The following is a 137,068-nucleotide window of genomic DNA, read 5'->3' as shown; positions in this document are numbered from 1 at the left end:
GTTCTTTGATTAACTATAGCTCTGGAGTTTTTGTAGATTTTCAAATAAAACTCAGAGATTCCTTGTATGACTCTCTCAAATCTCCCTTTTGTGGTATTTCTGGATCCTTACCAAGCAGTAATGGTATATGCCTTCTCTCAAAGTATATGGTATTTTTGGTATGAGGCATAGTGATATTTTCTTCTCTCTCACCCTACTCTAATAAGGTTTTGATATCTCGAGCTCATAGGTGGAAGACAGATAATACATACTTACAAGACATTTATTGTATAGTCAAACCATGGATCCAGAAGAACAAGTCAATAAGTCAAATCAAGATGTGCATGTGTGGTGAGTGAATGGTGTATGGTGATGATGGTGATAACAATGGTGAAAGTCTAATTCTACTTTTACTCTTTTTAGGGGATACATACCTTTCTTGCACTTTGAAGCTTTTTTGAGGAGAATGAGATGCTCTATATTTTTTTTATTTCTCTCAGGTGGGTATCTCGTACCCCTAATTCTACTATCGGACACTTGTTCATTTTTACCTCTCATCTCACTTTTTCTTTTCTTCGAGGTTCCGGGCACTTGCCCCTTTTTATTTCCTCGTATTTTCCCCTTTTTTCAGAGCACTCACCCTTCTAGAATAATGTAGCAAGTGGTAGTAACCAAAATATCTCGAGCATTTATTTCACAGGGAATAACAGGGATAGGAAAAAGTTTTTGGCTATTCTCTCCCGGATAGAAGTAGAATAATTTTAGGTGAATCTGGAGATGGAATTGAGTGGATGTATATGGATGCGTACTTCCGGAGTAGAAGTAGCATGTATGAGTGAACGTGCAAGTGAATCTTGATTTTAACCGCATGACAAGCTCCTAAGGGTCTACACAGCTTGACCACATGCTCATAAGCAGTAAATATATGGTTCACAGTCTAATAAGCATGTATATATGGTTGTGGTAGGATTTTAAACTCTTATAAACTCATCATTTCTAACTCAATATTTTAAAGATTTTCAAAGATAAATTTTTTTAGAATTATAGCAACTCTAGGAACAGATAAACAACAGCTCAATCTTTCCATATCATATCCGTTAACGACTTAGACTTTAGATTAATTACTCTTCCCACAAGTTCAGGAGGTTTAAATTATAACAGTTATGCCTAAACTTGAGAGAGAGCTCAAACTTGAAAACTAGGTACATAGCAGATCAACTATTTATCATATCCATGTAAGAGTTTATCATTTAAGTTCAGTTTGGTCTAGATACTTTATTTATTTATTTAGCAAACTAAGCAAAGATATATATAGGCAGAAAATTTTTATTTGGGTTTTCATGATTATGCATCTTTTTATTATTTGAGTAAAGTATAAACACGAGTACAAACACTTAGCTGGATAAATGGGGGTGCTCTCCCCCAAACTGGATTTTGACGTAATTTCTTCTGATGTAGCTAGCAGGTGACGGAGGTGTATTTGAATATCGGCAGCACCCTGACAACGATTACTATGTCCTCCACCGGCTAGTCTTCTTTGATCCTTGAATTCTGTGGAGCTCAAATAGACAACAAAGCTTTGTGGAACTGGTTAAGTGTTAGCATAAAATCTCTTAGCCTTTATCATATTGAGATTCCTCCTAATAAATTTTATTTATTTAGCAGGATCATACACTTATTATTTTTATATTTTTATTGTAAGATGAAAACATATTTATTTTATGCCACCACAGTCAATATTCCTATGGGTTTAAACCATAAGTCTACTTACATGGGGCTTTAGATTTTATGATGCAGTGCAACGAACAAATATTTTTATTTTCTTTTCTAATACTAATGTGGTAAAGTAAATATGTTAATACATGTGATTGAATAAAAAGGAAAAGAAATATAGAAAAAATAAATATGGATAAATACCGATTTTACCTTCCGGCAAGGATCCAATGTTTTAAGTCTTGTGGACAAGACTTCTCATCGTGTTCATACTTTAAGTGCATCATTTGATTAGGTGTGGGCCTTGACATCTGCACCTCTTGATACGGTGTCACTCATGTTCTTCGTTTGTCCAACAGTTCGAGGTGCGGCATTGGCAGCATCCTGCTCAGTGTGTTTGTGCTCCTAGATCCAAGTCCTTCACTTGGTGGAATCTGGGAGTTGTAAAACTTCTTCAGGTTTTACTCGAAGTGTACCTGCTCATAGAGACAAGGCAGAGATCAAGTGCATGGGCCCTGTTGGTGAAAAACACCAATAGAACCAAAATTGTATTTGTTCTTCTCTAACCTTAAGCATAGTGAGCAAGATAAAGTTGATGGATAATAAGATCATGAGTGTAGCATTTAAAACATTTGTCAGATCAGATCGCTCGACCTAATGGAAAGATAATTTATCTATATTTATGTTTTTTAATATCTTTCAAAGATTGAATGTGCAACATTTTAGCTTATATGGTTAGGAGTGTAGGATCACGAAGGTAGTACTAAGAACAAAGATTAAAGGACTAAACATGTTGAATTAACTGGGTTGGTTAATTTATGTTTGTCTCTTTATTCATGTGAACACCAAAACCAAGGAGAAGCTTATAAAAGTGATAGTTGAGTACCTTAAGATGTTACCTTACTTGAAGAGTGATGGTACAGTATCACCTTGTGGAAGCTTTTCTTTCTTAGCGGTTGTGCACCGTGTTTGTGGCACTCTTTGTCTCGTTCCATGGATCATCTCTCTATGATGAATGAGCTATGTCTTCCTTGTGCAAATCGTTAAACTTCATGTGTCTCCTTTGTCTCCAATGTGAGTTTGTATCTCAAGACTTCCCAGGTTGATATTGAAAGTTTTCCTGCAGGGGCTAGTCTGACAAAATATACCAATGTCTACTCAAGCAGTTCTTAGATCAGTAACCAAACTAGACTCCATGTCTAATCAGATTAAGAAAGGCTATTTAACCTAAGCACCACGCTTAATTTAAATGCCAATGGAAGTATGTCGAGTACTTCCAAACCAACACTTGCTTGTGAATAGACAAAGGTAGCATGACGGCATTTATAGAGATCTACTCAGTTGGAGATGAAAAATAAGTTTAGTGTTTAGAAAAATTGAGCATGCCTCAAAAATAGGGACAACCAAGATAGCAACATGGCAAAGGATGTTCTTATGTAAGGTATTTCCCCCAAGCTTGAATTTTACAAAATTCAAGATTGGATGAATTTAATTTAATGTTGCGTGATGATTGGTTGGGCATACCTTGCGCTTGTCATTCCTCAGATCTTCTTGCTCCAATCCTAGAAAGGTTAGTGACACGAATACCCGAAGGAATATTTCTACAATTATCTTTATATGCTCAATACATAAGGCAATGTTGCAAATAATTAAAAGTTTATGTTACGATCTGATAAGTGCTTGTTTTAGGACACTAAGCTTGTCATTGGGAAACCATCAAATTATGTAGGTGAAGTGGTTTCCCCTCCAACACCAACCTAAGCGTGCCTATATCAAGATTGACTCAACGATATCTGCAATATTTATTATAGACATATGCATCGATAGCCACCCCTTTAAAGTTTGGAGATCTCAAATGTGGTAAGGTTGGAGAGACCAATTGATTGGGGAGATGTATTATATGAGCAAGGACTTGGTGAGGTATTTATGAAATAACTTCCATGCTCACTGTTGTTTCTCTCATTCTCAAACTCTAAGGATGATTCTTCATGAATGCTTAAAATTCCTCTAGGATTGTCTCTCAAGTTTGTTTTATCCATCCATTCAATGGTGATAGCACATGGATTTTTAATGCCCTCTGTTGACACTTGCTAACACCACTTGAATACTAGGTTGTCATCTCCAGCATGGCACTAGAGTGTACTATAGTATTTATACACACATAGATAAATCCACAAGCGCACGGATACCGTTGTAGCTTTTACCCGGTTAAAGGTTTTATCGTATCCATAGGGAAACGGGAGAACCAACTACGCTCTAACTTAACCTAGATAGATAGATAGGTGTAAATAGGAAAGATGGTAGAATTGAATAAGAACAATATTAAAGCTAAGATAACAATGAGTGATAATATGGGAATAGAGAGTAGAGCAATCTAGTATATGGGCGATGGTAGGAGAATAAAGAGGATAACTATGGTTTCTCTACTTCAAAGGGGTATCTCTATGTCTGGGACGAACCACATGATAAGATTACACCACAAATGATGCTTATCCATAGGCCGATAAACCCTACCAGTCCTGCTAACGGGAGGTAGACTACAGAGGACCAACATAGCTGTCACCTACGTGGCCTACCACACGATCCGGCTAGACAGGGGATATCCACAAGTAATCTAGGTCTAAGCACCACGCTTACACCTATACTACAACCCTCACCTATAGCGTCCTATAGATTAAAGTACTCAAAAGAGTTGTGAACCAGAACATACATGGATAGTAATTGCATAATGAAATAGAAGTAGATTACCAGAGTCATCCCATGAGCAAGCTTGATTAGAGCTTGATCATGGCGAAGTACAACTGGAGGAAGAACCGACAGGCCGGCCTCTCCTCCAATCCTCCCTCGCTCTCCATCTCGCTACTATCTAAATCTACTCTAGTTTAGAGATGAGAGGAGAGCTCTCATCTCCAAACCCTAGCTTTTGCTCTATCTATGAATAATGAATAAGGATGAAGGGGTGCCTCCTCCAGGGGCCTGGGAACCTGCTTATATAGCCCCTCCAAATGAATGTGGGCCGTCGGATCAAACCGACCTTAATCGCACGGTTTTCTTTAATCCTTTAGGTCGGTGGAGCATAATCCGCGAGGCGGAGCCTGATTGGTCCAGATGACAGGGCGGGCGCCCAAGGGGGGAGGCCGGGCGCCCTGTCCCCGAGCCCGCTCGGCTTCCCGTTCGTTCCTGTGGCTTCTGATGTCTTCTAGATGATAGAAAATTGCCGCACACGTTAATATCTCTATGTAAACCCGACATGTGGGCCTTTCCTCCATATATCCTGATAACCCCATGCAGAAATAGACAAACACCAAAACTCGTGGAATTATGCAGATAAAACCCTAAGTCTGGGTGTTGGTTGCATTTGGATCCTTTTCTTTGTTTATTTGATAATTAAATTTGATACTTAAAGACCGTCAACACCCTCTAGCCATTGATGTTGCTCTTCTCGATCCTCCTTGTGGTCTTGGTGACTCTTATGCATGGGATGTCTAGAGAGATTCATAGGATCATCTGGAGGTTCAAGAGAAAGAGTATAGTAGAAATTATTAGGCTCAAGGATGGGTTTAAAGATAGGTTCGAATGAGTCATCAAAAGTGGGTGTAGAAAGGGAGAAGATGAGATTGTTTTCTAAATAGCTTCGCTATCCTTCTATTGCGTCACTTAAGATGCCATCCTTGAGTCTTTGTAGATGTCCATCAAAGGGATTGGATTTGAGATGCTTTCTAAGAGATCCCTTCTTAGGAAGGTTCAGACTATATGCACTCAAAGGTCTCTTATGAAGTAGGAAGTTTAAGCTCATCCCAAAATGAATTTTCAAAGCTAGAATTTTTTTCTTCCCTTAGATGATTTTGGAGGACTACTAGTTTGGGTTGGATAGCCGAATCATGGGATTGAAATGTTTGGAAATCGGTTATTGAAACTTCCTTTCCTCATCTGGGATATGATTCCTTCTCTATCTCTAGGAATTTTTTATAAAGACTAGTGTAAGAAGGATGTCCACGAATGAAGACATATCTTGCTTTACTAACAAATAAATAAAGAAAAACTCTACCAAAGGTTATATGATTAAGACCAATGTGAAAATATCGAGGAAAAACATGGTCTTGTAGGGCTAGGTCTAAACCAGAATTTATAGAAAGATTACAAGATTCCCTAGGTGTAGCTAAAAGTTCATTATCTTCTTGATTAAAAGATAGGACCTCGGCTATAGAAAAGGGTTGGGTTTGACCTATTGCAATCAACTCCGGACACAGATCATAATTAGAGTCAAAGAAAGGACTTGTTGACTCCTATGGTCCATGGCTGGTCTGCGAAGGTGCAAAAAATTCAATAATATGTGTGGAATTTGAGTTATGCATAAGGATAGAAAAAAATAAAAAGATAAAAGAATAAAAGTATAAAAGTATAATACAAGATAATAGCAAGACTCAAAGTTATCTCAGCAAACCGTCTTTCTCTCCGGCAACGGCGCCAGAAATGCTTGTTGATATTTGTTAACGCCATCAGGAAATGATCCGCAAGCGCACGGATATCGGTGAGCACTTCACCCGAGAGGTTATCCAGAGTATCGTATTTATATTTTTACCACTGGGAGAAAGCGTGCATATGACTAACCAAATCTATTGCTACTACCCTTTAGGCTACAAACAATGGTGAAAGTCTAATTCTACTTTTGCTCTTTTGAAGGGATACATACCTTTCTTGCACTTTGAAGCTTTTTGAGGGGGAATGAGAAGCTCTATATTTTCTTTTTCATTTCTCTCAGGTGGGTATCTTGTACCCCTAATTCTACTGTCGGACACTTGTCTATTTTTACCTCTCGTCTCACTTTTTCTTTTCTTCGAGGTTCTGGGCACTTGCCTCTTTTTATTTTCTCATATTTTTCTTTTTTTCTTCTCTCTCTTTTTTTAGAGCACTCACCCTCCTCGAATAATGTAGCAAGTGGTAGTAACCAAAATATCTCGAGCATTTATTTCACAGGAGAAAACAGGAATAGGATAATGTTTTTGGCTACTCTCTCGGATAGGAGTAGAATAATTTTAGGTGAGTCTGGAGATAGAATTGAGTGGATGTATGTGGATGCGTACTTCCGGAGTAGAAGTAGCATGTATGAGTGAACGTACAAGTGAATCTTGATTTTAACCGCATCACAAGCTCCTAAGGGTCTACACAGCTTGACCACACTCAATGCTCATAAGCAGTAAAATGTAAATGTATGGTTCATAGTCTAATATGGCTGTGGTAGGATTTTAAACTCTCATCATATATGAATCATCATGCAACATTTTAAAGATTTTCAAAGATAAAATTCTCCAGAATTCTAGCATTTCTAGGAACAAATAAACAACAGCTCAACCTTTCCATATCATATCCGTTAACGACTTAGACTTTAGATCAAGTACTCTTCCCACAAGTTCAGGTATAGAGCAAATCTTAATTCATAACAGTCATGCCTAAATTTGAGAGAGAATTCAATTTTGAGAACTAGTCATGGCAGAGCAACTATTCATCATTTCCATGTGAGAGCTTATCATGAGGGTTCGTAGCAAACTTTATTTATTTATTTAGCAAAATAAGCAAAGATATATATATATATATATAAGCATAAAATCTTTATTTGGGTTTTTATGATTATGCATCTTTTTATTATTTGAGTAAAGTATAAACGCGAATATAAACACTTAGTTGGATAAATAGAGGTGCTCTCCCCCAAGCTGGATTTTTACGTAATTTCTTCTGATGTAGCTAGCAGGTGGTGGAGGTGTATTTGAATGTCAGCAGCACCCTGACAGCGATTAGGATGTCCTCCGTCTGCTAGTCTTCTTTGATCCTTGAATTCTGTAGAGCTCAAATAGACAACAAAGCTTTGTGAAACTGGTTAAGTGTTAGCATAAAAATCTCTTTGCCTTTATCATGTTGAGCTTCCTCTAATAAATATTACTCTCTTTGGTAGGATCATAAATTTATTTTTATATTTTCATTTCTATAGGACAAAAATATATTTATTTTATTTTTACGCCACCACAGTGAATGTACTTATGGGTTTTATGCCACGATAATAGCAAGACTTAAAGTTATCTCAGCAAACCGTCTTTCTTTCCGACAACAGTGCCAGAAAATGCTTGTTGATATTTGTTAACGCCATCAAAAAATGATCCGCAAGCGCACAGATAACGGTGAGCACTTCACCCGGGAGGTTATCCAGAGTATCGTATTTATATTTTTACCACTAGGAGAAAGCGTGCATCTGACTAACCAAATCTATTGCTACTACCCATTAGGCTACAAAAAATGTGATTTGATGTGAGCGATGTATAAAAAAGACTACAACCGCACTCTTGTTCTAACCTTGGTAAGGATGATCTACTGTTCTATTGGGGAGGCTTACAGAATCTAGACACCGTAAAGGATGTTCGACCCGTACCTATAAACCCTACCGATCCTGCTAACGGGATTATGGGCTACAAAGGTAGCTACGAAAATGTAACGTTCCTCGCTAGTGCCACGGTCCGGCTAGACAGGGGATATCTATGAGTACACTAGCCCAAACACCACGTTTACGCTAGCAATGATTACTCTAAACTCTACCGGAAGAGATTAAAGTAAACTCATAAACCAAAAAATAATAAGAACAAAGAACTTACTAGAATTTAGAAGTCGAAATACTAAAGAATCCTAGGAGCAAGCCTCAGATTAGGAGACTTGATCCCGCAGGTACAACCTCGGAGTAGACACCGACAGGCCGGGCTTCCTCCGATCTACAGCTCCACTCTATCTCTCTCAATCTAGAAGAACTAATTCTAATCTTACATTGGATGCTAAGCCCTATGATGTTGGAACCCTAGAGGGACCTCTCTCTTTGAATCCTCTCTGGAAAATATGCTAATGAATAATGGGATTGCCCTCCTCCAGGGGCCAGGGGGCCTGCTTATATAGCCTCTCTAAATGAACGTGGGTCGTCGGATCAAACCGACCTTAATCGTACGGTTTTCCTTAATCCTTTATGTTGGTAGAGCATAATCCATGAGGCGGGACCTGATTGGTCCCTGTAGCAGGGCAGGCGCCCTAAGGGGGAGGGCGGGCGCCTTGCCCCCGGGCCCGCTTGGACTCCCGTTCGTTCCCGTGGCTTCTTGACTCTTCTAGGTTGAGGAAAATTGCGCGACACGTTAATATCTCTATGTAAACCCGACATGTGGGCCTTTCTTCCGTATTTCCTAATAACCCCCTGCAGAAATAGACAAACACCAAAACTCATGAAATTCTGTCAGATAAAACCCTAAGTCTGGGTGTCAGTTGCATTTGGATCCTTTTCTTTATTTATTTGTTGATTATATTTGATACTTAAGGACCGTCAACAATGGCGCATGGAGAAGGATAGAGCTACTTCTTGGATGATGAAGAAAGATGACTTCTTCACGTCAAAGCCTCAAAGGTCCAAAATACATACCTCTTACTTTTCTTACTTGTTGTAGTGCATGAAAAAAAATCTAATCCTCTTAGCATGTCCATTCAACCCAGCCTCCAACTGAAATTGAACTTTGTTGGGAGGACTACCTTCAAAAGCACTATATAATCACTACTACAGAACAGACATTTGGTCACTTGCCCAAAACGAATAATTGTCTCGGCCCAATCAGCGTCCGGGATAAAAACATCTTTAGTCCCGGTTGGTCTCATCAACCGGGACTAAAAGTCTTCTGCCCAACGGCTACGTTGTCAGAAATTGGCAGAAGAGACTTTTAGTCCAAGCCCAGCCTTTAGTCCCGGTTGTTAACACAAACCGAGATTAAAATGTATTATCCCGGTCCGTCTCAGAGGCCGAGACATAATGTTGGACTTTAGTTCCGGTTGTTAATTGTAACCGAGATTAAATGTCCTTCCTCATATTTGAAGTCTTCTTCTTCTCGTGGTCGAGTCCGGTCTTCACTCTTTTACTGTGTTCTTCATTTGTTCTTGCTTGTTCTTACTCTCATCTCCGGCTATTGATTCATTTCATCATTTCTACGCCGTCATCGACTTGTTAAGAGGTCATTAGCTTCATCTTCTCAACATTAGCAGCGGCATATGTCATTTTCTAGTTTTATATATGTTGTTTTTTTATTTTATGAATTTTACGCTATTTTAAACTCCAATCACTTGATCGTTTGAATATTTGAATGATAACAACTACAATTAGTTCCCTAAAAATTAACTTTTCATTACTATTATGTCTACCACATTTAATGGTTTAGTTAGAGAAATAGTGATACTATGGTTTTCTATTTTAATTAGATTAGAAAAAAATTAAAAACTTATAATACTTTAATTTGCAATTTGTGACCAAGTTAATTAGTTAATTATAACTAATATGCATACCACATTTCATGATTAGTTAGAAAAATAGAAAACTTTTATGCTTTTTTAATTTTGCTTGTTTAGAAAAATTAGAAATAGAGAATTTTAGGTTATTTGTTATTTTAATTTCTGTTTAAAAAATTAGAAACTTATAATACTTTAATTTGCAATTTATGACAAGGTTAATTAGTTAATTATAACTAGTATGCATACCACATTTCATGATTAGTTAGAAAAATAGAGAACTTTTATGTCTTTTTTATTTTGCTTGTTTAGAAAAATTAGAAATAGAGAATTTTAGGTTATTTGTTACTTTAATTTCTGTATAAAAAATTAGATACTTATAATACTTTACGTTGCAATGCACACAATGACACGTCATTGGATGTCTTCAATATCGATCGTCACTCCAAAGAATTCATTAATGGTGTACATTATTTCTTAAGAGTGGCCGAGGAAAACAAGCGTGATGGATTCATATGTTGCCCATATGTCTTGTGTTAGAATTTGAAGGAATATTCTAGCTCTAGAAATATTCACTCACATTTGTTTATGTCGGGTTTTATATCAAACTATATTTGTTAGACCAAGCATGGAGAAACTATCTACAAATTTTTACGAGTTTTGGTGAATATATATTTCTGCAGGGATTATTAGGAAATGACCAAAGGAAGCCCACACATTTACATAGAGAGAAAATGACCACGTATATAAAAAGAATAATTTAGAAAACTCGAGAAGCAATACCTCGAAAAGAACCCAAAAAACATGCGGTTGAAACTAGAAAAAATAAATAAACAGAAAAGTAGACGGACATAAGAAAAAAATGACGAAAGAAACAAAATCGAGAAACACGGAAGAGAAAAAATAAAATTGAAAACAGGATCGAAACCAAGAAAGTTTTTATGGTTTAATATTAAAGGTAAGATAAAACATACAAATATAAATTATACTCTTTTCTATCTAGATTATAATTTCTATTCAGATAATTGTAGAATTTCTATTCAGATTATTCATAATTTGAGGGATCTATTTAGATAGAATTAGGATTTCTAGCTATATAGGATTCGAGGGATCTATTTCAATTATGGTTTCTAACTATGATAGTTATAGGTCCTCTAAGGCAACATATCATATGCAATCCAGCTTCGTATACAACCTATGCAACCACCAATTAAGGCCACACGATTTAGATCCAACGTCTGAGGTTCTTTTCACTTAAACCCCTCCACCTGTAGGTTTAAATCTAACCCATGTGTATCTAGATGGGAGGGTTTAAGTGAAAAAACCTTAGACGTTGGATCTAGATCTTATGGCTTTAATTGGTTGTTGCATAGGTTGCATACGAAGCTGGGTTGCACATGATACGTTCCCAAGAAACCCTGCATATATCATGTGTATAAAATAGAAGAGGTTGTCGACACATGAATAGAAATAATTAATTTCTATTTTTGAGAGGATAGACATAATTTCTACTTTCACAGAGTTTGTTGAGGAAAAGCCAAACAAAAAATGGAAAAAATAGCTCTTTAATATTAGGTATAGATGGACATGTTTGGCAATTTTTTTTGCCAAACACTCTTTTCCAAAATAGCTTCCGATGATACTATTTTTCTTCACTAGCTTTCTTTCTTATTTCTTTCATTCATTCATGCATGTAGCTGTTGATGAAGCTGTTTTGCCAAACAACTTTTTTTTAAAACAGCTCAGCTTTACCTAGAAAATTGCTCATAAAGCTTTTTTAGAAAAAAACAACTTCACTAGTGAAGTTGAGCCGTGCCAAACACGGCCATAGATGGATTTAAAATGTAATGCAATGATTTTAAAGATGCAATACATTATATAAGGTAATAAGCTATGTATAAAGCTATTTGGGGTTGAAAACGATCACCAACATGCCAAGTTTGTCCATAAATATGTAACAAAATGCACCATAGTATTTGTACGTGGACATGATATTTTTCATTAGCGATAGGAACTCATAACATTGCACATGAACATATATGTACCATGCTTGCTCGTGCCTTTTGTGCTCATGTATGGCACCAAATGACTTCTTTACCACTATATTTCTATTTTTCTGATCTTGTTTTTAAAATTAACAGTGTTATAACATACAAAGATCTTTGTATTTTACAAGCTACTATTGTTTATGCTAGACCAAGTAGGAAATAAACACGGTTTACCACTTATTGACTGTAATCTCCTTTAGTCTTGTGCTTGTTACTATTTCAAGAGATAAAGTGCCAATGATCTACTATTTATGGTATTTTTAAGATTTACACAGTATAACATAGATGCTCACAACACATACAAAGCACCTCTGAAGGATAGAACTGGCAGATTACCACTTTACTTTTATATTGTTAATTGTTATTAAGTAGTTATTAATATTCTATGTGCTGTGACTTTGATATATCTCTTGATTCGTATGTTAGGTACGATAATATCATAATATGATACATTTATTGCTTTTGCTATTAGTAAAATTTATTTTGAAGCTCAATTGATTGGTTGTGTGGTTATTGTTACTTTAGGAATTTGACTACATAATCAAGGTTTGTAGATGATCGACATGTTTTGATGAGGCATCGTTGTCTAATGTTTGTTGGTGCTAAAACATGTAACTTCAATCTGTGTGGCTTGTTCCTTTGATGTCACTCAAAGATGCATTGAGTTTTTTTTGTCTCCCCGCACTTCACAAAATATCATCCGAAGGTACGGAATAGCTAGTCCTTTTAGAGATATTGCAAGGTAGATAGAGATGAACACTATATGTGCGCATGCCACTGCAGCTAGCTAAAAAATTGAACTAATCTTGATGTCATTTTTAGTCATTTTATTTCCTTTTAATCATTTATCGTAGAACAAGTTGTATGGTACAATGTTACCATGGTTTTATTGTGCATTTGGGTGGGGTTGTTGTTGGTGTCTGGTGTGTACGTGTGGGGTTGGTGAGGGCGTGGGACATTATTGTTATTACATTGAGCTTATTTTTCTTAATTATGCAAGCTCTCATGTTTGGATGCACATGGTTAGTTACTAGTTGCGACAAAAAATGAGTCCTTAACTACGGTTGGCCAACAAGCTGAAAATCTAGCCCACTTATTAGCTGTTAATTTGGATGCACTAAAGTTAACTCTAGTTATTTTTTAGCTAATTAGCATTAGCCCTTGTATCCAAACATGTCCTAAAGATGGCAGAAATGATATGGTGATTAGTTGATAATATTTGGATAAAACATGTCATTAGTTTTTTTAATTATTACATTGATAACACTTATTTTTTGAGAAAGGAAGATTTATTAATTTCAAGCACTTATGGCCTCTGCTTAAACAAGCACACATACAACCAACAAAAAAAAGTAGTCCAGCATATTATAGCAGCTATCCATCCGTAAATTAGATCACCACGCATATGCCTGGAAAAAAAAAATACTCGACCACCTGTCCCAAATGTTCCGACATCACCACAACCATACCTTACAAATCCGGTTTCTGGAGAATGGACCAAGCACGAAGCCAATAAATAATTGAGTATATAATATAACATACAAAGGAGAAATGAAATTCTTTTTTTTTAGAAAATAATAGAAGCTCCATAGGGACCAATAAGTAGCCTAGCAAAACTAATGGCTTCAGATTAACAATAATGTCTCCCTAACTAGTTGGCAATCATATGTCACACACTATAAGGTTAGCTAATCCAGTTACCATCTGGGTTATAGCCTAGGTCGCTCGTGTGAACTGAAAGTAAAAAAGTGTCTAAGGCTGTCTTCAACGGGAGACTCATTTGAGAACCTAAACCTAAAATGGGTCTCCAATACAATACCTATAGCCTCCAACATAGTACTCATACAGAAGACCCATTTTAGGTATCAGGAGAGGCATAACCTAAATTTGGGTATCCTCTCTCCTCGAGACCCATTTGCAGAGAGTGTTGTCTTTTAGGTCTTGTTGTTGGAGAAGATTAAAAAATATGTATGGAACCTTTTACCTGTAGCGCTACCCAAAGGACAAATGAGTCTTGTATTTTGGGTGATGATTGTTGAAGACAGTCTAATTTTCTCATTTTTGTTACAAAAGCAACATATTTTACTATCATGCTAGCCGCGCTTTGCTAGATTGTCTTTGGTCAACCTATCTACGGAGGTACCAAACAAAGATCTTGATTTTTGGTGGAGCCTTCAATTTCCACAAGCACCTTTTAATATTAGAGACATCAGTATTGATTAATGCTAAATAGTGAGATTTGACTGAGAGTTGACCTTTTGGATGTAAATTCTAGTAATATGCATCTTGATCTTGGGTCAAATGGGCATTAGCAATGCGTGAGAAGAAATCATTCCAAGCTGCTAATTAAGGTTGTATGAGGTCCTTGCGCTAGGAAATATTTGGTGAAAAAGAGTAAAAGACATTTGCTAGAGTAAATATTGTTAACTCTTGTATCAGAAATGCTAAAATAAAAACGTGCATCCTCTAGAGACACACCGTCTGCACCCCCTTCGCTCTATATATTGACGAGCACCTCACCAGTGGCATCCTTCCCGTTTCCGTGCCCATTGGCTCCCCACGCCCGCGCCCCATCGCCTCCCCCGTGCACAGCCATGGTGGCGGTCAGCGGCGGATTCGTGCCAGGTAGGCCTCCTCCTACTCTCACTTTTCTCTCCCCTATCCTGCTAGATATGCTTTCTAGGGTTTCGGCGAGCTTCCCCTTATCTTCTCCAACTCCGTTAGGGTATAGAATGGCCAATCGGGGGGAGGAAAGTTGGCCAAACGGCTGGGATGACCAACGAATAGTTTATTGGGGAGCTGGCAACGGTAGTGGCAGCCGGGCCAAGTCAGGGCGGGGGAGCTTTTGGCGTGGCAGCGATGGCGGCGGGAGGAGAAGGTGGCGCCGCAGACGAGTCAGGGTTTCACCGGAGCTTCGCGTCACCGCGGCAGGGCGAGTGGTAGCGGCACCGTAGTCGGGAAAGAATATCTGCTTAGTTTTTTTGACTAAAAAATTACGTGTGAGGAGGCGTGCACGCTGGAAGCCAAAATCCTGTGCGTGCACGCTGTAGTTGTATTATGAAATGGATACTAATTATTTTTTTCCTTTTGACGTGGTGAGCCATGGATTCTAGCCATTGTTCTCAACCTTCCCCTTGCTCTGATGCACATAGTCATTAATGATGCTATTGCTATTTCGTGTCACTTTATTCACTACAGGTTCTAAGGGCCTGTTTAGATTGGAGATGAAATTTTTTTTTGTGTCACATCGAATATGTCGGAAGGATGTCGGGAGGGGTTTTTAGAAACTAATAAAAAAACAAATTACATAGCTCATCAGGAAACTGGAAGACAAATCTATTAAGTATAATTAAGCTGTCATTAGCACATGTGGGTTTCTGTAGCACTTAAGGCTAATCATGGACTAACTAGGCTTAAAAGATTCGTCTCGCGATTTTCAATCAAACTGTGTAATTAGTTTATTTTTTTATCTATATTTAATGTTCCATGCATGTGTCCAAAGATTCGATGAGATGGATGAAAAAATTTTAGGTGGGAAACTAAACAGGGCCTAAGCTCTAACTGCAGCATCGCGCAGGAATCAATTAGATTGCCAGGATGGAAATAGCCATTGCTGGTAGTGATTGTATATACTCGAATGTGAGATATTCACTGTTTGTTTTGACGAAAGAATTCGGGAGTGAACAGGTGCGGCAGTGGGAGAGGAAACAAAGTTGGGCCACTTCGGTTGCCGGTTGGGCCTGAGTTGGAAAACAGTTCCAACTTCCAAGTCGACCACGCCACGATTGCCCCTCCGCGAGCACCTAAAAACACAATAATAAAACGAGAGCACCCTGAAATTACTCATTCAGGGCAAAAGACACAAATCCGAAACCCTCGCATCATCCTGCCCTTAGCCGCCGCCGCCGCGACAGAGCCCCTCATCTCGGCCGTCCTCCGCGAGCAGGCGTCGCCGGAGACTAAAGATCCGGCCAGATCTGATGTCAGGAGGGGGTGGCTCATCCGGGCGCGCGGCCCCGCGGTACGCCCCGGATGACCCGACGCTGCCCAAGCCGTGGCGCGGCCTCGTCGACGGCACCACCGGCTACCTCTACTACTGGAACCCGGAGACCAACGTGACGCAGTACGAGCGGCCTACGCCCCCCGATAACCAGCTACTACCGCCCCCGCCCCCGTTGCCTCCCCCGCCTCCCCGGAGTCGCGACCGCCGCGACAGGTCCAGGTCTCGATCCCGATCCCGCACCCCGCCCCGGCGCGACCACAGGGACCGCGACCGCGACCGTGACAGGCGCCACGATGAGCACGCGTCCTCCAAGTCGGCGTCTGCCCACCACCATCCGGCTCCGGTAGCCGCCGCCGCCGCCGATCCGTCGACCGAGGCATATCGCCGACGCCATGAGATCACCGTCACGGTATGAATTCTAGGTGGCCACATCTCCTGCTACCATGTTAGATGCAGCTCAAGCTCGTACCATGTTATCTGATCCGGTCTCTCGTCTTGTTGCAGGGGGATAACGTGCCGGCTCCAATAACTTCATTTGAGGCTGGTGGCTTCCCGTCAGAAATTCTGAAGGAGGTATGATTGCCTCGGTGAACACACCTAACTCATGATCTAACTCTAACCCTAACAGAGTTGTATGCGAGGGACCAAGGTCTTCAAATATGGCGAGCGAAATGGATCATGGACATGTGCTCCAGTTGCCTGCTTGTTTCTCTTTATTTGCTTGATTGTGCTAAATCAGGGCTGGCTACCTGTACCGACTGCTTATCTCCATATCTGTGGCAGATGCGATATCTGCTCCGAGGTGGAGCTAATGTCGTATGCTGCCCCGCGCGCCCTCGGCCAATCTATAAGTGAGATGGGCTGAGGGCAGGTCTCGTTGATGGAGCTGCCAAGGTGGGTGAATGCCCGAGGCTGCTCGCTCCCTCCCCGGGGGGCTGCCCGTGGCGCGAAGGGGCACCTACTCGCGGCACCCACGGTGGCTGATTTGTTGCTCTGCGTCCAGTTCTTGGAAAGGGCTCCTCGCATGGATGATGGGCCTCTTCTGGGGCTTGACCCATGGAGGTCTGGCCCAGGCTGTCAACGTCCATCCATATATAGGATCGGGTGGCAGCTGCTGGAAGGGGCCTTGTGGATCAACGATCCATGCCTGAGCGAGCCTCCACGGACTCTGTTAGAGCCTTTTCTACTTCGCCTTGTGTCCGCAAGTCTACACATTGCGCGCACGTTTTATTTGTATGGCCTTAAATTGTCCTCATGCATTGTCTTTATTTGCGCAACGAAGAGTCAAGAAGGGATATTTTTAATCAAATTATGTGCTTATATTAATTCTTATGTTGTCCTTACTTTGCCCTTGTTTGTCGTTTCCCCCCATTTTACTTTTTGTAGTTACAACGTGCTGGATTTGCAAGCCCAACACCTATCCAAGCCCAGTCATGGCCAATTGCTATGCAAAGTCAAGATGTAGTAGCTATTGCGAAGACTGGATCAGGCAAAACTCTTGGGTATCTACTTCCTGGATTTATGCATATCAAGCGCCTGCAGAACAGCACTAGGAATGGTCCAACAGTCCTAGTTTTGGCCCCAACAAGGGAACTTGCAACACAGATTCTGGATGAAGCTGTGAAATTTGGAAGATCTTCTAGAATTTCTTGCACGGTTTGTATCTATTTTATTAATTAATATACAATTGGTCATGAATTTATGTTTGACCAGGATCTTAGTGCAAAACATATTTTAGGGAAACTTTAAACTGTTGACCAGGTGTTGAAGTTATATTGTGAATTATGATGTTGTACTTGTTGATCTGTTTCTAATGTTTGCATCAATGTCATGATCTCGGGTTTATATTTTCATTGCTTGACCTTTGGTTCTCTTCTTATAGTGCCTATATGGTGGTGCTCCTAAAGGTCCTCAGTTGAGAGATTTAGATAGAGGGGTTGATGTTGTTGTTGCAACACCTGGAAGGTTAAATGACATTTTGGAGATGCGAAGGGTAAGTCTTAAGCAAGTGTCATATCTTGTTCTGGATGAGGCTGATCGCATGCTGGACATGGGCTTTGAGCCACAAATACGGAAGATAGTGAAAGAGATGCCTCACCGTCGGCAAACCCTTATGTACACTGCTACTTGGCCGAAGGAAGTCCGAAGGATTGCAGATGATCTTCTTGTTCATCCTGTACAGGTGACAATTGGAAGTGTTGATGAGCTTGTTGCTAATAGTGCTATTACTCAGGTATGGGACGTTAATGGCAGTCTTTTCCTTATGTGAGTATTATCATTATTATAAGATGCATGAATGGTTGTTTCTGTTCTGTTCTTATTTCTCTTGCACAAAAAATCCTACATTATACATATTCATGTTATTTTATTTTCTTTTTCTCTGCAGCATGTAGAGGTCATAACACCCTCAGAAAAACAACGGCGCCTGGAGCAGATATTACGATCCCAGGATTCGGGTTCAAAGATATTAATATTTTGTACCACCAAGAGGATGTGTGACCAACTTGCAAGGACACTCACCAGGCAGTTTGGAGCTTCGGCCATTCATGGTGACAAGTCCCAGAGTGAAAGGGAGAAGGTTCTGAATCATTTTCGATCTGGGCGGTCACCTATTTTAGTGGCGACTGATGTTGCTGCACGAGGTTTGGACATCAAAGATATCAGGTTAGACTAACTTTCCATTCTCTGTTATGCATATGCATGTGTGTATGCCTTTTGATTTCTAATGTTATGGTATGATGGGATAATGAAGAAGCAAATTAGATTGGACATTATTGACAAATAAAGAAAGGTCATCTTGTTTCCATGCGCCACTCATCTTCTTTGGAGGTTGCTGATTTATTATTGCTGATGCATTACTTTTATGTATTGTTATTGATTTCCATATTTAGATATTAAGAGATGTTTGAACAATCATGCGTCAGCACTTAGAAACTGCTGAAGTGGTTGCAGAATATGTTACCTGTTGCATTTGTTGTCTATTGAGATCTTAGTGTTTCACTTTATCTGTGCCTTTGTGAGTCCTTTTTGGTCAGGATTTATATCAAAATAGTGAAGCATTTCTTGTTTTTTCTTTTTACACAGGGTAGTGATCAACTATGACTTCCCCACTGGTGTTGAAGACTATGTTCACAGGATTGGCAGGACAGGAAGGGCTGGTGCCACTGGTGTTGCATATACATTTTTCTGTGATCAGGATTCAAAATATGCTGCGGACCTAATCAAAATTCTGGAAGGGGCAAACCAAAAGGTGCCCCGTGATTTAGAGGATATGGCTTCTCGTGGTGGTGGGCGAGGTAGGAAGAGGAACCGTTGGGCATCCCACTCTGACAGGGGTGGTTCACGTTCTGAACTGGATTCAAGGAGTGGTCGTGGCAGTCATGGAAGGGATGATTATGGTAGCCGTGGCAGGTAAACTTAGTACCAGGTTTCTTTTATGTGAATCGGAGATTTGTCTAATGTGCTAGGATATGCCATATATGCTGCATTTTTATAATTATATTCACAATGGCTTAATAATAGTAAATGCACTAAAAAGCAAAGGCAGCATAGAACTTGTAAGATGAGGGATGCAGGTCCCGCTCTCTAACTCCACTATGCACACCACTTCGGAGAAACTTCAAGCCTATTTGTTGCAATTGTTATGGACCCCTAAAAGTTTAGCTCAGTGTTCTATTATTTTAGAAGGATCAGATAGGAGGTTATGATTTCAAATTGGTAATAAGAATAGCATATCTGAACTTTGTTTTTGTTTTTAGAAGAATCTGGTACGATGTTATGATAATACTCAGTCCATATGCTGACCCTGACCCCCCCTTTTTTCCTTTTTCTTTTTCCTTTTCTTTTTCTTTTTGGTGATGCTAACAGGTATGACTCTGGTGAAACTGATGGGCGATCTCGTAGGTCTGCTAGAGGTCGCAGTAGAAGCCGTAGCAGAAGTCACAGTAGAAGCCGTAGCCCAAGTCCCAAGAGGTCTCGCCGACATGAAGCTAGACGTAGCAGGACTAAGAGCCGGAGTAGGAGCAGGAGCAGGAGCTATAGAAACCATCGTGCTAGCCGCAGCAAGAGTCGCAGCCCTGTTGCTAGCCGAAGGTATGAAAAGACTGCTGCTATTTCAGGATCTGCTCGGCCTAACTCGGGGCATGCAGAGCACAAAAGCCCTCCAAGATCTCACTCTGTGGATGACCATGTGAACCACTCTGACCACAAGGATGACCACATGGAAGATGGGAAGATGGAAAGGGTTGATCTTGATCGCTCGCCCAGCCCACAAGATGACAAGTCTGCTCCATATAGTCCTGTGTACAATGGCAAAGCCAGTGGCTCGATGAGCCCCAACGTTCAGCCAGAGGCAGATGCCAAATATGTCAAACCTTCTGGGAAACCTGAGCCTGCATCTCCAGTGCGCCACAGCAAAGGCAGAGATGATGATGAGGAAGGTATCATAGACGAGGATGGAGAGATTGCTGAGGATGATCCACGTGCAAATGCAGCTGTGCAGAATGGTAATAACTGACGGAGAGTGGCCTGCATCTTATGTGACAACAAGCCTCTGTTATGCAAACTGCAGTCATTCCCATCTGCAAGAGTCCAGAATACAGAAATGCATTTGTGTGCCATTACAAATTTCTCGTAGAACATATGATAGTGATGCCTCTGCCATCTATATGGACCAAAACTGTTGATGCATGTCATGTTATGTTGTTAAACTTAATGACATTGTTGTGTTCTGGTGTCTTACGGCCAGTTCTGGAACTGATTTAGGCCTTTGTTTAGTTACACCCGAAGTTACACTTGAAATCCAAAAACTTTTTAAAATTTCCCATCTCCTATTATATCGAATTTTGCAGCACATATATGGAGCATTAAATATAGATAAAAAAATAACTAATTGTACAGTTTACATGTAATTTGTAATATGAATCTTTTAAACTTAGTTCATGGTTGGATAATAATTGTCAAATACAAATAAAAGTGCTACGGTGTCAAAATCTAGAAACTTTTAGATTGCCTTATGATACAATATATTGTCAGGTCTGAATTTATAATTTATGATATTTGTCAGGTCTGGAAGTATTTATGATATTTAGCCTGGTCATTTGGCCCGGTCATTTGAGCTTGTCAGCCGAATCAATTATCTACTCAGTAGTATTTTCTCTTCTAATAAATTAGTTAACAATATTTTCTGCCATGGCTTCCAAACAGATTGCAGCTCCCTGTTTGGTTGGCTGGTTTTTGCCCAGCCAGCCTCGTCGCATTTGCCATTGAGGCCTTTTGGTTGCCCGCATCTAGTTGGAAATGCTCACCACACATGTCTTCTCAGATATGAAATTCATTTGTGTTTCTGGCAAGCTTGGCCTGTGTGGTGCAGTGCGGAGTTTCTCAATGCTATTAATATGTGATTAATGTGTATTAAGTGATATTAGTCTATTTAAAGTAGATTGAGATACCAAAAGAAAAATAGGGACTACTAAAGTGTTGTTACACAAGTTAAATAAATGTTACAAGATCACTTGTTTTTCTATTTTAATTTCAGATGATAGGTTTCATGCGGGCATTAATCTTCTCAGCCAGGTTACCAGAGCATCTCCAAAGCTTTTCTTTCCTATCCCTTATCTGTCATATTGGGGGAGATGAGCCAAATTCATTGCTCCAACAACTCCCCTAGGGGGGGGGAGGGGGGGGGGGGGGGGGGTTAATAGACCTTTTTACAAAACGCGAAACTCATTGAAAAGCATGTAGGCCTCTAATGAGTTTTGATGATTGATGACATTGTTGATTACTATGACTAACGTGTGTTTTGCAGAGACAAAGTCATATGAGTTAGGTCATGGTAATGGTGATCGATGGACTAAAAGGTTCATGCCTACTTAATGGTGGAAAACGTTTCGGTTTTCAAAGGATTGTTGAACATCGTCGGGACTAGACTAGGTCTAAGTGTCATATGGTGAAGAAGGGCACTTAGAGTAGTTTAGGACTTTGTTTTTCCTTTGACCGTACTATTAAGAGAGGCATTAAATGGGTATCTTAACCTAGGCAAGGCTTTAGGTTTAGGTGTGGTGCACACTTGGTAAACCTAGCACTAGGCAGCTCAGAAAAAGTCCTTAGATCGAGAGGAACAAACTTCGTTTTGGAAATATCGTGTTTCGACGAAGTTTAGGTGCCTAAGTAGGCACCGGACGCAGCACCGGACGCTATGTGAGTGCGTCCGGTGAGGTTGACTCAAGTCAGAGTGACTGGGTGCCAGGGTTAGGCACCGGACGCTCGCACCGGACTCACCGGGGAGCGTCCGGTCCTATACCCAGGGAGGTCTGCAGTAAGACCAGGGCATCGGACGCTAGCACCGGACTCACCGGGGAGCGTCCGGTCCTAAACCCAGGGAGGATGTAAATTCACCTTCACACCGAATGGTGCCACCGGACACTCTGAGGAAGCGTCCGGTGTTCTATTAGAGAGAGTATAGTTAGCCGTTATGGGGTCACCGGACGCTCGGAGCAGTACGTCCGGTGTAACATAACAAGCGTCCGATGCTCCCGTTTTCAGTGTAAAACGGTTGGCCGACCCTTGGACTTGATGGGGTGTATTTTATACTCTTCCACCTCGTCCATGGGAGGTCTCTTACCCATTTGATCAGTTGAGAATAACCATGTGGTGCAAGAGAGAAGCAAGAGCCTAGAGAGGATTGACAATTGAGAGATTTCTTGAGTGAATCCTTCTCTAGTTGAGTTCCAAGAGTCAAGTGTGCATCCACCACTCTCTAATGCCTTGTTCGGGTCAAGTGAGAGTTCATTGCTTGTTACTCTTGGTGATTGCCATCACCTAGACGGTTCGGTGGTGATTGGAGGCACGAAGACCGCCCAGAGTTCTTGTGGGTGGCTCGTGTCAAGCTTGTGAGCGGTTGTGGGCGATTCACCACGATGGAGTGTCAAAGAATCAGCCCGTAGAGAGCACTTGGTCCTTGCGCGGACCAAGGGGGAGCAAGACCCTTGTGCGGGTGCTCCAACGAGGACTAGTGGGGAGTGGCGATTCTCCGATACCTCGGCAAAACATTGTCGAGCCTTTTCTTGCTCTCCTCCTTTACTTTCTAGCATTTACTTTGTGCAATTATTTTGAGCTTTTACTTTCCTAGAATTGCCATGTTAGAATAGGATTGGAACTAGGTTGTAAAACTCTTTTATCCGGTAGCTCTCTAGATCACACTAGGCACAAGGGGTTGAATTGGAGCTTATAGGTTGCTTAAATTTTTAGAGAAGGATAAGCCCAATTCACCCCCCTCTTGGGCATCTTGATCCTTTCAATTGGTATCGAAGCCTAGTGCTCATTATTTAGGCTTCACCGCCTAGAGAAAGATGTCTAACGGGGATGGACCGCCACCCATGTTTGATGGCGATGCCTTTCCGTATTGGAAAATACGGATGGAGTCATACCTCGAGGCATGTGACTCCAAGTGCCTAAAAGCCACGACCGAAGGGTTTACCCCTCTGGCAAAAGACACCGCTCTTACTCCACAAGAGCAAGAAAACAAAAAGTGGAATGCATAGGCCAAAAACCACATCTTTAGAGGTCTTTTGCAAAGAGGTGTTTAACCGCGTAAGGAACCACAAAACCGCCCATGAGCTATGGAAAGAACTTTGTGCGCTCCATGAGGGATCAAAGAGTGAGCGTGAGGAGCGATTTCATCTTGTCATGAACAAGCTCAATACATTTGAAATGCTTCTAAGAGAAAATGCTAATGAAATGTATTCACGCCTGAATGTCATTGTAGAGGAGCTAAATGGACTTAGACTCAATCAAATGAGTCCGGCGGATGTGGCAAGGAAGATACTATGTGTCCTCCTCATTGAGAAATATGGGCACATAGTCACCACACTTCATCAAGGCGATCTCTCCACCGCCACACCAACGTCTATCTTGGGGAAGATCAATGCTCATGAGATGTACATGCACATGAACCCCCAAGATAGCTCATCATCGGTCAAGAAGGAGAAGAAGAACTTGGCTCTCAAGGCTTCTCACAAGGGCAAAGCCAAGAAGATTGAAGTTGAGTCATCAACTTCAAGTGATGATGATGCATCCATTGCCCTCTTGGTGAGAAGAACCACCAAGATGTTGAAGAAGCTCAACAAGAATGGAGTCAATTTGACTCCAAGAAGAAGAAGTTCTTCACAAGTAGCAAGAGGAAGCCCATCTCCGAGATGGATTGCTACAATTTTGGTGATCTTGGTCATCATGCTCACCAATGTCCCAAGCCCAAGAAGGACAAGTACAAGAAGAAGAATAAAAAGCAAGATGATTCAAGTGATGATGAGAAGAACAACAAGAAGCAATACAAGAAGAAATTTGGCAAGAAGGAGTACCACAAGAAGAAGAATGGCAAGGCTTACATTGTTGGTGATTGGCTCACCGACATTGAAAGCACAAGTGGTGACTCCTCTGGCAACGAAAGTGATGATGAGAAGGTTGCCGCCATTGCCATTGATGATTCATCACCATCCTCTTCTCCACCATCCACATCCTCTACACACCTATGCCTCATGGCCAAGGGTGACCGAAAGGTACAAAGTGAGGATGAGAGTAGTGTGAGTGGTAGTGAATATGAATCACCCTCTTATGAAAAACTTGTGCAATTGCTAAATAAATACACTAAAGTCATAAGAAAAACTAGAAGTGAAAATGACAAACTTGAACATGAAAATGAAGCTCTCCTAGCAAAGCTTAAATCTAGTGATGAGCTTAGAGATCAAAATGATATAATGACCACTAAGCTCAAGGAGCTCAAACTTTCTCTAAAAGAGCTCAAAGAAAAACATGATAAACTTGAGAGTGTTCATGATGAGTTTATCACTAGACATAGAGCTTTGAAGGAAGAATTCACAACTCTAAAAGCAAACTATGACAATCTTGAGATAGCTTATGATCTTGTAATCAATGAAACACATGTTGCTACTAACAATGTTGCTAAGCTTGATGTAGCCACATCTTGTGATGACTTACTTGTGGAGAGCACTAACAAATGTGTTGGTTGCAAGGGCAAGAATGTGGTAGTGGCCGAAAGCTATGAGGACACTATCAAGATCAAGGAAGAAAATGCCAAGCTCAAGAAAGAGTTGCAAGAGCAAACCAAGCACAACACCATTGTGATTGAGTCACTTGATCAAGATAAGAAGCTTGCATATGAGAACAAGTTGCTCAAAGAAGAGAACCAATATTTCAAGCTTGGTTTGTTGTATGACAAGCAAGATGAAGATGAGTCATTTGTCTTGGAAGCGTTAGAGAGCAACAATGACCCAATCATCAAGAAACTAACTCAAGAGAGCAACAAGCTCAAGAAAGAGAAAGAGCATCTAACCAAGGGGTTAGCCAAGTTCACCAAAGGAAAGGACCTTCAAAGTGAGCTTTTCATGAACACCGTCATGAAAATGGACAAGAGTAGAATTGGCTACAAGGCTCATCAAAGCAAGCTCATCAAGTCACTAGCCACTCATGATCAACCAAGCAAACTCAAGCCAAAGAGGTGCTTTGAGTGTGGAGAAGAAGGACACTTTGCTCATGAGTGTGAGGCACCACTACCACCACCCTTGCCCAAGCATGCTAGACCATTTGCCTTCAATGCTCACTACATTGTAAGGAAAGACAAGAGTGGTAAGGTCAAGGTTAGCTTCATGGGGCCGCCCAACAAGCAAAGGCCAAATAAGATTTGGGTGCCTAAGCAACTAGTAGAGAAGGTCAAGGGCCCTAAGCAAATATGGGTCCCTAAATCTCAAGCTTAATCTCTTGTGTGTAGGTGAACTACAAGATCGGTGGATCACATTGGGTAATTGATAGTGGTTGCACTCAACATATGACCAGAGATCCCCGGATGTTCACCTCACTTGATGAAGATGTTGACAACCAAGAGAAGATCACATTTGGTGACAATTCAAAAGGTAAGGTCAAGGGTCTAGGAAAGATTGCAATATCAAATGACAACTCCATCACCAATGTGCTCTGTGTGCCATCTTTGAGTTTCAATTTGCTCTCGGTTGGACAACTTTGTGATCTTGGCTTCCAATGCCTATTCAAGAAAAAGGAAGTAATAGTGACTAAGGAGGATGACAATGAAATGGTATTCAAAGTCTTCCGACACAACAACTTATATGTAGTTGATTTCTCATCCGATGAAGTTGATGTGAAGACTTGCTTATTCACCAAGACCTCACTTAGGTGGTTGTGGCATAGAAGGTTAGCACATGTTGGAATGGGCACACTCAAGAAGTTGATGAAGAAAGAATTGATTAGAGGCTTGAAGGATATTGCATAGAAGGTTAGCACATGTTAGAGGCTTGAAGGATGTGACCTTTGAGAAGGATAAGCTATGTAGTGCATGTCCAGCCGGCAAGCAAGTTGCAAACACCCATCCAACCAAGGCCTATCTCTCTACTTCAAGAGTGCTTGAGCTACTCCACATGGATTTATTTGAACCAACCACTTATGCTAGTCTTGGAGGCAACAAATATTACTTGGTCATAGTTGATGATTACTCCCGGTACACTTGGACATTCTTCTTGCAAGACAAGGCCGAAGTTGCATCAATTTTCAAGAAATTTGCAAAGACTGCCCAAAATCAATTTGATGTCAAGATCAAGAAGATTAGAAGTGATAATGGCAAAGAGTTTGACAATACCAACATAGAAGAATATTGTGATGAAATTGGGATCAAACATGAGTTCTCCTCAACATACACACCACAACAAAATGGGGTAGTAGAAAGAAAGAACCGGACATTGATCACCTTGGCAAGAACAATGCTTGATGAGTACAACACTTCGGAGAAGATGTGGGCCGAGGCAATCATTACCGCATGCTATGCATCAAACCTGCTCTTTCCTCACAAGTTCCTAGAGAAGACACCATATGAGTTGCTCAATGAGAATTGTTGACGGTCCTTAAGTATCAAATATAATCAACAAATAAATAAATAAAAGGATCCAAATGCAACTGACACCCAGACTTAGGGTTTTATCTGACAGAATTCCATGAGTTTTGGTGTTTGTCTATTTCTGCAGGGGGTTATCAGGAAATACGGAAGAAAGGCCCACACGTCGGGTTTACATAGAGATATTAATGTGCCGTGCAATTATCCTACATCTAGAAGAGTCCAGAAGCCACGGGAACGAACGGGAGACCGAACGGGCTCGGGGGCAAGGCGCCCGCCCTCCCCCCTTGGGCGCCCGCCCTGGCCTCGGGGCCAATCAGAGCCAACTTCGCGGATCATGCTCCACCGACCTAAAGGATCAAGGAAAACCATGCGATTAATGTCGGTTTGATCCAACGACCCACATTCACTTGGAAGGACTATATAAGCAGACCCCTGGCCCCTGGAGGAGAGGACCTCTCAACCCTAATTCATTATTCATCTTGGGAGAAGAAGCCTCTGATCAAGCCTTAGAGCCACCACATCAATTAGATATCTAGTTTAGCATAGCTACATAGGATTAGAACTAGAAGGAGTCAATCTTGGATTGGTTTCCGGATCTGTCAAGAGGATTCTTGGTAATTCTCTATTGTTCTTCAATTGTTCATCTTTGTTCTTCAATATTATGAATATGCCTTTGTTCTACTTCAATATATTGATTATGACTTTGCTCTACTTGTTTATATTAGCAATTATATTGTTCTTAGTTTATCATAGTTATATGCTTGGCTTAGTTATATTGAAATTATATACATGTTTAGGATCGTATAGCATTTATCCATGTGTACAGTGGGTAAATGATAAGTATTGTGTAGGCGTGGTGCCTATACCGTATTTATCTCCGATTGTACCCTATATGCCAGATCGCGGGGTAGTTCGTGGTAGTGACAGCTCCATTGATTCTTATATAGTCCCCCTCTCGTGTATAGGGCTGGCAGAGCAACATTATTACAGGGGAGTGATTGCTATGTTTCTCATTTACCTTGATAATATCACTATACATGGGCGTAGTCCTGTCTCGCAATGATTGCCAAGTATAGTTGCACTAACTAGGATATGCAAGACTGTATAGTTGAGAATAACTTAGGAAATATTCTTGTAGTTCGTCCTAATTCCATGCTAATGACTTGCTAGAATATCTATTGAGGTGCTTATCATATTTATATGTGGCTAACTTATGCTGATTAGATTAATTATCTTTGTCACCATTCATACTTTATCTATCCTTTATGTGACATTTATCCCTATATGAAAGAGATAGATAAATGCTCTCAATTATACATGCAATGATAGATACTCAGTTCTATATTCCATTCTATAATCAACATTGATGTTTAGCAATCCCTTCCCAATGGTAAAAATATAAATAACGATACCTGGAATACTTTCCGGTTAAAATGCTACATCGGTATTAATCTGTGCGCTTGCAGATCTCATTTATTATTTATTTAGAAGAGCAATTGCATATTTCAATACCGCGTCTCTCATGTCATGCTGGGGATGCCAACTTGGCTTAAGTGGCATGAGGGATAGGTTTGACATTTTTTGGCGCCGTTATGAGAATTAGAAAACTAAGTCTACTTTTGGTAGTGACGCTAAGAATGCCTAACAAGCATTTTTGGCGCCGTTGCCGGGGAAGGTTGATTACTAATCAGGAATGAATATGGAATTTCGAGTCATCATTCGCATCACTAATATGATTGAGATTATCAATTCTCTCATACAGTTTTACCCCGATATTTTTCTATTTTATTTTATGCAGGGTAATGTATGAATAGAAGACATCTTCTAGGAAATTTTGTTGACAATCCCGAAGCATTATTCAGAAAAACAAGAGCTAAGCTCAAGAAAAGATCGTCAACACTTCAGCACGAAGCTTCATCCAATCAAGAAGATCACCGAAGTTTCACCCGGAACTTGTCTTCAGAGTTCGAAGTCATGGCGAACAAATCGATCCGTGAGTTCTCAGCTCCCACTACGGACAACATCTGCACTGGACCTGCTGCAGAGATCGATGGCAACTTTGAGCTCAAGCCTGGACTTATCAACATGGTACAATTCAACCAGTTCTGTGGGAAGGCACACGAAGATGCTAGTGCTCATCTCCAACACTTCTTGGAGATTTGCAGCACATTCACCATATGAGGAGTCCCCAGAGATGCTATACTACTTTGCCTCTTCCCATTCTCACTATTAGGGAGAGCGAAGCAGTGGTTCTACGCTACAAAGGAGAAGAATACTACGTGGGCACTCTGCTCCATGAACTTTCTGGCTAAGTTCTTTCCCATGGGCAAGACCAATGCTCTCCGTGGGAAAATTACAAGTTTTCAACAACAACATGATGAATCCGTTCCAGAAGCATGGGAGCGCTTCCAAGACTACATTCTAGAATGTCCCCATCATGGAATTGAGAGCTGGCTACTGATGCAGACGTTTTATCATGGGCTCGGCAATAGTGCTCGAGAAACCATGGATGCTGCAGCTGGAGGAGCATTCATATCACTCACCATACCACAAGCCGCAGCTCTTGTGGAGAAGATGGCGTCCAACCAAGGCTGAAATGAAGAGAGGACCCAGACACGTAAGAGAGGTGGAGGTATGCACCAGCTCAAGGAGGTAGACATGTTGTCTGCTAAGCTAGACCTGCTCATGAAGAAGCTCGATTATAGAGCTGGAGATACGAAGGAAGTTATGCACGTCTACGACTCTCACATGACTTGTGAGGAGTGTGGAGATACTGGACACTCAGGCAATCGCTGCCCTGAGATGCTTGAGGATGTGAACTACATCAACAATAACAACAACAATTACTACAACTGTCCTCAGCAAAATCAAGGTTGGAATCAACAGAGGCCTAACTACTCAGGTAATTATCAAGGTAACAATTCTTACAATAATAATAATAATTTTCCACCTCTGAGAGAGTTAGTGTCTAATCAAGGAAAGCTAATGGATAATCTATCTAAGAAATTGGCATCTAATGATAAAATGTTAGAAAATATAAATAATAGAATGGATAATTTCTCTACTGCCATCAAGAATCAAATTAGCTTTAATAAAATGATTGAATCTCAGTTAAATCAAATAGCTGCTGCTGTTCCTGCTACTAACCCCGGTATACCATCACAACCGGAAGGATTAGAATCTGTAAATCTTGTAGACATGTTTGATACAGGTAACTACTGGAGTAACCCCGTCACTGAAGTTACTACTGACCTTCTGCCGGTCAAGAGAGGCGATCCATGACGCCCCGTCATCCCGATCTCCATCGGCATGGTGGACTTCCTAGAAGCACTCTGCGACTTTGGCTCTAGCGTCAACATTATGCCCAGGGTACTCTATGAAAAATTCTTACATATCCTTTGTTAGAAACAACCATGTGTTTGCAGTTTGCAGATCAGGCGTTAAGTTTCCCAAAGGGAATATTGAAGAACCTCTTTGTCCGAGTTGGTACCTTGTATGCCCCAGCAGACTTCGTGGTGATAGAGACCGGTAATGACGAGAGGGCACCCATCATCTTAGGGAGGCCATTCCTGAACACCTCGGGAGCTGTCATCTACGCTAGTGCTGCCAAGATCAGTTTCTACATCAAAGGGAGGAAGGAGACGTTTTCCTTCAAAAACAAGACTACACAAATCCCAGAGCAATCCCGACATGAACCAAGGAAGAGGACCAACAGGAGGAACAGGAACAAGCAAGTGTGGACCGAGTCAGCTAAGATGGTCACTGCAGTTCAAGGAGGTCAAAATCATCGACTTAAGTCACCGTTTCTGACCAAGAAGGACGACCCAGGTATGCCAAGCATCCATTGCTCCATTAATGGATACAACTTCTACAAGACACTTTGCGACACCGGATCGGGCGTCAACATAATGGCCGCAGTCACCTATCAGCTCTTGTTCGGAACCATGCCCTTAAAACTGACATACATTCAGCTCCAGATGGCAGATCAGACATTTCGAAAGGTTGAAGGTATAGTAACTGATGTCCGTGTCAAAATAGACGATCATTTTGTCCATATAGACTTTTAGGTTATTGACATGGGAGAAGATGAGTACGATCCACCCATCATCCTTGGGAGACCTTTCCTCAGTACCGTTAAAGCAATCATCTACATTGGAACCGGAGAAGTCCCCCTCTCGTGTATAGGGCTGGCAGAGCAACATTATTACAGGGGAGTGATTGCTATGTTTCTCATTTACCTTGATAATATCACTATGCATGGGCATAGTCCTGTCTCGCAATGATTGCCAAGTATAGTTGCACTAACTATGATATGATAGACTGTATAGTTGAGAATAACTTAGGAAATATTCTTGTAGTTCATCCTAATTCCATGCTAATGACTTGCTAGAATATCTATTGAGGTGCTTATCATATTTATATGTGGCTAAGTTATGCTGATCAGATTAATTATCTTTGTCACCATTCATACTTTATCTATCCTTTATGTGACATTTATCCCTATATGAAAGAGATAGATAAATGCTCTCAATTATACATGCAATGATAGATACTCAGTTCTATATTCTATTCTATAATCAACATTGATGTTTAGCAATCCCTTCCCAGTGGTAAAAATATAAATAACGATACCTGGAATACTTTCCGGTTAAAATGCTACATCGGTATTAATCTGTGCGCTTGCAGATCTCATTTATTATTTATTTAGAAGAGCAATTGCATATTTCAATACCGCGTCTCTCATGTCATGCTGGGGATGACAACTTGGCTTAAGTGGCATGAGGGATAGGTTTGACATTTTTTGGCGCCGTTATCAGAATTAGAAAACTAAGTCTACTTTTGGTAGTGACGTTAAGAATGCTCAACAAGAATAAGCCCGATGTCTCATTCTTTAGAGTGTTTGGGTGCAAATGCTACAGCTACAAGAAGCGCCAACACTTGGGCAAGTTCCAAAGGAGATGTGACATTGGCTACTTGGTTGGCTATTCATCAAAGTCCAAGGCATGTAGGGTCTTTAACCATGCCACAAACATGGTTGAAGAAACATTTGATGTTGAATTTGATGAAACTAATGGCTCCCAAGGAGCAAGTGATAATCTTGATGATGTTGGTGGTGAACCATTGAGGGATGCCATGAAGAATATGCCGGTGGGAGACATCAAGCCAAAAGAGGATGATGATGTGCAAATCATTGATCCACAATCTACCTCACATGTACCATAAGATGAAGACAAGGATGTGAGAGATGCTCATGAAGACACTCAAGTCACTCATGAGCAAGCAGTGGCTCAAGCTCAAGATGTTGATGCTCCCCAAGCAACCCCTCAAGTGGCGCCAAGAAGATCATCACATCTCCTCCAAGATCACTCTCAAGATCTCATCATCGGGAGTCCATCATGTGGTGTAACTACACTCTCTAGACATGCTTTATTTATTGAATATCACGCTTTTGTGTCTCCTGAAGATGAACCAAAGACAATAGAGGAAGCTCTTCGGGATGCGGATTGGATCATTGACATGCAAGAGGAATTGAACAACTTCTCTCGCAACCAAGTGTGGACACTTGAAGAGCGACCCAAAGATGCAAGAGTGATTGGAACAAAGTGGGTCTTCCGGAACAAGAAGGATGATCAAGGCAAGGTGGTGCGCAACAAGGCAAGGCTCATGGCAAAAGGCTTTTCACAAGTGGAAGGTCTTAACTTCGGTGAAACCTTTGCACCGGTGGCAAGACTTGAAGCTATTCGTATCCTACTTGCATATGCATCTAGTCATGATATCAAGTTATTTCAAATGGATGTGAAAAGTGCTTTTTTGAATGGATACATTAATGAGCTTGTCTACGTTGAGCAACCCCCTGGTTTTCAAGATCCTAGGTACCCCAAGCATGTCTACCGGTTGTTCAAAGCACTCTATGGTCTCAAGCAAGCTCCTAGAGCTTGGTATGAGAGGCTTAGGGACTTCCTCATTGAGAAGGGCTTCAAGATTGGGAAAGTTGACACAACACTCTTCACCAAGAAAATGAATGGGGAAATCTTCATTTGCCAAGTTTATGTTGATGATATTATTTTTGGCTCAACTAATGAAGATTTTTGCAAGGAATTTGGTGATTTGATGTCCTAGGAGTTTGAGATGTCCATGATTAGCGAGCTATCCTTCTTCCTAGGATTTCAAGTCAAGCAAATGAAGGAATGGGTCTTCATCTCTCAAGAGAATTACACTCAAGATCTTCTCAAGAGGTTCAAGATGATGGATTGCAAGCCAATCAAGACTCCCATGGCATAAAATGGGCATCTCGACTTAGATGAGGGAGGTAACCCAATTGACAAAACTCTCTATCGTTCCATGATAGGAAGTTTACTTTACCTCACCACATCTAGGCCCAATATCATGTTTAGTGTGTGTATGTGTGCTAGATATCAAGCAATGCCTATGGAATCTCACTTGATTTCCGTCAAGAGAATTCTTAGGTACCTAAAATACACACCCTACCTAGGCTTGTGGTATCCCAAAGGTGCAAGATTCCAACTTGTAGGCTATTCCGATTCGGATTATGTCGGGTGCCGCATTGATAGAAAGAGCACATCCGTAGGGTGCCACTTCCTAGGTAGATGACTTGTCTCTTGGATGTCAAAGAAAGAAAATAGTATTGCCTTGTCAACGGCCGAGGCAGAATACATTGCCGCCGGTGCTTGTTGTGCACATATACTTTACATGAAACAAACTTTGCTAGACTATGGAGTAGTTCTAGACAAAGTACCTTTGTTGTGTGATAATAAAAGTGTCGTAAAACTTGCAAACAATCCGGTTCAACACACCCGCACAAAGCACATTGACATCCGTCATCACTTCCTTAGGGAACATGTTGCTAAAGGTGATATATCCTTAGAGAATGTGGGGACGGAAAATCAATTGGCGGATATCTTCACAAAACCCCTAGATGAAGCTAGGTTTTGTATGTTGAGAAATGAACTAAATGTGCTTGATCTTTCTAACTTTACTAAGAAATGAAGTTGTGTGTTGCCCATGTAAATAACTTTTGTTTTGCATATCATGCATACCAAAAATAAAAATACAAAAAGATTGTGAGTAGGGACTGTCTAACATGGTTAAGATAACCCCCTGTGTGTGTGAAAAAGCTTAACCTTGGATCAAACTTGACAAGCATTAGTTTACTTTCAAGTATTGCATTGCTCTTCATATCATATGCATGCTTGTTGGTTTACCCTTTCTTTTTGGTTATGCTTTGAGCATCCGCTGTGTTCGTCCATTGATAGGGGGAGCATTCAAAGCTCATCATGATTTACACACCTAGCTTTATGGCCACACGATGCTAGGTGGTGCTTTCACTTGACTATTTTCATAAAAACTACTATGCCTAAGGCTAAATATTTGTGAAAATTTGAGGGTTTGAGAGAGGTCACTCATATCAGTTCCAATTTGTGTTTATTTAAGTCTTCTTAAAGTTAGAACTTGGTTGGGTAAAAGTCGAGCGAGTTTCTCTGTTGAAAATCTAGGTAAAGGTGCATCGGACGCTGCACCAAACGCACCCCCAGTGTGTCCGGTGTGGTGGGTTTCCTGGTCTGCACTCACCATACTCGCGCAGAGTGTGCTGAGTGCGTCTGGTGAGGAGCGACCGGTGTTGCCTGAGGTGTGCCTTGAGGCACCGGACGCTAGACGAGCGTCCGGTGACCATCGTTCGGTGCTGGCACAGATTTCAGACCTCTTTATGTTTTAGTCCGGTGGGCACCAGATGCGTCTGGTGGCCACTTAAGTGCGTCCGGTGCCCCCGCGGTGGGCGGATATAACCCTGAGCCTGTGCGGTTTCTGCCCAGTTACTTTTTCGTCTCCCGTGAACCGCCAGCGCCTTGATTGTGCCCTAAATCACCCAACTCGCCGTCGCCGTGCCGATCTTCAAGTCTCCGGCGATCTTCTCCATCTCCTCGTGCCAGATCTCGGTCTTGAATCTCTCTCCTTCCTTCTCCGCGTGTAGGGATCTCTCTCGTGTGGATTCTAGGTTTTGGGGTAAGAAGCTTCACCCTGCCCACAATGTGTTTGATTCAATGCCTAAATGGATTAGATTGTTGTTTTTGATGGCGATCTTATTCGTTCTACCCTTGTAGCACCTTGTGGAGTTAGTTCGCGTTCTCCGGTGGACTTTGATCTCGATCCTTCATTCGGAACGCGTCTCGTCAAGGGAGTGTAAGCAGTTCATGATCTATCTCATCTATTCTTGTGATCTTTAGGGTTTTCTCACCTCTAGCTATTATGTATGCTTATATATACCCTACCTATTCTATCTCTTGCAGCACGTTGGTCTCAGATTGACAGTTGTTAGTGGCAGTTGAACTCAGGGCCAAGCCCGCGAGTACGGATTGAGGCCAAGCCTCTCGAGTGTCAGTTTTTCAGCTTTGGGTAGTGCTTCAGTCTTGAATTCTTGCAATGGCACGTTGCAGGAATGTCAGTGGTCCTACAACTGGCAGTGGTGGCACTCCAGGAGGTAATGACCAAGAAGAGGAAGGCCAGTGATCGAGAGGCCAAGATAGCAGAGGCAGTGGCAGCTGCTGTAAAGGCAGCAACTGCAGAGGCAGCAGAGAGGGGTGGTCGCTCAGGTGCTCTGCGGATTGGATCCGACCTAACGCCAGCCCAAAGGAGTGCATTACTTCAGGTAGAGCAGCGACACAGGACACCTGCTAGCACCATCATGCTAGGAGGTCGTCGTGTCAGGATTAATGTCACCGAGCCTGGACAGGAGGAGCCCGAGACAGAGGCTGAGACAGAGGCTGAGACAGAGGTAGAGGCCCAGGTAGAGGGTTAGATAGAGGTTCAGCAGGAGGAGCAGCCCCTTCGTCAGTCGACTCATGCTCGTACCCAGGCCGCTTCTAGGACTGGTACGCAGCATCAGTCTTCTTCGATGGCTCACTCCACTCCAGCTCGGGGCACTCCAGCTGCACGCCTAGATCCACAAAGACTACACTCGTGCACCTACTCGTGAGATCTAGGAGTTGAGGTTTGCACCTTTCTCCACTTGGTTTCTAGCTACCAGATATTAGAGGGCACATGCTAGGTTCTACACTGTCGTCCAGGAGGACATGTACATGGCTTTTGTCCATGCTAGACTCAGTTCAGAGAGCACAGGGTACTTGACCTTGAGATACTAGGGAACGTGGTAGGTGCAGACATCAGGCAGTACTTCATGTACCTACCAGGTCTCCCAGGTCTTCTAGCTTTGCCAGGCACCTATGTCGAGGAGTGGGTGAGGGAGTTCTTTGCTTCTGTATGGATTGCTCCTGACCACAGCTATATACACTATGCCCTGGTAGGCAGAGACTATAGAGTGTCAGCACAGAGGGCCAGAGACACTTGGGGGCTGAGAGCATATGACACCAAGATACATCAGCTTTGCTATGGCAACTTTGAGCCCCCTCGATGACCACACGGTGGTGAGCTTCCCCCTGTTGATTTTGTCTCACCATGCTTTCGTCAGCCGTTTGGTGAGGGCTCCAGGAGGACAGTAGGAGATCTTACACGTCCAGCTCGTATTCTAGATTTTGTGATGAGGAAGACACTCCTCCCTAGGCCAGGCTACCGTGATGGTTTCACTAGGATTCAGTAGTGGTTGATATCCCACCTGATTGCTCAGAGGCCGTTTGATTTGTGGGACTTGATTGTGTCAGAGATAGAGGACACTGTTGCTGAGGGGTTCAGGGGTCGCCGTCAGCTACTCTACGCACACTGGATCACCATGCTCATTCTTCGTGCTAGGGTAGACCCTCTCCCAGGTCCTAGCTCATATCCAGAGGGAGTTGATAGACACAGTCACCGTCTTCCCCCACTACGACCCCCGCCAGATGTTGAGAGCACATGTGGATCTACGAGCTCCAGCACCTCCTCCAGCACCACGTGGTAGGGCGCCACTGCCTTCACCTAGGGCTACCTGTAGTATAGGGGCAGTCCCAGAGACAAAAGAGGAGCAGGACATTGCTATAGGGGCAGTCGCAGATGCAGAGGCTGAGGAGGAGATAGACTTTGCTTCAGACAGCTCGGATGATGATTATCATCTTCCTATTCTAGATCTTCCTTCGAGACAGCACGACCACGAGGTAGGAGGCTCTTCTAGTGCCACAGACCCAACTTTGCTTGCTATTCTTGAGGGTATGAGGGCAGATCAGCAGAGAGCCGCTGAGGAGCAGGCGAGGAGAGACAGAGCGCAGGCTGCAGTTAATGTAGCCAGGCAGGACGAAGCTCCAACGACAGCTTCTGACCTTTTAGGAGCAGCAGTTGGCCTTTCAGGCTTAGTAGACAGCTCTGACCTCATGGCGGCGACAGGGATCCAGCTTCCACAGGTGCAACTTCCAGGCACATCCACTGTCCGCCCACTGACTCCAGTGTTACAGCCCAGTGGGCTTCAGAGTTAGCCTTTCACCACTCCACAGCACCTGGTTTCTTAGGGTTCTATCTCCTCAAGCTTTGAGCAGACCCATCAGTTCACCCCTGTGCGGTCAGGTTTTACGCCTCAGTCTGCCAGCGCCTCTCAGCTTGTGTTGGACTCTTCGACAGGGCAGGACATCTCTTTCTCATACAGTGCTCTGACTGGACAGCCGACTCCACCTCCACTGTAGGCTCCTGTAGCTTTTACTCTACCAGTCACCACTACAGAGCGCCTATCGTCATCAGTAGCATCATCCGAGCAGCTAGCACCATCCGCTACAGTCCCCGAGACGTCAGCTACAGCTACAGAGTCAGTGCCGGCCTCCTCAGCAGGTCTTGAGCCTCCAGCACAGACTCAGGCAGCCACAGAGCTCATAGAGCAGATTTGGACCGCTTCTCCAGCTCGTCCAGTCTCAGAGGGTCACTCCGCCTCCTCCGAGTCGACAGCAGATGGCCACAGAGGATACACCTTAGTTCAAGGCCGTGCCACGCGACTCCTCTGCTCTGCATCCACCTTCTTCGTCTTAGGTTTTTGGCGCTTGATGCCAAAGGGGGAGAGAGAGCTTAGAGTATGATAGAGATATGGGGAGCTAGCTAGTGAGTGAGTGGGCTTCGTTTATTTTGCATGCTACTTCATCATGCATCACGTTTACTTTCTATGCATATTTGTGAGATACTTTAGTTTGTGAGATACACTTTTATGGTTGTGAGACATGACATGTGCTTCTTTGTGATATCTTTATGTCATTTGGTTGGCTCATATTACTTTACTTCCACGTTTTACTCCAATTTATTATGAGCCATATGTTGTTATATCCTGTTGTATACATCTCACATATTTGGATGCAGGATGTTAGACTTGGTTGATATAAGCATGCCTAATCTCTTTGTGTTCTTATTGTCTCATGCTTATAGAAACCAAGTCATTTGAAAACCTCACTTCTTTCATACTCGAGGTCATTGTCATCAATCACCAAAAAGTGGGAGATTGAAAAGCATCTAGGCCCCTAATGAGTTTTGGTGATTAATGACAATGTTGATTACTATGACTAACGTGTGTTTTGCAGAGGCAAAGTCATATGAGTTAGGTCATGGTAATGGTGATCGATGGACTAAAAGGTTCATGCCTACTTAATGGTGGAAACATTTTGATTTTCAAAGGATTGTTGGACATTGTCGGGACTAGACTAGGTCTAAGTGCCATAAGGTTAAGAAGGGCACTTAGAGTAGTTTAGGACTTTGTTTTTCCTTTGATCGTACTATTAAGAGGGGCATTGAATGGGTAGCTTGACCTAGGCAAGGCTTTAGGTTTAGGTGTGGTGCACACTTGGTAAACCTAGCACTAGGCAGCTCAAAAGAAGTCCTTAGATCGAGAGGAACAAACTTCGTTTTGGAAAGATCACGTTTCGACGAAGTTTGGGCGCCTAAGTAGGCACCGGACGCAGCACCGGACGCTATGTGAGTGCGTCCGGTGAGGTTTACTCAAGTTAGAGTGACTGGGTGCCTAGGGTTAGGCACCGGACGCTCGCACCAGACTCACTAGGGAGCATCCGGTCCTATACCCAAGGAGGTCTGTAGTAAGACCAGGACACCGGACGCTAGCACCGGACTCGCTGGGGAGTGTCCGGTACTAAACCCAAGGAGGGTGTAAATTCACCCTCACAACAAACGGTGCTACCTGACACTCTGAGGAAGCGTCCGATGCTCTGTCAGAGAGAGTACAGTTAGCCATTATGGGGTCACCGGATGCTCGGTGCAGTGCATCCGGTGCAACATAACAAGCGTTCGGTGCTCCCATTTTCAGTGTAAAACAGTTGGCCGGCCCTTGGACTTGATGGGGTGTATTTATACTCCTCCACCTCATCCATGGGAGGTCTCTTGCCCATTTGATCAGTTGAGAATCACCCTGTGGTGCAAGAGAGAAGCAAGAGCCTAGAGATGATTGAGAATTGAGAGATTTCTTGAGTGAATCCTTCTCTAGTTGAGTTCCAAGAGAACTGTGCATCCACCACTCTCTAGTGACTTGTTTGGGTCAAGTGAGAGTTCATTGCTTGTTACTCTTAGTAATCGCCATCACCTAGACGGTTCGGTGGTGATTGGAGGCAGGAAGACCGCCCGGAGTTCTTATGGGTGGCTCGTGTCTAGCTTGTGAGCGGTTGTGGGCAATTCACCGCGACGAAGTGTCGAAGAATCAGCCTGTAGAGAGCACTTTGTCCTTGCGCGGACCAAGGGGGAGCAAGACCCTTGCGTGGGTGCTCCAACGAGGACTAGTGGGGAGTGGCGACTCTTCGATACCTCGGCAAAACATCGCCGAGCCTTTTCTTGCTCTCCTCCTTTACTTTCTAGAATTTACTTTGTGCAATTACTTTGAGCTTTTACTTTCCTAGAATTGCCATGCTAGAATAGGATTGGAACAAGGTTGCAAAACTCTTTTATCTAGTAGCTCTCTAGATCACACTAGGCACAAGGGGTTGAATTGGAGCTTATAGGTTGCTTAAATTTTTAGAAAACGAGAATCCCAATTCACCCCCCCTCTTGGGCATCTTGATCCTTTCACTCACAAACTCGAATTTATGAAAGTTAAATACCAGACCGAACATTCTGGTGGTCTGGATCAGAAGTTCCGGTGGTCTCGATCGGAAGTTCCGGTCAGGGGACTTCTGGGGCCCTAAACGAGCTACAGAATCAGAGTAAATCAAGTTGAAATTTCAGATCTAAGTGTTACCACACCCTCCTAGAGGTTGTTGATGGTGATGTTGAGCTCCTCAAGGCTTGGCACCACGCGAAGTTGTAGATCGGCACCACCCACCTATGAAGTAGGGAGTAGAGAGGAAGAACAACAAGAACACAAAGAACAAATGGTAGTCGAAGCTACCGCCACAGCAAGACAAGCTATTTTTACTGAGGTTTGGCAATCCCCACGAAGGAGTTCCTACGTCCTCGTTGTTGAGGTGACTACGAAGGTCCAACCACTAAGGTCTCCTCCCTCAAGCAACCACGAAGGCTAGCTTGAAATTTCCACTAAGGATCAAGGGGGTTATACAAACACTTTAGGGTGCCTCACAAATGAATCAACATGGGCAACAATAAAGAACGCGTAGCCAGCTAGGGTTCCAAGAACCCAAGAGTAACATACACAAAACAAGCCAGCAAAACGTGGAACCTAAGTGCTCAAGTCGAAGATCGATGCTCCCTGTTGACGGTCCTTAAGTATCAAATTTAATTATCAAATAAACAAAGAAAATGATCTAAATGAAATCAACATCTAGACTTAGGGTTTTATCTGACAGAATTCCACGAGTTTTGGTGTTTGTCTATTTCTGCAGGGGGTTATCAGGAAATACAAAAGAAAGGCCCACACGTCGGGATTACATAGAGATATTAACGTGCCGCGCAATTATCTTACATCTAGAAGACTCCAGAAGCCACGGGAAGGAAGCGGAGGCCGAACGGGGCCAGAGGCAGGGTGCTCGCCCTCCTGCCCTGGGCGCCCGCCCTGACTTGGAGCCCAATCAGGACTCTTTCTCTCGGGAGATCTCCACCGACCTAAAGGATCAAGAATAACCGTTCAATCAATGTCGGTTTGATCCGACGGCCCAGGTTCACTTGAGGGGACTATATAACTAGACCCCTTGGCCCCTAGAGGAGGCACCCCTTGATCATTATTCAGTATTCATAGACAGAGCAAAAGCTAGGGTTTAGAGATGAGAGCTCTCCTCTCTTCTCTAAACTAGAGTAGATCTAGATAGTAGCAAGATGGAGAGCGAAGGAGGATTAGAGGAGAGGCCGGCCTGTCGGTTCTTCCTCCGGTTGTACTTCGTCATGATCAAGCTCTAATCAAGCTTGCTCATGGGATGACTCTGGTAATCTACTTCTAATTCATTATGCAATTACTAATCATGTATGTTCTGGTTCACAACTCTTTTGAGTATTCTAATCTATAGGACGCTATAGGTGAGAGTTGTAGTATAGGTGTAAGCGTGGTGCTTAGACCTAGATTACTTGTGGATATCCCCTGTCTAGCTGGATCGTGTGGTAGGCCGCATAGGTGACAGTTACGTTGGTCCTCTGTAGTCCACCTCTCGTTAGCAGGACGGGTAGGGTTTATCGGCCTAAGGATAAGCATCCTTTGTGGTGTACTCTTATCACGTGGTTCGTCCCAGACATAGACATACCCCTTTGAAGTAGAGAAACTATAGTTATCCTCTCTATTCTGCTACCATCGCCCATATACTAGAATTGCTCTACTCTCTATTCCCATATTATCACTCACTGTTATCTTACCTTTAATATTGTTCTTATTCGATTCTACCATCTTTCCTATTTACACCTATTTACTTATCTTGGTTAAGTTAAAGCGTAGATCAGTTCTCCCATTTCCCTGTGGATACGATAAAACCTTTAACCGGGTAAAAGCTTCAACGGTATCCGTGCGCTTGCGGATTATCTGTGTGCGTATAAATACCATAGTACACTCTAGTGCCATGCTGGGGATGACAACCTAGTATTCAAGTGGTGTTAGCAAGTGTCAACACTCCTGTTCTCAAATCTCACATCCCTAGCTCAAACGATCGAAGATTGATGCTTGGAGGCGAAGGGGGAGAGAGAGTGGGTGAGTCACAACTTGGAGAGAGTTGAGAGTCAGAGTAAGTGTGTAATACTCGAGCAACAGTTAGAAATGAAGGTAAGAAGTATTTATAGGGTGGCATCGGAAGTTCTGTACAACCCATCAGAACTTTCGGTCTACCTAGATCTGACCGTTGGGGAAGAACTTGGGCCCACCAGAACTTTTGGATAGAGCCCAGAAGAGATTTCTGCAACGCGCTCGCTCACCCAAACTTCGCCTACCAAGACTTCTGTTCCGTACTGGGACTTTCGGATGAAGCCCGGAACAGTTTTTTGAAACGCGAACCCTGGGCGCAAGGTGCAACCGGAACATCCGGTCCTACCCACTAGAACTTCTGGTACACGACTCTCAACCACAATTAGGTCGACAAGAGCACTTTTTATCTCCAAATTGCTAACTTGTTTTGTGTCCCTCTTGATAGTGCGGCGTTTCCTACGACCCAAAAAGAAGTAAGAGGGGTTGAAACTCTTGAGTCGAAGCGCCTTTTGTTCATAAAAATTTATGGTGCTATAAATCACTAAATGTGTTCATTCAATTCCATCAATGGACTAACACCTGTAGATTTCACTTAATAAACATGTTAGTCCCTAATTTGATTGTCATTAATTATCCAAAACCCACAACGAGGCAAATGCACTTACATCCCCAATATGACTCCTTTTTTTGTGATCACCAAAAAACACCTCTTCTTCCCTCAAATAAAAAGGGAGTTCGATCTCCCCTAATGTAGTGGGACCCACTATAACTGCCACTTTTTCTTTGCTTGGGCAGTGCGTCTTTAGCTCTTGCGAGCTACTCCTTCACCGACAGAGTCGTAGATCAAGACCGCACAACGCTTGTCCATATCGAGGCTAGTGTGGGAGAAGTTCCGCCAAGGAAGAGGTCCGCTCATGGTTGCCTCCCGTCCGCTCATTGGTCCAAGGCTGGAGGCATTGATGGCCCTCGGCCCATATGGACCACCTCGACCATGTGTTGTCGCATATGCATGGTCTTCTCGTGACGCTATAGGAGCCTGCGCTCCCACGTTCTTGCCCCGTGGACGGAGTTGGGTTGTAGATTGGGTTCGTTGGCGCCATTGTTGGGAGAGCTCGAGCTTTGTGCTCAATAAGTGCTACTGTTTCGCACGATGGCGGCGCCGTTGGACGAGTCCGCACGGCCTAGCGTCGGTGTGGGCGCTGGTGGTGGACTTGGTGAGGTTGGACACGACGATGCCTGGGGCCGTGACTAGACACTGTGGTGGTGGGGGTGGCAGCCATGGCTAGGCCTGCCCACTGATGGCTGGGGCCGGTGCCGAACCTACACGGGTGGCCTTATGGGTATTGATGCTGAGAGGGAAAAAAGGAAAAGAAAAATAAATTGACCTAACATGTGGGACCCCATGTTTTGGGGGGAGATTATTGGTGACATGTTGTAGCATCTCCTCTAATAATTCCAAAATACAGTATTGGTGATCACAAATACATGGGATAAGTTATTAGTGAGCTGTTGGAGGTGCTCTTATACAAAAAAACAACCAAACAAGGACAGCAACCTACCTCTGCAGTCTGCCTAGCGAGGGCCTTCCATGTGTGAGCCATAGCTGTTAATCTTTATGCTGTTCATTTTTTTTTCACCAACGAACTTTACACGCTATTAATATTTATGCTGTTCATTTTGTTTTCGAAGTTACCCACCAATGTCTAGCAGTTCAATATGGCCCATGTGCCCCCAAAACTTTAGTGAGCTGTTATTTCAGTGCGTGATATGTTTTTCTGTGTGTTTTTCCATGAAATAAATTGATCTTTGTAAAAAAAATTATATAACTTCACCAATTTCAGAATATAGAAAACTTTTTCTGTTTCCTTTGTTTTTTTCTATGAAATATAAACTGATCTTCACGGAATTTTATATTTTTTATGAAATTCTTACATTTCAAAGGCGTCCTTATTCATTTTTGCTCTCGAGCAAATGTGAGTTTCTCGGGGCATGAATCTCAAAGTTGATAGTAATGTGTAACGCCATGTCGTAAGCATAAGTCAATTGAAAGATGGCATGACCATTTTTAGGTCTCACAACATCTAGATTCAGTCAAAGATGGCATCATCTTCTTTCCTTATTGCTCTCCATCTGCTGCACTCGAATTGTAGGGAACGGAGAGCACGGCGGGCCTAATCCTTCACCATCGCGGCCTTCCACAAAAGGATCAGTCAAACAAACAAGGCGAGCCAATTGACAAAAAGAGAAGAGGTTTCTTATGGAAAGGACAAGGGCAAGCCAATTGTGCTAAATGTCCCATCTTTGAGGAGGGAGTCTAGCAACCTATGGCCTTATTTAGTTACACCCGAAATCCAAAAAAAATCAAGATTCTCCATCACATCGAATCTTGCGGCACATGCATAGAGCATTAAATATAAATAAAAAAATAATTAATTACACAGTTTACATGTAATTTACGAGACAAATCTTTTAAGCCTAGTTAGTTTATGGTTATACAATAATTATCAAATACAAATAAAAATGTTGTAGTGACAAAAACTTTCACCTATAAACTAAACAAGGCCTATATGGTACGATGGCCTTGGTGCGCATAATTTTTTTGGAGAATCTTGGTTGTGCTCTACCTATCCGTTGGCTTTGGGCAAAAATATTGGATATCTCAAGATCATGGTCTGGCCTACCAATTCAAGTGCCTGTTGAATATAATGTGGGCCTTTAACCCATATTCTATTTTGATGATTAATTCAAGGGCCCATAATAAATGCTATAATGAAAACGGTTTAATACCAGATTGATTGTTGACCATATGTTAACTCAACTTAAATAGGCGGCCATTGATAGCTCCTATAGAGAAGTTTAGGAAGGAAAAGAGGGTGCCACATGCGCGCGCGCCGCCGCCACCCTGCATCAATTGTGGTCCGCTAGTACAAATGGAGCCGCCGGTGCCTTCGGCACTGGTCCCTCCTCTGAGTATAATCCTAAACGATTGTGTAATTAGCGATAAAATTGGTAAAGTATGTCTAAAGTAGTATTTGCAATGTTTATCTCTAATCTAATTAGCGATAAACATGCACACCTGCACATATATGCCATCACTTTATTATGTGTAATTTTTTAGATTAAATCAAACATTAAAATGTGTAAATTTGTGACAGTGCCAACAAAAATTGCGACCACCAAGTTTGCACCATGGAAAGCTGATATGAAATAGTGATCGTCTTGCTGGATTCCCATATACGGTTGCTTGTCCTCTTTGTGATCAGGCCAAGGAAAAGATTAAGCATACCCTCATCTCTTGTATTTTTGACTGACACATGGTGCCTAATTTTTCAGAAGCTAAAACTACCAGACTTGGCGCCTTCAAGTAATGCAAACCGGTTCTCAAAGTTGGTAAAGTACCACCAGAAGTATTCCCAGAAGTATTCCCAAGGACCTGCACAAAGGTCTAAAACTTGGCAATGTATCATATGCAACCCAGTTTCGTATACAACCCAGTTTTGTATGCAACCTATGCAACCACCAATTAAGGCTATAGGATCTAGATCCAACGTCTGAGGTTTTTTTTCACTTAAACCCCTCCACTATAGGTTTAAATCTAACCCGTGTATATCCAGATGGAAGGGTTTAAGTGAAAAAAACCTCTAACGTTGGATCTAGATCCTGTAGCCTTAATTGGTGGTTGCATAGGTTGCACACGAAGTTAGGTTGCACATGATACGTTCCCCTAAAACTTACGGCTTATTCGGTTAGGGGTGGTTTTCAGCAGGAATTATTCCTGGTAAACGCTCGCTATATAAAATACAGAAGCAATCCTAGTTAGAATGATTCCTGAGAACCGAACGCAGCCTTAATCATTCTAACAACCTGGGACAGTGGAAAACACCTTAAGAACAAGGCTAATAATGTAGCCTTCAGTTGATTGTATGTACATTTATAATTAGCCTATCGGCTCACTAATATAATAGTTATCTTAGTAGAATCCACTTTTCTCTCATAATGTTTTTTAGTTCTTGTGCATAAGCTGGCTATAAATTTACAACTTGCTTCACTTCTCTCTCCTCTTTTTGTTTCTTCACCTCAGCGTTTAGTCCACTTACAACCGTCCATTATAATTGCTCTAATGCCTGTGTATTGAAGGAGATATGCCAAATGTTCAAGCCTCTTCCAAAGATTGGCCAACGACGGTAGCCTGTGGTGTATGGCAGGGGCTTCAACCCTTGGCGCACTTTCTTAGGTCGATAGCTCTAGACTGTTCAGACTTTAGAGTGGCTAGAGGTCATTCTTTTTCTTCATAATAGAGGGTCGTGTTTTTTCTTCAGCGTGGAGGCGCTCTAGCTGTTTTGCTAGTGTACGTTGAGTGTGTTGGTTGCTTGTTCAGCATCTCCTTTTATTGTTTCCTTAAATGAAATGACACAACTCCTTCATTGTTCAAGAAAAAAATAAATCTACACGCGCACCTCATGTAATTTTTGTTTGTTTGGAGGACGTTTCTGTATCAGTATGGCATACTGCAAGTAATAACACTGCAGGATTACATTGCATTTTATTACATTCATTCATTCAAAACTAGGAGGAACCTCCTCTCTACTGTACAGTATGGGCTTGTTGGGGGCAAAATCACAATCAATGGAGCAGAAAAATACAACTCAGCTCATATAGACATATCTGGCAAAGAACCCATAAGGATCACAGGACTGCTATTTCTCGCCCTCCAAAGCTTATCTGGCCTTGCTTTGGAGAGAATATCAGAGAAAAACCCAGAAGATGAAGAGAAACGTGGAGGCTGAAGAGACTCCGTTGATGGCATGCCCGTGCCATCATGTACAGCTTGCTCAAGCGCCACGATCTTCCTGCCATTAGAAGCCTTACCACAAGGGCAAACACTGATCTTTCTAAAGCATTGCTTGTGGAAGATTGACATACACAAACTACACTTTGTAGCTTCATCCTCCTACAACAACCGTAACAGATTTTCTCAGCACTGAGTATATATTATATTAAGCTGAAAGAAATTAGAAAGCAAAGACTTGGCAGGGCACCTGAAATGGGAATATAAGGGACAGCGGGTCATCACAAGCTTGTCTAGCAGCACAAGGTACGCCGCTGTCGTAGCACACAAGGCATTGCTCCGTGATGTGCTCAAGTATCCTGTTTGATATGGTCTGCACCTTAACTGGAAGTGCTGTTCGAAGCAAACAGAATTTGTTTCAGTGGCAACTAACTTACCAAGAATGTGATTTTGACTATCATCTTAAGGTTTTATAAGTTTGGTTCCAATCTTTTAGATCATCAAGCATTAATCATTCTTGACAGCAACCAGAAGGGCAGCGTAAGCAACAATTATACCTAAAAACTGTTTTAAAAATAATTTGCTGCATTAGCTCAAAAGGATGAGGAAGCACAATTCTTCATTTGTGGTTTGTGATGTACATAAGTGGAAATATCAGTATAGTACAGACATCTGTAGTGCTGAATAATGGAGCGTGTATAGATGCAGTTACCATATAAACCTATTTTATTGACATACTTGTCAGGAGTTAACATTAACATAAGTCTACACCCAGATTGGATTGCACAGTTCAGAAATATCTTGTTAAAACTGAATGGTACCTGCAAAAGCTCCTTTTGAGAGATCAACGAGGTCACGAAGCGCAAAGAAGTCATTCCCATCAAGAAGGTATCTTCGAACTCCTAGTCCTTTAAGTATGGAATTCCGGAAAGGACATTGGACACAAGGAAGCATAGCTGCTATTTTCTTCCGGACACTCATGATGTTGAGCAGAGCTGGTACTTTTGAGAATAGGAAAGGATTGACTGCACTTACACAGAGCATGGGCTGAAAATGCAAATCATCATTTGCTTCAGGTTCGAAAAGTATGAAAGTAGATTTATATTTTATAGTGCATTTCAGAGCTAACAAATAAATAAACAACATACAGTTTAAGTTTATCATTACCTGGTCATAGATGGAGTCTAAATATGCTTTTGCTAACTGGGAAATTGGATACAGTGAAAAATCCCAGTGGTGTAGAACTCTTGCTGGAAGAACTGCAGTGTCATTTGTGTGACAAGAAGCACAAAACAATTGTCCAGTGTAAGAACAAAACCGAGGTTTGTTCCATCCAATAGTCTGTGCAAGTTCTTGCAGCAATGTTCGACCAGCATCCAAATGCCTATGGCACCCCGCACAGTTGTAATGCTGTAACTCCAACAACTGTCTGGTCGACTTCTGAGGCCTATCCTCCACAATAAGTGATATTGTCTTGCCCATTGAGGTAGAATCATCATGTGGACCTCCATTGCAATCTGAATCTTTGGACTTTAAATCACTGCTTCGCCTTTGCAAAGATCGTGGAATGAGAGTTTTCAAAAAACTATATTCATATCCAGGCCTTCCTGGTGACAAAAAAATAACCAGAGGGGTGGGAGTTCCAAATGGATAACTTGAGACTAGTAAAGAACGCAAACAGTCTTGAATGAGGGCACTTCTCTCATTGACAACATCTGGTGATGCATTCCCAAATATTTTATTTGACTCTCTTTCAACATTTTCCCATGCAGTGGGAAGACTCAAACCTCTCTCATAAAAGAAGTCCTTAAGTTGCCGATAAAGCGCGTAAAATTCACGGTATCGCCGCTCAATTTCCCATTCGTCTTCACCGCTCCTTACTTTTAACAAATAAACAGTGTACTCTTTGACACCAACCATCCGTTCACCGAAAGAAACATCTCCAGTTCTTTGCTTTGCCCCCACAACCTCCACCCAATCAATTCTTGAAGAATACTGAGGAACAGGACATACATAGGCGTCATCTGTACCAGAAGTAGAGGCAGTAGTGCTGCCATCTCTGAAATGGTGAGCCTGGCGAGCATTACTCCTGCGATTATCCATAAAAGATCCATTTTCATGTGGCTCCCCTGAATTGAGAAGAATCTGTTCCATCTCTTGGACCATATCATCAAATAAATCATTGTCACCAAATTCATGCGCCTATAGTTAGAAACAAACCATGTCAATACAACATTGTGACTTAACACATGCACATTCATGATTCACTTAATAGTCAATACTAGAATTTGATGAAGCAAATGAGCTACAAGACATGTCCTTTTCTTTTGGGCATAAGAGACTGTTAACCCAAGAATGTAATGACCACATGTATGTCAGAATTAGAATATTAGGGCAGTCCCAATGGTATATTTATGATGGTTTCTATCTATATTAATTATCTTGCCAAGTAAGCAATCTGCTGACATGGCAGTAGATTTATTATAGAGAGAGAAGGAAAAAGAGAGAAACCGTTTCTTAGAGAGGAAATCGAGTCTTCTCGTGAATCGATGCGCTACGAAACGAGGGAATCGGCGTTGGGAAGACTCTGCTCGTTTCTTCCTTCTTTTCCCGGGATCCCTTGCGCCGCCGCCGGTTTCTCTGGCTCGCGCGCTCTGGTTCCCTTCTCCCACGCGCTCTCCGGCTTCGCTCCTCCCCCGCACAGATCATCGTCGACCAGGCCACAGCGTCCTCTTGAAATAGCACAGGGGATGTGAAGCCAGAGATCATCGCCGCCATGGCATCCTCATGTGCTTTCCTAGCGAAGCCAGAGATCATCGCTGACCAGGCCATACCGCCACGGCTGCCGGTGTTGTGCTGGGCCATGCACCGTGCGCGGGATGTGAAGATGAGCTCCGACGAGGAGCCCCGGAGGACCATGAGCATCGCTCGGTGGCTCGGTGCCTCTAGAGATTACTCCGCTCTCACGGCCAACGACCTGTTGACCTGCTACCATTCTAAATGATGGCCATGTTAATATACATGCATATGCTTGCCACAGCTCTCACGGGTCACGGCCCTTGTCGCAGGCACAGTGCAACATGGATTTCTACATAGATGTTTGTCACTGCTGATTGTTCTCAGTTTTTAATACATACACATGTTTCTTAAATGTAATTTTCTGTAGAAACTGTTACAGGAAACTAACCATTGAGAGGAGTTAGGTCTATACTAATTTATTGTTCTTGGAAAATACCCCAAGAAACCAGGCATTGGGACTGCCCTTACAGGCTTACAATCCAATCAAGTAAAGGAGCACCAAATCAATATATTTTTAGTATAAAAGCCCAAAGATGCACGAGTGGAGATTTGATACAGACCAATCAGTACCCTTGTGCTTGTTTATTGGGATATCATTGAAGCACCTCTCTTGAATTAACTAAGGCTAGCTAAATTGAAATGTGGTCAGGTAACGAATAAGCAGAAAACTATTGTTGCTGTAAATTTGCAATTTTTTTTAATAAAAATTTCATATCAGGTATCAGAATAGGCGATAAACCCAGAAGCTCTCACCAACTTTTTTCCCCCTAATTTAGTGGACATATTTTGTTTCCCTGGCTGAGCAGAACATTTTTGCAAGGTAAGACAAACAAAATTTGGGAGCCAAAACACTCAAGACATCTAAAATCCGTACCAACCGTATCCGACTACATTTGCAAATGTTTCTAGTCATCAGCCCAAACCTAGCTGACCACGTCAGGACAAGAGAAATGACACCTGCACCGCTCAAATTCACATTTTTAATGAGTTATTAACTGAAGCACTAGCAAACCCACCTGGTTGTGATCGGGGCGCGGAGGAATATATGGTGAAGCAGGACTCGACCCCTGCCGCGCGAGGGCGTCGACTCCGGCAGTCGCCGGAGGAGGACCCGTTTCCTGCCGCGACTGCACCGATGCCAGCGTTTGGAGGCGGCTGAGCTGGTGTTTCTTGGGGAATCCGGCGGTGGCGGGATGGTCATCGAGGAGGTCCATCTGGTGGTCCCAGAAGTCGGAGGAGGGGAGAAGGGTAGCGATCGAGCTGGGCGTGCCGAGGGCGGAGTTGGCGCTGCAGTACCTGTCGTCCTCGGCGTCCGATCCGGCCGCCGAGGAGGCCTCGGAGGCAGCGCCGCCCGCGGATCGCCAGGGTGGCTCCATGCCGGACTGGATCCCGGCCCGCACGCCGTAGCTGTGTCTGCTGCTAGGGATTGGCGATGTCGTTTCGTTTCCTGGTGGAAGAAGAGCAGGACTTGCACTAACTTCCCTGTACTTTTGTCTATTTCAATTTTTAATCGAAACTGACAGCTCACGTACACGTGACACTCCTACCATTTGAAGTATGAAATTATAAAAGTTTTTCAAGTTTGTACTCTTTAGGCCTTGTTTAGTTTTCAAAAAAATTCAAGATCTCCGTCACATCAAATCTTGCGGCACATATATTGAGTACTAAATTTAGACGAAAACAAAAATTAATTACACAGTTTGCCTATAAATCGCGAGATGAATATTTTGACCCTAATTAGTCTATGATTGAACAATATTTGCCACAAACAAACGAAAGTGCTACAGTACTCAAAAAGCAATTTTTTTGCCAACTAAACAACGCCGGCCTTATTTGGTTCCCAAATTTTTTTTGTTTTGGAATACTGTTTCACTTTCGTTTTTATTTGGCAATTATTGTTCAATCATGGACTAACTAGGCTCAAATGATTCATCTCATGATTTACAGACAAACTGTGTAATTAGTTTTTGTTTTCATCTATATTTAATGCTTCATGCATATACCGCAAGATTCGATATGACGGGGAATCCTGAAAAATTTTGGCTACTTTTTGGAAACTAAACAAGGCCTAAGACTACCTTCAACAGGTAATACCTAAAAGAGCGACCCATTATAGAATTTGGGTTCAACACAGCAAATAAGTCACTGTCGACGAAAGCTGGTCGGCAGTCTACCTTGGGGTATACTCACGGTAGTAGTTTATCGGTAGACGGTGCGCAAACTACGAACTCGATGGTGACGCAAGACACGGACAAGCTTTTTATCCAGGTTCGGCCGCCGAGTTGGCGTAATACCTACGTCCTGCGTCTGGTCGTATTGATTTGTGTTGAGAGAATATGATGTGTATGGTCTGTCCTCTAGGGGACCCCTGCCCCTCCTTATATATCCTGAAGGGACAGAGTTACAAGCAAAGTATCCTATTTGGTACAATATCTTGTAGCCTTGCGGTGCACGCCGACCAGTCGTGCGCCGCACGCCTTCATCTTGTGGGCCGAGCCACCTCTGATGGTGCGGCCCATACAGGCCCATGAGGGTATAGGGGTTTATACCCCCACAGCTAGTCCCCGAGCACCATGTATTATGATGTAACACGCCGTCTTGAGCTTCTTCGATCAGTGAGGCTTGACGTCTTCAATAAGCAGGAAAGTCGCCCAAACAGTTGCAACGGTATTTTGACCAACTCAAAAGACAGTTGATCAACATTGACATTGAAGAAGCAGGTTGTTCGAAGAATGCATGGTGCTCTAAATTAAAAAAGATTTCTTTCCTGGTGAAGTGTGCCCACTTTACTTTTCTTAAAAGTATAAACCTCAAAAAAGCAAGCATATTCACCGCAAGGTGAAGTGTGCCCACTTAGTCCCCGAGCCTGGTAGTAGGTGACGTAGGCACGTGGTGCCAGGGTCAAAAGAAAAGTCCTTAAAGAAATTCTGAAACTGAGATGCATCGCCAGATGCATCGTACCGATGTAGTCCCCGAGCTTGCTGGAAGGCGAAGTATGAGCCTTGTAGCAAGGTCTAAAAAGTTGAATTTACCAGTCCCCGAGCATATCATGCTCGTCTGCAATTGAATAGACTAATCGACCAGTCTCCGAGCATATAACGCTCGGTGGTCGGTACAGTCCCCAAATTCTCAAATTGGTGGGCTGGTCGACCAGTCCCCGAGCGTATAGTGCTCGGTGGTCGGTGCAGTCCCCAAGTTCTTAAATTGGTGAGCTGGTCGACCAGTCCCCGAGCGTATAGTGCTCGGTGGTCGGCACAGTCCTCGAGCACGGCGTAGGGACCGGTGGACAAGTCTCCGAGCGTGGTTGGGAACGTAAACGTGCTCGGTGGTCGGCACAGTCTTCGAGCACAACATAGAGAGTAGTCGACAAGTCCCCGAGCGTGGTTGGGAACGTAAACGTGCTCGGTGGTCGGAGCAGTCCCCGGGCACAGCGTAGGGAATAGTCGATGAGTTCCCAAGCGTAGCTTGTCGACTGGGCCAAACCCCTGAAAAATAAATATAAAGAATAGGTAGTACATGATGTATAAATAAACTTTAGATAAGAATCAGTACTGAGATAAGTTTTAGATTTTTTTTTATAAAATTAGCACAAGTAGTTAATTCATCCTAGAGCTTGTACCAGCTCTGGTCTAGCCAACAATCAGCATGAGGTGCGGAACCTAGACACGCGTGGGATTGCCAGCCTCGCCAGAGAGCTACTGCCGACCACCCGGAACGCAGAGGGCGGATCTCGTGCACGTGTAGGGAGGAGTCGGAGACAGTACCGGCTCTGGAAAGCTCGTGTAGGAGAAAAAACTAGTGTGGCTAAACAAAAAGTTGTTTTTGAAGGATAATAAAAAATATTATGCCAAAAATAAATAAGATATTAGAAGTGTACTTATCTTTGGATGAAAGTCTGGTCGGTGACGACAAAATTGTTTGGCCCTCGAGCTTTTGGACTTGTTATCGTGACGGTGGTCGCGGTTGTCGTAGCGCCGTTCTTCGCGGCGATTATTATTGTGACTCGTGGTCAGAGCAAGTAGGCCAAACAACTTTGGTTGATAGGCTGAGCAGGTCGGTGTCGTCGATCTGCCTCCCTTTGTAGCAGAGAAGCGGCGACGCGTTGTCGGCGTGGTCGGAGACGCTGCTGGTGTGGTCGAAACCGTAGCCAGCGTGGTTGAAGCCGCCGCCGACGCCGATGAAGAAGTGGTTGGCGCAGATCGGATCAACACCTGCTCCGTGGTCATGGCGGTGAAGTTGTTGAAGCTGACGGTGAACGTGAAGTCGCCCGCCATGGCCACGAAGTCGGGGATGATGGCCATCTTGTTCGTCGGGAGAGCTGTACGCACACCCCCTACCTGGCGCGCCACTGTCGACGAAAGCTGGTCGGCAGTCTACCTTGGGGTATACCCACGGTAGTAGTTTATCGGTAGACGGTGCGCAAACTACGAACTCGATGGTGACGCAAGACACGGACAAGCTTTTTATCCAGGTTCGGCCGCCGAGTTGGCGTAATACCTACGTCCTGCGTCTGGTCGTATTGATTTGTGTTGAGAGAATATGATGTGTATGGTCTGTCCTCTAGGGGACCCCTGCCCCTCCTTATATATCCTGAAGGGACAGAGTTACAAGCAAAGTATCCTATTTGGTACAATATCTTGTAGCCTTGCGGTGCATGCCGACCAGTCGTGCGCCGCACTCCTTCATCTTGTGGGCCGAGCCACCTCTGATGGTGCGGCCCATATAGGCCCATGAGGGTATAGGGGTTTATACCCCCACAGTCAGGGACCTAAAATCTTCCTTCTCCAATAGCGAAGTCGTAGCAAGCGCCCCGAGCACCGCCCGTGTCCCTCCTCCAGTGGCGGATCTAGGATTTTAATCATGGGGGTACGAACGAAAATGATATAGTTCATCGATACGAACATAACATAATTAGATCACTAAACGGTGATAAAATAGTTGTGAATATAGAGTGTTAAGGTTGTTATATAAGCTGAGTAGACTAGCAATTATGTATAACAATGTATTATATATGTATATATATTATTAAAAAGTATACATATTAAATGTTTTTCAAAAAAATTTGGGGGGACAGCTATCCCCCCATGCTACTACTCTAAAACCGCCACGGCTCTCCTCGCCAAGCGCCGGCTGCCTCCCTCCCTACCAAGCATCGGCCGCCTCCCTCCCGCCTCGCCATCGTTGTTGTCGGGCCCACCTCATCGGAGCCCCTCCCCTGCACGGCCTCCCTTCCTCCCTACGAGATTCAGCGAGCGATGGGTGAGAACCACCACGGTCGAAGACGGATGACGCGATGTTGTCTTGCCGAGCGCCAGTCGTCTCCCTCCCTGCCGAGCGTCGGCCACCTCCCTCCCCGTCTCACTGGCAAGGTTCCTCCCCTGCACAGCCTCCCTCCCTCCTTGCGAGATCCGACGAGAGCTATGCCCACTACTACAATCGTCCAATACTTTGCATTTCGAAAAATGATGACACAAATAAGGGTCTCGGTTGGCCTACCCAAAATGCATACGCTCTTTGCGTCTTCCTCCGTTAGAGCTGATTTTCTTCATCTAAAACACTATGCGCTATCTTTTTTGAGTTTGCGTCGTCCTTTGCATGAGCTGTTGGAGACAGTCTAAGTGTGTGTTTAGTTCTTCGTAGAATGCAAAATGCAAAGTGCCAAGTACTTTAAAATAATGAAATACAAAATGCCAAAAATTTTAGGGTTATGTTTAGTTCCATCCCAAATATAGAATTTATTGTCCTCTTTAGGGTCTCTTGAGGCTCTTTTAGGTTTTTTTTTGCCCTCTTGAAGCCAAAATCCAAAATAGAGAATAGTCATCTTTTTATAAAAAAATTGCATGGTTTTTAGTTTTATTATACAAAATGATGAACCATAAACTCAAAAATTTTTGGGATAAAAGGGGAACTAAGGGCCTGTTTAGTTCCCCATGAAATGCAAAATGCAAATACCAACTATTTTGGAATGATGAAATGCAAAATGCTAAAATTTTAGGATTATGTTTAGTTCCATCCAAAATGCAGAATTTATTGCCCTCATCATGGAAATCCAGGGAGAATGGGCATAATTCCATTGCCCATTTTACAATTCTGTCGTTGGCGTCCTTGTTGCGCAAAATGTCCCCCAGAGGAAAACTGGTAGTTACTAAAACCCGATGGTCATCGAAGTAATGCTTCAGCTTTCTTGAGGTTATCAGGATGGCGTAGATTAGCTTTTGTATCTGAGGATACCTGGTCTTGGAGTCATTTAGGACTTCGCTTATGAAGTAAACAGGCCTCTGGACTTTGTAGACGTGGCCTGGTTCATCCCGCTCGACCACCATTGCCGTGGAGACAACCCGATCGGTTGCTGCTATGTAAAGGAGCAGGTCCTCGTTAGGTTGAGGTGCAGTGAGGACGGGTGGTGAGGTGAGGAAAGTTTTGAGCTGGGTGAACGCAGCGTTGGCTTCCTCTGTCTAGGAGAATTTTTCCGATGCCTTTAGAAGTTTGAAAAAGGGAAGGCCTTTTTCTTCCAGCCTAGAGATAAACCGGCTGAGAGCGGCCATACATCCGGTGAGCTTTTAAATATACTTGACGTTCTTGGGTGGTCGCATATCGAGCACCGCCTTAACTTTTGAAGAATTCGGCCGTATGCTGTCGCGGCTGACGACGTTGCCGAGCAGCAGACCAGAGGGAACCCCAAAGATACACTTTTTGGGATTGAGCTTCCACTTGTATTTATTTAGCGCCTTAAAAGTGTGATCCAGGTTATCGATCAGGGTGCTCGCTTCCCTGATTTTGACGACAACGTCATCAACGTAAGCCTCGACGAGGTCGTCACGTATCTCGTCGTGGAGGCATTGCTGAATAGCGCGTTCATAGGTGGCCTCAGCGTTTTTCAGTCCAAAGGATATAGTGGTGTAACAATATGCGCCAAAGGGAGTAATGAAAGAAGTTTTAATCTGATCGTCTTCCTTTAGCGAGATCTGGTGATAACCAGAGTAACAGTCAAGAAATGAAAGGAGTTCGCATCCGGCCGTTGAATCGACCACCTCGTCGATACGAGGGAGACCGAAAGGATCTTTAGGACAGTGTTTATTGAGATCGGTGTAATCAACGCACATTCTCCATTCATTATTCTTTTTTATTACAAGAACTGGATTGGCGAGCCAATCGGGATGATACACTTCCTTAATAAATTCGGCTGCTAGTAGCCGTGTTATTTCTGTCCTAATAGCCTCCTTTTTGTCACGAGCGAACTGTCAGAGTTTCTGCTTGATAGGTCTTGCGGTCTTCAAGACGTTTAAGGAGTGTTCGATCACGTTTTGTGGGACGCCAGGCATGTCCGCGGGTTTCTATGCGAAAACGCTTACGTTGTCGCTTAGAAACCTGACGCGCGCGTCTTTCTATTTGGGGTCCAAGTTGGCCCCGATAAGAGCCGTCTTCTCGAGGCTGCCGTCGACCAGCTGTACCTCCTTGTGCTCTTTGGACTTGGAGTTTTTCCTTGGGGTCTCCTGTTCGGGTACTTGGAGCTGGTCGGAGGGAATCTGCGTGACTTGAGCTACAGTTTCGGCCATGCGAATTGAGAGGTCAATTGCTTCGGTGACCTTGAAACTTTTCTCCTCGCAAGTGTATACGGTGTAGATGTTGCCTCTAACGGTCAACACGTCTTTCTCGGTTGGCATCTTGAGGACCAGGTACGAGTAGTGCGGGACTGCCATGAACTTGGTCAACGAGGGGCGGCCTAGAATTGCGTGATAAGTACCGTCGAAGTCAGCGACCACAAAGTTGACGAACTCTGTGCGAAAGTGGTCGGGTGTTCCAAACTGGACAGGCAGCGTTATCTGTCCGAGGGGTACTGAACTTTGGCCTGGTAGGACACCCCAGAACTGAGCATCATACAGCTTCAGCTGCGCCGGCGTTAGCTTGAGAGCAGGCAGGCTATTGCGGAAAAGAATATCGATGGAGCTGCCTCCGTCGACAAGCACGCGCTCGAATCTGACGCTGTTGATACAAGGGTCCAGGATCAGAGGAAAACGCCCTGGCTCTGGGATTGCGGCCCACTGGTCTTGTTCTATTGAAGGAGATCTCTCTGTACGACTAGGGAGGGAACTTTGGGTCGGCGATCAGACCATCCGTGCTGTCCACATTGAGGCAGGCTGTCTTCAGGAGCTTTCTTTCTCGTTTGGATTCGATGGAAACTTTTCCTCCAAAGATGGAATGTACCACGTCGGTGGGGCTGACATACTGGTGCCGTGGGTCCCTATCCTGGTCGTCGTCCTCGTCTTCGTGCCTGTCCTGTTTCCCGTTTTTCTTAATAGAGTCTCCCTAAGCGGCCCGCTTAGTGTAGATGCTTTTAGGACGCGGCATTCTTCCATCGTATGGTTGGACTTGGGATGGAGATGGCACGGTCTTTTTAGTGTTTTGTTGTAGTATTCCTGATAGTCTCGCCGTCCATTGGGGCATTTGACTATGTTCACCTCGTGGTCGTTGTCACGAGGTCGCTTGCCTCTAAAATCGTCGCGGTTGTCGCGTCGTCTGTCCCAACCTTCTCGGTGGTCGCGATTGTCGCCGCGGCGAACGTTCCGGTTGTCGAAGCGTCCACGACTGTCGTCTCGTCGGGGAGGCTGGTCGGCGCCTCTCGCATCTTCTCGGATGAGTTTTTCTGCGTCATCAGCATCAGTGTAGTTTTTTGCCGTGGCGAGGAGCTCGGCAACCGTGGCCGGTCTTTTGCGTAGTAGCTTATTCCTCAATGCTTCATGGAAGCGTAGACCCTTGATGAAGGCCGATATGGCCTCGTCGTGAGAAATTTTTGGAATCTTAAGACGCATATCTGAGAATCGTCGGATGTAATCGCGCAAGGGCTCGTTCTTCCTGTCCCTTATTCTCTCGAGATCGTATTTGTTTCCAGGCTGCTCGCAGGTAGAGATGAAATTGTCAATAAACGCCTGGCGCAGTTCTTCCTAGGAATTGAATGAGTCCTCGGGTAGGCCGAGGAGCCACTGATGGCCAGCCTGGTCAAGGAAGACTGGGAAGTAATTTGCCATGACGTGCTCGTCTCCTGCTGCTGATCGGACTGCGATCTCGTAGAGAGTAATCCAGTTTTTGGGGTTCTCCTTGCCATCATATTTTTTAAGCTTCTCGAGCTTAAAGTTGCGGGGCCATACGACTTGGCGAAGGTGTGAATAGAACTGTCTTAGACCAGGGGGCCGTGTGCTGCATCGTACTCAATGCGTCGTAGGTTTTCGTGTACCGCTCTTTCCGTAGCGCGCCTGTTGATGCGGTCGCGGGCATCCTTCGGAGGGATGTTGTAGCGTAGATCCCTGTCCTGGTTTACTTCCTGACCACGCCCGCGCCTCTGCTCGTGATAACCGCCCGTGTCCTGACCACGGTTGTCGCGTCCAGCGTCCTTCTTGCGACCGATGGGGGAGCGGCTATGACGGCGCCCGCTGGGTCGCGGTGAAGTCCGGCTGCGATGAGTCTGGTCGGAGGAAGCCTCTGTGTAGGAGACGGCTTGGACCCTTTTGAGCAAAGTGGCTGTCTGTCCCATCGCGGCAATCAGATGCGCTCGTATGCTGGATCGGACGCCCTGGTATTCTGGGGTATCGGGGAGTCGGTCCAGGTTTACCATGGCGACAGCCACGTTAGCGCTTGGCGTCTTGTAGACTGGCTGATCCCCGACCATGTCGAAAGCATCGCTGAGGTTGTGTGGCGCAAGTTGTCGTTCCTCATCCGCGTGACGCCGAGCACGATCGGCGTTGCGCTGTTCGCGGAGTTGCTTCTGCTCGTCGGTTTCGCCATCGACAACCGGTTCGTCGTTGCTGACGTTAAAGGTCACATCTCCTCGCCAGGGTGGAAAGACTGGGAAACGAGAAAAACCCGGCGGGTATGGTGGTAAATCCAGGTCGTAGTCGTCGTCCTCGGAGTGTAAAACCTCGGTAGGGACAGACCCCGTGCTGGAGTTCGTACTGGTAGCCTTATCGTCCGGCAGGACTCGGATGGATACCATGTTGACGTAATGGCGAGCTGCTCGGCTGCTCTAGCCCGAGGACAAGCCCGCCCTGCTAAAGAGAGATCGGGTATGCCGCGAATATTGGTCAGCCGCGTTGTTCAGACCATAAGGGCAATTCTGGTCTGGGGGAGCTGTTTTGAGCTTGACAGATCGTCCCGTGGGGGTCGACGTTATTGTCAGGGATGTCCCTAGTTGTTCGTGTGTGGTGACACGAGTTGGCCGACGGGAGTCGAAAAAATTTGATGACGCCGCCTGATCAGATTCTCGCGAGATAGAATCCACCAGGTTGGAGGCTTCGCGAAGTTTGAGGTCGGCGCGATCGAGGGCTTGGAGAAGATCCGAGTTGTCGACCCTCTTTGCCCTGTAACGAGGGAGTGGAGGTCGGGTGCTCGGGTTTGGCGTGATCGGAGTCGACGCCTCTGCTGTCCCAGATTGGATCTGGGTTTCTTCCGAGGTCGTGGTCGCGAGGCCGTCGCCATGAGTTGTCCACGTGATCTGGCCGACGGTGAACGTGAGGCCTTCAGCCACGGCCGCGGAAGCTAGAACGATGACCATCTTGTTCGTCGGGAGAGCTGTACACACACCCCCTACCTGGCACGCCACTGTTAACGAAATCTAGTCGACAGTCTACCTTGGGGTATACCCACGGTAGTAGTTTATCGGTAGACGGTGCGCAAGCTACGAACTCGACGGTGACGCAAGACACGGACAAGGTTTTTATCCAGGTTCGGCCGCCTTGTGGGCGTAATACCTACGTCCTGCGTCTGATTTTATTGCTGTGGATTGTGTTGAGTTGAGATGAGTTGTCCTAGGGGGTCTCTTGCCTCTCCTTATATAGTCCAGAGGGCAGGGTTACAGATCTGAAAACTAATCCTAGTCGGTTACAATTGCCATAGATAGTATGATATCAATTCCTATTCTAACCGACTAGAATCTTGCTTGATCTCCACGCCTTGTTTCCTTGCGCGAAACTCCGAGCAGTTGGATCAAGCCTCGAACCGTCTCGTGATGGGCCAAGCCTCCTGGCCCAAGTCTAGCCGTAAGGGTATAGGGGTTTATACCCCCACAGAGGCCAATCCAAAATGAAGAATAGCCACATTTTTGCTAAAAATTTTGCATGGTGTTTAGTTCCATTATGCAAAATAATAGACCAAAACTAAAAAAATAGATGAAATCGAAACTAAACACCCCCTAAAAAGAATACAATTCCTTTTTTTTAAATTATATGATTTGAACTTTGACCAAATTATTTAAAAGTACTAACATCTATAATTTAAAATAACTATTATTAGATTAATTATGGCACAATAAATTTATTTAGAAACGTAAATATTAATACTATTTATTATAATTTAATCAAACTGGAAGCTTGTTTGAGTGACACGAATCTCATAATTGCATTCCTTTTCATACAGAGAAAGTAACTTTTGTTGTGTACTTAATAAATATATAATTTGTTGAAAATATCTAATTCAGATTTTTTGTTTACTTCACCTGTTTCTATTCAAGGATTGACCTAGGAATTATTCATAGAAGTTATATTAGCTAAAGGACTAATCCTAACTTTCATAAGCTTTTGAAGCTCAATTAATCTAGATACTATTTATATATTTATGAAATTATAACGTGTTAGGTTCTTAGGGTCTTTCTCCTATACTTGATTTATCATTAGATTTCTAGTTTAAGAAATCTCCTTATTTCTTGTGGTTTAAATTCCAAGTTAAACTTGGGAGCTAGGTTTTAAAATATCAACACTTAAACTTGGGTTGAAATTAAACTCATTCACGATCCATATTTCTTGACTGAATTTCTCTTGTGTCATTTAAGAATTTTGTTTTGACCTCTTCATATTTTTGGAGTTTCTTATACACTAATCTTACACTAAATCTTGAAAAACTTACTAACGCATGTATGATGAGGCTAAGGTCCTTGTGTACACCAAAGGTGTTGCATTTTGGGCCCAAAGTGAGGACGTGGGGGATGAGAAATTATGCGGAAGATGGTGTGGATGAATGTTGTATGATGGGAGAAAGTTATGCACAGATGGTATTGGTGGATGTTTCTTCTATGATAGTTTTAGCGTCGCTACTAGATCAGCACTAGGTTGTTAGGTGGCTTCCAAATGCACATTAACACCTGATCACCTAAGGGGCTATAATTTATTTGGATAATGGCATGGAGATCCTTTATTTAAGTTTCCTATATTGCATTGGATTGAAAAACTTCGCCTCCACTGCTCCGCATCCAACTTTCTTGGCTAATAGATGAATGTCCCCTACTCTAACGAGATCCGATGATGATCTTTTAGTGTTCTAATGTTTGCGGAATGTGCATATATGTCTCTAGTGGACCTAGAGGGAGCTTCAATATAGCATGGAAGCAGACAGTGGTCGCAATCAAGACAATGATGGTGTCGCTCACCGATTTGATTATGCAGGGGCGAGGGGCGGTCACAAATGTCGACCTGATCATTGCCGATAAATTAGCATGTGAGCGACCACAACAGTGGGACAGTCATTGATAGCAAGAGTCGCTAGAGATGGGAAGGATGGTGGGGCGAGCACCCATCGACGCTAGGAGAAGGAAGGACAGATGGCTATAGTGGGTAGGCCTCCTAGTTGCTAGACATGCTAACGAGTCCGTGTGTGCCTACTGTAAGAGGGTTGTGGTCAACAACAGATGTGCACTACATGGGTACACGATGTTGAGAAGAGAAGGTGGGAAGATAATTTATGGTGACCGTTGATTTAGAGACCAATGGTGCAAAGTTTGGATATGTCACAAAGGCAACCCTAAAACTATTTTCTAGTTGAGTTATATATTTACTACTCATTCAATCCCGAAATGCAAGGCACTTTAGCAATTTTAGGGCCAAATAAGGAGGTCGGTGATGAAAGTCTAACTTGCCACTCACTAATTAGTTACCTTAGTTATCAACTTGTTTAATTTCCTAGTAACACATAATTTAAAAAGACATGCACGCATGTCATTAGTTTCAGCTCCCATAGAAGTAATTTTGCGCAAAGATGATGTTTTTCTATAAGCCGCAAGATGATGTTTTTTATAGGAAAAAGTTTACTTCAACCCCCCCCCCCCTATGGGGGTGGACTACTTAACTCCCTCGAACCGGACGTCGTACTTCTAAACTTTTCAAAACCATTCAAATAACCCCTTCAGACTGTTTTTGACGATGGTTTTGCTACTGTGGCAGCGGTTTTGTCTTTTTCTTTTTTATTTATTTCAGCTGAATCTTTAAAAAATCGTAGTAAATCATAGAAAAAATCATAAAATAAAAAAATTATTTTTATTTGACTCTACATGAGTAGATCTACATATAAAAAATTTGTACTAAAGTTTTCCATATATATATATATATATATACTGTGTAGATCTACTCATATGGGGTTCAATAAAATTAGATTTTTTTTATTTTATGATTTACTATGATTTTTCAAAGATTCAGCTGAAATAATTTTTTTTAAAAAAAAGACAAAACCGCTGTCACTATAGCAAAATCATGGTTACTGTAGCAAAACTACTATCAAGAACCGCCTAATGGGGTTATTTGAACGGTTTTAGAAAGTTTAGGAGGTAAAACATTCGATTTTAAAGTTAAAGAAGTTAAGTAGTCCACCCCATAGTTAGGGAGGAAGGGAGGAATAGACTTTTTCCTTTTTTTATATAAGTCGTAACTCGCAAAATGATGTTTAAAGACATGTATGGATTGGTTTTGAAAGTCGAGCACATATAAACGGGGGTGGACAATCCAGAATACCTATTTGTGATAATTTTTTGAACTTTTGGTACTTGTATTTCAAGATAAATGGAACGGTAGAATTATACTACCATGATAGGATGATGACTTATTTAGTGTCGAGGGCTTCTATGGCATAGCTCGAAAGGGCTTAAACTTCTCTAGCAAGTTCACTTTAGCGTGAAGTTGTTTGAATGAAGCTGATACTGATGGTGATTTTATGAGAAAAAAATTATTCTATAACTAAAAAGCAGTGTTGATAAATTGAAGTGAACAGGTTTATCCAGTCGTCCTACGGTAGGTACAGTGTACGAGTCGAACGGTAGCCATGGAGCTGAAAGTGGCCAAAGCGGTTTGAGACTGGCACATAAGAATTTCGCACGACAACCGTGGATCTTAAGTTCTTTTCGCTATGAAAACTGGCCGGGTGTTCCAAACAATGTCTAAACAGTAAGCTTAATCCTCAATGGCTAGAGTTGATGTTGAATTTCGAGTAAAGTCTACTACCGGTCTCTAAACTTGTATTGTCGTGTCATCCCGATCCCTAAACTCACAAATCGATCGTTTAGGTCCTCAAACTTGTTCATCTGTGTCATCTCGGTCCCTAAACTTGTTCAATTGTGTCATCCCGGTCCCTAAACTTAGAAATCATCCGTTTAGATCCTCAAAGTTGTTCAGTTGTGTCATCTCGGTCTCTAAGTTTGGTTTTGAATCTCATCTGGATCAAAACAAAGCGATCTAACAACTGTATATCAAAAAATAATTCATAACTTTTTCATATGAACTCAAATGAAGACAAATTTTATACCAAAGTTATAGTCCTCAGCACAATCTACAACTTTGTAGTTGAAAAGTTTTTTATTTGAAGTCATTTAGTGTTATAAAATTTAATTTTAAATTTTAAATTTTAAAATCTATAAACTTATAAAAAATATTTTGGGAACCTAAACGATTTTAATTTAAAAACTTTTCAACTGCAAAGTTGTAGATCATGTTGCTGCCTACAATTTTGATATAATGTTTATCTTCATTTGAGTTCATATGAAAAAGTTATGAATTATTTTTCAATATAGAGTTTTTAGATTCGTCATGTTTTGACCCAGATAAGACTTAAAAACAAGTTTAGGGATCGGGATGACACAACTGAACAAGTTTGAGGACCTATATGAGAGATTTTTAAGTTTAGGGACCAGGATGACATAACCGAATAAGTTTAGATATCTAAACAGTCATTTTGCGAGTTTAAGGACCGGGATGACACATCCAACAAGTTTAGAGACCGCTGATGAAATTTACTCTTGAATTTCGATTCGCATGACAAATCAAAGCCTAGCACGGCTGGAACAGCAGTACGTTCCCCTTACTACATCCGTTGAGCGTTGGCGTTGGCGGCCAGCGCCGCGCGGAGCGCCTCGCCGAACTCAACGAGCCTTCCGGCGTCAGGCATCACGTCCCTGATGGCCTCGTGCCCGCAGAACCGCGCCGCCCACGCCGCGAGCCGCGGCGTCCTCGTCTCGTCGAGGACCGCCTGCGCGGTGATCCGCTCCGCTGCCCGGAACCAGCCGACGTAGGACCCGAGGACGATGTCCAAGAATCCGATGTCGTCGCCGGCGAAGAAACGCTGCCCCTTGCTGCACGCCGTGAAGGCCTCCTCGAGCTGGGCGAGCGCCGCGGCCACCTGCTCCGCCGCCTCGGCCTTGTCGCCGTCAATCATGCCCCTCAGCGTCCGGAGCGCCGTCGGGAGCTGCCCAGGTTCGGTTTGTGGTCACATGGAGCTTAGCCACGAGATGGAGCATTCGATTTCCAGCTGAAATGAAATGGCTGCAGATCTGTGCAACGCATGGCTCACCTTGGCGTCGGCGTAGTCGGCCCAGAAGCGGTGGACGGCGCGGTCGTAGGGGTCGGCGGGGAGGATCCGCGGGGTGGCGGCGCCGGAGAAGGCCTCGTCGACGTACTGCAAGATGACGAGCGACTCGCAGACCGGCCGCCCGCCGTGGAGGAGCACGGGGATCTGCTTGTGCACGGGGTTGGACGCGAGGAGCAGCGCGCTCTTCTTGCCGGGCTCCTCCTGCAGGAACTCGTACGCCACGCCCTTGAGCCGGAGCGCGACGCACACCCGCATCACGAACGGGCTCGCCCACCCGCCGACCACGCGCACCGCCGCCGCGTCGCCAGATGCCATGGCTGAGCGGCCTGCAGCGAAGACCGGAGCCGTGCAGTGCGCGGTAGGTGGTGCGTGGGATGGGAGATTTAGCTTTTTAGCATGTTATAATAACGAGTCACACCTCCTTAGATAACATTTTAACAATTACCAATATATTTTTACCTATATATTTTCCTCCTACTACTAAATTGTGAAAATTTCAGTCTGCCCAAATTTTTTTTCTGCCGCTCCCGTCGGTCCCGCCGCTGCAGCGGAAGGGTGCCTAGATCCGTAGAGGCGTGTACGGCACCGAGACACCTATAAGGGGAGTTGGGGAGTTGGGGAGTTGGAACAGAGGAGGAGAAGAGTCGCCGTACGTGGGCTGGATTGGTGGGTGATTCTAACACCCAAAAATTTGATCTTGAATTAATAGGATTTAATTTGATTTATTTGAGTATTTTTGTGAGTATTTGAATCTAGCAAATAAATAATTTTTTGGAGAATAAAATTTATCATAAGGGTAGCAACATGCTTTTGCATTCATGCTGAGAGTAGCATTAATTTTGTGTTGTGTGTTCTGTTTTTATCTTTTGTTTTTGCTCAAAATTTGCTTTGGAAAAGTTTTGGAAAATAAAAATAAAAGAAAAGAAAAAGGGGAAACCCCCCTGGAAACCAGCCAACCGGGCGCGGCCCAGTTCTCCCCGGCCCACTCTTTTTCCCCTGGCCTGCCTTTCTTCCCCCCCTCCCCCCGCGCCTCCTTCTCCCTCCCGCCGACAGCTGGGCCCCACGCGTCAGCCTCCTCTCTCACCTTCCCTTCTTCCTCCTACCGTGACCGACTTGGAATCTCCCTGCGCGATGGAAATCGACGCGGAGATCTCGGCTTCCGTGAGATTTGGCTGATTCTGTGTCCTATAAAGCCCCAGGAAGTTTCCCCGTGTCTCTTTTCCTCACCGAGCGCTCCTTCCAAGCCCTAGCCGCCGTTAGCGTCGAGTTTAGATCTCACCGGCGTTTTTCTCCGCCACCACGAGCGCCACGCCTCCTCCGAACACTCTCGGCCCGAGCCAAGCCCCTAGGTACGTTCGCGGTGAGCTCCTCGTCCCTCTGGTGCTTTCCTTTCGCGTTTTGGTGCACGGAACTGAGAAACCCACCGACGCCGGCGAGTTTCGCGGCGGTGGCCATGGCGCCACCGCGCCGGCGCCCACGTCCGGTCAGCCGTCCGCCACGGACGCGCCCAGGAGCCCTCCCCACCGTCCGTTTGAAGATCTGCGGCCGAGATTAGATCATACTGTTTCGTTCTAAAGTTTTGCTAAAGAGACCCTCTGGATTAGAGAAATCAACCCGCGGTCCTTGGCGGTTCTGGAAGAATGCGTATCCTTGCGTTGAAAACGTATTTTCGTTCGGTTAAGGCTAAATACGTTTTCGGTTAATTACAGTTTTGCCACTGATTTTGTTTTGCTTATAAAATGCTCATTTTAATTTCGTTTTTGTCTATTCAAATTGTGTTAGGTTCGTAATTATATGCTCTATATGTTGGAAATATTAGTTTACTGTTTTGAAACTTTTTATTTCTACAGTACTATTTAATTGATTATTTCTCTATAGGAAATCTTAGAAAATTCATATCTTTCTAGTTTTAATTCCGATTTTCGTGAACTTTACGTTCGTGTGATCGTAGCGCTGCGTAGAATATTTTCATAAACTTTTATCTTTGATTTCTCACTGTTTGGTGTATTGTTCTAATTATATCTTGTTTGCTTTGTGTATGATTGTCTACATTGGATTGCGTGTTGTTGATTGATGTTTGGAAATAGACGGTGAGCCGTACGTTGGTGATCAAGACCAAGCTTTTGAAGACCAGCGGGCTCATGAGAGCTTTGATCAAGGCAAGTATAACTTGGGGTCATCCTTGTTACCTATTCACTTATAACTACACATATATATATCATATGCATGCTATCACCTTGTCGACCTTAGCAAAATCATAGATGATTGTTACCTGTATTCCTTGCTACCTACTTGATATGCATTTGGTGTAGATGTGCTAGTGCTTGATGTAATCCATGATCTTGTAAGATGATTAATAGCTATGCAATGAACATAAAAGAATGACAAATAACTGTATGAGATCTTGTCTGTACGTGATCACCCGGGATAACAGTGCAACCATGAGGGCTATAATGGCTCTGGCTTTAGCTCAGTACGAAGCCCTTTTCTAGCTTGTTAGAGGTTACCCGAAAGGGCGGAGGGGCTGAACCGTTTTGGGTATAGTGTGGCCTCTGTCTGTATGTGTATAGGCTGCGAGTCATTGTGCCATCGGAAGGGGGGCTCTATATTTGCGCGCAAAGGAAACCTTGTGGCCCTAACTTGTTAGACGAACTTTTGAAAGGCTTCATAGTGATCCCTGCCGACCTCCCTAGGAAGGGGGTTAAGAGATTAGCTACCTCGAGCGAAAGGGTAAATCATGACTCATGGGTAAAGATGTACAACCTCTGCAGAGTGTAAAACTGGTATACTAGCCGAGCTCACGGTCAGGAGCGGCCTTGGGGACATCTACATTAAGATGATGAACTTGTTATGTTATTATGTTCATTTGATTATTGTTTATGCTATGAGTTAATTATGCTTACACTTGATCATATGATTAATGGATTATTTATGCTACCTTGACAATTGCTATTTAATTATGAATATGCTATCTACTATTAAAAGCTAAATGCAGTCAAACCAGTGTCACCTATTTGAGCCTCATGAACCCCTGGTTATACTTGTTGAGTACGATATGTGCTCACTCTTGCAATTTTCCCAACACCTCAGGATATGATAATGAAGATGACTGGAATGAGGATTACCGTTATGAGTACTAGGTTTGGAGTCAACCAGTCAACAGTGTCCCTGTGTGGAGCTTCCGTCGAGAGCGTTGTTTACTCTATGTTATCTTCTTTGTATGAGACTATGTGATATTTTATATTCCGCTATGTAATAAACACTGCAATGGTACATTTGAGATTTGTCTACTGATGTGTGCGACTGTTTCTGGGGCACATATGAGTCTTTTATGCATTCTATTTTGTTCTTAAAATATGGGTGTGACAAATTGGTATCAGAGCTTTGTTGACTGTCGGACGCAAGCCTAGTTAGAAATTGGCCGTCTTAAGGATTTGAAATTGCTATAAAATCCTTGTTCTATAAACCTTGATATTTTCTTCTACACTATATCCTATTCATCTTCACCTTGTCGCTTATTTTAAAGACTTGTTCTCATCCCCACTCCTTGCTTTGAATATGCTTTTAGAACTTTTCTTACCACCTTCTAACGTCATTGAAATAAGAGTTATAGGATCTTCACCCTTAATAGGAAGAGAACGTTAGTACCGCAAGTTGAGTCAATGCTTGAAGTGTGAAACTTTGATGCTTGGTTTGGTTTGTTATTATGCTTATGCTTGATTTGGATCTTTGTAATGAGTGTAATGATCTTGTGGATTTCCTCTACAATTTTATTTAGTTTATAGGCTTAAGGCATAAGGATTAATGAACTAAATAGTTGGGTTTGGTTAAAATTCTGTTTCTGTCCTTTGCTGTTTTCTGGAGCAGTCTGCAAAGAATCTGGTACATCTCAAAATCTGTTCGTGCAATGTTCATCAAATTTTTCTGAGAACAAGTGGACTTTCATATATTTCCAATGCCGCAAGAATGACCATATTATCTATTATGATCTGTGAGTTAAGACTGCTTAAAGTTGAGGTTTCTGCGCAGTCTGGAATTCTGGAACAGTTTCGGTTGTACCCAGTTTTTGATTAACCTAATGTTGGAATCTGTTAATATGATCTAAATGAAAGTTGTAGAAGATTTCTTTATCTTTCCAACGGTGTACAGCATGTATCCTTGTGAATTCTGAAACTCGAGATATGACTGATTTTATGATCTGCTGATGATGGATGTTCCCCGGAAAAATTTCAGATTTCATTACCTCTTTGTAATTGCCATGTTGGATGATACTAAGACATGATTCTATACCTTGGAATGCAGATGGCAGCTAGAGGAAGAGGCAGAGGCAGAGGCCGTGGCAATGGTGCCAATGATCCAATTACTATAGAAGAGCTTATGCAAACTCAGAATGAGATGATGCATGTCTTCATGCAGCACCTACAACAGCAACCACCACCACCACCACCAGTTCATGTGAGAGATAAGCGTGGTGAATTTATGAAGGGAAGAGCTCCGGTGTTTACACACTCAGCTGATCCTATGGAGGCGGATGATTGGTTACGTGCTGTGGAGCGGCAACTGAATATAGCACAATGCAATGATATATAAAAGGTGTTGTATGCTTCTGGACAGCTTCAGGGGGCAGCTCAAACATGGTGGGAGTCATATCAAGCTGCTCGTCCCAACAATGCTCCTCCTGTCACATGGCTGGAATTCTGTAGAGACTTCAGAGCTCGACATATAAATGAGGGAATGATGGAGCTCAAGCAAGAAGAATTCAGATCACTCAGGATGGGCTCCATGACTGTGGCAGAATATCATGACACCTTTGAACAGTTGGCTCGCTATGCTCCGAACGATGTCAGGGAAGATGCTGATAAGCAGCGTCTATTCATGAAGGGCTTGTACTATGAACTCAGGTTGCAGCTGGCAGGAAACACCTATCCTACCTTCCAAGCTCTTGTGAATCGTGCTATTGTGCTTGATAATATGCGGAAGAGTCAGGATAAGAAGAGAAGGATGCTGGCACAAGGTTTTGGGAGCAACAACCGTCAGCGTTTCAGTTCCCATCAAGGCCATCAGCAGAGGTTCCAGGGACCAGTTAGTCAGTGAAACCGCAGCCAGCAACCCCAGCGCTTCCAGAATCAATCACAGAGTGGGAACCAACGTCCTCCATTCCAGCAACGTAATCCCAGACAACAGCAGAATAGTCAGCAAACCCCTCGCACCGGGAATACAAGTGCTACCCCCATGAAAAGAAGTGCTTCCAACACTCCTACGAGGTGTTTCCAGTGCGGGAAGGAAGGGCATATGTCATAAGATTGTCCAGAGAAGTTTAACAAGCAGAACAACAACCAGAAGTCTACAGCTTATGCGGCAACAGTGAATAATGTGGCTACAGAGACAGTTCAGGAGGGACCAGAGATCATGATGGGTACGTTCAGCATCAACTCTATCCCTGCTACAGTTTTATTTGATTCTGGAGCTTCGCATACATTCATATCACAAGCATTTGTTAGAGTTCATAGTATTCCACTAGTTGCAATGAAAACACCTATGTTAGTTAATTCACCGGGTGGGACTATACCCGTTTCTTTATGTTGCCCCTCAGCAAGTCTTTCTTTAAGGGGGTAGATTTTCCTATCGGTCCCATGGTTATGAGAACTTCAGGCATAGATGTGATCTTGGGTTTGGATTGGATGAAACAACATGAGACAAATATCAATTGCAAAGAGAGAGTAGTGGCTCTGACAACACCAAAGGGGGAACGAATCAGTGTTGATGCACAGCTAAGGTGAACCAACTGAATGATGATGTTGATCCTCAGAATCTGGTAGTGGATGAGTTTCCAGATGTCTTTCCAGATGAATTGCCAGGTATGCCACCTGACCGAGACATTGAATTTATTATTGAATTACTACCTGGTACTGCACCCATAGCTAAAAACCATATAGAATGGGGGTTAATGAACTAGAAGAACTTAAGAAACAAATTAAGGAATTGCAAGATAAAGGGTTCATTCGTCCTAGTTCATCACCATGGGGTGCACCAGTTATCTTTGTTGATAAGAAGGATGGTAGTCAGAGGATGTGTGTTGATTATCGGTCACTTAATGAAGTCACTATCAAGAATAAATACCCATTGCCTAGGATTGATGACTTGTTTGATCAACTAAGAGGTGCTTGTGTGTTCTCTAAGATTGATTTGCGTTCTGGTTATCATCAGTTGAAGATTCGAAATTCTGATATACCAAAGACAGCTTTCACAACAAGGTATGGGTTGTATGAGTATACAGTTATGTCTTTTGGTTTGACCAATGCACCAGCTTACTTTATGTACATGATGAATAAAGTATTTATGGAGTACCTTGATAAGTTTGTGGTGGTCTTTATTGATGATATTCTGGTATTCTCTAAAACCAAGGAAGAACATGCTGAACATCTGAGGTTGGTCTTACAGAAACTTAGAGAACATAAGTTGTATGCTAAGCGTAGTAAATGTGAGTTTTGGTTGGAAGAAGTATATTTTCTTGGTCATGTTGTCTCTAATGGTGGTATTGCAGTGGATCCTAGTAAGGTGAAAGATGTGTTGAATTTGAAACCACCTACAGATGTAAGTGAAATTCGCAGTTTTCTTGGTTTAGCTGGTTACTATCGTAGATTCATTGAAGGGTTCTCAAAACTTGCAAAGCCTATGACTGCTCTGTTGGAGAAGAATGCTAAGTTTGTATGGTCTGATAAGTGTCAAGCTAGTTTTGAGGAATTTAAGAAGAGATTGACTACTGCACTTGTGTTGGTATTGCCAGATCTGAGTAAGAGTTTCTCTATCTATTGTGATGCTTCTCGTCTTGGTTTGGGTTGTGTTCTTATGCAAGAAGGTAGAGTTGTTGCTTATGCATCTAGATAGTTGAGGAAACATGAACTGAATTATCCTACTCATGATCTAGAGCTAGCAGCTGTAGTCCATGCATTGAAGATTTGGAGACACTATTTGATTGGGCATAAGAGTGACATATACACTGATCATAAGAGTTTGAAGTATATCTTCACCCAGACAGATCTAAATTTGAGGCAACGAAGATGCTTCTTCAGCCTGGCTCGCTCCATGCTCTGGCGAGCGCGCGCGCGTGCCCGTTCCGTGCACGCAGAGATGGCGCGAAAATCTTAGGGTTACCTCCCCCGTTCACGCCATTCACCGTCTATATATCTTCCTTCCCGCCTCCTTCCTCTCTTCTTCTTCTTGTTGCTCCCCATATGCGCCGCCGGTTCGTGCTCCATCTGTTCTTCCTCTTGTCCGCTGTCGTTCTTGCTTGATTCGTGCCCAATTAATACTTCTCGTGTGTCTCGATTTGTTGTAGGTGAAGTGGATCTGAAGCTTCTCCATTCAAGTGAATTTTCCCCTATTTTTTCTCAATTTTTCTCTCCGATTTGGAAACCCTAGGTCACCTTCTGTTGTTGATCTCATTGCAGGGACACCAGATCTGCTTTTTTGGCTGTTTTTGCGGTATGGATCCGTGTGCTTAGGTCACTTTTTTTGTTTTGTAAAAATCCAAACTTGTATATGCTAATCCCCTTTGCTTTGGTTTTGTGTTTGCAGATCTGTCCCCCTTCACTTGCTGTTGGGCTTTGGCTGGTGGCCCTGCTTGTTGACGTGGGTATTTTGTACATCTATAATCCCCCTCTCGCCTCTCTATCTTGGACTCGGATGCATGTCCTACTGTCTTAGATTCTGAGCAAGTATATGAAGTTGCCATTTTTGCTGAGCTATTGCCCTAGTCTATGATGATGATAATTTTTTCTGAGCTATTGCCCAAGTCAATGATGATTTGTGACTTAATCTTAGCATATGTCGAAGTATCTGTTCATGAGATTGTTTTTCTGAGCATATGTCAAGTTCTGGTAAAGCCTAAGTATCCGTCCTTAAAATGCATTCATTTTTCTAGAGGGACCTGGAAGAGAAGAGACACATTCTTTTTGCTCGTGCTGGTGCTATTATCACAGCTATGTATGCCCTACAGTTTGCTAGGCTTAGAATGATTCAGTGTGAGCATCCTGAGATCAGTTATGGTCCAATGAGCATTTGGGATGAGGAGCGCCAAAGGAATCTGAACTTAATTTATAACTACAATGACATAGAGTGTGTGAACATGCTTCGTATGAGAAGGGCCCCCTTTTTTAGTTTGTGCAACTTGCTTAGGGACAAAAAACTACTCGCAGACAACATAAATTCTTGTGTTGAAGAGCAAGTTGCAATGTTTCTTCATATTGTCGGTCATAACCAATGATTTAGAGTTGTCAAGCAAAACTGCAGAAGGTCTATAGAGACAATCCACCGCCACTTCAAAGATGTCTTGTATGCTATTGGTGAACTTAGACAAGAGATGATTAGACCTCCAAGCAATGACACACCACTAAAGATTAGCAACAGCCATAGATGGTATCCTTACTTTAAGGTAAAAAACTTGTCATATAGTTGTTAGGATTGTTGTTGCATTAGATCATGTTAATTTACTATGAAATTTTGGATGCCATGTAGGAGTGTATTGAGGCCATTGATGGGACTCATGTCTTTGCTAAAGTTCCAGCCAAGTTGCAAGCTACATTTAGGGGTAGAAAGAATGCCCCCACTCAAAATGTGCTAGCTGCAGTTAACTTTGACTTGAAATTTACCTATATCCTTGCTGGTTGGGAGGGATCAACACATGATGCCACAATTCTTGCTGATGCATTGCAGAGGCATGATGGGTTAAGGGTTGCACCAGGTAACTAAATCAATTGTACACATAAAAAACACTTATTGCATAATCATGAACCTGATTGTTTTTAATATTTGTTTTAGGGAAGTTCTACTTAGTAGATGCTGGATATGCTGTAAGGCCTGGATTTCTCCCTCCTTATCGAGGCACTAGATACCATATAAAAGAATATGGCAATAGGAACTACCCAACCAACCCTAAAGAGTTGTTTAATTTGAGACACTCTAGTTTGAGAGTAACTGTTGAGAGGGCTTTTGGCGCTTTGAAGAAACGTTTTCGCATCATTGACACCAACAAGCCATTCCATCCCTTGAGGTCACAAGTCAAGCTAGTTCTTGCATGTTGTATCTTGCCAATCATCAAATCTGCAGGAATCATCCACTGTTTACATAGCCCTTTGTCTTGTCTATTTTCATGGGAAACAGTGGATGTTCTGGTAGATTCCATGGCTGCCATGAAGCTTATAAGTTTTCTATGCTACTACACTTGATCAGAGGCTTTGGTCATGTTTGTGCTCTGATGTTTACTTGTTTTATACTCGGCCTATGATGATTATTATATTAATTAAACTGGTGGCTGCTATCTTCTTTTATTCAATCTTGTGTTATCCTGTGATCTTGTGTCTGTCTTTCATGGCTATCATCTGATCTGTTGGAACCATCCATTGTTTATGCAACATTTGGACTTTCTCAATTTGATGGAAAACAATGGATGTGCTAGAAGATTTCATGGTAGCTATGTTCAAATATTCAATGTTTGGATGGCAGCCACCATTCATGAGTTTGCTGATGTTCAATGTCTGAGGCCACCATCCTATGATTACTATACTTGTGCTGAGGCTATGGACATGTGCAATGATGTTTTTTCCCATGAATAATATACTTGTGCTGAGGCTATGGACATGTGCAATGATGTTTCTCTTTTCCTATGATTACTATGCTTGTGCTGAGGCTATGGACATGTGCAATTAGGCTATGGCTGAGGAGGTGATGCCTGCTGACGACCTTGTATTTCCTGGACTAGATGGTGGGTATGATGCTCTGACAATGTGGTTGCTGGGAGTGAACCATCTGGTTTCATTCCAGCTTCATAGGTCTTTGCTCAGCAGAGGACTACTCTGAGGTGGACTGAACCCATGTCTGCCTTTGTACTGCGCCAGATGTGCCAGCTCATTACCACTGGTGTGAGGACTGACAAGGGCTTCAAAGAAGTGCACCTTAACAAGGTTGCCAAGGCCCTGCAAGAGTTTTGTGGCAATGAGGTTAGCGGTACTCAGGTGTACAATCACTTGAGAAAGTAGAGACAGAGGTGGGTTAAACTATCCAAGCTGAGGGACCTTAGTGGTGCTCAATGGGATGATGACAACTGTACGATTGTTCTTGAGGAAGAGCACTACAATGGCCATACCAAGGTTTGTCACATAAACACTCTTTGTAGCCCTCTTTGCACTTGATGTCCTATTAATGAGCTCTAACATTTTAAATTGTTTGTTCAGGACCACCCCAAGGATGCTGAATTCCTGAACAAGCCCATACAACACTACAAGCAGATGGTGATCATTTTTGGCAATGGTCAAGCAACAGGGCAAGTTTGCTATGGGCTCCAATGAGGCACTTGGCACACCATCAGATTGTGCTGAGAGCTCACTCAAGACTGAGGCAACTGAGATCCTCAATAGTGGAAAGATAGACACAGTTGATGCAACCAAGAGTGAGGGTGTAGTTGGCAATAAGAGGAAGAGATCACTGCTGGCTGAAGAAGATGTGGTCTTGTTCAGTGGCATGTCATAGGCAGTCAAGGATGTTGCAAGTGCTATTAGGTCCACCAAGGTTGAGGATTGCCACCCCGACCTGTATGGAGCTATCATGTTTATTCCAGGCTTCACTGAAGAAGCACTCATGCATGCTTATGGCAACCTCCTAGACAACAAGGCATTGGGCACTTCATTTGTGCAGTGGTCTGACTCTCACCGTGTGTTGTGGCTTAGGACCCACTTGGCCAAGCACTACTACATATGATGGTGCTTGACCGCTTGAGGTTGATCCTTTTGTGCAGTGACTGCATGAATATGGTAGTCTTTTGATGCAGTTCCTGGGCCTGTGGAGTGGTGGCTTCTTTTGTGCATACCTAACTACAGTTGGTGGATGTGTAGTGGGTTGACCTTCTCTTTTGTGCAGTTGATCTGATCCTGCATTCTTTACTTACTAACACTAACATATAGTTAGTGTCTTAGAAAACCCTGCACCTACTCCCTAGATCAACCTAGCTGGTGGAGTAATGTGAACAATGTGGTGGCAATCTGAGCATATGTCCATTGCCAATGTTGTGAACCTTGTGATCGTGATGTTTATTTTGGGCACATGCCTTATTGCCTTTGATGTTTCTTTTATTATATCTGAGTGATCTGAGCACATGTCCATTGCCTGTGATGTTTTTTGACTGATCTGAGCACATGTCCATTGATGGTTGTTTGGCCTATGATGGTTGAAAATACATTCTGAGGTGGCTGTGTCGCTTATTGATTGTTGTTTCTCAGTTTATCATGACTGTCATCAGGACATGTGATACGTCCATCCCCAATGCAACAGGTGTATAATTTGGCACCTGATGGTTGAGGATGGCGTATCTCATGGCCCCATAGCAGCCATGAATGTTTTATTGTTCTAGATTGACTCATTTTATTGCCACCAAGGATGAATGTCAAAATAATCATTAAGTTGGGAAACCAAAACACCTGAGGCCCCTTTGCCATCTTATGTTGCCTTGTTTATGTTTGGCCTATGGTGATTTATGTTTGAAGCTCTTGAGCCACCTCTGCTTTGTCCATTGAATGTAGGGGGATGGCATGGTATGTTGTTCATGTTGGGAGGGTTCCTGGAGTATACTCTAGTTGGGCAATGGCACATGAACAAGTGCACAAATACCCTGGGAATTGCTACAAAAAGTATAGGACAGAAGATGAGGCAATGCAAGCTTTCTTTGGTGCAAATGTGTTGGATCCTCAAGATGCACCTCTACTTCTACCACTGCAGCAACCTCTGCTCGAACCAACTATCACTGAAGCACCTCAAGTTAACCATTATAATTGGAGTGGCATTTGGGTAAAAGTTTTAATAACAATAGTTATTGTAGCGTTGTTAGGTTATCTGCTTTTTAAGATGTTGTAATCTCATTTTATTTGCTTATAATCAGCTCGAAAATAAGTGAACACTAAAATGGTAAAGACTGGTGGTAACCATACCACAACCAGGAAGTGGTAACTCCACCACCATGCATGCAGGCAACCAAACACTGTTACTGCATGTCCACATTTTGAATCTGACGAACAAGAAGTGAACCAAACACCATCTTCAGCTGGGCAGGCTGCTGGAAACCAGCCAACCAAACATGCACCCCTGCATGCACTTAGCCTGGGCAAAGATGTCGTGGCTGGGGGGATGCAGCCTGGCTCAGCGCATACGGCAACCAAACACGCCCTAAATCTCCCGCGTGGGATGGGTCAATGGACAAGACCTGAATCATCAGTGTAGCACCAAGAGGTCGTCAAGTCTCAACTGCGATATATTTCTAAAAAAACAAAGTCTCAATTGCGATGGTTTTTTTTTGAAACAAACAATCTGCAATGATTTTAAGGCTTAGATTAAAAAGTTTTTAGATTTTAACACTAAAACACTTTTATTTTTATTTAACAAATATTATTTAATCACGATTTTTTGGATGAACTAAACAAGACCTTTGTTATAGCCTTGCAGGACACTAGGACCACGACACTCGCCGCTACACGCGCTGTGAGCCTGTGACTTTGCCAATTGCAAATTGCAAATTTCCAGCAGGAGAGAAGTAGTGCTGCACATGGAAAGCTCTGATCCAGACTGAAATTGTAGTAGGCCTTGTTTTGTTCTCTACCTAAAAACTTTTCATCTATCACATCGAATCTTTGGACATATGTATAGAACATTAAATGTAGACGAAAATAAAAACTAATTGCACAGTTTGGTTGTAAATCGCGAGACGAATCTTTTAAGCTTAATTAACCCATGATTAGCCATAACTGCTACAGTAACCCACGTGTGCTAATGACAGATTAATTAGACTTAATAAATTTATCTCATAGTTTCTAGATGAGCTATGTAATTTAATTTTTTATTAGTTTATGTTTAGTATTTCAAATATATACCAATATATTTGATGTGACGTCAAAAAATTTTTGTCCTCGAACTAAACAAGATCGACCGTACTCCAAGCGCTTCCGTTAACAGAAAAGGATAACTCTACATACATGCACTTAAAGTGCCGTTGATTACAATTTACAAATCTCATACTACCACTTTGATTAATAATAATTCTAAAAATACTGTTCGTCAAAATTTATATCGATCAAAATGGTTTCACTAAGGTATTAACTTTATATTAAATATGATGCCATAGAAAAAAAAACATGACATGTCAAAAAAAATTATGAAGCGGAAGAAGAGATATGTCTCGTTATGAATTGAAACTCGGTATATACTTCCAGTTCCGAATGTATTGAAACCAGCATTGAGAGCTAGGGGTTTCATTTGTGCATCGTAACCAAGGCCTTATTTAGTTCTATTTTTTTCAAAATAAACATTGTAGCACTTTTGTTTGTATTTGACAAATATTAATTATCCAATCATGGACTAACTAGACTTAAAAGATTCGTTTCGCAAATTACAGATAAATTGTACAATTAGTTTTTTTATCTATATTTAATACTCCATAAATATGTCGCAAGATTCGATGTGACGGGGAATCTGAAAGATTTTATAAAATTTTTTGAGAACTAAAGAAGGCCTAAATGCTTGTTCCAGGTTACGAAACCACGAAATGAAAAGTATGTTTAATGTATTGGATGCATGTTTCTTTAGATAACAGCACGGCAAAATGGAACTCCTAATAATTTACAGTATATCTTGACAGTCTCTTAATTTGTTTTCGTTCATTTTCTCATCTGCACTATATATATAACAATAATGTGCAGTTGATATACAAATTTTTTTTTCAAAAAATCAGTTTACAACTATGGAATGAGAGGAACTGATGGTGCTTTCGCCAAGCCTTGTCCACAGTTATACAGATCCTCACGCACATGAGGCACCTGGTAGACCAGGGGCGGCGAAACTTATATCGTGCGTGAGTAATCACAATGTTCAGAGTCCGCTAGATGAGGATAAGCTCTTTGTAAAATCATCTGCCTCCTATAGTGCGCCATTAATTAAGTGGCGCATTGTTGTAATCAAACTATTTTTTAATCTTAATATAATACTAATACGCAAGACTTTTGCATATTTGAGAAAAAACTCAATTTACAAATCCAGGACCACCCATTCTTGTTCAATCCACATCGGCTGATCCAAAACTACACACGTATCATGTTGGCATCAGGAACCACACACGTACGTATCATATAGTTAATTATTTCTACGAATAGAAACTTTGTCCACCACACGTCGTTATGCCCCTAATAAAGTTTCCGGCTTTATTTTTTATTTTTTTAAAAAATATCATGAATGTATTATAGTACCATGCTACTGTGCTTGGTGTGGCCTTAACATGCTAAACAGCACATCTTAATTAAGTTGCGCAGGACGGCAGGAGCCAAACAACAACATATATATGCGGCTATACAGCAAATCCTAATTGTTACCCGAACAATGAATTATCTGCTTTTTTTCTTGAACGAATCGACACAGGAGCCAATGTTCATCGATCAATTATTATGAATAAATAACAAGCATGCATACTTTTGCTAAAACAGATGGCAAGCCAACGAGCTATTTCAGTGAACAAACCATGTTTTATCCTCGCCAGCCAAACAAACCATGACTTCTCAGGAAGGCAGAGCAGCATTCACTTGTGATCGAGCTCAGTTGCCGGCGGCGGCTGCTGCCGCGGAGCGTGCCTGCAGCACCTTGGCGAACTCGGCGATGTGGTCGGGGTCCGGGATGACGTCCCTGGCCACGTCGAGCGCGGCGAACCGCTCCGCCCACGCGGCGAGGCGCGGGGTCCTCCGGCCGCCGTCCAGGAGCTTGACGCCGCCCACCTTGTCCCAGGCGCGCAACCAGCCGATGAAGCCCCCCAGCACGACGTCCAGGTACCCGGGCTCGTCGCCGGCGAAGAACTCTTTCCCGCCGGAGCACTCGGCGAACGCACCCTCCAGCGTTTCCATAGCTGCCAACGCGTCCGCTGTCGCCGCCGCCCTCTCCTCCTCCGTTGCCCCCAGGATCGCCTTCACCATCATGCCGTGCAACTGCATGCATGCTCTCGCACCGTACATACAAAATGTAAATCATACTAGCACTGGCCGTTACAAGTGACAGTGAGTAAAAAACACAGCCGAATCTATTAAGCAGTATTTTTTCTCATAATAAATTAGCGACACTTTCTGTCATGGCTTATCAGCCAAACAACAAGGCGCACCTTGCCATCGACGTAGGCGGCCCAGAAGCGAGCGACGGCGCGTTCATAGGGGTCGGCGGGGAGGAGGGCTTGGCCGGCGCCGGGGAAGGCGTCGTCGAGGTACTCCACGATGACGAGTGACTCGGAGACGGGCGTGTCGCCGTGGAGGAGCACGGGCACCTTCTTGTGGACGGGGTTGGAGGCGAGGAGCTGGTCGCTCTTGTTGGTGAGGTCCTCCTCCACGTTCTCGTACTCGAGGCCCTTGAGGTGCAGCGCCACGCGCACGCGGTTCACGAAGGGGCTCGGCCACGCGCCCAGCAGCTTCAGCTTCCCGGCGCCTCCGGCGCCGGCTGTGGTGGCCATTCTAGTTCTAGCTCGCCGTGCGCTCCCGGCCGGTCAGTCGCGCGTGATCTGTGGATGGCCGATGGCGCCTGGCCTCGATCGCGCTCCATCGGTTTAACTAGCTGCTACGGCGAATGTCGTGTGAACTGTCGGGTGGAGAAAAATCGCTCGTGACACGTGAATACACGCATGGGACGACAGCAAAATCACGTGCATCCTTATCATTGATGTGAAACGTATCTACGTCGTGTTTCCTGCAGCCCTTGGGCGGTTGGGGCGTTCGGCGCTACCTGTACGTACTGTACCTAGCCTTGGAGTGCATATCTTTGTGAGTGATCGAGGTCCACCCATCCATACGATGTGGGCATGTGGCCCCTCGGTCCTCATGGCTAGATATATAGCTGTACGCAATAACACTGTAGTTATGGCTCGATTTAAATAGATTCATAAAAAATTTACTGAATATTTTGATAATTATGGTCTTTTCGGCTGATAAATGAGCTGATGCTGATTTATTATGAAAAAAATATTATACCATAACTAATAAACAGGGTTGATAAGTTCAAATAAATAGTGACACATAGGATGTATAACCCAGACCACAAATAGAAAAAGATCCATGCCGTGCCTCATAGGCACATAAGAGTCCAGTTTGTTTCGCTAATTTGTTATGAAAGTAAAATATTATTTACACTAGTACAAAGAAACATTACGCTGACGGTGGAATATAATTTTTACAGGCGGTTTCAATTAAACAACACCTGTGGAAAGAAATCGGCTTGCCCGACTAAAAAACTGTCTGCGGTTTTTCTAACAAAACCGTCTATAGAAATCATGTATTTCTAGAGGCGGTTCTCCTAAGAAACTGCTAGTGAAAATCATATTTCTACAGACATTTTCTTAAGAAAACCGTATGTAGAAATAATTTGAAATTAAATTTTTTGAGCTTCTCAAATGACCTCGTTTGAAAAAACCATCAAAATGAAAGTTGTAGATCTCGAAAAGTTATGAAACTTTGTAGTTGATAATTTTTTTATTTAAAATCATCTTGTCATCGAAAACTATGTTTGATTTTCTCAAATTTGAAATTCAAATTTTGTAAATTACCTCGGATGGAGAAACTACCAATACAAAAGTTTATCTTCAAAAGTTATGAAACTTCGTAGTTGACAACTTTTTTCGTTGGAATCCGTTTAAGGCCTCAAATAATCAATATATGCTCGGTTTAGGATAATATGTGAGGAACTAAACTCTAATATTGACACAACTAAGTGATAGGTGGAGTGGTAGAGGAGTTTACATGCGAGGGCGAGATCTTAGGTTCAAATCCTATCAGCCATGTGTGATTTTACAAATCTTTTTTTTCTATTTTTAAAAGCCCAGCATAACTGAACCGGCGGTTCCAGATTACCGCATGTAGAAAATTTTATTTTCACAGATACCCAACGCAGAGGGTTCGCAAATCCGCATGTGTAGTGGTTCTGTGTACGAGCATGTTGTGAACATGAAAAATACCTTTTTACTCCTATTTTTTTTTTCAAAATCGTCTCCGATAGTCTGGTGTGGACGTGTGGTTTTAAATCTTCATCATTCATATAATTTACAAATGAGTATGTTTGATGTTTGTTATATATATAATCTATGGTCAGATGCAATAGCATGTGTTTGTGTGGTTTTAAATCTCCGATAGACTTTATTGTCCCTACTTTTCCATGTGTAACACCAATAGCACATTAAAGTGATTTTATTAACAAAATTTTCAATAATGCCATTTTTTTAAAATTGAACATATTTTGCTAGTATGTTTATTTTTACATTGAACATTTTTTGCAGTACCATTTCTCTGAGATTATTTATGAAGTGTCATTTTTGACAGTGAACATATTTTGGTAGTACATTTTATACACTGAACAATTTTTGCAATACCATTTCTCTACATTGATTATTTATGAACTATGACATCACCATATTTTGGACAATGTGCTACACATGAAAAACAAAGGCAAAACGGTCTTTTTTCCCTCCAAGTTAACAATGTTAGATGTCAGATTTAAAAATATTAGTGCTATTTGGGGAACCAAAAATAAAGCCGATGCTATATTGGAGAACATTTATCTTTTGATGTTAAATAAGGAATTGCATCATTTTCCGATGCTAAATAAGTATTCTGAGTGTTTTCATGGCATTCAATTCTTAATTTTTCTCATATCCATTCATGCCGAAACCAGCCTATAAGGGTAGCCTTAGTAGTGAGTATCATGGTGTTGTTATTAAGTTTGCCATGTCAACTTTTATGTTAGCAACTGCTCTCTATATCTCTTTTTCATAATTAACCTGACAAGTCATCATCAAATATGTTGATACTAAATGCAAATGAAACCTCTACATGATGAAATACCACTAAGATTGGCCAAATTTGTTTGATTCGGACAATGAAGTTGTCTCCTCTAATCAGACGAGGTTAGGGCTTTAGGGTCTCTAGCTATGATTCTTACAAATATTAGGAAAAAGTACAATGAATGTGGGGATGATAGGTAGAACAGGCAAGGGGGTGAGGCACATATGATAGGTGGAAAAGGCCTATTCAACCCTCCTCTAGACCACTTGCTAGATACTTTCAAATATCTGCAAAGTTCGATCCACTCATGTCCCAAAGTTGATCTCATCGATGGCTAAGGGTGGCGAGGCACATATGATTTCCACAATGGATAGAGATTAATGATATGAAAAATATAGGCAGTATTACTTGTGTCATCTCACCTACAAAACTAAAATAAATCTATTATTTTTGTCTTAACGACAGTTTCATGTATAAAATAGAAATATAATAACCAATTATATACTATGTAAACGCGTGGTTAAATTCACTTGGAGTTTTTTTTTGTTTTTTTGAAACGAGTTGACAAGACTACTACGTGGCTATGTCAAAAAAAAAAAAAAACTGCTCTACCAGAGTACTACCACAACGCGAAGTGGGCGGCGGATCCCTGTGGCATCCAGCCGTCCACGGTCTCAGGCGGTCAGGCCCTCGAGCTAGAACACCTATCGCCTCTTCAAAACTCCTCTCGCCCACCCGCGGCCTCGTCTCGCACGCACCCCTCAGATTCCTTCTCAATTCGGTTCGCGCACGAATCCGCCCTGAGGTTCCAAACCCTAGCTTCCTCTCATCCTCCACGAACCCTAGATCCAAAATCTAACCCCCGTCATCCTCTTATCGCCGTGCTTGACGCTTCTCTCTGCAGTCGATACCGCCGCGGACCGCCCGGTTTAATTCTCCTCTACCCGAGATCTCGAGGTGAGCGTTTTGATGCTCTGCTGCGACTATTTCGGCGGTTCGCATCGTCTGCGTTCCGTGACGCTCATACCATGCGTTCATGATGTTGCTGACAACCACAGCCCGCAGGAAGGATGGGAGAGGCGAAGGACAACGAGGTGTACGAGGAGGACCTCGTCGACTATGAGGAAGAGGTGGAGAATGTCGTCGACGGCGCCGCCACCAACGGCTCCGCAGATGTCGTCAAGAAGTACGTTCCACGGGAGAGCTCTTGCTTGCTAGATTTCGTGGTTGTGTAGTCTGATCTGACCGATTGGGGTTTCGCGGTGTGTGTCGACAGGGGGTACGTGGGGATCCACAGCTCGGGCTTCAGAGACTTCCTGCTCAAGCCGGAGCTTCTCCGCGCCATTCAGGACTGCGGGTTTGAGCATCCTTCCGAAGGCAAGTTTACTTTACTTTTCTTATATGCCCTTTAATATCATTTTAGCCGTGATGCACGGTTTGAGGGATGTTAAACATGGGCTTGAGTTTGAAATCAAGCTACTTGACATCCTTAATATGTGTTGAAATCCTTAATATGTGTTGAAGCAGGGTCATTCCCAACATATCAAGAACCCTGTGTAAAGTAAATTTTAGGATATGATAAGATCTAGTCTCTCCAATTCAAAATACGTTTAGTTTTAGCAGTTCTTATGTCAAAATCAAATGCATGTTTAACTTTGACCATTAATCTCTATAAAAAAGAATACACAGATGACATAACATTGATGTTATTATATTCAGTATGTAAAGTACTTTCAACTCAAGATATTAATCACCTTTTGTTTGAAATGCCATATTTTCATAGAAACTATACGGAAATGTCAATGTTTTTTCATATAAAATCTATGTCAAAATCTCACCATAAACATTGGGTAAATTTTCTAAATGACAAGTGTATGTTTATTTGGAGAGAGGGTTGAAACAATGTTTGCAAATAAGTACATACTAAACATCAGGTAGAGTGTGTGTTAATAGTATGTGATACTCAAAAATGACATGCTGAACATTTGGTAGAGTCTGTTCTACTGTGATAATAGTATAATACTTCGGCATGAAAACTGAAACTGACTATCTGAGGCCCCAATGCCACCCAAAAATGTTGTACAACTGTTGAAGGAAAAAGGCTACCTTAACAATCTGGTAACATATATAATCAGTTCTTTATTTTTGCAATAAGTACACAGATAAGTAGAGAGCAAGAAATAAGCAAATTCTGTGGATTCTTCTTATTTAAACTAGTGAAACTATGCATATTAACAAAATAAATACAGGGTTAATCTAATCAAGAATTTGGGGGCCTGTGTAGGTGCTCACCTTGCCCTGCCCAGGGATGGCCCTCTGTTGAAGTGCAATAGTGCTATCTAATTGTGACTTTTGTTCAACCATAGCCTAGCGGCTATGGTTTTGCAGCTTGTTGCTTTAGGCTTTGTGCACCTTTGTTTGAATTCTATTGAAATGATAGCTGGAGTTTTAACTGGACATGATCTGGGAATCTAATATTATTTAGTTTGGTTCAGGTGCTCAGTGCTAGCATGCATAAGTTGGCTAAGACAAATCATAACAATTTTAATCAAATGTCCAAGAAAAGTTGCATCTTTTCCAGTATTGTTGCTGTTTGCCTTTCAGTATCATGTCCCCTCTTATTCTAGTTCAATCATTGGATTTTGCAACACCTTTGTAAAATTTATATCATCACTTTTAACTGCTTAGCTATACAAACTGTAACTTTTGCCATATGAAGTTGAACCATACCTGTGAACATAGTTCTTAAGGCGTCGCCTAGGCGACGCCTAGGCGTCCAGGCGACCCCCCAGTGCCTTGCAAAATGCTCGCCTAGGCGTCCAGGCGGTGGCGCAATGTCATGCCTCGCCTTTACGCATTAAGAACTATGCCTGTGAATAAAAAGGTTTCTTTGAGTAATATTAGTACCTTAGTTTCCATTGATTTTGTCAAACACAAGAATTCCTCGATATGTTTCCTGTCAATTGACAGCATTAAGACAAGAACTGGTTGTTTTATAGGTTTGTGAGTCCCCCCTTCACATGCTATTGCTGTGTTAGTGTACTTGGAAAACATGGGCATATGTTTCTTAGTGCATCTCTGTTGCGTCAATAATCTTACACAAAGCTTATGTTTGCATTTCTTTGTTATGTTATATTTGAAAATTATCAAATCATGCTAGTGTAAAACAGGTAAATGTAAATTCAACCAAAACTGACTGTTCACGTAAAAAAAATGTTGCACTTTACCTGGCATTCTTTGAAATTGACTCACATAGAATAATGGTCAAGTATCTATCCTTGCGGAATAACCTGTTGATCTGCCCCTGTAATAGTATGGTAGTTAAATTCCTGTTTTTCTGGTGTTCAGGTACAAATTCTTCTGACATTTTCTGCTGGAGGAGAATATGGTATAGCTTTCCATTAATGGGACAAGGTTGATTTTTTTCTTACTGGGGTGCTGCTCCAACTTTGTTTGGTTCCACATCAGTGCAACATGAGTGCATCCCTCAAGCTATTCTTGGAATGGATGTCATCTGTCAAGCAAAATCTGGAATGGGTAAGACTGCAGTTTTTGTCCTCTCCACTCTTCAGCAGATTGATCCTGTTGCTGGACAAGTAGCGGCACTCGTGTTGTGCCACACAAGAGAGTTAGCTTACCAGGTACATATTGTTTTCTCAGTTCTTTACTTTTAAATTTGTTCAACTTATCCGCACATGCTGACTGTCTTATTACTTAACATCGTGCAGATTTGCCATGAATTTGAGAGGTTTAGCAAATACCTGCCTGAATTAAGAGTGGCTGTTTTCTATGGTGGTGTTCACATAAAAAACCACAAGGATCTGTTGAAGAATGAATGCCCCCATATTGTGGTCGGCACGCCTGGAAGGATACTGGCTCTAGCTAGAGATAAGGACCTTCCGTTGAAGAATGTGCGGCATTTCATTCTTGATGAATGTGACAAGATGCTTGAATCACTTGGTAGGGTGCTGTCTCTGGCAAATTCCTATATTTGCTATAGTCCATTTTAACCTTATGGTATCCAGTCCAATTCTTCATTTCACGCTGTGTCATAGTATTCAGTTCTCTTAATAACTTGTGTATGTATTTTCCAGACATGCGCAGAGATGTCCAGGAGATCTTCAAAATGACTCCCCATGATAAGCAAGTGATGATGTTTTCAGCAACACTCAGCAAGGAGATTCGACCTGTTTGCAAGAGATTCATGCAAGACGTAATATCCTATGGCCTGACTCATTTCAATTGCCCTTCCTCATATCTATGTCTCCCCTTGCCCCGGGTGGTTATGCACAAATATGATAGGTGTCAGTTCTATTGTCAGTAGCTTGAGGGGATTGCTGGTTGCTTTGCTGACCACCTATGAATTCCTATAAGCTACAAACTTCGTGGATAGTGAAGTTCTTTGGTGACAATCTAGTCCTTTGTTTGTTATTTGGCACCTGTACACATTCCATTTGTCAGTGATGAAATGGAGTCTTCAGTTGTCAGCATAAACCGTTTGGGGGGAGAATGCCAGGATCGGGTTTGGGAGGGTGATTATATGGTAGACCCAAGGTCTTTTTTGTTTTATCAGTTGTCTACCCACATTTTTATACTTGTACTGGGATTCCATTGCATCAATGCAAACTGCTTCTGGTGCTTGTACCATGTTATGGTCAATGCAGACATAGCTGCTTTGTTTTGGATGGAATTCTGATATGAAGCACAAAGAATGTTGTTGGCATGGTCAAATCCCAGTACCCTCAGTGCATAACAGAAGCTCCAGGAGGCAGAAAATTCTGACATGAGCAGAATAAATTGATGTATATGTACCTTTTGGAATGGCTGGAGTTGTATTGGTTCCAGCACTCTAATATCTTTATCTATCATTGTTACCTTACAGCCTATGGAAATTTATGTTGATGATGAGGCTAAACTGACCCTTCATGGTCTAGTTCAGGTAACTTTTAATTATTTTTATAAGAAAGTTGAACCACCCTTTTTTCTCGTTCTGCTCATCTTGTGCTAACCTTTCATTTCTGGTTCCAGCACTATATCAAATTGAGTGAGGCAGAGAAGAACCGAAAATTGAATGACCTTTTAGATGCGCTTGACTTCAACCAAGTTGTGATATTTGTTAAAAGTGTTAGTAGAGCTGCAGAACTCAACAAATTGCTCTGCGAGTGCAATTTTCCCTCAATCTGCATACATTCTGGAATGACACAGGAAGAGAGGTATGTGCTCTGTCTTCCTTTGCTGTGGCCCTTTATCTATATCTCTTATAAAGATAAACCCCACTAGCTATTTCCCTTGTCATGCAAAGTGTCCACATCAACATCCACTAGAACATCCCACTAACACATTTAACTATCTCACCATGCAAAGTGTCCACATCAGCATCCACTAACACCTTCAACTAACACATCCCATTATGTCTTCATTCAAGCTATTCACATTAGTAAACCACATCATTTATTAACATATATTGTTGTATTACCAACACCATACATATACATCTTCTGATTCTTAGAGATTAACATTCTATCCTATTTATATTCCTTCTTCATACCTGCGGCAACGCGTGGAGAATCCTCCTAGTTTGTTAATATTGCCATGTTTTAACGATGCTGAGATTAACTTTTCACGTGTGTTATTTAAGGTCAGTTAGCTACTAGCTGTGTTGTAGGTGATCCTTATTCTTGTTTGCTGAACTTGTAACACATTCGTCACTGTACTTCCTTATATGAGGGGTGTTACGCTTACATGTCAATGAACTTGCTGTATTGTGTTGTAAAAGGCAGTGATGCCATCCTCATTATATTTCTAGGTAGTACAATGTTGCTGGTGGCAGTGATGCCATCCTCATTATATTTCTAGGTGATACAATGTTGCTCGTGCCATTTTTTTTAATTTTTTTGTAGAATATGCAGGAGAGCTCCGTATCGTTGTTGTATTAAAAAGGAGATAAAAAATAAATTACAACACAGCCACCATGCTCACACAAACACACACTCGTACTAACTCGTACCGGAAGCAAACACGCCTTTTACATCAAACCACGATCCAACCCAACAAAAACCATCATCTTATAGCTATTGGCAACCTCTAGATGCGCAAGACCTCTAGTGCCTGCAAGGCCCCATAGGTGTGCCCATAGCAGCCATGTTCCCATCTCTGATTCTGGAACAGGAATGAGAACTTGGGATATCATTTTATAATGTGGGAACGGGAACATTCGTGTTTCCGGAACGTAGATGTTCCTGGAACATGGAACATGGGAACAGGAACGTGGGTCATGTTCCCGTTCCCAGGCTGCTAAGGGTGTGCCTCTTCAAGGATTTTCCTAACAACATGCTGGATGCTAGGGTTGTCCCCATTGAAAACAATCATTGTGGTGATTCCACAGATTCCAAGCAGTGAGGACTATTAATGAATTGAGGCCACACTTAATTTCATCAGAAACCAAAGTATTAACTCATCCACCAATCACATAACACTATCATCTGAGGAAGGGGAATGATCCAGCAACCCGTAGCGACGGAAAAGGAGCGGCCACACCTGTCTAGAGAACACAATTGGATAGTATGTGCTGTATGCTTTCAGCAGCTTGGCTACATAAAGGACACTGGCCTGGATGGGGCAAAAACCTCTGGAAGCCAACTGTCTGCTGTCCAACGTCTGTTATATGTAGCAACTAGCAAGCCAAAGAAAGAACTGACATCTCTTAGGTGCCCAGGTCCTCCAAATTACTCCCTCCATCCCAAATTATAAGTCATTCCAAGAACCTTAGAAAGTCAAAGCATCTCAAGTTTGACCAAATTTATATGATAACATAATAACATTTATGATACTAAGTATTATTAGGTTCTTCATTAGTTATATTTTCATAGTAATATCTATTTGATCATTTGATGTCATAAATTTTTCTATTTTTTTCTATAATGTTGGTCAAATTTGAGATGCTTTGACTCTCCAAGATTCTTAGAATGACTTATAAATTGGGATTGAGGGAGTAGCTCACAACGTTCAAAAGAAATTGACCCGATAAACAATGCTTTGTAGGGCGACTTTGGTGAATATAGATGCCGCCAGTTTGGATTGAATAATCCAGGCTTCATAGCAAAAGTATTGTTGTATTTTCACTATTACTCCAATAATCCAGTTTTTTTGCTGGTCGTATAGAAGATGTAGTTTGAGTCTCCTGGTTGGATTGTGTGTTATTTCTGTGTAGCGGAGAGGTCTAGCAGCCAAATATTATCTCCTATGTGAGGTATTTAGGCTGCCTTGTATGGGCATTCTTTTCCCCTTTCTTCTCTCTCTGTAATATAATAAAGACGTGCCGCTCTCCTGTGTGTTTGAGGGAAAAAAACAGTATCCCTTTTCATCTCCAAAGGCACTAACGATTACAAGTTACGACTTGTGATCTTTCTGATGTTAACCATTGGCTATAGTTGATCTTGAGTGGATTTTATCATAATGTATATTTTGTATAGTGAATAGCTATGTGCATATGCATGTGAACTATACATTTGCAGTTTGTGGTTGTTTTCCTTTCCGATCAATCAATCTAACAGCGTCACTTGATAGGTTGACCCGGTACAAGAACTTCAAGGAAGGACACAAGAGGATTCTTGTGGCTACTGATTTGGTTGGTAGGGGAATTGATATTGAGCGTGTCAACATTGTTGTGAACTACGACATGCCCGATTCTGCTGATACGTACTTGCATAGGGTAATTGTTGCACCCCTTAAAGTGGTGGTTTGTTATAGTCATTCTATTGGCTATTCTTGACGCATTCACTTCTGCAGGTTGGTCGAGCTGGACGTTTTGGTACCAAGGGACTTGCAATAACATTTGTTTCTTCTGCATCTGATTCTGATGTTCTCAATCAAGTTTGTACCGTTGACATGGATTCTTTTTTACTTGTATATGATATTATGTCATACTAAATCCTGACCAGAAATTCATGTATCTGATACTTACAGGTGCAGGAGAGGTTTGAGGTTGACATAAAGGAGCTGCCTGAGCAGATTGACACTTCGACATACAGTAAGTATTGTATCTTCGAGTCGTTAACTGGCATTCATGGCACTGAAACGTGTTCAGAACTGACGTGTTGTATTGTGGCCTTCAATCTACAGTGCCATCTTGATGATCGGGGTGAAATACTCAACGTTTAGTTGGAACTGGAAAAGAGAGTTTTGTTTCAAATATACATCACCTTGGAGGGCCGTTGGATAACACATTATTTGAAAGATGATCTGTACTTAATCAGCAGTTTAGGTGATTAAGCACGTAGGCTTCGCAACAACCATGGTTGTTGGTGTTCATGCTACCTAGGATTTTATTTGCATCTCTATTATGTTTTCTATGCTGAACTGCTAGTCTTTCTGTTTGAGACTGCCCTCTGGGTCCATGTTTTATTTGCTTTAGCTTTCGTTATCAATAGGAATATTAAACTTTATATCGTCATTGGCCGTGTCATGGGGTCCTGATTAGGCAAAGTGATACGCCTGTATTTGATTGTAGTTGTGAAGACTGCACAGCGCCGGTCGAGCCAGACTCATACAAGATAAGCTTTGTTCGAGTGCTCGTATTCATCCATCGGCGTAGTAGATATGTTGTTTGGTTGTGTATAAGACTGTTGCATACGATGAAATGTAAAATGTATACGACAAAAGTAGCTATTATATTTACATATTGTATATAAGTATGTTCTAGCACTTTAAGTTTTTCTTATTAAGCCTTAGTTAGCTCTCAAATGTACTAATATCTCGTAACATGTGCTAATTATGTGCTAATAATGGCATTGTAAGATAGAAGCCACCTAGCATCCAGCGAGCCAGGGCCATAGCCCATAGGTAGGAAACCGCTATCATGTGCCTGCCATTATCTGCTTCACCAACGCAAGCACATGATAGCGCTGGTCGCACGATTACACACCAGTTTTAAGTTCCATAGTTTGAGGCCATAGATAGCGGTAGATATACGACGCAGGCCAGTATTTCTAGACGTCACCATATAGGCCTTGTTTAGATTAAAAACTTTTTGGATTTGAGTATTATATAATAATTGTATTTGATAATTATTGTCTACTGAACTAACTATTTTTAAAATTTTGTCTCATAAATTATAGATAAACTGTGTAATTAGTTATTTTTTATATTTAGGCCTTGTTTAGTTGGCAAAATTTTGGTTTTTTTTGGCTACTGTAGCACTTTCGTTTTTATTTGACAAACATTGTCCAATCACGAAGTAACTAGGCTCAAAAGATTCATCTCATAAATTTCAGATAAACTGTGTAATTAGTTTTTATTTTTATCTTTATTTAATGCTCCATGCATGCGACTAAAGATTCGATGTGACGGGAAATCTTGAAAATTTTTGCGAACTAAACAAGGCCTTAATACTCTATGCATATGTCGTAAGATTTGATATGATGAGAATTTTTTTTAAAAAAAAAATTTAGGTGCAAGTAAATAAGGCCATATGTCTCTCTTCAAGAAACGTCACTTTTCATTCTCCCTGTTCTTTTCAACCTTCTGTCACTCAATCACAGACATGCCCCCCCTGCATCGCTGTTGTCCACAAGCTCACAAGTCACAACGCGTGCTCCAGTAAGATCCTCAAATTTTTTTTGTCAGATCAAGCCAAACCACTGGTGCTTCGGCAAAACTGTCTGGACATCAAGCGCTGCGTGAGGTGGATGATGCTGGGTGCCTATGTGGTGGTTGAGGCAGCACGCCAGGTAGATGCGTTGGAAGCCCTTTACGAGCTGCGCGTGTCCCCGGTGTGGGTCCCAAATCCTAACAGCAACAACTACTACAAAACAACGTTAAAGAGAATCGAGGATTCCAAAGCTCTGCGCGACGGTCCGATGGCGATGTAGCTCACGGGTGCCGGGGGACCACAATTCCAATTCGGCAAACAACCGCTGGGCCAAATTCAGTCGTCAGTTCATAGCCCGTGACTTCTTTTTTTTTAGAAAAAAAATATTTTCGCAACTTTTTTTAAGCTATAAAGTTATACTTATAACTTTTATTATGTACACCCTCCATTCCAAATTGTAACTCATTCCAAGAATTTTAGAGAGTCAAAGCATTTTCACGTTTGACCAAAATTATAGAGAAAAATACTAAGATTTGTAACGTAAAGTGAATATACTGTGAAAATATAATTAAGAAAGAATCTAGTGATACTACTATAATAATTATTATTTTATAATATAAATTTGGTCAAACTTAGAACTCCAAAATTCTTGGAATGACTTACAATTTGGGATGGAGGGAGTATTACTTTTTTGAGACAACTTATTTCTATATTTTTTCTTAATAAAAAGCTATAAATCTATATACATAAATTTTATGTATACAGGTGATGGTGTATTATATATTTTTGTAATGTTTATGTTGTATATATACGATATAAATATATTCAGTAATGTTTATGTAGTATATATATCTGACGTTTTATGATGTAAATTTTTTATGTTCATGTAGTTTTTAAGATAAAGTTATTTAAATATTTTTTTAAAAGAGAAGTTAACAAGTTATGATGAGAAGCTATCGTGATAAGTTATTATATAAAAAGTTAGGCGTATAAATTAGGACTTGCTAAATTTCAGGTGCCTGGATTTGAGTTTCTTTTTGGGCAACGTTAATATATATATATATATATATATATATATATATATATATATATATATATATATATATATATATATATATATATATATATATATATATATATATATATATATATATATATATATATATATATATATATATATATATATATATATATATATATATATATATATATATATATATATATATATATATATATATATATATATATATATATATATAAGGATAAAATTTAGTACGTTATGATACAAAGACAAATCACAAAAGTTGTAGAAGGGCGTTGCCTCTTAAAATTCAGGCAACTCGAATATATGACAAGCGTAATAAGTTATTATATGTATAATCTTGTAACCTCCTAAATAGAAAAAGGTTACGAAAATGTTTTTTTTTTAAAAAAGTCGTGGGAGGCAGGGGATTGACCACTGGTTTTGAAACAGCTGTCGATATTCAGTGGCGTCGGCCGGGGACACGCCCGCAGACCTGGCATCCCTCGCCCCCACTATCTCCCCCCTCACGCTCACGCCCCTCGCCGCGGGGCGCCACTTCTCCACTTTGCTCATCCTATCTCCTCACCGCGCGCTCTCTACCGCTTCTTCCTCCCTCTCCCGCGGCAGCAACGTGGTGAGCGAGACCGGCCGCTGCTCAGCTGCGGCGGAGGCCCAAGCCCACCAGCGGAGAGCACCCGTTCATGGGGCGGCGGATGCTCTAAGCCACCGTCTCTCTTTGCCGCCTCATACCCTCTCGCTTTATCCCGTCTTCTAGCTCGCTTCTCCATTCGCCTTCTCCAGAATCTTGCGGATGCCGGGGTGCGTAGTAGCGGGGAGAGGTGGTGTGGGGGTGTCGTCGGCGGCACGCCCCACTCCGCCACAAGGGAAGAGCCGCCCCTGCCTCCTCTCGATGCCTATCGCTCGCGGCTACGGTAAGCTTGGCTAAGATGGCAATTGGCACCCCCCGAACTCATACTACTGTACCTTTATCTGTATGTAGTAGCTTATGTGCACACCCTTCATCTTCACTGCATATTTTAAATTCAATCATAATGAAGTGTCAAATCATTATAGTGACATACCCAAACTTGATATGACGTTGTAATATACAGGATTACCATAACTTCACTTGATTAGAGTTGCAGTGCTCTAATGGACAAATCATTCTTAAAATTAACCCATGCACTATCCATGTTAATTCGAGCATGCCATGAACTTTTTATGTATGGAAGGTGATATAGTAGTATACTATTTACGAAATACAATTTGGAAGCTAAGAGCATCTCCAACAATTTGGTAAAAATCACTTGGCAAATCTTATAATTTGACAAGTGACTAAAACATATGGCAAGTGAAAAAAATTAGTATCTCCAATAGTTTGGTATTTAGACTTTGGTAAAATTAGAAAAAGTGGACCCACTCCAAACAGATCCAACTGTTTTTTGCTGTATGTTTTATGTCTTGCGCGTCGTACCTGGTGGCCGCCGCTGCGCAGGTCTACATCAAGGTGAAGAACTGAAGATTGACCGATCAACTGCTGGCCGCCTGCGCCGTACGTGGCCAGCGGTATCCTTGAACAAGCCAAGCGCGTTCAGCCTCCAATCCAAGACCTTCAAGTTTTGAGCGATCTTCTCCCTTTTATTTGATTTGATATTCGATCAAACACTTGTAGCACTGTACCCACATTTTTTTGGCTGGCAAACCACTAGGCATTACACAGAACAAACCCAATCACAAGAAAATTATACAGCCAAGGCCGAACCGTATGGAGAGAACAGATCCCACGTTGAGACAACCCCTCAAACAGCAGACAATCACTTGACATTATTTTTTTAACGAAGGGAAATTCAGCCAAGCAACAATCCTAGGCCTTGTTTAGTTCCTAAAAATTTTGCAAAATTTTTCAGATTCCCCATCACATCGAATCTTTACACGTATGCATGGAGTATTAAATATAGATGAAAATAAAAACTAATTGCACAGTTTGGTCGGAATTGACGAGACGAATCTTTTGAGCCTAGTTAGTCCATAATTGGACAATATTTGTCAAATACAAACGAAAATGGTACTATTCCTATTTTGCAAAATTTTTTGGAAGTAAACAAGGCCCTAGCACACCAAACCTCAATCCAATCAGCGCGTACGCACACATCCAATCAGCGAAGGAAAATTCAGCGCTTAAGCAACAATACTAGCACACCGAACTTTACCACACCAAACACCAATTCGATCAGCCAAACACCAGGCGAGCGCGGGAGAGGCGGCCTTCTTTTCTTGAGTCGCGCGCGAAGGACGGAAATACTCCAGGCGAGTGTGGGAGAGGCAGAGTCCGCACGATGGCAACTCATCCGAAGCGCGCAAATTTGCGCGTGATAGCCCTCTGGATGGCAAACCAGCAAAATTTGGCAAGTGCTTTAGCAAACTGTTGGACCATCATTTTTCTTGTTTTGCCAAAAAAACAAAGATAACAAGTGCAATTGGCAAACTGTTGGAGATGCTCTAACATTCTATTTCTAGATTGAAACCTTCTTTAAACTGGCATTTTACGAGCTATGTATTTACTCTACGAAACGTAATGTGTACCAACTGACAGTTCAGATATAAATCCATGGTACCTCTACAGAGGTCAGAGGGTGATACGAGCACCATAAAAGAACTCAATTCAAGAAAAGGGGTACTTAGTTCACAAATCGCGAGTACATTACCTGCAATTCCCATAAGAGCAGCCTTGCTTATGTTCCTTAAAGATTAGTCTTTGTTGCTCCCCTAAACACTTTGCAAAGTTGAAATGCTACAAGAGATCATTACTACTTTTCCACTCACGGCCTTTTCATCTTAAATGTAATGCTTTTGGTATTCTGCAGGGAGGCAACATGAGTTCAAATATTGCACATCACCACAAAGCAAGTCTGTGTTACTAGGAGCAAGATTTGGTAGACATGTTACTAGGAGCGCTGCTTATCTGCTCCAAAATTCCAGGAGCACTACAACGGCAAGACTACAAAAGTCCCAGTTTCTGCAACCTGTCTTGGACTCTTCAAGAAATTATTTGACTAGGACATTCTACAATGCAAGCTTGAAGAGGAGAGTTCTGTCGAGGGTTGAGTGCTTTCTGTCTTCAGATCCAATAAACAATGGTTGGTTGAAACCAAGGAGGTCAGAGAACTTCACTAGTTTGGAGAGTGCATGTGTCCAGCCAGAATACAAACTACCAGTCAGAAAACGTGCTGACTGTAAAGCAGAGCAGTATGAAATTACAGGATCACCTTTGAGCTCTTCAAATGTTCCTGCTGATGTTCCCTGGTGGCAGGAGTTCCCAAGGCGCTGGACGATCGTTCTCCTCTGCTTCTTTGCGTTCCTTCTTTGCAATATGGACCGTGTGAGTTAGACAGTAATTCTTGTATTGTGTCTCAATTTTTCTGATAAGAACAGTTGGGTTTAAGTCCATTATGCACTTCTCCTTTTCTCTTCCTGAAAACATTTGCTGATTTCTGCCAGGTCAATATGAGCATTGCAATCCTTCCAATGTCGTCAGAGTTCAGCTGGAATCCAGCAACCGTTGGTCTAATCCAATCATCTTTCTTTTGGGGTTACCTCCTCACACAGGTGCTTTGCTATTGCTTGTTGTAGTTTGTTCCAATCCAATTTTTCAGTGCATTTTGGCATGTAGTTTCTGACATCACAAATGAAAATTGCTGGTGCAGATTCTTGGAGGTATTTGGGCTGACAGGTTTGGTGGTAAGGTCGTACTAGGATTTGGGGTTGTATGGTGGTCACTTGCAACAGTTCTTACACCCCTTGCTGCCAAGATTGGACTTCCATGCTTACTTACTGTGCGTGCCTTCATGGGGATAGGCGAGGTTGATGTCTTATACTTGTCTCTACATAGCGTCCTGTAGAACTTGTGCTATTTATCCCATGTTACACAGGTAGATTAGTATCCATGAAAAGATCTAATGATGAAAAATCCATATATTATATGATAGCTGTTGAAATTATACTGCAAATGAAATCAAGTGATATACCATTGCAGTATCTTATCTGGATTGATACCATTTTTTGGTGAAACTCAAGTGCTTACTGGACATGCAACTTAGTTTATTGATTTCTTGATGATCAGGTGTCGTTAAGGAAAAAGTTTCCTAGTTGCAACAGTACAGTGCTGTATCTTTTTGTTTTGTCCCCCTTTATATTATTGATTTTCTCATATATCTATGGTTTTACAGGGTGTTGCCATGCCTGCTATGAACAACATCCTTTCCAAATGGATCCCAGTCTCAGAGAGAAGCAGATCTCTTGCCTTGGTGTACAGCGGAATGTACCTTGGGTCAGTCACTGGCCTGGGTTTCTCACCTCTGTTGATTAGCAGATTTGGCTGGCCTTCTGTCTTTTATGCATTTGGATCCCTTGGAACCGTTTGGTTTGCACTATGGCAAAGCAAAGTAAGACCAAATCTTGCACTAATTTTTTACTTTGTGTCTCTTATTCTTTGTTCCATATGGGTTTACTTAGTTTTTTTTAACATTAAATACAGCAGGGGAAGTCCCCACTGTAGAGATTTTATTAAAAGAGGCAAAAAAACTGTACAAACCTGTCTGGCAAGAAGCCAAACAGCAGGAGCTGGCCTAAAAAAGCAAAAAGAAAAACAAAACAGAACTAAAAAAGAAGCTCTACACAAAGAAGAAAAGCAGCTCGGGTTTAGGGTTTACTTAGTGAACATATTTAATGTTCCATATGGGTTTACGTTTACTTAGTGAACATATGTTAATTATAAAAGGTTGCTTTAGATACCATTTTGTATTATCTGTTGCAGTATCTGCAATGCCCCCTTTTTTGTACTCATTTTTCATACTTAGCTGAGGGCTACTATCTACTCTTATTTAGGCACACAGCTCTCCAGATGATGATCCGGAGATAAGTAAAGCTGAAAAGAGGCATATACTGGGTGGCAGTCCCTTAAAGGAGCCTGTCACTTCCATACCATGGAGGCTGATTCTATCAAAGGCTCCAGTGTGGGCTCTCATAATATCACATTTTTGCCATAACTGGGGAACATTCATTCTTCTAACATGGATGCCCACATACTACAATCAGGTTGCTACAATGTTATGCTGTGAAATGTTTGGTTTTCCTCATTGTTTAAATTATATAATGATAGCATATCATGCCATTGATTGTGATCCCCAAATCCTTTTATCCAGGTTCTGAAGTTCAATCTAACCGAGTCCGGTCTTCTCTGTGTCTTGCCATGGCTGACAATGGCTGTTTTTGCGAATATTGGTGGATGGATTGCTGATACTCTTGTTCAGAGAGGGGTCTCTGTAACAAACGTTCGTAAGGTAAGTTGTCCTTCAGTAATTTTATTTCATGTGTGTATTTATAAGAACAGTTATGCTTAGAGGTATTGATCTTGAAAAACTTTATAACCTCACTGATGCAGATCATGCAATCAATTGGTTTCCTTGGACCAGCCTTGTTCTTGACACTGCTGAGTAAAGTTCGTACTCCAGCCATGGCCGTTTTATGTATGGCATGCAGTCAGGTTTGATGCACTTCAGAACAACCAATCATATGGATTTATACGTAGCTTCCAACACGGCAACAATTGATAACTGGTCTGTTATAAATGTTTGCTGGTTTTACTGTCCATTTTCTCAGGGTAGCGATGCTTTTTCACAGTCTGGCCTGTATTCAAATCACCAAGACATAGGACCACGTTATGCGGTAATATACTCGAGTAGATTGTTGCTGATTTAATGTTCTATAGTTCACATAAGAGATTTTTAGTATTAATGCTAGTACGATCTTGCTTTCTTTGGGCTTATTATCATAAACAATTGCATCTAATTCATGTCTCCAAAAAAATTACAGGGGGTACTTCTCGGACTGTCAAACACTGCTGGCGTGCTTGCAGGAGTTTTTGGTACTGCTGCCACTGGCTACATTCTTCAGAAAGGTAAAACCTTAAAAATCAAGTTTTTTTTTCTAGTGACTTATAAAAGTTGTATCTTTCTGTTATTCCAAACAAGACAACTATGAATTAAGGAGCAATGGTCAGGTTGAAAAGGATACCTCGCTGCAGCATATAGCTATAAAGCATCTTCTTCTTTTTTCTTTTTTCGTTTTTTTTTTTGCGAGAGAACTATAAAGCATCTTTTATGTTCATTCTAACTTCCTAACTATGTCTATTCTTATATTTTAACTCCAGGTTCTTGGGATAGTGTGTTTAAGGTGTCTGTTGTGCTGTACATAGTAGGAACAGTGGTGTGGAACGTCTTTGCAACTGGAGAGAAAGTTCTCGAATAAACTGTGGACATTCCCATATGCCACTATATGGAAATTGTCTGATTTTGCTGATGTCATTTTGGCCTACAAATTAAGTTTTGGAAGAGATACAGCTGGAAGGAAACTCCATTTTATGCAAGAGATATACCTGTGCATCTAATGTTTGGGCTATCGGAAGAACCAAATCAAACTAGAGTACTGTGTGAGGTCAAGAAGGTACACTTGGAACTGGAGATAATTCTTGTACACAAAGCAACTGCACCAAGGGCACGCCAGATTTTGCAGTTGTTTCTTGAGTAGTCCAGGCTTCTGCCAAGATCACCACCAATCCACAGCTTTTTGTTTTAAAATAATTGGCAGTTAAGTCGTGTTTCACCTTGCCTTTGATTAAGGCGCTACAGCTACTTGCGTCATTGCTACTATTGTTTCGTGTAAGCTGCATAATGATATTATATGGTGATGGTGTCAATTTTTTTTTTTGACATCATAGTGCCTTGAAGAACAGTAGATTTAATCGACATATAAATCCATGGGCCAAAACTGTGAAAAAACAACTCAATAATATGGTTGCTTCAGTGAACCCACAACAATGTTTTTGACTTATTTACCTCTCAAACTACTCTCTCCGTTCTTAAATAAGTGTCGTTGCTGGTATGTTGTCACAAATTTAACTCAATTTGTCAAAAATTCATGTAATATTTGTATTTTAAATAAATTTATAAAAAACCTAGATTTAAAGATCTTTTCAATAATATTAATTATGTACAAGTTGTTTCTCGGGAATATTTAGAATCAGAGGGAGTATGTAAATTGTTAGGTCACCCCTAATGAGTTTTTGTAACCCGCTAGGCATATCATGTAAGACTCGTACATGTAAGACTCGTATTTAGGGGCGGAGCCCGGTGGAGGCGAAACTGAGCTCCCCCCTTGTCTGAGTAACTTTGCAGTACTAGTACTCTATGCAAGATTTGTGTGAAAAAAATCACATAACACGACTGAGGCCTTGTTTAGTTCCCTATCCAAAAAGTTTTCATTCATCACATCGAAAGTTTAGACACATGTATGGAGTATTAAATATAGACAAAAAATAAACCAATTACACAGTTTGGTTGAAAATCGCGAGACGAATCTTTTAAACCTAATTAGTCTATAATTAGTCTTAAGTGCTACCGTAACTTCCATGTGCTAATGACAGATTAATTAGGCTTAATAAATTCGTCCCGCAATTCCTAGGCCAGTTATGTAATTAGTTTTTTTTATTAATATCCAAATACTTTTTCCGACATCATATAAAACATCCAGAGTATCTAAAAACTTTTCACTCCTGTAACATCCAAAAATTCACATTCAAAAATTACTCGCATTAAAAATTATTTTCAAAATATATTTCAAAAACTATAAAATAATTTGAGCTCTATAGTATCTCCATCTAATCCATCCATATTTTTTTCGTGCATAAATAACAGCGAGTACCAGCAAGCTTACATGCAAGAAAACATAGCAGTGCACCTACACGAATATATATCTCATGCATGCATGCAGGACATGCCACCGTCCATTTGCATGCACCTGCATGCAAGGACACGGTGATTAGGCACCGTCCATTTGCATGCATCGTGCATGCAAATTAGGCACCGACCATGCGCTACAGTAGCATTTTTAATGGCACGCAGCTGAGCGCTTTGGCCTATAAAAAGCCAGCCTCAGGTGCTCACTCTCACCACCCGAGAAACACGTTCACTCACTCGCTCACTCGCTCTCACTTCGCGTATACCGTATACGGCCATACGCACAAGCCGAGCTCGACTGTCGTCGCAAGACGAGGTGAGCAGCTCATGAGCATCTCCTTGCTCTTCTCTGTCTTTCTGTAGTATTTTCCTGTATTTTTTCCTTGTATTTGTCTGTACCGATTCACTGCCAAGAAGTCCACGAATAAAACCATGACATACAGAAGAGCTCTAATGACCCCTGCTAATTTCTCTCTAACCATGCATGCGTGGGCCATAAGCATTAACTCCACCAAATAGTACATGCATGCATGCACTACCAGCCAAACAAATGCCCACGTGAAGCATCCATTCCTTAATCATCGTTAGCCTTTTTCGCATGATTAAAGTCCGGCCATTTTACAAATACCACATGCTAACTCTGATTTCAATAATTCTTTTTTTCTAAATTCATCTAAAATCATGATCTACCTCTCATATTAATTTCATGATTTTTGGAGCTCATTTGAATTTATATGATTATTTATCTGTGCCTGTTGTCTGTGTCGTTCGTCGTGTATTTTAGTTGACGGAGTGAACGAGCCGGAAAACGAGAACGTTGGAGACGAGTACCGCGAGTTTGACGCCGAGGACCCGGACTGTCAGCAGGAGTTTGCCGAGGACGCCGACGGAGGCAAGTCCAACCGATCCCCTTTGATGCATATTTATCCTATTTTTAAACACAACCCGTAGAAGCCGTTTTAAATATTGCATGTACGATATATGTACGAAGTATTTTTGCTGCTTAGTTAAAACCTGTTGAATAGCCATCCTTGAATTGATATTACCCGGTAATTGTCTTGTTCGAACCTAGGAACAAATAATATGCTACGACAGAAATATTATTATTTAGTATGCTTAGGACTTGTTACTCATTCTGGATACTCATCGCTATATTTTTCCAAATATAATGATTTTAAAAGTAAAAGGTGTGAGTGGTGAAAATAAATTGTGGGTATTATGAAAGGGTTAATGAACAAGTTATAGATGTGATTACTATAGAGATGGGGCGGATGGGATCTCTTTTGAGGATGCCTTGGTGTTGCGGCTCATACCTTGCGGGGTTAAGCGTGAAGATATCCGCCTTGTCTCGATTAAGGACTGAGTTGATGATTCATCTTGCCTAACTCATTTATCGTACAACCACTCGCCTTGCATGAGAAAGGCTTAGTCTAAATCCCTCTAGTTAGTATGGCAATCACCTGGAGGCAGGTGTGCAACGGGACACTAAGTGATGTATGTGAAATTGTGGAAATATATGAAAAGAGCTTTGTGAATTATTGTGGTATCATGATATGTGGCCTTAGTGTTCCCGTGGTGAGCGCCATTACTTAGCTATGGAGGGTAATGACTTTGATGGATCTGTGCTTGCACGACGGTGTAAGTTATGGTATCCTACTTGTGGGAAAAAGTGTACAATCTCTGCAGAGTGTAAATCTATCTGGATAGCCGTGTCCGCGGTCTCGGACGGGTTATGGTTTGGTTTCAACAACTAGATTGGTTGGGATGAGTGAAAGCATGTGAGAGAGTGTGATTTTGGAAATAAATGGTTGACTGCCATTGTGTTGTGGGAACAAGGGTTCAACAACACTTAAAATTGTGATCAGACCCCCATTTTCAGAAATACTATCATATGTGGAAAAAGAGTTCTTTTATAACATTATTTGTGAAATAAAACCTTGCATGTGTAAAAAGATAGCTTTATGCAAATAAAACTAAGCCTCATCCTTGATTTATCCATATGCATATATATTGTTATCCCCTTCCGTAGGGTAAGGTTGGATTTGCTGAGTACTTTGTACTCACCTTTGCTTTATTAAACAGAGGAAGATCCGGACTTCGATCCCGAAGTGGCGTTCGAGTAAGCTCGTGTCTGCACCCAACTAAGCCTGTCGCATTGGGATTCGTCAGATGTTCGATTGTGATATCGTCTGTTTCTGGGTCCTTTGGACCTATGTTGTATTTTGGTGTCTTATTATTATAGCGTGCCTTCCTTGTCCACGTTTTCCGAGACTACTGCGCTGAAACTTATCTGATGTAATAAATATGTTACTAGCCTTCTGGGACTAGTATTGTATCACATTTGAGTTCCTGGTTTACCAGGAGCGCTTCAACTCCCCAACTAAACAAGGCGTGAAGTAGTATTAGAGCAGCAACATTTTCACATGCTGCATGGAGCATTAAATACTCCATCCATACCCATAAAACAAGTCGTTTTAGACAAGATTTGGGTCAAACATTGAGAATATAAATCATGAATAACTTTTAAGTTATTGAGTTTGCAAATATGAAAACCATATGAATAGATTTGTCTTGAAAAATACTTTCATAAAAATACATCTATACCATTTTTTGATAAATATTTTCATAAAAACAAGAAGTCAAAGTTAGACTTTGGAGACCATGTCATTGTCCAAACGACTTGTTTTATGGATATGGAGGGAGTATAGATAAAAGAAATAACTAATTACACAGTTTATCTGTAATTTGCGAGACGAATCTTTTAAGTCTAGTTAGTTTATGATTAGACAATTATTATCAAATACAAACGAAAATACTACGATGTTTATTTTGTAAATATTTTTAAACTAAATAAGGCCAAACTCGTACTTTGTACCTCATCTGCAGCAGGGACTGCAGGAGTTGCAGCGACTCCACCCTAGTTCAATGCTCAAATGCAGACGCAAAAATGATATGATTGATGATTTTTCTATCCTCTCGTTTCTTAGCCGCGGACCAGAGATTATAATATTATATTATAAGCTAGCTACTTTCTCACTAATTTAGGGCCTGTTTGGCACAGCTCAACTTCACTAGTAAAACTGTTTTTTTAGAAAATAGCTTCATGAGTGACTTTCTAGATGAAGCTGAGCTGTTTTGGAAAAAGTGTTTGGCAAAATAGCTTCACCAACTACTTCATACATAGTTGAAAGAGAGAAATGAGGGAGAAGCTGCAATAAGCTACTTTTTTCCAGCTTCATCCAACTTATGTCTTTGTGAGAGGAGGGAAAAAACAGCTTCACCCATGAAGCTGTTTTGGAAATAAGTGTTTGGCAAAAAAAAAAAAACAGTTCACAACAGCTTATAAAGCTGTTGTAAGCTGTACCAAACAGGCCGTTAATACTTCATGTTGATGATAAATCGGTAAAGGAAATTTAACCTCCCCTAAACTTTTAATCACGCTCCTCCACTGCTCATATTGGACATCTATAGTGATCACACGTTTAAGGCCTTGTTTAGTTCGCAAAATTTTGGTTTTTTGGCTACTGTAGCACTTTCGTTTTTATTTGACAAACATTGTCCAATCACGAAGTAAATAGGCTTAAAAGATTTATCTCATAAATTTCAAGTAAACTGTGTAATTAGTTTTTATTTTTATCTTTATTTAATGCTCCATGCATGCGACTAAAGATTCGATATGATAGAGAATTTTGAAAATTTTTGCGAACTAAACAAGGCCTAAATACATATGAGACTGCCCCGAGATTTCTCGAAACGCATCTACCGAGCACACGCGTGCACACACGCTTGGCTCACTCTGGGAAAAATCCCATGTAGCACCGGGAGCATCCATACTACTTTAGCCCTGAAATAAAAAAATATATTAAAAAGTTTTAGAATATTTGGCGACACGCCCATACATACCTCTTCTATTACTGCATACATAATATGAAACATAAATTCTGCAGTAATAGAAGAGGTATGTGTGGGCGTGAATTGATACAAGTAGTACTAGGGGTTGAATTGACTTTGCAATGGTTTTTTTTTGTTTGACAAGAGACTTTGCAATGGGTTGGTTGGGTGAAGGAAAAACGCGGGAGTAGGAAAGTGAAATAAAAAATGGATAGTTAAAGACAAGGGTAGTTCCGATAATATGACCACCACAGAAAGTTTTTTATTGATCTATATTTATACCTAATAATAATATATAATAATAAAGAGGTTTCGTTCATCTATTTTTTTCGTCCATTTTCTCTTAACTACCAAACGATGAAAAGTTTCTTCCATCAAGACTTGAATAAGCTCTACGTGATATAGAATCTTATTTTAAAATATATTGGATCACGTATGTGACTCAGACTCATAGCCAAGGCCTTGTTTACTTGCAAAATATTTTACAAAATGTGAATAGTACCAATTTTGTTTGTATTTGACAAATATTACCTAATCATGGACTAACTAGGCTCAAAAGATTCGTCTCGTCGACCAAACTGTATAATTAGTTTTTATTTTCGTCTATATTTAATACATCATACATACATCTAAAAATTCGATGTGATGAGAAATCTAAAAAATTTTGCAAAATTTTTTGAGAACTAAACAAGGCCCAAATCCAACTTCTAAACTTATATATATGACTGTGCACAACATGGACGAGGCACGTATGAAGACTTAGATCCGTCACATATCACGCATCTCTATGCACGTGCGGAGGTAGGTGGCTACATGGCTCAGGCCTTGTTCCAAAAAAAATTTCAAAATTTTTTAATTCCTTAACACATCGAATTTTTAGATGTATGCATAAAGTATTAAATATAGACAAAAATAAAAACTAATAAAAAAACTAATTGCACAGTTTAGTCAGAATTGAGGAGACAAATCTTTTGAGCCTAATTAGTTTATGATTAGACAATATTTGTCAAATACAAACGAAAATACTACTATTTCTATTTTACAAAATTTTTTAGAACTAAACAAGAGGCCTCAGCCAAACAGAGCAACAAAACTACCTTAACTCCTCCAGCGTGACAGTTTTATCGTGACAGTTTTATAGGGATAAAGGTACGTGAGAATTGCTAGAGATGCTCTAAAGGCCCAGCCTATTCGCAGCTTATCTGCCAAATATACTCATCATTCAATAATATTTTTCTCCCATAACAATCAACGAACTATAACTTTTTAAACAAGCAAACAAACTAGATTCACTAGACTCAACATTCCTGTAGTTAAATTGATTTGAGGCCTTGTTTAGTTCACCCTAAAAACCAAAATTTTTTTAAGATTCCACGTCACATCAAATCTCAGCATTAGATATAGACGAAAATAAAAACTAATTACAAAGTTTGTCTGCAAATTACGAGATGAATCTTTTGAGACTAGTTAGTCCATAATTGGATAATATTTATCAAATAAAAACGAAAATACTACCGTGCCAAAATCCAAATTTTTTTCAGAACTAAACAAAGCCTGAGTCATTGATAGAAAATTAAGCTTGTGGCATAAACTTTTTGTTCAGACAGGCTCTAGTTTTGAGTTTTTTAAAAATATATATTCTCCGCTTCGTGCAAATGAATCAGATCCACTGTCAAGGCAAAAGCTTTCCCCTGAATTTCTTTGTTCTATATTTTGACAACACAAAATGTACTAGATTTGAAATCCTAAAAATACATATCCCGGTGAATAATGGCCAACCACATTGAAGCAAATTCGACAGTAGCCACTTTACGAACTGGAAAATTAATTCCCACAATGACTCGTGGGCACAAAAACTAGTGTTGTATTCGCGACACGGAAATGTAGAACCACTTCGGCCTAACTCTTTGATTCCGCCATGCGGGCTTTGTACAGGCAGATATAAGCCATGTGCCAGTCACCTGTACAAACACTAATCTGCGTTAAAATCGTTCATGACATATTTCATTTGACGTGTAAGACGGTTGCTCACCTCCACCAGATAGTTTCAAAATGTCTTCCTCCTTGCGAATGTTCGGATTGTCATCATCAAACTCGATCCATTTTCCTGATGGTCAATATGAAATTTCAGTAACTATAATAATAAAATGAAACAGTAATAATAGTTGACTGACCGTCATCTTGCTTAACCCAGCCAACATAGTGGCCAGAGTCTGCACTTCTTCCCTTGTGTGTCAAGACAGCAACCAAATCATAGACGCCAGTTAATTGTTTCTTTGGTAGAGAAGACTCAGCTGCATTTAACACATGAGCAGTTTAAAAGCCAGTAAGTCCTCAATCATTACAGGTAGAGGGTGAAACTTTTTGGATCTTAAAAATATAATCCCAAGAAATAAACTTTGGCAAGGCAATCACACAAAATGAAGGCAGAAACAAACTTGCCTTTGTCAATGTCCATACTGGACGATTCCCCAGCGCTACTTGACTCCTGAAATGAAATGCCCTAATTGCATGACCATGGATTGAAGATAAAAAAACTGACAGCTTAGTGTGACAGAGTTGATCCATTTATTTCTTCACAGCTATTATTTACGATTCTGATTCGATGATACCCTGGGTACAACACAACCATTACCTCATTTTCTTTTGAGCTGCTAGCTTTCCCATGTGCTTTCAATCCGAACTTTGCATTTTCTGCATCTCTCAGCATCTTTACATGCGAATTGAGCATCCAAAATTAATACTGCAACAATAATGTTGGCAACTCAAAACTGAATAGTGAAAAGAGAAAGCACCTGCCGAGGAGCTTGGAGTTTCTGTTTCAGTTCATCAGAGCAGAATTCATAAACATCCAGTTCCAGTGGGTAATCAACTTTCTGGAAAAAAAAAAGAGAATTATTTTGATTCCTGTAGTAGAGACATAAATAACAAGATTCCATATAAAACCCAGTTGCTATAATCATCAAATCATTGTTCAAGGGGAAGGGAGTAAAAGAAACTAACATACTCGTAAAATCTTTGCCTTTTGGTTTGATTCCCTTTTCCAAAAGAAACGAACGAACTGCACAGTCAAGTACCTAAATGAAGGAGTATTATTTAATTTTTTTTTCCTGTATAAACGACGACACAAGTGAAATTCAAAGATTTAATGTTCTTGCCTAGGCAGCTCATTTATTCTTGATTCTCTAGTATAAACTGCAGTTCGACCCAGTGTAGGTGAAGCTTTCTCAAGTTCTGTCTTCAAGCCCTGTACAAAGAAAATGTGAATGCTTGAGATCTTTCATCTTATGAAAATTCTGAAGGAAATCTGTAGTGTAATGTGACAGGACATGACAGGATATTCTATTTTATTCTCCCTTTCCCTCCCACATAGAACAACAAGAACAGCACAAAATGAAACAGCACCCAACTCTTTCAATGCATCAATAACGAAAAAGGGCTCATGGAGGCGCCATCTTTCATTTTAGGAAAGAATGGAGGAGGCAGGTGATAGTTGCATGTTATTTCTGCAAAAACTAGATTATCTAACTTTTACAAGTTTGAAGTTTCAGATATACATATACATACCAGAAAAAACTGGTTATAGAACTTGGGATACAACATAGGATGGGGTGGCACAACATTACTTACATGCTTAATTCCCTCATGAAGATGGTTCACATCTTGAGATATATGACACTTAAGGGAATAAACTGATTCTGTCTCCGTGCTCTCCTCACCACTTTCTGCACAGTGGACCCTAGAAGTAAAAGCATTCATCAACAAATATCACAAGTTCACTGCAAGTAATTCATCTTTGTAACATGCATATCCAGTCTACCAGACGTTATGACAAATACCAAATGGTTATCCATAGAAACAGAATATGAAACACGTAAACAACAATTACTCAGCTAACAATAAGATAATGGCGAATTATATAAACATAAAATAAGATGATGTTGTATGTTGGAACCATCTGTGTTCTGTATAAGATGTATAAAATAGAATCATTAGACTTGTGTTAATATAGCAGGGTTCTTTTTGGCGGGTGTCTATTAAGCATGTGGCACATCTCATGTAATCTTTTGCTGGTTCAAACTGGTCCTGTACCAATATTTTTTTTTTCTATAATGATATGCTATTATGCGCACCTCCTGCCTGTTTTGAGTAAAAAATAAACAGTCGCACCAAACTACAATTGTACAACAAAAAGTAACATATACATATATAGGGAATATAATACAAGGGAGGGAGGGAGGGAGAGAACCTGCTCACGAGATCTATCCCAAATAGTTGCTTCATCGGAAGAACTGCAGATTCACTACAGCGGAAAAAAAGTAGGCAAATAGTTTTAGGCAAAAAGTAGCCAAACATTGCCGTAAAAATTACAGGGAGTCCACTCTACTCTGTAGAATCTAAAAAAAGGGACCACAAAGATAAATACTATAAATATAAATGGTGTCAGGGTGAAGTGCCATTAGTTGACAACGAACGGGTTACCTTGAATCTGAGGTAAGAGTTTGAGAAAGTGTATACACCAACTGTGTCCAGCATTCTTCTGCGTCCTGTAATTTATTTTTTAAACAAAAAAGATGAACATCATTACGGAAATTCAAGAGTAGATAACAAAACTCAAACGTAGGTGATTAGAAGGAACCTGTTGCATGTAGACATTATTATGCTGCTGCGCAAATTGCGGGTATTTTTTACGCAGTGTCTGCTCAAAACCAGACAAAAAAAATGTCAGTATTATACATGTTTTACCCTCATGAGCCCTCAGAATCTTCCAACCAACTAAACTAGATCACATAATTCAATAAGCTAGGACTTCATAAAGCATACAATTCCATAATCGTGGCAATATAAACTGAGGAAATTAAAGTCCATATTTTCTTGAACTATCAAAACAGTAACAGAGTACTTGAAACAGTAAGCTATGTTCCTTCTGTTTTCAAATATTAGTGGTTGTTAGAATTTTTATAATCTCCAATAACTATAAGAATATCCATGATCGTCAATGAGGTCTAACTATGTTTTATTAATAACAAAATGTAATATCATACCGTGAGTCCATTTAATCACAAATCTAAGGCCCTGTTTGTTTCCGCGACCGGCCAACGCATGACCACGATTAAGCAAACGCGGCTCGGATGCTGCGTTCGTGATTTCCCATCGTGCAGTTCATTTTTCCACGGTTCACATAGCGCACAGCCGTCCAATGCGCGTCAAACGCGTACCGTTCAGCGGGATTTTTTTTCACATTCTCCACTGAAACGCGCCGCCGACGCGGAACCAAATAGGGCCTAATGATGCAGTCACTAGTTTGCATAAACTAATAGTAAAATTCAAATGCCTGAACAAACAAATGCCATGGACATTCATATTTTCAAGAGAGTTCCCCTCATCTGACTCATAGAATTTCAAGGACAACAATGATGAAATGAGCTCTTCTGCTCCAGAACTAAGAAAAAATATACTTTACTAGCCTAGATAAAATAGCTTAATGATGGTGAGCTTACCTGCAAGAATTGTAGAGGTGCAACAGGGCGAACACTTTGATCAAGATCGCCAAAGGTATTCCGAGTAGCAAGAGTCAAATTATGAGAAGCTTGGTCAATGCCATTACCTCTTACAGTATCTGAATAGCTGGACAAGTAGAAAAGAATGTTATTAAACACAAAATCAAAAGCTGCTCCAAAATTAATACATAGGAAATTTTAGGTTAAACCTTAGCAGTGCTGACTTCAGCTCTGGAACAGAATGCAGACATTGCAACGTGGAATTCATATAGCATGTATTCCCAAGATTATAAAGACCAGCACTGTGACCCTAAATATTAGAAGGGCAAACTCATTTCAGTAAAGATGATAAATACTAGCAACAAAAAGATAAAATTAACATCACTGATACTAATCACAGCCACGACAAGAGATTTCAATATTGCCAGCTAATCATGCAAGAAGAGACAATATCTATCACAAATTTAACAAAATTGGCTTGTACATCAGGATGATCTTACCTGCGCATAAAGTTCCTACTCTTATATGTCAATTTCGATTGTTCTATTATATGATAAATACATTAAAAAATCCCAAGTTGCTAGTTAAAGAATATGTTTTCAAGTTACCATCGCCCAATGCCATTGGGACACACAAAGCATATGCTCCCATTTTCATGTATGTGCACAGGAAGCATACTATCATGACATGTATGCGCGATCAGCTATGATTAGCAAATTAACCATTCATTCTTTAACAGATAAGGTAAAAACTAACAAACTAAGAATAGGCAGCACATGCACAGAATGATATCCAGTATGTACCAGTGCAACCACTTGCTCTTCTTCTGGCAGATCCTCAACAAACACTGGACCTTTCTCTGGAGCTTTCACAATCTCATCAGCTGTGCCTATCATCATCAACTTTTGGCCCTGCAGAGCACATTTCAAATTCAGTTCTAATTTGAGGCAACATAATACAGTCTTTGAGCACTTGATACAACAAAATATGAGCACAGAAAATAAGTCAAGCATCTCACGTCTTTCACTCCCAAAGTAGACCAATCTGCATCATCCTGTATTATGCACAGCAAACATGTCATCCAGTTATTACAATGTATGCATGCTCAATGGACACAAATGAATCTATAAGCACTCAAAAAAATTGTATACCTTCAATATTCCACCCTTCACCATAATTTTTTGGCGTTCAGGTGGCACACCAGTTAGTGTGTACAGCTGACTCTTGAAAACAATAGGAGGCTGGCTAGTGTCAATCTCTATGCCTGGAAAGACCTCCTTCTGCCATTTCACGCTTACTGGAAATCATTCAAAAAAACATTAGCTATAGATGAAAGAAAATATGTCTGTGCACACATGGAACTAATATTATGAAGTAGGCCATAACACCAAAATCTGGTGTTAAAACAGAAGCTTATCTCCATTAACTAGAGATGGATAAAATTACCTTCCTTCTATGATTTGTAAATATATTAAGACAACTTGTAAATAAAATCAACAGGAAGTTTCATGCAAAATCATATATTGAGTACTGTAGCAAAACAAGGAGCTAGTAGAGAATGCCAAATATTGCACCAGAATTATTCATACATCATGATCCAGATAGCAATATATGAAAGGAAGCAAAAGAATAAGAGCAAGGAACTCTTATGGACAGATTCAACACTATCATAACAGAATTCTACACACAACTGCACATCAAGTGAATAAATAACTTCAGCTTGCAAAAATGAATGTAAAACTTACTGGTTTTCAATTTTTCTATAATAAATTAATAATGGAACAGGTGGAGCAAAGAGCATTTATACACTCAAAACACAAACAATCCACACCGCAAAACAAAGACGTCAGGTTTGCAATTCAGCCTATGTTCGCTATAGATGTCTTATATTTTCTAGGATTTATCACATTCAGTGAGACCTAGCAACAAGCCTAAGCACAAGCGGCATAGTTCCACTGAAGGACAGCGTACAAAGCCCAGTTGCCTGCTTTTGGTGGGCTGTGAAAAATTCATGGCATCAAAGAGAATACATTTAACAGAATAAGTAAAAGAGGAATTAAACCATTGACACCTATAACTTTGAGCCTCGAACTGAGTACCACCCTCACCTACAACCACCACCTGTGTGCTTCAAAGCCAGAACACCAAGATGCCACAGGGTCCCATATTGCAATTCCAACTAAATATCTCAGTCACAGTCACAGACAACTGAGGTTGACGATGCTAGCGCAACTGTATGCAGGTGACAAAAGGCAAATGCAGTGTTCACCTCCACGAGCCAAATGTAACCATACAGCAATAAGCCACAGCATGCCCCGCACTAAAAGGCAAAAATAGAAACCCAAAAAATGAAAACAAGGGTTATGTTTGTTGATTTGTTGGTAATCTACAGTATCAAAGAAAGTCGGAGTAGCTCAGTCTTATGCCGTCCATATCTCCATTTTGGATGTGAGCCAGAACCCATTGTCATAAGTGGTGGCGTGCATGTTTAGAACTTAGATTAAGCAACAAGCATCAAGGAATATAAGCAATTAGGCACACAACTTTGCATGGCCCTAGCTGAAATTAGGTCCCTCTAAGCACTACGGATCAAAAAAGCACTTTGCAAGAGGGGGCACACAACACATACAATTATTCTAGCCTAGTACCTATAGTGCCTCAGTCATTAAGTGATTAGACTCAGGACACCACAGCACACATCCGCAAGCAGCAAAGGAAAATGCAGCAAGGGAGCCTAGAGCGCCATGTAGCACCTCCGTGAGCGTGGAGTCTGGCATCCAGAACCAAACCCTATGTTCCCAAGCGAACTTCCGGAACCACCAAAATCCCGAAGCAACCCGCGACGCTACGGCGCCACAACAGCAATCCATCCCCGCAATCCGATCCCCGAACTTCCCCTCGACTAAGAGGAAAATCGAACCGAGCAGAGGCCCTCTCCACGGGCGCACACGGAGCACATATTAGTAGAAAAAAATAATAATAACCCCACCGCCGATTCGAGCCAGAACCGGATGATGTGGGGGCGACGAGATCAATACCGCAGCGCTAGAAATCGACAGGCCGAGGCGGGAACGGAGGGGGAGGAGGGGAGAGAGAGGAGCTCACCGGTCGGCATGGCGGCGGTGCGTGACGCTGCGGAAACGGGGTTTACTTGCTGGAGGAGAAAGGAACGGGGGCAAGCACAGGCAAAAAGGCAATGAGAAGAGTCGAGAGCGCACGGGGAGAGCGCATGTTTTATGCGGACGCTCCTCCTTGGAGTTGGAGACGCCGTAGTCCAGTAACCGTAACCCAGCCCGGTGGCTTCGACTTCAACCCGTGGGCCGTGAAGTGCTGAGGGCCCATTGAGTACGTACGCACGCTATTAATATTAATGTTAATTAATATTTTACTAGCAAAAATGCGCGTACGTTGCAACGGGAGCGAAACTACTTATTACTACTAGTATAATGCCCGTGCTACTGCTAACCCTACGGTTCTTTATAGGAAATGCTTTTAAAAGAACCAATTTGTTTCTGCAGAGTTTGTGGTTTTCACTATTTTTATATCTCCAGACATATTTACATCCTCCCTAACTCATTAACTAAATATTGGATATCTTCAGAGATGTTGTCATAACATTCATTTGCACGACACGTCTGCTATAGGAAGAAGACTTCCCTTCCATTGCCTCACTGACGATACCCAACCAATCATAAAAGTCTGAAAGTTTTGAGCACAAACATCATATCAGAGTCAAGTAACATGAATACCATGTTAGACAACATGTGTGTATATTTTGAACGCAAAAAAAACAAAGATCAATATAGAAGAAAATCTTGAAATAATGGCTTCAGTATACAGACCTTCAGTCACCAGTTTAGGACGTCTCTGTAAACTATATTCTTTGTGCTCTTCCCTGTGGGATCCAAGTCCTCTTTTGGTTTTGCCAGAATTCTCGTTGATGCTCTTGACACCCCTCTTGGTAAACCAACATAAAGTTGTTCGTGTGAGAACACGGGTTCTGGAAGATAGATTCCAACGTTAGGGATGGTCTGTCCCTGTGATTTATTTATTGTCATGGCAAAACTCAACCTCATAGGGAATTGTTTTCTCTTGAACTTGAAAGGAAGAGAAATATCATCCGAGGGAGACAATGGTAGCCTTGGTATAAAAACTCTCTTCCCTATATGCTGCCCACCAGTGATCTCAGCATCAATTGCATTGTCTTGCAATGCTCTGACCATGAGCCTTGTGCCATTGCACAAGCCATTGTTGGGATCAAGATTACGAAGAAGAATCACAGGACAGTTGATTTTTAGCTTCAGCTCATGCGGGGGAAGCCATTTGGAGTTATTGAGTTCAAAAAATCAATAGGGAAGTGATTATTTGTATCATCAACAATGGTGTCAAAGCTGTGGTAAAACGTTTCCTCACCTGGAAACCTCTCAATCATGATTGTATTTAGCTTATCAACATGTTCATTTTTAGTCGATAGAATAGCTCGTGAGCTCATATAGGCGGCTGATGTTGCATGTTCTTCGAGTGATGGGAAAATATCATCAATTAGTTTGTTGGCTGCCACCTCATTGTCAGTATATCCAATCACAAGCTCATCAGGCAGTCGAACATAATCATCTTCAATTGTTTCCTCAGTTCCATTGCTAATTCGTAGCAGGTAATCGGAAAACCAAGGGTCTGAGTGTGCCCTCATGTTTTGAGACAATCTTATCTTCCTTATATTTGGCCACAAATAGGATCTTTGCAGACATGTATCAGTTACTTGTGCTCTTGACCCACGTGGCACTATAGGAAGGACCTGTCTGAAGTCTCCCCAAAATACCATGACTTTTCCTCCAAATGGCAAATCACACTCCATGACATCTAGTAGGGACCTATCGAGACACTCGACGCACTGACGCTTGGTCATAGCAACTTCATCCCAGATAATCAAGGTGCCCTACGAAGTAATTCTGCAGTGGGACCTTGCTTTGAAAAGGTGTAATTCTTGGTGTCATCAATTTTAATTGAAATTTTAAACCTAGAGCGTGCAGTGCGTCCTCCAGGCAATATTGATGCTGCAATACCTGATGTTGCTGTTGCGATGGCTATTAATCCTTTTGGACCGCACTCTAGCAAGAAGGCCTTATATAGAAATGTCTTGCCCGTGCCTCCTGGACCATCCAAAAAAAACTTGGCTTTTGTTGGAGAAGAAAGGGACAATGGCTATTTAGCCCAAGGAACTGATCCATTCAAACAGTTTGCCTATTAGTAGAGATAATGCAGAAAATGATTAACCATTTGTTTGCGCTTGGTGGGTAATGCTAACTTGTGCAAACTTACCTAAAACATTTGTTTTATGAAGCGAAAATCATTCGATATGGAGAGTTAGAAAGTTTCAGTTGCAACAAATTTTTTTCCTGCAGCAAGACACTGTAATTTATCAAGGTATTTTTTTCCATCAAATAAAACAGTGACCATGTAATAATGTACTGTTATTACTTGCATCACTATTTTATATAAATAAATCATCCATGCATCCATACTTTAAATAATTATACAAGCCGTATACAAACTGTAGAGGTGGAAACAAATGAAAGATACCTACGGATAAAGTTATTTTTGCCGAGAGCAGACAATTTCTTCTTCCTCTAGATGGCAGCTTTCATCTAGGGCAGATTATTAGGGCAAGGGGCAGCGATTACAGAAGGAAGTCATGGCATAATCGAGGTACGGCAGCTGCACAGAAAGAAGTCATGGCATAATCGAGGTACGGCAGATGCACGGGCTCGGGCGTGCATCCTTACGAGGCTAATGAGCAATTTTTTTAGCTGAATGACATATATTCTATAATTTCACAGAATAAATATACAAGAGACGATTGCATAGCTACTAATACACTTTTATTAGTTACTGCAGAAATATGTCATATTCAGCTATACATATAGGTTGGGTGTATACATGTATATATCAAGGAAGCCAATGACAATTGGGTGTGCCTCTCTATGTGCTACAGGACCATGCACGTTGAGCAATTGTATACATGTATATAGCAAGGAAGCCAATGACAATTGTATGTGCACTCGTATACGTCTGGACATGGATGGAGCAATGGACGCCGTCGGACAGGTTACACACATGCAGCAGGGGCAAGCGAATTAAGCATAGATGGAGCTATAGATCGATGAACATATATATACATATACATGGATGTATATCTACCTGCGCAGGGCTGGCAGCCGCCGATCTGGCCACTACTACAGAATGAGGCATTGGTTGATGCCTAAAATGGCCAAAAACCTCGGCCATTTTGCGGCCCGGGGTTAAAGACCCCTTTAACACCGGTTCGTAACACGAACCGGTGCTAAAGGGTCCTGCCCAACGGCTACTGACAGGTGCTGTCGGGGCAGAGACCCTTTAGCACCGGTTCGTATTACAAACCGGTGCTAAAGGGGTCCCTTTAGCACCGGCCAGAGCCCCGGGCCGAGGCAAACCCTTTAGCACCGGTTTGTGTTACAAACCGGTGCTAAAAGGTAACCCTTTAGCACCGGTTGTTGCTCTGAACCGGTGCTAAAGGTCCGGTTTATAGGCCGGCTCCCTCCTCCCCTCTGCCCATTTGAAACCGAGAGCACCATTGTTGTTCTTGGAGCTTCTTCTTGCTTGTTCTTCATTTGTTCTTCATCTCCAACGCCCATCGTTGATCTTCTTCGACTCCGTCATCGTCTCTTCGCGCTTAGAGGTGACTAACTTCAGCCTTTCTTATCTTTTTCATGTTGTTTTTGGCTTGTGATGTTCCCATCATTTTTTAGCTCAAATCCACTTTGTTATTTTGAATCATTCACATGAATTATTATCCATATATATATATCATATTTCATGGTTGACCTAGTTTTAATATATTTTGCAAGAATGAATTATAGTATATTTTTATGATCATAGAAAGTAGGATAGTTCAAATTAATTGGTTTGTTAATATCACTTGATTTATTTTTATTACTACATATAATGTCCATTGTATCATACATGTTTACTAGTAAATGTGGAATTTATAATTGTTTTAAAATTGAGTATGGATAGTAGATGGCAACCGTGACCGGGTCTTCCGTCTCTCAACGGGTTCAAAAGCGATACCGTCCGGAACTCCCTCTCATTACTTGTGGCAAGTGTGGGCAGAAGATTTTGATGGAGTACAAAGTGTCGAAAGAGGGAGTAAACAAGGGTCGTATATTCTACAAGTGTCCAGATCGTAATGTGAGTTATTTCCAGACATTTGCTTATATATGTGCATATTTTTTTAAATGATATTAATTAAACTTTTGATTCTCTCTTTTAATTTCAGTGGGACGGTACCGGCGGATGTACAGGTTGGTACTGGGAGGAAGAATACATTGAACACATTAAGAAATCTTTTGCACAGGTGGTTGAGGCTGAAGGTGGTGAGGCAGTGAGCCGACGAAAGAAGTTCAATGAAGTTGATCAAGCGAATGATCTATCTATTATAGTTGGGATCGGACGCGAACTAATTATGTTGCTTAAGTGCATTTTAGTTTTATTTTTTTTAATGCTAGTTGCGATTGTATTTGTTGTAGCCAAGCTTTTCTAAATTAATCAACTATGTATCTTAGACATGTTGTGCAATAAGATGAGAAACTATATGTGTGCATGGTTTTCATAATATATATGTTATCTTTAATGCAGATGGTAACACGTAATTGGATGTATAATGCCGATCGGCGCTCCGAAGAGTTCATTAATGGCGTGCACTATTTCTTAAGTGTGGCCGAGTCAAATAAGAGGGACGGTTTCATGTGCTGTCCATGTGCCGTGTGCAAGAATTTGACGGAATATTCTAACTCAAGAACTCTTCATTCACACTTATTAAAGTCTGGTTTCGTACCAAACTATATTTGTTGGACCAAACATGGAGAAAGCGGGATTATAATGGATGAAGGTGAAGAAGAAGAAGAATTGGACCATGCCAATATTATTGCTCAGTACGGTGGCTTCAATGATGTTGCAATGGGGGGAGATAATGAAGAAGAGGTGGCGGCAGAAGATGATCGGGGCGATGATGCTTTTGGTGATGCCATCCGTGATGCACAAAGAGAATGTGAAAGTGATAAAGAGAAAGCCAAGTTCGAGCGCATGCTAGAGGACCACAGGAAATCGCTATATCCCACCGCTGAAGAGGGGCAAAAAAAGCTGGGTACCACACTAGAATTGCTGCAATGGAAGGCAAAGAATGGTACATCTGACAAGGCATTTGGGCAGTTATTGAAGATCATAAAAAAGATGCTTCCGAAAGGCAACGAATTGCCCACCACTACGTATGAAGCAAAACAGGTTGTCTGCCCTTTGGGATTAGAAATCCAGAAGATACACGCATGTCCTAATGACTGCATCCTCTACCGTGGGGAGGAATACGAGAATTTGGATGCATGTCCAGTATGTAAGGCATCACGGTATAAGATTAGACGAGATGATCCTGGCGATGTTGAGGGTGAAGAACGTCATAGGAAGAAAATTCCAGCCAAGGTTATGTGGTATGCTCCTATAATACCACGATTAAAACGTCTGTTCAGAAATAAGGACAATGCAAAGTTGTTGCGGTGGCATAAAGAAGACCGTAAGATAGACAATATGCTGAGACACCCTGCCGATGGATCCCAGTGGAGAGCGATAGACAGAGAATTCTCAGATTTTGCAAATGATGCTAGAAACTTGCGGTTCGCCTTAAGTACAGATGGTATGAATCCTTTCGGTGAGCAGAGCAGTAGTCACAGCACTTGGCCAGTTACTCTATGTATCTACAACCTTCCTCCATGGCTATGCATGAAGCGGAAGTTTATTATGATGCCGGTGCTTATCCAAGGACCGAAGCAACCTGGCAATGACATAGATGTCTACCTTAGGCCATTAGTTGAGGAACTTCAACTTTTATGGAGCAAACCAGGAGTTCGCGTGTGGGATGAGTACAAACAAGAGCACTTTGACCTACGAGCATTGCTGTTTGTAACAATCAATGATTGGCCAGCTCTGAGTAATCTTTCAGGCCAGTCAAACAAGGGATATAATGCATGCACACATTGTTATGAAGACCTTGACTGTGTATTTTTGAAAAAATGTCGAAAGGTCGTGTACCTTGGCCACCGTCGGTTTCTTCCTGTGAACCACCCAGTACGAAAGAAAGGCAAGCATTTTAAAGGCAAGGCAGACCACCGGACCAAACCTCTCAATCGAACCGGGGATGATGTACTCGAAATGGTCAAGGATATAAAAGTGGTATTTGGAAAGGGACGAGGCAGCGAACCTATTCCCAAGGATGCTAAGGGACACGTACCCATGTGGAAGAAGAAATGCATATTTTGGGAGCTACCTTACTGGAATGTCCTAGAGGTCCGCAACGCGATCGACGTGATGCACCTGACAAAGAATCTTTGTGTGAACTTGCTCGGATTCATGGGTGTCTACGGGAAGTCTAAGGATTCACTTGAAGCACGACAAGACTTGCAGCGCATGAAAGAACGAGACAACCTGCATCCAGAAAAGACAGATGATGGACGTCATTACTTAAGCCCTGCTAGCTACACTCTGAGCAAAGAAGAGAAGGAAAGCATGTTTGAATGTCTTAGCAGCATCAAGGTCCCATCTGGATTCTCCTCCAATATCAAGGGAATAATTAATGTGCCAGAAAAGAAATTCCTGAACTTGAAGTCCCATGACTGTCACGTTCTAATGACGCAATTGCTGCCGGTCGTTTTAAGAGGAATTCTACCTCCACACGTACGTCTAGCCACCGTAAAGCTATGTGCATTCCTCAATGCAATTTCTCAGAAGGCAATCAATCCAGAGCAACTAGCTACTCTGCAGAATGATGTCGTTCAATGTCTCGTCAGCTTTGAGTTGGTGTTCCCTCCATCCTTCTTCGATATCATGACACACCTCCTAGTTCATCTGGTCAAAGAGATTCGTATTCTCGGTCCTGTGTTCCTACACAACATGTTCCCCTTCGAGAGATTCATGGGTGTCCTAAAGAAATATGTCCATAGTCGTTCCCGGCCAGAAGGAAGCATTGCCAAGGGCTACGGAACAGAGGAGGTCATAGAGTTCTGTGTTGACTTTATTCCAGACCTTGACCCAATTGGCATTCCTGAATCTCGACACGAGGGCAGACTCAGCGGAAAGGGAACACTTGGGAAGAAAACATATATTGGTACGGGAAACGATTACTTCAATAAAGCACACTACACAGTTCTCCAGAACTCCTCATTGGTGGAACCATATGTTGAGGTACACAAAGATTACCTACGGTCCCAGTGGCCCGGGAAGAATGAAGCTTGGATAATGCGTCAGCACATGGAAACTTTTGGCGATTGGTTGCGCAAAAAATGTCAAGGTGATGAAAACATTGATGGGCAGCTTTATTTGTTGGCCAGGCAACCATCATGGCATGTCCTCACATACAAAGGGTACGAGATAAATGGTAACACATTTTACACAGTTGGCCAAGATAAAAGGAGCACCAACCAAAATAGTGGTGTACGCGTGGATGCCACGGATCCAAATGGGAACAGGCAAACATATTATGGACGCATAGAAGACATATGGGAACTAGTCTATGCAGCTAATTTTAAAGTTCCTTTGTTCCGGTGCCAATGGGTGAAGATGACCGGAGGTGGGGTAATAGTCGACAAGGAGTATGGGATGACAACCGTGGACCTTAACAATAGTGGGTTCAAAGACGAACCATTCGTCCTTGCTGCAGACGTGAGTCAGGTGTTCTATGTCAAAGATATGTCTACGAAACCAAAGAGAGGAAAAAATGATGACCACTCAATCATCAATGAGCCAAAGCGCCACATTGTCCTTTCTGGGAAAAGAAACATTGTCGGAATTGAGGACAAGTCAGACATGTCAGGCGATTACGAAAGGGATGATCGAATTCCGCCCTTCATAGTCAACAAAGACCCAAGCATTCTGTTAAACAATGAGGATACTCCATGGTTACGACAGGATCATAACCAAGGGTCATACGTCAAGAAGAAGTTCACTGTTGTGTCGGCTTGACTTTTCCATTTGGGACAATCTAGGGTTCGGTCAAAGGGTGTGTTTGTAAAAACCAATGCTTTGACTTTGGTCAAACTTGGTCAAATAACCCATTTGATGACTTGAAATGAAAAAAGTTTGAATACAAAGTTGTTAGAGATCATCAAAATCTATATTTTATATATTGTCCATTTTTCCATTTGGATAATTTTGAGCCAATCCTAATTACATTTCTATAAAATCCAAGACGGGTTTTGGTCAAATTTGGTCAAATGACAAACTAAATTACTTCAAATGAAAATATTTTGAATACCAAGTTGTTAGATATCTTCAAGATCTAAACTTTTTATATACACAACTTTTCCATTTGAGAAAGTCTAAGTTAACAATACCCACCAATTCTTGAATCTCACACAAACTATATGAAACTATATGTGTCAATTGTGGATTTTCAACTACACCTTCCCAAAACTTTGTCAAATGCAAAAATGGTCTGTATATGAAATGTATATTTTGATGAGTGGAACAATATTGGTATTCATGACTTTTCCATTCGAGACCATCTAGGGTTCCGAAACCGCTGCGTGGCTATGAGTTCTATGAAAATTCAAAATTCAGTGGTACAAACTTTTCCAAATGAAAAGTTGACCATTAGACAAAATATAGAACTTGATGAGTGTAGCAAACTTTGTATTCATGACTTTTCCATTTGAGACAATCTAGGGTTCGGTCAAAGGGTGTGTTTGTAAAAACCAATGCTTTGACTTTGGTCAAACTTGGTCAAATAGCCCATTTGATGACTTGAAATGAAAAAAGTTTGAATACAAAGTTGTTAGAGATCATCAAAATCTATATTTTATATATTGTCCATTTTTCCATTTGGATAATTTTGAGCCAATTCTAGTTACATTTCTATAAAATCCAAGACGGGTTTCGGTCAAACTTGGTCAAATGACAAACTAAATTACTTCAAATGAAAATATTTTGAATACCAAGTTGTTAGATATCTTCAAGATCTAAACTTTTTATATACACAACTTTTCCATTTGAGAAAGTCTAAGTTAACAATACCCACCAATTCTTGAATCTCACACAAACTATATGAAACTATATGTGTCAATTGTGGATTTTCAACTACACCTTCCCAAAACTTTGTCAAATGCAAAAATGGTCTGTATATGAAATGTATATTTTGATGAGTGGAACAATATTGGTATTCATGACTTTTCCATTCGAGACCATCTAGGGTTCCGAAACCGCTGCGTGGCTATGAGTTCTATGAAAATTCAAAATTCAGTGGTACAAACTTTTCCAAATGAAAAGTTGACCATTAGACAAAATGTAGAACTTGATGAGTGTAGCAAACTTTGTATTCATGACTTTTCCATTTGAGACAATCTAGGGTTCGGTCAAAGGGTGTGTTTGTAAAAACCAATGCTTTGACTTTGGTCAAACTTGGTCAAATAGCCCATTTGATGACTTGAAATGAAAAAAGTTTGAATACAAAGTTGTTAGAGATCATCAAAATCTATATTTTATATATTGTCCATTTTTCCATTTGGATAATTTTGAGCCAATTCTAGTTACATTTCTATAAAATCCAAGACGGGTTTCGGTCAAACTTGGTCAAATGACAAACTAAATTACTTCAAATGAAAATATTTTGAATACCAAGTTGTTAGATATCTTCAAGATCTAAACTTTTTATATACACAACTTTTCCATTTGAGAAAGTCTAAGTTAACAATACCCACCAATTCTTGAATCTCACACAAACTATATGAAACTATATGTGTCAATTGTGGATTTTCAACTACACCTTCCCAAAACTTTGTCAAATGCAAAAATGGTCTGTATATGAAATGTATATTTTGATGAGTGGAACAATATTGGTATTCATGACTTTTCCATTCGAGACCATCTAGGGTTCCGAAACCGCTGCGTGGCTATGAGTTCTATGAAAATTCAAAATTCAGTGGTACAAACTTTTCCAAATGAAAAGTTGACCATTAGACAAAATATAGAACTTGATGAGTGTAGCAAACTTTGTATTCATGACTTTTCCATTTGAGACAATCTAGGGTTCGGTCAAAGGGTGTGTTTGTAAAAACCAATGCTTTGACTTTGGTCAAACTTGGTCAAATAGCCCATTTGATGACTTGAAATGAAAAAAGTTTGAATACAAAGTTGTTAGAGATCATCAAAATCTATATTTTATATATTGTCCATTTTTCCATTTGGATAATTTTGAGCCAATTCTAGTTACATTTCTATAAAATCCAAGACGGGTTTCGGTCAAACTTGGTCAAATGACAAACTAAATTACTTCAAATGAAAATATTTTGAATACCAAGTTGTTAGATATCTTCAAGATCTAAACTTTTTATATACACAACTTTTCCATTTGAGAAAGTCTAAGTTAACAATACCCACCAATTCTTGAATCTCACACAAACTATATGAAACTATATGTGTCAATTGTGGATTTTCAACTACACCTTCCCAAAACTTTGTCAAATGCAAAAATGGTCTGTATATGAAATGTATATTTTGATGAGTGGAACAATATTGGTATTCATGACTTTTCCATTCGAGACCATCTAGGGTTCCGAAACCGCTGCGTGGCTATGAGTTCTATGAAAATTCAAAATTCAGTGGTACAAACTTTTCCAAATGAAAAGTTGACCATTAGACAAAATGTAGAACTTGATGAGTGTAGCAAACTTTGTATTCATGACTTTTCCATTTGGGACAATCTAGGGTTCGGTCAAAGGGTGTGTTCATCATGATATATATTTTTATATTTTTTATTTGATGAAAATTATACCCAACTAGCATTCCTAGTAATAAATAACAAAAATAAAAAGTTTTACGTCAATATGATGTGAAAATAAATTTCCAGTTCATTGGATATAGTTTTTGTAAATTTATTGGAATAATATATTTTTGCATTAACAAAATACTAAACAATTCTTACAAAATCATTGCAAATTATAAAAATACAATAAGATATTTAAGTTTAAAAGTTTTCATGTGTATATTAAAACAAATTACAATATATGTCACTGTTTAAAAAACATTATGCAAAATATTTAATTTACTATACAATTTATAATATAAACTGTATATATAAAACAATTAAAAATCACTAAACTAAAAAAATGGGCCTTTAGCACCGGCCCATAGTGGGAACCGGTGCTAAAGGGTCCTGAAAATTTCAGGAGCCCGCCCTAGCGCGCGCTGGACCCTTTAGCACCGGTCCGTGGCTGGAACCGGTGCTAAAGGGTCCCTTTAACACCGGCTGGTAACACGCGCCGGTGTTAAAGGGTCACCCTTTAACACCGGCGCGTGTTATCAGCCGGTGTTAAAGACCCTTTAGCACCGGTTCCAGCCACGGACCGGTGCTAAAGGGTCCGCCCCTATATAAGCAGCCGGCTCCCTGGATCAGGCAGTTCTTTCGTCTTCGTCTTCGTTCCAGCGCCGCCGCGGTCGTTTCGTTCTCGCCGCCGTCGTTTCGTTCTCGACTCCCTCGCCGCCGCGACCACCGTCTCCACCAGCGCCGCCGCGGCTCTCCACCAGCGCCGCCGCGCCCCTCCTCCAACGCCGCCGCCGCGGGCCACGGCCAGATCGAGCGCGCGGGCCTCCAACATCCCACGTCGATCTTCTTTCCTGATCTCTCCGGCCAGCGCTGCTAAGTATAGATCGAGAACGCCATTGATTAATTATGTATTTATATAGACTAGCTAGACCAGAAATATATATACAAAAAATATTACATATATATACATAAATTAATACTACAAATCAAAACACCATATACATATATATATTTTTATGTATTTTTATGTATATATGGTGTTTTGATTTGTTGTATTATTTTTTGTATATATTTTTATGTATATACATAAATTAATACTACAAATCAAAACACCATATACATATATATACATTTATATATTTTTATGTATATATGGTGTTTTGATTTGTTGTATTATTTTTTGTATATATTTTTATGTATATATATATATGTAATATTTTTTGTATGTATGTATATTTTTTTTGTACATATATACACACATATATATAGTTTGTATGTATGAATTATAATTGTTTGTATGTATATATTATTTTTTTAATATATTATTCTAGTATATATATATAGTATGTATGTATGTTTTATTTTTTGTATATATGTATTATTTTTTGTATGTATGTATATTATTTTTTGTACATATATATACACACACATATATATAGTTTGTATGTATGAATTATAATTGTTTGTATGTATGTATGTATGTATTATTTTTTTAATATATTATTTGTAGTATATATATAGTATGTATGTATGTTTTATTTTTTGTATATATGTATTATTTTTTGTACATATATACACACACATATATATAGTTTGTATGTATGAATGTATTATTTTTTTAATATATTATTTGTAGTAGTTTTTTTAGCATATATTTGTTGTATATTATTCTTGTATCATATTTTATTTTCTAGTGTTTTGTAAATATTATTGTTTGTACTATATTATTCTAGTATTGTTTTTATTCTAGTGTATTACTTGGCTTAAAAGATTCTAGTATTATTTTTAGAGCACTCCAACACTTTAATTTGTAGTAGTACTAGTAGTAGTATATAAGTCTCTAATATATGTTCTAGTAGTGTTTAGCCACTAAATTTATTCTAGTAGGGTTTTGTATATATTTTTGTTTGTACTATATATTATTCTACTTTTTTTTATTAATGTATTACTTGGCTTAAAAGATCCTAGTATTATTTTTAGAGCACTCCAACACTTTCATTTGTAGTAGTATTAGTGTATTTCTTATCTTATATAGAATATATATATATGTATGGTTGCAGACATAGAAATGGCTGACCATCCTCATGATGATCCTGATTATATGGAAGCTGCCATTCAAAATATAATCGACGACGGTAGTCAGTACTTCGTTGATTACCACGACATCATGCAAGGCAATCGTACTGAGCAACAAGAGGGCAATGCCCCTGAGCAACAAGAGGGCAATGCCCCTGAGCAACAACTTGTCGTGCAACAAGAAGAAAATACTGGCGAGGTATGTAAATGTAAACATATATAAATAATGCATCTCTTACATTAGGTTTTAGACTTATTACTTGGTTATTAATTTAGTATTTTTGTTTCTATATGTACGTGTAGCCTTCTGGATCGACCTCTACGGGGAGAAGCGTACCTCCACGAGGACCAAAGAAGCCGTTGGAGGGCCGCTATGTAATCTCTGAGTTTGAGATAGCTACAGGCAGACCACTTGGTGAGCATGCAAATAAATATGTTAATCACTGTGGATATCTTGTGAGAGATCAAATACCGATCAGTTGTCGTGAATGGAGAGAGAAGCGAGGTGCTCCTGAGATCAGTTTTGTCTCTGATCGTGACAAGGAGTTAGTTTGGAAAGCCGTCACAGACGTTTTCACCTTCGACACCAACGATGAAGAGTTAAAGGTGCGAATTTATGACTGGACTATGAAGAAGATGGCAGTACTCTTCCAGAATTGGAAGAAGTCTTTGTACAATAAATATGTCAAGAAAAACGAGACTCCAGATTTCAACCTCAAGCAATATGTAAAGCTGAGGGCCTTCTGGGATGACTTTGTGCAGTACAAAACATCAGAAGAGGGCGAGGAACGAGCCAATAGAAACAAAGAGAATGCCAGTAAAAAGGCATACCACCATCATATGGGATCAGGTGGTTATAAGAGTGCTGCTCCCAAGTGGGACCGAATGGAACAGGAGATGCTTGCTAGGGGGGTCACACCCGAGACAATAGCAAAGAATTGGAGCGAGCGCTCCAAGCATTGGTTCTACGGTCATGGGGGAAGCGTGGACCCAGACACCGGGGCGCTAGTTTGGGGCCAAGAAATCTCAAGAGCAGCAGAGAGACTAGTCCGTGCACGTGAGGCGGTTCAGTCTGGTGAGTTCAGGCCTAACAGGGAGAAGGATGAACTCACCTATGCGCTTGAAAATCCTGAGCACGGTGGGCGTACGAGAGGCTATGGGGCAGTTCCGTGGCTGCAATCATTCCAAGCCGATCAAGATACCTACAGAAGCCGCCAGAGAAAGAAGGATGAGGAGGCAGAGCGGATCCGCCGCCTGGAAGCTTTTGTTCTGCAGTCACAAGAGCGCGAGAAAGCTCGTGAAGAATGGATGCAGGCAGAGATTCAAAGGCAAGTGCAAGCAGCACTTAGTCAAATGACGAAAGGGCAAGGTACATCACAGCCCGAGGTCAATGTTAGCCCCCCAGGCCAGTTGAAAAGCAGCTGCGCATCCACGGAAGTACCAACCATTCAGGATGACACGAAGCTACACTTCCCCGTGGATGATGTCACAGAGGCTTTTACTACCTGTGAGCTGCATGTACCAGATGGGAATGCCACCAAAAAGGTGGCTATCGCTGTTGTCAACCCTATCGACCGAACGGGCACTCCAAGAATCCATAATCGACCAGTACCTGGTGGATATGCTAGCGTCTCGGTTGATAGGGTTGAGAAAGGTTGTGGCAATGTGCCACTAGACATAGAAGGGGGAGACGGAGAGAAGACCTTAGGTGAAGCTGAGAAGACATTTATTTGTTGGCGCAAGCGCTTCATAATTATTCCTCAGCATAGGTTTGTGTGTGATTTTACTTCTTATATTATTTATTATGTATTGAAATTTAAAAAAAGTTTACTCACAAAACTTGTAATTGTTTTCTTTGCAGGGACTCCTCCAACCTAAGTCCAGTTCTCTCCCCAGCGCATCATAGTGCTGCGGGCGGTGACAATGCTGGATCTCCTCCAACACCTGCGGCGGCCACACCGACCCCGCCACCGCCTCCACCACGGTCTCCACCTCCTCCACCGAGGTCTCCAACTCCTCCACCGCGTTCTCCAACTCCTCCGCCTGCACCGCCCTCTCCAAAGAGTGCACGGTCGGTCCCCTCGCCTCCAAAGCGAGGTAGTAAGAAGCGGTCCGTCCAAGAAGGACCGAAGTCATCGGTCCCACCTCCAAAGAAGGCTGCCTCAGCAAAGAGAGCTAAGACGCCAGAAAAATTACCTTACGAAAAGAGTGAAGAGGAGGTAATTGCTACATCTAAAGCTGAGGTCCAACAATTTTTTGATAAAATAAAGGAGGAAAGGAAAAAACGGCTTAACCCAGAAAAGCCGTACTTTTATGTGAAGCCATCGGAACTGAGGCAGAAGGTGACGGACCATCAAAAGAAGCAACGCGAAGCTCAGAAAAAGCCAGCACTTTCGGACTATGAGCGGTCTCTGGTCAAGTCTTCACAGCCTACTAAGAAGAGAGTAGGAAAGGGGGTCCCACAGCTCGGAGAAGTATCAAAACCGGTGCCCCCTTTGATTGTGCCAAATCAATACGGCTCAAATGAAGACTTGATGCCAAAGAAATCCTTAGCGTTGTCTGAGCTAGACTCGCTTGAGAGTTACTTTGGACAGAGCGGTTTAAATATAGAAGAAATTACCGCCATTCTTGGATGTCATACATTTGAAAAAGCCGAGGTAGTTGATCAATGGAGGGCAAGATATGAACCGGGCAGGAGTCTATTCGACCCTAAGCGTTTACACGAGCTCGGCACACAAATGTTTGCAATAAACAAATGGTGCATTGAGGCGTCTAAAAGGGGAGAGAATTGGATTTCTGTTCGTATTAAACAACATCACTACTTCCGTGGAGATGACCTCATATACGTGCAGTTCGAAGAATTGCACCAATTATGCCACCTCGACGCTCTTGACAAATCTCTTGTCAGCTGCTTTTGTCTGTAAGTATTTTTCCTTTTTATTATACTTCTAACTTCTTTAATTACATGTATATAATCCTTACACACTTAGGATTTGTATGTATATATGCAGGCACCAAATGAGAGAGCTCAGAATGAGAAATGACAATAGTATTGGGTTCGTTGACCCTTATATTGTTTTCAAGGCTCCGCAGGCAGTGTGGACAGCAGATTATGAGACAGAAATCTGCACCAATCTTATGAGGTTCTTTGTAAACCAAAAAGAAAAACAAAAAATACTCTTCCCCTTCAACTTCGAGTGAGTTATATAGTTATTAAGTGCATGCATATTTTATTTTACATTATAGGACTGACCCTATATATGTGTGTGTAAACAGCTTTCACTGGATACTCATGGTCATTGAAATTCCCAAGAACCGATTGATAATCTTTGACTCAATGAGAAAACCACAAGAAAATTATCAACAAATGGTAAACATTATTCAAAGGTACGTAATGTCGATCTCAGCTACAAAAATATCATAATATGACTCTGTAATTATTAGTTCACGATCCACAATGGCTGTGTATAGGGTTTGGGAAAGATTCATTGACCGTGAACATCTCAGTGGATGTAAAGCGCCGCTTAACATAATACATCCACAAGTAAGTTCTACTAGCTAACAAACTTTCGCTAACTTTTAGCCTTCTTATTGTCGTGGTTATGAATATTTTTATATATATATACATCGTACAGTGGTGTTTAAGACAAGAAGGAGGGAACAATCTATGTGCATATTACGTGTGCAAATTCATGATGGCACAAGTCAATCAAACACCCACAGAGACGCTCAGAGTACGTTACATGTCTCTTTTCATTATCTCCTGAATTATATTGAATAACTTAGATAACTAATACCTTTTTTATTTATTTCAAATTAAAGACGGAATGGCTGAGGGAAAAGGTCCTACAACAAGACCGAATCAAAGCTATCCAAGAGACGATAGCAGGATTTCTCCGCGACCAAGTGATCAATCCAAACGGCGAGTTTCACTTCAACGGCAACGAAACTCTTATACCAAACAACGATGATCATTTGTATCGTTTGTAGACATTGGGAGAACAAACTCTATGTATATATGTGTTACGAATTTTGTACATATAAAACTATATATATATAAAGCTTTTTACATATCTATTTAATTTTTGATGTGGTCTATTCATTTTATTATAGGCAAAGCTTAACTATTAAGCTTAGCCTATAATTTTCATTTATATATGCTTAATATGCGTGTAATATAAATATATTATTGTATCAGCAAAACATGTATTGAAAAACCTATTATTATATATTATATATAAACAATAAACAGAACCGAAGAAGTGAATTAAAAAAAAAGAAAAAGAAATCCTTTAACACCGGTTGGTAAAGGGTCCTGCAACGTGGCAGCCCTGGCAGGACCCTTTAACACCGGTTGGTGTTACCAACCGGTGTTAAAGGGGGGGCCTTTAGCACCGGTTGGCCGAACCGGGACTAAAGGGTGGGCCTTTAGTCCCGGAAGGGCAGCACCGACTCGGGAACCGGGGCAACAGGCCCTTCCCGACCGGTGCTAATGCCCGATCATGCAGCAGTGGGCGGTCCGGCCTCCTGCCTGCCTCCGCGTCGTCGTGGACCACGTAGACGGCGCCGGCGCCGGCGTCACGTCGAGCGAGCACAAGGGCACGAGGACATGGATGTTGTAGTAGTTGCTCTCCACGACCTTCTCCAGTTCTCCTTGAAGGCGATCATGGTGGAGACGGCAGCGCCAACGCGTAGGGTGAGCACCGTGCCGAGGTCTCCGACTCGACGTGCCTCCCGAGCACAAGGAGGTTCTTCTTGGTGAACCGGAACGTGGCGACCACGACTTGAAGGTGGCAACTGAGGTCCCAGCCGTCGAAGCGCTCGTTGCTGGCAGTTGTGCCGAGCGCTCGGTGGTCGCGCAAGAACGCCTCACGGAGCCTAGCGTCGTCACGCACGAAGCCGCGGTCGAACAGCGGGGGTTCCTCCAGGCACGGGCGCAGGCGTCGTAGAGCCGGTGGCTAGGGTAGGCGGGCACATCGGCAACAAATGACGCCCTTTTGGTTCTTGCATGGAATTGTTCTCCACACGGATATAATATCCTTTCATCTATTGCGCCTGAGTGGTAATCAACGTTGATTATTTCCTTGTTGTTCCTGCATGCAATCTCCTTCCATCTATTGCGGTCTGATGGACATCTTCCATCTATTGCGTTTGCATGCAATCTTGGATGTTGGATGTCATTGCCGGTGATTACCTTCCTTTGATTTGCCGGTGATTGATGAGGCGAAATTTCTATCGATTAGAAAAGGGCGTGGGTGAGGGAGAGTGGGAAGCCTCATCAAACTTTTAATCTCAGCCGTTGCATCTGTAGTAGGCAGGCTAAGCGTCGTTGATTTTGAAGGAAGAATTTGGCTTTGAGAAGTTTTCAATTATAGTAGAGATTACTATTACTATTACTATTACTATTACTATTACTATTACTATCACTATTACTATTATATTTTTAGTCAAAATACAAACATATATCACATACAAAATGAATAAGATGCAATGACAGTTTAAAAGAGGTTAAAAACGGATCCTCGGTACAAAGATGCAAGGGTAGTTTATAATAATTAAAAAAAGCAAGTTCCTAATACCTCTTGGATTAGTGCATCGTTTTATCCTTATACGCGAGTTGCTCTAATTTATATGAGCACGAAGAGTATATTTATACCTAATTTTTTTACCAGAGCTATATTTACATTTTTTTTAGAAAACTCACCACGTGAGAAGCTTAGCATCATGAGGCATCACGTCACCGCTATTTCATGCTCCTATTTCAATTCTTGATCTGTTGTACTCTTGTAGTGCTTTCACGTGAGCAGCAGCACACAGAAAAATACACTTAAAAATGAAAACTTTTCAGCCCGTGACTTATTTGGCCCACCTTAAGACAGAAGGAACATTTTAAAACGTAACCTGGGCCTGGACTGAAAATACTTCTTTGGTCTTGTAAACCCATAGGCCCAGCTAATGGCAAGCTCCCTCAGCTATTGATCTTCATCGAACGGCCAAGTTTGTCGTCTCCAAGAGCAAAACCATTGAGCTTTCGAGTATCTGAAACCCTAGTGTTATTTATTTCTTCTCCCCCACCTCTCTCACACACCAGTAGCCACCACATGGCCTCCTCGATATCTTCTTCCCTCTCCACATCATGCAGCGCTTCTCTTTTCCTCTGGTCTTCTTCCGTCTCCTCACGGGCTCGCAGGCTGCGGGTGCGAGTTGTGAGGTGCCAGACGCGGGTGTAACAGAACTGCCCTAAATTATAAGAGATTAAGTCTGATAACGACCATTCGCATAGCTGGCTCGCCAAGCTTAAGCCCATATAATCCCGGTAGTCCGTAAAATCTCGAAGGATTTCAAACCACATTTGTATATACAACCAAGACCGTAATAAGTCCAGCGATCACCATCCACAGATACATTCAGTTCGCAACATTTAGAGATTACATCAGAGTTCAAATATAGTTATTACAAACCAAGTTCAAGAGTAGCGGAAGCATCATAGTTTTAAAATAACACACACTTAGTCTGATATAGTGCCATAGTTTGATCATTCCCACAACAGCAAAAGAAGAGGTAGAGTGACCATCGCCCTTGGTCTAGTCATCACCCATTGCTGGGTACAAGCAGTGAATGCAATACCCATAGTACATCTGACCATCTGCAAAAACAACAGGGGAATGGAACCCTGAGTACGAGAATGTACTCAGCTAGACTTTCGTCATAAACCAGAAATAAAAGACTCTTTAAGGATTATGAAGGCTGTATAGTGGGGTAGCTGAACCCTATTTGCGTAAAAGCATTAACCATCTAGAAGTATATCCTGACATCCCCTTTTCTTTTATTTAGCTCAATTTAGGTATTAATACCTACCGTCTAGATTTGCACCTGTACTATTGTAAACAAATTGTTGTGATATGATAATACCTTCTCATAGCATTCAAAGTTCATCACTTATCATAACCCAAGTATTTTATAGTCTTTACTACGAGGACAGGGCTCATGTCAAGTGCTTACTATCCAGGAGCGATGGTGATTCAAATCGATTTCTAACCAGCTGGTGAGTTATTCCCCACACAAACCACACTCACTGATCAACTGAGCTACAGATCACCATATTTCACTATCCAGAACAAATTCGCGGGTTCGACAGGCACCGCCCTTACCCGAGGACCGTTCCGACGACCGAGGTATCCAAGGTATACCAAGGTTGCGCGCTGCGCCCTCGTCGTTCTCCTCAACCAGCACCAATACAGCCGTACATCGGGCCGATTCCCGACCAGAATAGTGTTCAGACTTCGCGGTCGGAACGACTTATCCTTCCAGCTAAGTGTGGGGCATGCGTTCAACATGACAAGAGGGTCGTCAACGATCAGTCCTTAATCGACACAGGCAGAGGCACTACGGTCAACACCACCATAAGACCCTGCCCGGTCTCAGTTTCCTTCCCACACTTGGTTACTTTTTACTATAGCATTAACAGCTAACATTCAGGTATCCACCTATATCTCGTAGGTGACAGGAAATCACCCGACTTCTACCGTACTATGCAAGCTAAGCATAGACTCCGAGCCTATCTACATAGGACAAGGTAGATAAACAGGTGGTGATATCAAGGAGTAAATATACATCAACGGTATCAAGCAACTTCTATCACTTAATGCAACATTATGAAACAACCATAATATAACAAATTAAGTTAGCGAGAATAGGGAGACTTAGAATGCTCCGGGGCTTGCCTCTCTCGAAGGTGCTAGGCCTGTGGTCTAGGCACTCCTGCAGATCTCCTTCTGGCTCTGGTTCTTCCGGAAGTTCCTGCTCCTCGGGTCCCACCTCATTCTCCTGCGAGCCTGTATGATGCATGTATGCTCATGAGTGTAGTGCAAGATGCCCGAAGTGCAATGCTTATGCAAATTAAGACAAGATGATCATGACATGATGCATAGATGAAATAGAAAACTATTTCTACAAGATAGTCAACATCATCCAAGAATATGTAACCAAAGTAAAGTATCTATTGCATTCTCTTCTACAAGTTATTATTAACCAGCAAGTTACCAAAATGCTTCAAAGATACACCAAACACCATTCATTCTATTCCTCTTATGCATAGCAAAGGTTTATTTTTTTAATTATTACTAACCCTACAACAGTAGCATATACTTCTGTGCTTCAATAAATTCCACAAAAATTACAGTAGGTCACTGGTTATTTATAAAGTTCATCACCAAATTTTCATAATATTTGGACAGGTAAACTGGCCCACACAAAAATCACAAGTTCAATGGACATAATTAAGTGTAAATACCCTACTGGTAACAAAGTGCCGAACAACAGATTTTATATTTTTATAAATTACTTACTAACATAAGAAATGTCCACAAAAATTTTTAGATTAATTGCATAATCTAATTATTTATTAAAAATCATAAACCACTGCCATGTAAGCATTTAAATCATCATAAATTAATTTATACAGCAAATATTGTGTCACATATTTTTTTTCTAGAGACTAAACATCCATGCAAAACTAACAGAACAAGAATTACATTTTTCTGAGTTGTATTCTATTTACTATGCATTTTCTAAATAACATCAAAAACATGGAATAAATATATTTATACAGAAAAGTTGTACAAATATAACATGCAAAGACATTACGTTGCAGATCTTGATTAATAGAACATGTCAAACTTTATTTCAACATTTTTGGAGCTATAGATCTCAAGATATGGATTTAATACGATTTAAATCATTTCTGAGAAATCATTTTCTAAAAATCCATTTCAAATCCGCCCCGACTCTGGCTAGGTGCACCCGGTGCAGTGCACCCGCCCTCAGCGCGAGCGACCGACAAGTGGGCCACGGGTCCCACGCGTCAGCTGAAAGCTCCAAATGGCTATAGGGGGGTGAATAGCCTATTTAAATTTTCTATAAACTTTAACTAGACAAGTTGATTAGTAAAACAAAAGGCGAATCTATTCTAGCACTAGCACAACTAAGCTATGCAAGCCACCTACATAAGTCTATCAAGAAAGTTAAACACTAGTTACAACAAGAAAGCACACCTAGAAGTTTGCTACACTCCTCAAGATAGCTAAGCTAAACAAGCTACACAACTAGCAAGGTATGCACATAAGTAAAGGAGAGGGAAATGATTGTTATATCAACGTTGTAGAGTAGAGATATAGCCAATCAATCAATCACAATTACAAAAGAATCCTCGGCAAAAGATGACACGAGATTTTTTACCGAGGTTCACTTGCTTCCCAGCAAGCTAGTCCTCGTTGTGGCGATACACCCACTTGATGGATCACGAGCTAATTGGCAATCCAAAGCCAAACCCTCAGCGGGTGCCGCACATCGGACTTTGAGCACCGGACTCACTCCGATGCGTCCGGTGTACTTTGCTACACCCGACAGTACACCGGACGCTAAAGGCCAGCGTCCGGTGCCTCCGCGCAGAGCGTCCGGTGACTCCCGCGACTTCTCCAAATTTCCCACCGGCGCAATAGAAAATATACACTTCATTTTCTCAAAAAGCGCCGAATCAGGGAGAGAGGAACCCTTCCTCTCTCTACCCTAGGAACTCCACCTCCTTTGCAAAGTGTGCTAACACCAACAAGTGTCCACCACCAAAGTGCAGGTGTGTTAGCTTTTCACAAACATTTTCATCAAAGGAGTTAATTTAGCACTTCACTAGATCCTAATGCATATGCTCAAGATATGGACCTAGTAGCACTTGATTCGAGAGATGACCGTGGTTTCCCCTCTTGATAGTCGGCTATCTATCCTAAATTCAGTCAATCACTTCTCTACTCATCTTAGACCAGCAAAAGTAAAACCCTATGTTTATACCTTTGCCTTGATCACTTTCTTCCTTGTTTATCATCAAGATCTCCACATCAAGCTTCATCTCTTTGTAGTCATGTGGCCACCTTTCCATGTCACCATGCACCTTCATCACATGTGTTGCTATGCCTAACTCAAATCACTTAAACATAAGGCATTAGCAACTTGGTGTCATTAATTACCAAAACCAAACTTGGGCTTTCAATCTACCCCTTTTTGGTAATTGATGACAACCATCACAAAGATATGAAATGAAATCATAATGAACTTGAATTGCTTGTCCAAGGCATTTTAATCATGAGACAAGATTGGACAACCATTTCAATTTCGGTTTTGGCAGTACTAGCTCCCTCTACATATGTGCTTTTATGAGTTTGGTTCAAGTTTGCACATATGCATGAATTAGAGTTTTGGGAGATTTATTACTACCAAAATGATGCTAAGGTATATAGAATGGACCTTTGAAGCGTGATACCTATCGGAGTTGCCAATA

General features: G+C 41.7%; 7 protein-coding genes and 1 pseudogene across 14 annotated transcripts; 4 read left to right on the top strand and 4 right to left on the bottom strand.

Annotated features, from left to right (window-relative positions):
• Positions 15,874-20,856, top strand: LOC110433588 (DEAD-box ATP-dependent RNA helicase 40-like). Of its 3 annotated transcripts, XM_021456027.1 has the most exons (7): positions 15,874-16,447; positions 16,543-16,611; positions 17,425-17,694; positions 17,921-18,271; positions 18,425-18,702; positions 19,123-19,449; positions 19,906-20,856. In XM_021456027.1, the coding sequence occupies exons 1-7, from the start codon at positions 16,016-16,018 to the stop codon at positions 20,552-20,554; spliced, it is 2,376 nt and encodes a 791-aa protein (XP_021311702.1). In that variant the 5' UTR covers positions 15,874-16,015; the 3' UTR covers positions 20,555-20,856. The 3 variants fall into 3 exon arrangements, with proteins under 3 accessions (XP_021311702.1, XP_021311704.1, XP_021311703.1); XM_021456029.1 differs by lacking the exons at positions 15,874-16,447; positions 16,543-16,611 and adding an exon at positions 16,896-17,208 and having other exon boundaries at positions 19,906-20,776; XM_021456028.1 differs by lacking the exons at positions 15,874-16,447; positions 16,543-16,611 and adding an exon at positions 16,896-17,271 and having other exon boundaries at positions 19,906-20,776.
• LOC8078585 lies at positions 46,391-51,045 on the bottom strand. 2 transcript variants are annotated; one of them, XM_002455741.2, is made up of 5 exons: positions 50,592-51,045; positions 47,944-48,978; positions 47,598-47,823; positions 47,027-47,169; positions 46,391-46,938 (listed from the first exon to the last, which is right to left on the bottom strand). In XM_002455741.2, exons 1-5 carry the CDS (start codon positions 50,949-50,951, stop codon positions 46,639-46,641), a joined length of 2,064 nt encoding a protein of 687 aa, XP_002455786.1. In that variant the 5' UTR covers positions 50,952-51,045; the 3' UTR covers positions 46,391-46,638. The 2 variants fall into 2 exon arrangements, with proteins under 2 accessions (XP_002455786.1, XP_021313190.1); XM_021457515.1 differs by lacking the exon at positions 50,592-51,045 and adding an exon at positions 49,288-50,561.
• LOC8076688 (glutathione S-transferase U17) lies at positions 64,487-65,574 on the bottom strand. The gene is made up of 2 exons (XM_002455740.2): positions 65,170-65,574; positions 64,487-65,064 (listed from the first exon to the last, which is right to left on the bottom strand). The coding sequence occupies exons 1-2, from the start codon at positions 65,500-65,502 to the stop codon at positions 64,684-64,686; spliced, it is 714 nt and encodes a 237-aa protein (XP_002455785.1). The 5' UTR covers positions 65,503-65,574; the 3' UTR covers positions 64,487-64,683.
• LOC110433711 lies at positions 73,550-75,942 on the top strand (annotated as a pseudogene).
• On the bottom strand, positions 79,569-80,790 carry LOC8075007 (probable glutathione S-transferase GSTU6). Its single transcript, XM_002455739.2, has 2 exons — positions 80,366-80,790; positions 79,569-80,195 (listed from the first exon to the last, which is right to left on the bottom strand). The coding sequence occupies exons 1-2, from the start codon at positions 80,705-80,707 to the stop codon at positions 79,812-79,814; spliced, it is 726 nt and encodes a 241-aa protein (XP_002455784.1). The 5' UTR covers positions 80,708-80,790; the 3' UTR covers positions 79,569-79,811.
• Positions 83,675-91,743, top strand: LOC110433915 (DEAD-box ATP-dependent RNA helicase 15). 5 transcript variants are annotated; one of them, XM_021457012.1, is made up of 13 exons: positions 83,675-83,829; positions 83,929-83,981; positions 84,094-84,210; positions 84,301-84,401; positions 86,493-86,665; positions 86,753-86,984; positions 87,119-87,237; positions 87,907-87,963; positions 88,053-88,237; positions 90,591-90,735; positions 90,813-90,896; positions 90,990-91,053; positions 91,146-91,727. In XM_021457012.1, the coding sequence occupies exons 3-13, from the start codon at positions 84,095-84,097 to the stop codon at positions 91,154-91,156; spliced, it is 1,287 nt and encodes a 428-aa protein (XP_021312687.1). In that variant the 5' UTR covers positions 83,675-83,829; positions 83,929-83,981; position 84,094; the 3' UTR covers positions 91,157-91,727. The 5 variants fall into 5 exon arrangements, 4 of the variants coding, with proteins under 4 accessions (XP_021312687.1, XP_021312685.1, XP_021312686.1 ...); XM_021457010.1 differs by having other exon boundaries at positions 84,090-84,210; XM_021457011.1 differs by having other exon boundaries at positions 84,083-84,210.
• Positions 94,129-100,424, top strand: LOC8075480 (probable anion transporter 4, chloroplastic). The gene is made up of 11 exons (XM_002457952.2): positions 94,129-94,569; positions 96,502-97,016; positions 97,136-97,243; positions 97,342-97,497; positions 97,864-98,079; positions 98,522-98,731; positions 98,839-98,976; positions 99,078-99,179; positions 99,296-99,361; positions 99,509-99,593; positions 99,846-100,424. The coding sequence occupies exons 1-11, from the start codon at positions 94,449-94,451 to the stop codon at positions 99,941-99,943; spliced, it is 1,815 nt and encodes a 604-aa protein (XP_002457997.2). The 5' UTR covers positions 94,129-94,448; the 3' UTR covers positions 99,944-100,424.
• Positions 106,936-114,084, bottom strand: LOC8075479 (ubiquitin carboxyl-terminal hydrolase 6). Its single transcript, XM_002455738.2, has 18 exons — positions 113,928-114,084; positions 111,974-112,119; positions 111,841-111,876; positions 111,626-111,733; positions 111,032-111,132; positions 110,823-110,949; positions 109,961-110,020; positions 109,804-109,868; positions 109,571-109,624; positions 108,952-109,060; positions 108,480-108,568; positions 108,329-108,398; positions 108,117-108,197; positions 107,957-108,031; positions 107,764-107,809; positions 107,496-107,615; positions 107,354-107,428; positions 106,936-107,282 (listed from the first exon to the last, which is right to left on the bottom strand). Exons 1-18 carry the CDS (start codon positions 113,935-113,937, stop codon positions 107,221-107,223), a joined length of 1,434 nt encoding a protein of 477 aa, XP_002455783.1. The 5' UTR covers positions 113,938-114,084; the 3' UTR covers positions 106,936-107,220.

The sequence above is a fragment of the Sorghum bicolor genome, chromosome 3, assembly GCF_000003195.3.
Source record: "Sorghum bicolor cultivar BTx623 chromosome 3, Sorghum_bicolor_NCBIv3, whole genome shotgun sequence".
In the NCBI taxonomy this organism is placed as follows: Eukaryota; Viridiplantae; Streptophyta; class Magnoliopsida; order Poales; family Poaceae; genus Sorghum; species Sorghum bicolor.
The sequence above is the reverse complement of the archived record's forward strand: the minus strand, read 5'-3'. Positions and strand labels throughout refer to the sequence as shown.

Coding starts and splice junctions, on each gene's coding strand:
- LOC110433588 (XM_021456027.1), top strand. CDS start 16,016: ATGTCAGGAGGGGGTGGCTCATCCGGGCGCGCGGCCCCGCGGTACGCC. Junction 18,703..19,122: donor TTGGACATCAAAGATATCAG/GTTAGACTAACT, acceptor CTTTTTACACAG/GGTAGTGATCAACTATGACT. Junction 19,450..19,905: donor GATTATGGTAGCCGTGGCAG/GTAAACTTAGTA, acceptor TGATGCTAACAG/GTATGACTCTGGTGAAACTG.
- LOC8078585 (XM_002455741.2), bottom strand. CDS start 50,951: ATGGAGCCACCCTGGCGATCCGCGGGCGGCGCTGCCTCCGAGGCCTCC. Junction 47,170..47,597: donor CTCAAAAGGAGCTTTTGCAG/GTACCATTCAGT, acceptor TGCTTCGAACAG/CACTTCCAGTTAAGGTGCAG. Junction 46,939..47,026: donor CCCTTATATTCCCATTTCAG/GTGCCCTGCCAA, acceptor CGGTTGTTGTAG/GAGGATGAAGCTACAAAGTG.
- LOC8076688 (XM_002455740.2), bottom strand. CDS start 65,502: ATGGCATCTGGCGACGCGGCGGCGGTGCGCGTGGTCGGCGGGTGGGCG. Junction 65,065..65,169: donor CCGACTACGCCGACGCCAAG/GTGAGCCATGCG, acceptor GAACCTGGGCAG/CTCCCGACGGCGCTCCGGAC.
- LOC8075007 (XM_002455739.2), bottom strand. CDS start 80,707: ATGGCCACCACAGCCGGCGCCGGAGGCGCCGGGAAGCTGAAGCTGCTG. Junction 80,196..80,365: donor CCGCCTACGTCGATGGCAAG/GTGCGCCTTGTT, acceptor GCATGCATGCAG/TTGCACGGCATGATGGTGAA.
- LOC110433915 (XM_021457012.1), top strand. CDS start 84,095: ATGGGAGAGGCGAAGGACAACGAGGTGTACGAGGAGGACCTCGTCGAC. Junction 86,666..86,752: donor CAAGAGAGTTAGCTTACCAG/GTACATATTGTT, acceptor AACATCGTGCAG/ATTTGCCATGAATTTGAGAG. Junction 87,964..88,052: donor CCCTTCATGGTCTAGTTCAG/GTAACTTTTAAT, acceptor TTCTGGTTCCAG/CACTATATCAAATTGAGTGA.
- LOC8075480 (XM_002457952.2), top strand. CDS start 94,449: ATGCCGGGGTGCGTAGTAGCGGGGAGAGGTGGTGTGGGGGTGTCGTCG. Junction 97,017..97,135: donor TTCTTTGCAATATGGACCGT/GTGAGTTAGACA, acceptor GATTTCTGCCAG/GTCAATATGAGCATTGCAAT. Junction 99,362..99,508: donor ACATAGGACCACGTTATGCG/GTAATATACTCG, acceptor AAAAAATTACAG/GGGGTACTTCTCGGACTGTC.
- LOC8075479 (XM_002455738.2), bottom strand. Junction 108,569..108,951: donor TTCATGAGGGAATTAAGCAT/GTAAGTAATGTT, acceptor TTCTTTGTACAG/GGCTTGAAGACAGAACTTGA. Junction 108,032..108,116: donor AACTCCAAGCTCCTCGGCAG/GTGCTTTCTCTT, acceptor TCGCATGTAAAG/ATGCTGAGAGATGCAGAAAA.